Source organism: Gobio gobio (assembly GCF_949357685.1).
Source record: "Gobio gobio genome assembly, chromosome: 23".
Taxonomy (NCBI): Eukaryota; Metazoa; Chordata; class Actinopteri; order Cypriniformes; family Gobionidae; genus Gobio; species Gobio gobio.
The window spans coordinates 32267225-32411403 of record NC_137119.1 but is presented as its reverse complement, the minus strand read 5'-3'; positions in this window follow the sequence as shown (position 1 = coordinate 32411403).

Below are 144179 nucleotides of genomic sequence, written 5' to 3'. Positions count from 1 at the left end.
CCCCCTGATGATCAGATGTCCATCGCTGCATCGGAGGGAGGGTCAGACTTCTCTGGAGATGACGTGTCGGCGCAGGGGGCTCCTTCGGGAAGATCCGCTGTGCCCGATACGGATCCGGAGATGATGGCCATGCTTTCCCGGGCCGCCGAGAAGATCGGGCTCATGTGGAACCCTCCACCGTGTCCCGAACCTTCAAGGTTGGATGATTGGTTTCTCGGGGTGGCCCGTGCTGGTTCTCAGCGCCCCACCCCGGTTCCTTTCTTCCCGGAGGTGCACGAGGAGCTCACTAGGTCGTGGACGGACCTTTTACTGCCCGAAACCGGCCCAGTGGATCCTCCTCCCTCACCACCCTCGATGGCGGACCTGCAAAGGGTTACACGCAGGTTCCTCCCGTGGAACGGGCCGTTGCTATGCAACTGTGCCCTAACTCCACATCCAGGGGGAACCCGTGTCTCCCCTCCCGAGCCTGTAGGTACTCATCCGATCTGATCGGAAAGGCCTACCAGGCTTGTGGAGAGGCAGGCTCCGCCTTACACGCTATGGCGTTGTTGCAGGTTCATCAGGCCCAGGCACTGAAGAACCTGCACGAGGGTGGTCACGATCCCGCAGTTCTCCAAGAACTGAGAACCGCAACGGACCTCGCGCTTCGTGCGACGAAGGTTACGGCGCGGGCCGTGGGTCGTGCGATGTCCACTATGGTGGTCCAGGAACGGCATCTCTGGCTGTGTCTGGCAGACATGAGGGAGACCGACAAGATCAGGTTCCTTAACTCCCCCGTCTCCCAGACCGGCCTCTTCGGCGACGCGGTCCAGAACTTCGCCCAGCAGTTCTCGGCCACACAGAAGCAGACTGAGGCCATCAGTCACATCCTGCCACGGCGGTCAGCTGCTTCCTCCACCCCGCCGGCAGCACCTCAGTCTGCTCGTCGCCGAGGGCGGCCGCCTGCGTCTGCCTCCGCTCCCGCGTCGCAGCAGCAGCCTCCACCCAAGCAACGTCGTGGAGCCGGGCGCAAGCAGGCCGCCCAGCCCGTCCAGGCTCCTGCCAAGAGAGGTGGCAAAGGCAAGGGCAAGGGCAAGCGGCCCTGAGACGGGCGACCCGGAGATGGGGAGGACTGCTCTTCTGGAGACGGTGACCGCACCGCTCCATCCCCCGGAGGAGGGCCGGGAGGAGAATTTTGTGTTCCGTTTTGTTTCTGTTCCGCCGCTGGGCTCAGCCCCAGCGGTACCCAAATTTTCAATAAAAGAGCAGTTTCCTCCATCTCTGGGTCCTCAGGGGGCTCGGAGAGTTGTGGCCGGTCAAACGCCGGACCACACTCATCCTCCCCCTTCGCCAGCGGGCAGCAGTGGACGACCTCCTCACGTTCCTCCTGCCCACCTGTGGAATCAGGTAAGTGTTGCACAGCACACTCTCACCTCGCTGCGGGTCGCCTCCACGAGACAGCCGCCCCAGCCCGGTACCTGCATTCCACCTCGCTGCCCCACCGTGGGTACGCCGGTGGTCCCTATGGTCCCGCTTGCATGGTCTCTGCGAGCCTGGCTAGAGCTCCCCAGTCCGTCTCGCTGGCTCATTCGGACCATCAGGCTCGGCTATGCGATTCAGTTCGCCCGGCGCCCCCCCCAGGTTCAAGGGCGTCCGCTTCACCTCGGTGAATGCTGCAGATGCCCATGTCCTGCGTGCGGAAATCGCTGTCCTACTGGCGAAGGACGCGATAGAGCCGGTCCCTCCAGCCGATATGAAGACCGGCTTCTACAGCCCGTACTTCATTGTACCCAAGAAAACCGGTGGGTTACGGCCAATCTTGGACCTGCGAGTCCTGAATCGGAGCCTCCACAAGCTACCGTTCAAGATGCTCACGCAGAAACGCATTTTCGAATGCATCCGTCCCCAAGATTGGTTTGCAGCGATCGACCTGAAGGACGCGTACTTTCAGGTCTCGATTCTTCCTCGACACAGGCCGTTTCTGCGCTTTGCGTTCGAGGGTCGAGCATATCAGTACAGAGTCCTGCCCTTCGGGCTGTCCCTGTCCCCCCGTGTCTTCACGAAAGTCACGGAGGGGCCCCTTGTGCCTATGAGAGAACAGGGCGTTCGCATCCTCAACTATCTCGACGACTGGCTCATTCTAGCACAGTCCAAGGATCAGTTGTGCGAACACAGGGACCTGGTGCTCAGACACCTCAGCCAGTTGGGTCTTCGGGTCAACTGGGAAAAGAGCAAACTCGCCCCCGTGCAGAGGATCTCTTTTCTCGGTATGGAGTTGGATTCGGTCGAACAGACAGCGCGCCTCACGGAGGAGCGTGTCCAGTCGATGCTGAGCTGCCTGAACACGTTTCAAGGCAGGATGGCGGTTCCACTGAAACAGTTTCAGAGGCTCCTGGGGCATATGGCGGCCGCTGCGGCAGTAACACCGCTCGGCCTGCTTCATATGAGACCGCTTCAGCATTGGCTACACGGCCGAGTCCCGAGATGGGCGTGGCAACGCGGCACTCACCGGGTGAGCATCACACCGGCCTGCCGCCAGTCCTTCAGTCCATGGTCAGACCCCTCGTTCCTTCGGGCCGGAGTGCCCCTGGAACAGGTGTCCAGGCACGCTGTGGTTTTCACGGATGCCTCTGCCATGGGCTGGGGAGCCACGTACAACGGGCATGCAGTGTCAGGGGTTTGGACGGGCCCGCACCTGCATTGGCATATCAATTGCCTCGAGTTGCTAGCAGTGCATCTTGCTCTGAGCCGCCTCAAAGCGCGGTTATGGGGCAAAGATGTACTGGTCCGCACGGACAACACTGCGACCGTTGCGTATATCAACCGACAAGGGGGTCTGCGCTCCCGTCGCATGTCGCAACTCGCCCGCCATCTCCTCCTCTGGAGTCAGAAGTGTCTGAGGTCGCTTCGGGCCATTCATGTCCCTGGTGTGCACAACCGTGTGGCCGACGAGCTTTCACGAGCTGCGCTCCCAGGCGAGTGGCGACTCCACCCCCAGGTGGTTCAGCTGATTTGGAGACAGTTCGGGGTGGCACAGGTCGACCTGTTTGCCTCCCCAGAAACGTCCCACTGCCAGTGGTTCTATTCGCTGACCGAGGGTACACTCGGCACGGATGCCCTGGCGCACAGCTGGCCCCAGGGGCTGCGCAAATATGCGTTTCCCCCAGTGAGCCTACTTGCACAGACTCTGTGCAAGGTCAGGGAGGACGAGGAGCAGGTCCTGCTGGTGGCGCCGTACTGGCCCAACCGGACCTGGTTTCCAGAACTTATGCTCCTTGCGACAGCCCCTCCTTGGCCGATTCCTCTGAGGAAGGACCTTCTGACTCAGAGACGGGGCAACCTTTGGCACCCGCGTCCAGACCTGTGGAAGCTTCATGTCTGGCCCCTGGACGGGACGCGGAGGTTCTAGGTGACTTACCCCAAGAGGTAGTTAACACCATCACTTCGGCACGAGCACCGTCTACAAGACAGGCTTACGCCTTGAAGTGGAACCTGTTCGTCGAGTGGTGTTCTTCTCGCCGAGAAGACCCCCGAAGATGTTCGGTCGCGTCTGTGCTTTCCTTCCTGCAACAGGGGTTGGAGCGTAGGCTGTCGCCCTCCACCCTCAAGGTTTATGTTGCTGCAATATCCGCCTATCACGACCATGTAGAAGGTAAGACGGTTGGGAAGCACGACCTGGTCGTCAGGTTCCTTAGGGGGGCGAGACGGTTAAATCCTCCTCGCCCCCCCTCCATACCCTCTTGGGATCTTGCTCTGGTGCTCCGAGCACTTCAGAATGCCCCATTTGAGCCTTTGCAGTCAGCAGAGCTAAAGATTCTGTCAATGAAGACTTTGCTGTTGGCTGCATTGGCCTCCATCAAGAGGGTAGGGGACCTGCAGGCATTTTCGGTCGACGAATCGTGCCTAGAGTTCGGGCCGGGTTGCTCCCTCCTTCAGAAGCAAACTCTGTGAGTCCTCCACCGCCCTCGGTGCCGGACGTGGCGGAACGTCTGGCATCAGGCCCCTTGCCGCTGAATCCTTGAGAACCGGTATTGGGCTTGGGCCATATGAGTGACCCTGCGGGGATCCCATATTTTCTTCCACGGTCGCTCCTACGGGAAGCCCGTGTCTTTCCCTTGGGAGAGCCTTCCCTGCAGTGGGACTGAGCCCCCTTCTCCTGGCGGGCTACGGCTCAGCATTGTACTCCACATAACTCCTTCGGGGTACGATGTGGGCTCCGCAGCGTTCCCTTCTCTAGGGCACGCTTTCCCAGTGTTATCCAATAATCACTGAGCGGGTCATGCGGAACAGCGGTGATGGACTTCCCGGTGTGAGCCCCGTCTCATCAGGTAAGAGAGCTCAGGTGGCTCACACAGGGCACTGGATGGGGGCAGAAGCCATGGCGCTTTGGTAGGGATTCCTATTCGTCGGTACTCCGACGTGGCGTCGAGAGTGACCGACTGAATGGGAACGTCTCGGTTACGTATGTAACCCTCGTTCCCTGAAGGAGGGAACGGAGACGCCACGTCCCGTCGCCATGTCCTCTGTACCCTGCTGGGGTGCCTGTCTACCTACCCGGCTCCTCAGCAAAAGGCTGATTTGATGCAATCACCTGTGTCTCATTTATACCCGCACGGCGTGGCATGAGCACCTGGTGCAATCATTGCATGCCAATGTGCATTGGCTCGTTTAGTTACACTCGAAGTAGATTGGCTCTCGCGAGCGAGATTCCTATTCGTCGGTACTCCGACGTGGCGTCTCCGTTCCCTCCTTCAGGGAACGAGGGTTACATACGTAACCGAGACGTTCCTGGTGGCTGTGGCCTCTTTCAGCAGGATAATGTGCCCTTCCACAAAGCAAAAATGGTTCAAAAATGGTTTAAAGAGCACAACAACGAGTTTGAGGTGTTGACTTGGCCTCCAAATTCCCCAGATCTCTGTCCAATCGAGCATCTGGGATGAGCTGAACAAACAAGTCCGATCCATGGAGACCCCACCTCGCAACTTACAGGACTTAAAGGATCTGCTACTAACCTTTGATGCCAGATACCACAGCACACCTTCAGGGGTCTAGTGGAGTCCATGCCTCGAAGGGTCAGGGGGACCAACACAATATTAGGATATAGTCAAAATATTTATTCACATGTCATAATGTTATGTATATATATATATATGTATGTATGTACATATGTATGTATATATATATATATATATCATATATATCATAACATTTAACAAAAATAAATAATACAATGTTAATATAATTTATTCACGGAGAGTGAAAAAATTATTACACGTACCTAAGCCCAACACGAAGTGTCTCCAAAACGACACCTTCAAGACATTCATTAAGTCCGACACGGAGTTCAGAGTTCGTATGCCAAAGCTTAGACTAGCCAGGAGGAACACTACAAATAAACACACAATATTTTTTCACACCTTCTATTTATTACTGAAACCTTCTGGCTAGTAGGCTAAATCATTTGTGGTAAACATTCATTTCTCTGAGAGCGATTTCCTCAGGTTAAAAGCATACAGCAGATAAATATTAACTCATTAATTCAGTCTTTAACACTGTTGCATCCATTTAATGCTTTTGTAATGAATATAATTCATTTTAAAAGCCCTATCGACAAAATGTGCATCCATAATAAAAGTGAATTGCCCCACTGAGAGCAGAAAAGATCTTAACACACCTTGCCTCTTTGTGTGTTCGAGGCAAAAGAACCCAGTTCACAGTGAAGACACCTGAGAGAAGAGAAATAATTATGAAGATGACTGACAATGAGTTCAGGATTTAGGCCTATGTATATATAAAATATTATTTTATATGCACTACTGTTCAAAAGTTTGAGGTCAGTAAGATTTTATGTCTGTTATGCTGCATTTATTTGACCAAAAACAGTACAATTTTGAAATAATATTACAATTTAAAAGAACGGTTTTCTATTTTAATATATTTTAAAACGTAATTTATTCCTGTGATGCAAAGCTGAATGTTCAGCATCATTACTCCGGTCTTTAGTTTAACATGATCCTTCAGAAATCATTCTAATTTGCTGATTTGCTACTGGAGTTCAAAAGATTTTTACTGTCAATTTTGATCAATTCAATTTTTCCATGATAAATAAGTAATTCCTATAAAAAATGTATATTAAGACACGGTTATTGATTGTTTTATTCATATTTTTTTTGCACCATTTTGAAACCAACCCTTAGTACAATTGACTTTTATGTTCATTGTAATTAGCAATCAAAAAAATTGAAAATGCAAAATGGATTGCTGTGGCCAGTGATAGAATAAAGTTTAATGACACGGAAATTAAGGCAGTTTAGTGTATTTTATGCTGTCATCTGCCATGTTAAACTGTCTTTGAATAACATTCATTTCAATAATTTGATTAAATAATCACCATATCATTTAATAAATTCAATTGAAAGCTTTACTCAACTGACAGACCTAATATTTACATACAGTATTAGAACAGACAGTAGTAAAAAAAAAAAAAAAATCTAAGACTCTGCCACTGACTCTTGCTCACACCTTTGGGGGGGAAATAAACTAGCCATTAGATTAATTAGATATTTTTTTTATTTTATTATTATTATAGTTGAGATTTGACAGAAGTGCTGTGTCTTACGAGGTTTATTTTGGCATTTTCCAAAATGTCTATAAACACAGCAGAGCCATTCTGCTCCATGTCAGACATAAGGGGCAAATCTTCATAGAGCACTTAGTCTGTGTTTATTTCAAAGTAAAGCATCAGGGAGGCAAACTTCAATACAAAGCCAAATCCAGACTGCGGTAAATCCAGACCATTACCTGAGCTTATACTGTGTTATGTGCTCTCTGTTCATGCACTAATGTCATTTCATCCCCCTCCAGCACTGGAAATAGCCTCGCGAGATCTCTTCTCTGCATTACAAACATTGCATTGATATTAAATGTAAATTTAATTCTGACTTGGTTTTAGGTACTCAAACACAGAGCTCCTGAAGGAGAACTTCCTGTGTCTGAATGCACAAATATACAAATCAACAGCAGTAGCTGCTGCTCTGAAGCTATTTTAAGGCATTGCACAATAATAAATAAATAAAGTGCATTTTATTCTTATTTTACTACTCCGGGGCCTGAAATGTACGGCTTGGAGAAACACAGTTAGTAGGTTTGGGCTTGCTGCGACTGGTTCCAATAACACCAATGTCATTTCTGTCTGCCGTATATTAGGAGGAGGAACCAAACAAAGTTTGTGGCGGTGTTCAGCTGCTCCTGAGGTAATCTGCTTTATCACCAGAATATGATGTACGAGCATCTGGTTTGGAAATGAGTTTACAAAAAACAATGAGTAGTTTATATCTCTTGGTAAGACAATTCTTCTGTCTGCAAGCCTTAGCACTGGATCCTGAGGAAAAGCGACTGCAAGAGAAAAGGCAGGAGGGAAAAAAGCAGAAAGCAGGAAAAGAAAAAATAAAGGCTACGTTCACACTGTCAATTTTTGGGATTGACGTCCGCATTTAGTTACAGGTGTGAGTCTCGAAATATCTCATTCTCACAGCAACTTAAGGCCAATTCACACCGCACAAGTCTGTCGGAGTTTGTTGGATCAATGTGTTACCCCTGTCAGCGTTTGTTGCCGTTGGTCGGAGTTTGTTTTCACCCGACTGAACATTCAATCAGTGTTTGTTGGGTCGTGGAATGTCTAAGCAGTGTGGTAGGATTTTCCAACAAACGACAACAAACTGTGATGTATCTGACCAGGACACAAACCGTTGCCATGATGATGAGGCAAGTCCCTTCCAAAGACTGTGTGTAGGTCCTGGGCGTACTCAGTAAATTATCCATCCATCTATCCATCATCTTCCACTTATCCGGGGCCAAGTCGCAGGGGCAACAGTCTAAGCAGAGACACCCAGACACTTCCTTCAGCTCTTCCGGGGGAATACAGAGGCGTTCCCAGGCCAGCCAGGAGATATAATCCCTCCAGCTTGTCCTAGGTCTTCCCTGGGGTCTCCTCCCGGTGGGACGTGTCTGGAAAACATCCCTGGGAAGGAGCGTCCAGGAGGCATCTGACCGAAACAGATGCCCGAGCCACCTCAGCTGGCTGCTCTCGATGTGCAGGAGCAACGGCTCTACTCTGAGCTCCTCCCGAATGACCAAGCTTCTCACCCTATCTCTAAAGGAGCCCAGCCACCCTGCGGAGAAAGCTCATTTTGGCCGCCTTTAACCGGGATCTTGTTCTTTCGGTCATGACCCACAGCTCATGACCACAGGTGAGAGTAGGAACGTAGATCAACCAGTAAATAAGAACTTCGCCTTACAGCTCAGTTCCTTCTTCACCATGACAGACCGGTACATCCGTCTGTCAATCACCTGTTCCATCCTTCCCTCACTCGTGAACAAGACCCCAAGATACTTAAAGGTCCCATGGCCTTTTCATTTTATGAGGTTTTTCAACATTAATATGAGTTCCCCTAGCCTGAATATTGTCCCCAAGTGGCTAGAAATTTTGATCGGTGTAAACCGAGTTCTGGCTGTCCTTCTCTGCTTTTGAGAAAATGACAGCTCAGACGAGCTGATCTTGAATTTTCCTGTTATGACGTCATAACAAGAACGGTTACCTCCCTTTCCTCCGCCCCATTTTGGCATCATGCGAGCACCATATTTGTTTCTCCTCGAGAGATCATGGCTTGTGAACGAGTGAATGCTGGCAGTTTCTCAGTGTTTGGATGTACAAATGAAAACTTTTTTCAGTTCCTTCTGATCTGTGATCAGTGATTTCTGATGTGTAGCTAATTATTTATTATTCGTGCACACGCTGCGGCTTCTCTCTCTCCCGACAGAACGGTGTTTTCGCGTTTTCTATCTTATGAGTCAGTGTTTTTGTACGTCCTCGTCGCGTCTATCTGTTCTAAAATGTGCATACAGTCGTGAGTTTTTGCTCAACATCGGCAGAGCCACATCTTTAGAGATAAACCTCACGCATGCCGAAGCTCTGGCTGCACTGACTGGTCGGCCTTCAACATCACCGTCCACAGCGGAGGCGCCATGATACGCGGCACGAGATTAACCCTCTCGAGTCGGCCGTCGCGCCGGCGTGATTGGCTTGCTTTTTTTCTTATCAGTGCCAAAGAGACTCAAATAAATCATTCAGGCAAGTGTTATACATCATTATAATAGTTACGTTTCTATTTTTTTTGTACAGTCACAATAAAAACAAATTGTTGTGCTTTTTGCAAAATAAAGAAATCAAACATCGATCTGCAGACTCTCTGTCAAAGACGTTCATTCAGATAGTCTTCAGAAAATGACCTCTAGCTTAGTGAATAATTGTCTTACAAACATGAGACATATGTCTAAAGAAACGCTGCAATGTCAGGTTTTAAACACTGTAAACCAAATCAAAACAAATATTCTGTGTTTATGTAATCCGTTTGAAAGCAGCGATGTTAGTCGTTCCTGAGTGGCTCATTATACACTAATGCGACCACGCCCACGAAGTGCGCGCTCTATTGAGATTCAAATACTGCGGCGATGCCCACACACACATCATCTCAAACAAACACATCGTGCATGAGGGCGCACTGAAGCTTTCTTTGTTTAAATTAGCTCAAAATTACTGTCAGATGTAAGTAATTACCTTGACAAACTATACATCATTTAAAAGATCTAAGACTCAAGCTTCCATTTTTGACCTCTGTTTTATTCTCAAAGTCATATAGTGACCGTAATTTGTTAATATGTGTCAGGAGTTATGAATATGAAAAGCGTCGGTACCTTCTAAAGATTGTAATACGAGCGTCAGCTGCTCTCATTCATAAAAAAACTCTTCATACTTCATACTGGCACCGCGAGGGCGCTCCGTGCACATGTAGTCCATATATAGTACGCATGAAGAAGATACCATGTGACATTGACATAAACAGCTTCCAGAAATTGCTCTAACATGCTGCTGGACACGTTTGAAGATAATAAACACACAATCGCGACAATATATGGCTTATCTGTGTTATTTATACCATGTTGGGTGTTTTCATAATAGATTATGTTTATAATGCAATGCTACTCGAGCTTTTATAATTATGCCAAATATTGTAAAATATATTTTCTGTCTGATTTTGTGATCCAAAGCCAAATGAGATCACATAAGGTTATTTAAAACATTTGACTTGTGATATAAAGTAAGTTTGGAGTAAAAACATGGTTTTAATCTCATTAGCTAATTGTTGTGTTTTAATAAATTGGTGTAATAAATCATAAATTATAGTTTAATAGATCATAAATTGTTGTGGCAGAGAATATAGATTGTTTTAAGTTATCTGGTCTGCCTTTATGAAGCAACTCTGCACTGTGCTCAAGCAGAATTTCCCCTTGGGGAAAATAAAGTTAACTACCTAACTAACTAACTAAGCAAAAACTCACTTCATTTTGATTTTGAATTTTTACTAATCTAGTAAAATAATCTTGATTTAAGAATTTAAAATATTTGGACTAGAAACAAGAAAAACATACCAAATAAGAAGCATTTTTTTGCAGTGTAGTCAAATCTTCTGATCATTTAAAATATAATAGGCCTTTGTTGAATACATTCCAAATAAAATAAACTACAAAAAATATATATTTCCTTTGCTCTGTTGCTCTCTGTCACAGGCCTACCTGAAGCTCATTCATTATGCAGCTCATTAATGCGAGTCCTTTGTTATCTCAGGTGCTCTCATCATTATTCATTAGATATCACGCCTCTTCGCATATTGGCTTTGTGAAGAGAAACTGTCTTACAAATTTTAAATCAGTGTATTGTTTTATGTGAATGAGTGGGCTCAAAGATTCTCACATAAGTTTAAAGAAAAAACTCTACACAAATACAGACAGGAGTCAAAAGTCTTTGGAACAGATATCTATTGTGTGTTTTGAGGCCTTAATTGAAAAAAAAATTTGTTTGTTTTTTCAAAATCCGTGCATAAAAATGTTTCTCTCAAAAATACAAGTATGTACATACATGTTGCTCACATATTATGGTAGCCCAGTTTGTGCTGAATACAGTGTAATTACACTTTTGCCATTAATGTGTTTATAAGCAACTGAAAAAAACACAAATGTCAGAGCATGTCAAAACTTCTAAAGGGCCCCAAAACAGCTCAGACTCATAGGGGTTAAGCAGAAGGGGGGTAAGCGTGAGGGTCTCCGGGCTAGGCCAGCTATCCCCACAATAAACTGGATTACATTCGATTACTGCGCTGTTGTGTCTTTGTTTACGCTTTGTACTCAATGCGCGTCACTGACGCTTTTCATATGATAGGAAAATATCTAAAAATAATGCTATAATCAAAACTTACTCGTAACTCGTTCATCTCGACAGCTGTAATGGTACATTACATGTGTTACAAAGTTGGTAGAATAAGGAGGAAGACGTGCTCGGCGTGACTGGGACTCGTGTTTATTCAGAACTCTCAGATGCAAACAAAATAAACTCGCGCTGACAGCGCTCTCAACACTCTCAACACTCAGTAGTTACAATATCACTTTGTTAGCAATCACTCCGTCTCTGGTCCGTGATGTCCGGTTCACGAACGAATCGTTCTTTTGAACCGGTTCTTTTTAGTGAACCGGTCGAAACAGTTCACCAAATCGGACTGAATCGTTCTAAACGATTTGCGTCTCGAGTCAGCGCTGATCCATTATTTACTAAAGTTACTAACTTTCTGACATGAGTGACAGTCCCTCCGACTAGAAATAAACGAATAACCTGAAGTATATACTAGTAACTACAACAGTTCACTGAACTGAGACGTGCTGAGAGAAGTGAACTCAGGTCCATCCGTCGCTTTGGCAGGCTCGTGCCTCGTAGACCTTGTTAAACCACGCCCCCTCCGCTACAAGATCTAATACTCATTTCAAATGCAAAGATGTCAGCCAATCACAACAGTGGGCGTTTTTACGGAAGTCTCACAGCAGACACGCCCCTTGAAACAGGGCATTCAGCCAGAGGGCAAACATCAGTATAGAAAAAATGCCTTTTATTTCTAAATTATGACATTTTATGATGTAAAAATCCTACTAACAATATAAGTACACCTCAGAATACATTATAAAATAAAATAAAAAATCCATGCCATGGGACCTTTAAACTGCACTTGAGGCAGGAACTCTCCACCAACCTGAAGCGGGCAAGCCACCCGTTTCCGACTGAAATTAAATTATCCTTGTGGTGAAAATGGCAGGTTTCTGGACAAATCAGAAGACATCTCTAGAAAGTCCACACTGGACAAAGTTTGAGCATGTACACGTAAGATCTGAGCGAGATCAGAGCCATATTTGAAAGCGCACGTCCCGTCCATTAAGTTTTGTGTTAGTGAAAGAAAACCGGCGGCAAGTTATGAGATTTGTTACATGGATGCACTCTCGCGTTACAATAATGCGCTCTCGACATTTATCACCATAGAAACTGTCTCAAAAGAACTATAAAACTAGAACAAAGGTGTGTCTGAAAGCTGCAATCTTTTATTTTTATTGGTTAAAATGAATGGGAAATATTTTGTGTTTTTCCGTGGATGCTCGACCACTTCCATGGGCGCTCTTACAGTAGCGTATGAACGTGCAACGAGGGTCACTGCCACTATGGTTACTGGTAAGAGAATACAGGCTTGATTCTTGCACGTTCATACAGAGAGTATTCGAGATGCTACTGTAAGTTGCTGTGTGAACGGGACATTTCGAGACTCACACCTTGAAGTAAATGTAAATCCCAAAAATTAACTGTGAACGTAGCCCTAGTTGTCCATTGTGGTTCCGTTCACACAGCGCAGGTTTTCCGAGAATTGGTTGAGTTCTGACAATTTACGAGTGCGAGTTTGGTTATAGAATGTGGTTGTCACTCCCATAAGTAACCGTATTGTGTGTGAATGTAACCGTATTAATGAGTAGTTTATATCTCTTGGTAAGACAATTCTTAGTTCTGTCTGCAAGCCTTAGCACTGGATCCTGAGGAAAAGGGACAGCAAGAGAAAAGGCAGGAGGGAAAAAAGCAGAAAGCAGAAAGCAGAAAAACAAAAAAAGTAGACTCAAAGTAATCTTCCAGTCACGTTTCCCCTCAAACAGCCCTCAATAGAATATCATTACGGTGGTCTGCATGCAGGCTGCATGCTGAGGAATGGTGGAAGTCGACCTTTTTTTCCCCCTCACAAATCAGTGTGCAAGCATTCCCAACGGACAGTGATCCAGCACAATGAAGGAAACAGCAGGGAAGGGTAGAAAGAAACAGAGGAAGAGATTTGTTTCAATTAAACTGTTGCTATGACACCAGTATGAAAATGATGATGTCATACTTGGTTCATTTTCTAAGCCAGAGCTAAAAAATGTATCCAAACACAAAATTTTCTACTTACATACTCAGAATTTGACTTCAGATACTTGTGTGGTTTTCTGTGGAGACCGGGAGTGCTGTAACACAGTCATAATATTACTGTTATTACTGTATTTTTGATCAAATAAATGCAGACTTAGTGAGCATAAGAGTCTTCTTTCAAAAACATCAAATAAAATCTCACTGACCCCAAACATTTGAACGGTAGTGTGCATATGTGAATATTAAAATATGAGACACAAACAGAAAAACAAGTTAAACTAAAATGTGCTGCAATACTCCTTGATCTCCTTTATTTTTCTGTTTTTGTTCCCAAAGAAACAAAAGTTTCCTAAGAGCTGTTTTTTTGTTTTTCATTTTACGATGCATTACTTCATGTGTCCTATCCAATCTCAAGTTTACGGTCTCACAGAGATTGCATGTTTCTGAGCTGCTGAATGCTGCATTAAAGCAAACGTCTGAGCAGCTCAGTCAATAGAAGGACATTGCATTAAATGTGGTTAACAGATGAAATAAGCTATCCCATGTGAGTTCAAATCAATGATTCAACTGCATGCTTCACATAGGCTATTCTCACGCAATGACAAGACCTCTGGACTCTCTCAAACGACACTTGATTAATAAGAAGAAGGAAAAAAAAGAAAAACTCCTGAAATCATCATATTGGGAATATGCTTTTCCTGATTCCCCCTGAAAATAATTCCCCTTGACTGAAAGAAAGGTTGCGCACTCACTGATCTGTACTTTCGATGCTTTTCGCTTAAATCCCTCTTCTATACAAGGAGATGAGAGGCTGCATAAAAAATTTCATTAGAGAGATTGTTTTTAGATTGTTCTAATGTATCTGCAGCTGCAGGAAGTAAATCTTCCTATAAGCCGCTAACATGCACCTGAGTTATTTCTTCACAATAAAAATCGGATTAAATTTGGACCGACAGGCATGTATCATCCTCTTCCATGATTTACAAATCAGAACGAGTCACGTCATCAAAACTGGTACAATTTTGCCACCATATTGTTGTGACACCCAACAATCTGTCAAATAGTCAATAATATACAAATGAAATAAAATTGGTCCAAGAATCGATCCCTGTGGTACTCCAGTATAAGAAAGGATGAGCAGCTTATATCATTGATTCTTATACATTGTTTCCTTAAAGAAACACTCCGCTTTTTTGGAAAATAGGCTCATTTGCCAACTCCCCTAGAGTTAAACTTTTGAGTTTTACCGTTTTCAAATCCATTCAAGCTGATCTCCAGGTCTGGCAGTAGTACTTTTAGCATAGCTTGTGCAGGCAGCAGGCGCAATGATATTACGCAGCACCTGAAAATAGTCCCAAGCACGCTCCCTCTGCAAGCAGGTTGTCACGATTATTTTGACGGAAGTTAGTCTATTTTCAAGTGCTGCGTAATATCATTGTGCCTGCTGCACGCATAGTACGGCAGCAAAGATCCTTGATTATTATGCAGGAATGAGAGCATAGTTCCTAGCCATATTGGCCTAGAAAATCGCGACTTTTCATTTTCTGTTCTTCTTAGTACACGCTGTCACTACAGAAGAGTCAAGTTTTTAATAGGAAAAACATTGAAACTCTTTGGTAATTTTTTGAGCAAGATGCTAACGGTCTAATCAGATTCAATGATCTATGCTAAGCTATGCTAAAAGTGTTACCGCCAGACCCGGAGATCGGCTGAACGGATTCGAAAACGGTCAAACTCAACAGTTTAACTCTAGGGGAGTTGTAAAATGAGCCAATTTTTTTCCTAGTGTTCCTTTAAGTTTAAATATGATTCCATCCATGTTAGTGTTTGTAATAATTATATAATGGTTATCAATAGAATTCTATTGCATTATACATCCAATGTTAATTAACTAGATTAATTAGTATTGGTACAACTTCTAGTCAAGGCTTATTGCTGCTTTATGCTCTTTATCTGTCAGATGTGTCACCTTTATTTATAAATCGCTATGACCTGAGGTTGTTTTGTCACTCTTTTTCTTGTCACCATGGCTGTGAAGCAAGCACTATACGACAGCTATCTTGAGTGTGCAGAAACCCTAGGAGATATTTTGCCTCGTTCTTAATTACGGCTGATTAAAGTGACATTTTGTCACCCTTGTGTCTGCTGACATCAGAGAGCAGGATTGTGAACAAGAGCAGGGCTTTTCACCTAGCATTCTCTCTCATTCAGGACGAGACAGAATAAAAGCACCAATGCTCACAATATAAGACAGCCTGACGTTTACTGTGAATGTGGCATCTCTGAACTCCGGTTCAGCATATGTCACGGTCTACTCTTTTAGTTGGAGTAAATGCAGCTTTGTGCAAATGAAAAACTCGCCTTGGAGCGAAGCAAGCTGTTCCTCACTTTTAAAGCTTTTAGTCATGAGTCTGAAATAGAAAGAAAAAACACAATGTGTTAAATTGGAACTGCGTCAAACATCCTTTGAATTCAAAACTTCGGTTTTGCGTATTCTATGAATATAATAGTCTTAATTTGTCTCGCATTAATTTTATTTTATTTTATGCATTATATTGCCAAAAGTATTGGGACACCCCTCTAAATCATTGAAATCAGATGTTCCAATCACTTCCATGGCCAAAGGTGTATAAAATCAAGATGCAGATGCTTCTACAAACATTTGTGAAAGAATGGATTGCTCTCAGTAGCTCAGTGGATTCAAGCGTTGGTACCGTGATAGGATGGACCACGTGATTTCCTCACTACTAAATATTCCACAGTCAACTGTTAGTGGTATTATAACAAAGTGGAAGCAATTGGGAACAACAGCAACTCAGCCACGAAGTGGTAGGCCATCACAGAGCGGGTCAGCGCATGCTGATGCTCACAGTGCGCAGAAGTTGCCAACTTTCTGCAGAGTCAATAGCTACAGACCTCCAAACTTCGTGTGGTCTTCAGATTAGCTCAAGAACAGTGCATAGAGAGCTTCATGGAATGGGTTTCCATGGCCGAACAGCTGCATCCAAGCCTTACATCACCAAGTGCAATGCAAAGCATCGGATGCAGTGGTGTAAAGCCTCTGGAGTGACGAATCATACTTCTCTGTCTGGCAATCTGATGTACAAGTCTCGGTTTGGCGGTTGCCAGGAGAACGGTACTTGCCTGGCATGACCATCCCAGTTCCCTGACCTGAACCCTATATAAAATGAGTGGGGTGAACTGAAGAGAAGAAGCACCAACATGGAGCTGTGAATGTGAAGGATCTGGAGAGATTTTGTATGGAGGAATGGTCTCTGATCTCTTGTCAGGAGTTCTCCAAAATCATCAGGCTTTATAGAAAGAGACTCAGAGCTGTTATCTTGGCAAAAGGAGGTTGCAAAAAGTGTTTAATAAAAGGATGTCAATAATTATGGCCAACGTGTTTTGGAGAAAAGCATTTATTTCAAAATGTGATTTACCCCACACTTTCAACTGTTTTACTTCAATGAAAGCCATTTAACAGGGGTGCCAATAGTTCTGACCACAACTGTATACACACACACACACACTTCACTGACTATGTGTTGAAAAAAAAATTATATTGAAATACTTTTCTGATATAAAATAATCTAAAGTGGAACAAAGGCTATTTAAGAGTTTTTTTTCTGTTAAAAAGTAAAAAATAGGGATTCACAGCTGACCTCACTGATCAAGAAATTAATTTGACCTTCAAAAAGCTGAGAATTAGTCCCAAATTTTTATTCTCACATAATTATCCACTTGTCAGTGCATGAGTGTCATTTGACTCTAATTGGGCCAGTCACTTCAATGTCAGAGGTAGTTAATGTGGCTGTAGCTTGTCAAAGAACCAAACAGTCGTACATCCCCATTACATTTCTGACTGAGAGACCTCATTGAGCCTTTGGCCGCAAAAGAGAAGTTACACTTAAAAAAAAAAAAGAAACTTTGACCTGAGTTCAAATACCATTTCACTAGTGGAACTCAATGATAAATGATAAGCACTTGGCATATTGGAGTGTTTGTTTCCTGGGATGCGCGAGGGCTGTTTGCTGTGGGGATTTCAGACTGTGAGCCTGACCTCCAAACTCTCTCTCTCTGCCCTTCACACGCCAGCACATCGGGAGACTGCATGGCCGAGGCCAGACTAATCAAAAATGCATGATATCAAAGCAAACTCATCCTCTGCCGCTAAGCAGGGTCCCATTTGAAGATTTGATTTTATGAGGCACAGAATGGCCTTTACATACGAATTTCCACCCTCATGTCTGTCCTGGATTAGATCATCTCTTAGAGTGTTTTTAAAGCTTTAAGCTCTGGTTAGATTGAATGTGATTTACACACAGTTCGATGGTAATGCCACGTATTCATTCAATTTCAGTACTTTAACACACATTATTGTCAGTGCTTGAGGTCAATAAATGCAAAACTCCTATTGTTTGCAAAACTATATGTAAATTCATTTTAATTTTATGAATTTAGTTAATGAGTATTTTGGGTTATTAAATACAAGTTTTCCTTCCTAAATAAATAAATAAATGAATGAAATGGAAGTGTATGCAGCCAATTTTTGAAATTTAAAAGCAGAAATATTTTTAAAAACCCTTACATCAAGGCCGTAACCATGTCTTGAACATTGGGGGACCAAAGTTTTTAATTTAATTATTTTTTTAAAGAAATTAAATAATTAAAGGAATAAAAAGGAACAAAGAAGAAATAAGAACGGTAAAAGTTCTAGGTCGAATTATAGCCTATATAGTTGTGAAGTAATCCATTTAAACCATTTGCAAAAAAATATTTATTTAAGAATATGCACACATTCACTCTTGTAAGTATGTCTACACTCACCTAGAGGATTATTAGGAACACCTGTTCAATTTCTCCTTAATGAAATTATCTAATCAACCAATCACATGGTAGTTGCTTCAATGCATTTAGGGATGTGGTCCTGGTTAAGACAATCTCCTGAACTCCAAACTGAATGTCAGAATGGGAAAGAAAGGTGATTTAAGCAATTTTGAACGTGGCATGGTTGTTGGTGCCAGACGGGCTGGTCTGAGTATTTCACAATCTGCTCAGTTACTGGGATTTTCGCGCACAACCATTTCTACGGTTTACAAAGAATGGTGTGAAAAGGGAAAATCATCCAGTATGCGGAAGTCCTGTGGGCGAAAATGCCTTGTTGATGCTAGAGGTCAGAGGAGACTGGGCCGACTAATTCAAGGTGATAGAAGAGCAACTTTGACTGAAATAACCACTCGTTACAACCGAGGTATGCAGCAAAGCATTTGTGAAGCCACAACACGCACAACCTTGAGGCGGATGGGCTACAACAGCAGAAGACCCCACCGGGTACCACTCATCTCCACTACAAATAGGAAAAAGAGGCTACAATTTGCACGAGCTCACAAAAATTGGACAGTTGAAGACTGGAAAAATGTTGCCTGGTCTGATGAGTCTTGATTTCTGTTGAGACATTCAGATGCTAGAGTCAGAATTTGGCGTAAACAGAATTAGAACATGGATCCCTCATGCCTTGTTACCACTGTGCAGGCTGGTGGTGGTGGTGTAATGGTGTGGGGGATGTTTTCTTGGCACACTTTAGGCCCCTTAGTGCCAATTGGGCATCGTTTAAATGCCACGGCCTACCTGAGCATTGTTTCTGACCATGTCCATCCCTTTATGACCACCATGTACCCATCCTCTGATGGCAACTTCCAGCATGATAATGCACCATGTCACAAAGCTTGAATCATTTCAAATTGGTTTCTTGAACATGACAATGAGTTTACTGTACTGAAATGGCCCCCACAGTCACCAGATCTCAACCCAATAGAGCATCTTTGGGATGCGGTGGAACGGTAGCTTCGTGCCCTGGATGTGCATCCCACAAATTTCCATCAACTGCAAGATGCTATCCTGTCAATATGGGCCAACATTTCTAAAGAATGCTTTCAGCACCTTGTTGAATCAATGCCACGTAGAATTAAGGCAGTTCTGAAGGGGGTCAAACACAGCATTAGTATGGTGTTCCTAATAATCCTTTACGTGAGTGTATGTCAAAAAGGTAAAACAAAAAATCTTGTCTCGTAACATTCAGTTATGAATGACATCCTTAAATGATGAAATTACATTTACAAAGTTGAGTTTGCTTCACAGTATGTTCCTGTGAGTCGTTAAACATATCTAAAGTAAAACAGTTGTCAAATATTAAATGTTTAGCTACTTATATCTTACCACGCATGCACTTTTTCACTGTAAAAACGAAAAGTGTCAAGTTGGGAATGGATTCACACTCATCTTCAGTGAACATTAAGCCTGGCCTTGCCTTCTTTGATATGATTGGACATCATTTTGACATTGATGAGTGCTGTTATTAGACCACTGAGGCAGACCAGCCTAAAAATGTAACTTATTAAACTGTCTGCCATCCTAACAACAAACAGAGCGGTGCGTGATGGAGAGCAGCATTAAGAAATATCAAATATCAGCAATTTGGCTATTTCTAATTATTGGGTGGGACTTGTCCCCGTCAATGCCTTACATTCATTCTTCTGTTAAAACTTGTGTATTATTTGAGCTGTAAAGTTTTATGCTGTCAAGTTAACGAAAATGTAAGATTGGTAAAGTGATTTTCTCACACTAAAATCATATGAACGCTCATAAAGTTTATATGTAGCTATACTATTAAAACTGATTATTTTAATGTTTACAGACTAGCTCAATTCACTTCCATAGTAAATGCCTCACTATAACCTAGATTTGTTAGAAAGAAAAAGAAAGACAACATTAATTTGTTGTAATCAACGTTATTCCACAAATGCCGTCGATCGAGATTAACTTGTATTGAACCCAGAATAAATCTCTTTTTAAACCCGTTGAACTGATCTCTTTAGGAAAATGAGATTTGAGCTCATAATATAATATTGCAGAAACAGTACTCTTCCATAGCATACGTCATTCTTTTATGAATGGAATAAATTAATATTGTGAAACCTCTTCTCTAATAAAGGATTATAATCTCATCATGATGTTCTTTTTTATTTTATTTGCAGGTGTAAAATTCTCACAGAATTCCCATTTGTTCATTTTACGACATAAAAGTCAAGGACGTGCTGATTTGTGCATTTTCCTGACGTACATTTCACCTGCATGTGCACTTCCATTTGGAAACACAACAAATTCTCTTAAAAGAAAACCCAGCCCATTTTGTAAATCGTGTGCGAGGCGAGGAAACGCAAGTAACAGGGAATCTCATTATTTTATGTGGACTTTTATGGGGCAAGTCAAAATGCTTCGCCCCGCTTGCCTGTGTGTGACATTTCCCTCTCTCATTAATGAGACGTTCCGTCAGAGCCGAGCCTGTGCTGAGACCAGCAGACCTGGCAGAGTTTGGCCCAAGGGCCTGTTTCCTTACTGTTCACATATTTACCAACGTGAAATATTCCAGCGCTGTTTCATTCGATAAGGCCAAACGTGTGCTCAGCGCTCCAAGCCAGTAAAAGCCATCGCTGTGGAGAAAGAAAAACAAAACAGCTTTGAGTCACAGCAAATTGAACCACAAAACCGTGCAGATGTGCTTATGACGAAGCTGAGCTGCTAATATGGGCTAATTTGTGAGGTCAGCTGATGAAATGAGTTTAGGATTGTATATTTGCCATCAGGAGCCACACATAAAATGAACATCCTTCTATTTTAGCCATCAACGCTGCAAAAAATACATTTCCTAGTCAGTATTTTTGTCCTGTTTTCCAGTACAAATATCGAAACATTCTTAAATAAAGATGCATTATTTGAGATGCTAAATGACTTAATGTTAAGATTTGTTTTTGGAAAAATGTATAAAAATTATGTGAGTTTTTGCTGAAAACAATAACAAGTTTAATTTGTGGACTCCATTGGCAGATATTCTTGTTTAAAGCATAAACTCAATAAAATGTTACTACATTTTTCATAAAACAAGACATATCATCTTACTTTAGATCTTATTTTGCAAATTTTGCTTCTCAAGTATATGTATCTAGATTTAAGAATGTTTAGATATTTTATTATTTTATTATGATATTAAATATATACACTATATTGCCAAAAGTTTTGGGACGTCTGCCTTTACACGAACTTTAATGACATCCCAATAATAGCTTCAACTCTTCTGGGAAGGCTTTCCACAATGTTTAGGAGTGTGTTTATGGGAATTTTGGACCATTCTTCTAGAAGTGCATTTGTGAGGTCAGGCACTGATGTTGCACGAGAAGGCCTGGCTCTCAGTCTCTGCTCTAATTCATCCCAAAGGTGTTCTATAGGGTTGAGGTCAGAACTCTGTGCAGGCCAGTCAAGTTCCTCCACACCAAACTCACTCATACATGTCTTTATGGACCTTGCTTTGTGCACTGGTGCGCAGTCATGTTGGAACAGGAAGGGGCCATCCCCAAACTGTTCCCACAAAGTTGGAAGTGTGAAATTGTCCAAAATGTTTTGGTATGTTGAAGCATTAAGAGTTCCTTTCAATGGAACTAAGCCCAACCCCTGAAAAACAACTCCACACCATAATCCCTCCACCAAACTTTACACTTGGCACAATTCAGTCAGGCAAGTACCGTTCTCTTGGCAACTGCCAAACCTAGACTCGTCCATCGGATTGCCAGACAGAGAAGTGTGATTCGTCACTCCAGAGAACACATCTCCAATGCTCTAAAGGCCAGTGGCGGCGTGCTTTACACCACTGCATCCGACACTTTGCATTGCACTTGGTGATGTAAGGCTTGGATGCAGTTGCTCGGCCATGGAAACCCATTCCATGAAGCTCTCTACGCTCTGTTCTTGAGCTAATCTGAAGGCCACACAAAGTTTGGAGGTCTGTAGCTATTGACTCTGCAGAAAGTGGGGGACTTCTGCACACTGTGAGCGTCAGCATGTGCTGACCCGGCTTTGTGATTTTATGTGGCCTACCACTTCGTGGCTGAGTTGCTGTTGTTCTGCTTCCATTTTGTTATAATACCACTAACAGTTGAACGTTGAATGTTTAGTAGTGAAGAAATTTCACGAATGGACTTCACAGGTGGCAACCTATCATGGTACACTTTAAAAAAAAAAAAGTTTTATATGGTACCAAAAATGGTTCTTGGCTTGTAATCATAGGGGAACCTTTTTTAGTGCTGTATAGCACCTATTTTGGTGCTTCAGTGGTTTTTCAGCGGTTCTTCAGAGATGCTATATAGCACCTTATTCAAAGAACCGGTGAAGAACCTCTGAAGAACTGCTGAAGAACCAAAATTGGTGCTATATAGCACTAAAAAAGGTTCCCCTATGATTACGAGCCAAGAACCATTTTTGGTGCCATATAGAACCTTTTTTTTTTCGAGTGTACAACACTTGAATCCACTGAGCTCCTGAGAGCGACCCATTCTTTCACAAATGTTTGTAGAAGCATCTGCATGCCTAGGTGCTTGATTTTATACAGCTGTGGCTATGGAAGTGAGTGGAACACCTGAATTCAATGATTAGGAGGGGTGTCCACATTTATTTATTTATTTTTTTAGCAGTGGACATGTAAATAAAAATCACAGGTCCATAAAATAAAAATGTAGGGCTTATCAAACACATGAAAAACAACACTCAACTTGTTGTCTGCTGCAAAAGGAAAGATAATTGCTTGGTTAATTACGTTTGCTTGCTTCATAAGTACAGCTAAACGAACGCAAACTGCAAAGTCAAGCACAGCCACAATCTCTAATTACTCCATTTACTCTGAAACAGCAATGCATTTTACTCTCTTTACATTATTAAATTGCAAAGCATGTGCTCTTTAGTTAAAGCTCATTTTAAATATATATTTATCACATCCTGTAATGAAATCACTCAGTTTAGGAGCGTGTAGGCGAGCAAGAGAGGTTGAAAGAGAGAGAAAGAGACTGAGAGGGAAGGTTCTCATCGGATAAACACAGACAGCAGTTTTCAGTCTGGCTTTAACAGAGATTTCTGACTTTCATAATTTAAGCTACATTCTCCAGCATTTTCCTGAAACAGCAAATCTCAATTTCTGGCTATACATATATGTTTCATTATTTGACTCTCTGTGGCCTCTCTGCAGTTGCTCTGCTATGCAATAATGCACTGGAGCTGATATATTGTATTGTGTGGCTCATCTGGCTCATGCCGTATTGCACGTTCACTCCTCGCACCAATGAAACTCAGCGTGGGTGTGTGAATGAATGATGGTCTACAACCTCAAACATGAAGAGGCTGCCAGCAAAAGGAAGACTTCTCTGGCTTTTGAAGTCAAAACATTTGTTGGTCATGGAATATTAGGTACCTACAAGGTTGTGCTCAAAACACCCATGCAATCCCTTCATTTACTCACTCTCGTGTGATTTCAAACCTGTATGACTTTAGCATTTTGTTTATTTGCTAATATTACGATTTCAATCAAGACAACTCTCTGAATAGTTTTAGCATGTTATTGAATATGACAATGTTAATGTATTTGGTCTTGGTGGACTAGATCTGCTTCTGCAGAGCAAGAAGACTTGCTCTGTAAGATATGCTTCTGATGCATAAATAGACATAGATACATACATCCTGTAGCAGATCTATGCAGGTGGAGCTGGGGGAGGTGGAGGGTTTCAGAGGAACTCTGGTAGCACAATGCAGGACTAGCTTACAGCAAACAATGAACCAGACTATTTAAATGTTGAGCAAGCAATTTCATTGCCTGCAGGATCAGCAAAGGCCAATCAGATTGTGCCTTGAGGTAATGATGTGATTCCTTGCAGATTGAATGTAAAGGGCTGAACCTCTTGTTCATTGACATGTTTATTTTACTTATTTTATTCAGAAATGTATTTAAATTTTGATTTATTATTTGTTATTTTATATAACAATTAAATATTTATACTTTTCTGTCATTGCATCGGACTAGTAAAACGTGTAAAAAGTCACTTTGAGACAAAAGACTGATGTGATTGCGGCATTTATTCAATATCATGAACACCCCTAATGCTTGCACAGTCCTGGGTCGACATTTCATTCAGTAACATTAGTCAATTTTGATTTATATGTTTTTGTTTTATTAATTTATTTGGATGGGACAATGCATATTGATGAACATACAATATAATTTGACGTAAATACGCCAGATTAGCACAAAGCTAATTTCCATCCAATATGCTGTTTAATGTTGGTGATTGCATTATTTTACATATGATTACATGTGATATCGCTTGTTTCTGCTTCTTCTTTGCATATGCTTTCATCAGGAGATTCAGTACTCTTTCAGAAGATGCGTAATAGCGCCCCTACCATATAACAGTGGAAACATTGAAAATTCAGTGTTTGGCGGGAAAGCATTTTATCTATATATGTGTATATATTTGCCTGGGGAAAAAAAAGTTACAATTTTGGTGTAAAAAGTCAATTTAAAAGGAATTTGTCAAAGTTGTTTCAAAGGCAAAAACAACCAACATGGGCATTCACAAAGCGATTTGTTTTGCGACAAAGTGGTAGAACAATGTTCATTTTTAATGTGAGTTAACAATTTTCGGTTGACATTTATGATAGAGACCTTCGGCGAAGCAACAGAGTTAAAGAGTATGCAAATGAGTATGCACTGACCACCAATGGGAGTGCAGATAGGGACCCACTGCCTGATTCAGTTGGATAACGAGTATCAACACCTACTAAAATCCAACAGCTCCAATGATTCTTATTATAAGGAAAAGTTTATTCCTACTAGCTCCCTAAAAACAAAACTAAATTCCCGAAAGTCAATATAAATAAAACTGACTTGACATAAATTAAGTTGACAATATGACAGTATATTTCAAGTTCACAAAACTTCTAAGTAAATACAATTTGCAGAGATGAAAGCTCCCAGTTGCTGCCGTGACATGTTTCCTGACAGCTAATGAACAGAAAACCAGGCTTCTAATCAAATTTCTAACACATCAACCCATTCCATCTTCTTTCTGATATGAAACTCTCAATGCTTCCCAACCACAGTGCCAAGTGTGTCTCAGTTTCTACCATGAAAGTTCTAATCCATGTCTTGTGTGATTTTCAGGTTGCTGTGACACAGAGTTAAAGGTCACGCATAGAGCCGGTACTGTGGCAGCAGTGTGAGTTTGTCCCTCAGGCTTTCTGGATCCAGCAGGTGGCATTTAGCTTGTACTCACTTGCTGTGTGACTCCATGTTCTCAAATTCCAACAATATCACTCTTGCAAAGAAAGATCAGCGGGTCTCCGTGGCCACACCAGGACTCTGGGCTCTCTGAGTCACTGAAAGGCCCAAAAGGTCTTGGCTTTGAAAGGCCGGATAGGAGCGAGTGCAACATCGGGGGCACGGGAGGCTGGACTTCTGCTGTCCGAGGCTTTCTTGCGCTCCAGAGGGGGTTCATTCTGTGGAATAAAAGGAAGTCAGTCTCTTGCATTAAAGCCACTGGAGACTTTTGATTTGCTGCTTTTTCAACACCATATACAAGGGTTTTGGTCAATATAGAGTTGTTTTCTTTTACTTAATTTTTTTTAAACTGTAGTTATCCGAGTGATTCTTGCACTGTGTAACTAGATCCGTGGATAGCTTTCACAGTCGCACCACAGGAGAACAAGAGAATAAGAAGTTAAAAATGCTGCCTTAGAGCAGAAAGGGATTAAAGGGTTAGTTCACCCAAAAATGAAAATTATGTCATTAATTACTCACCCTCACGTCGTTCGAGACCCGTAAGACCTCCGTTCATATTCGGAACACAAATGAAGATATTTTTGTTGAAAGCTGATGGCTGAGAAAGGCTTCAGAAAGGCCTCCATTGGCATTCAGTACACTTATACTCCCAAGACGGATAAAAGGCACTCAAAACATCGTTACAAAGTCCATCTCACCACAGTGACTCTACAATAATCTTACGATGCGACGACAATAGTTTTGTGCGCAAAAAAAATCAAAATAACACCTTTTTCCAACTTGTTACTGCCTTCCGTGTGTGCATTTCATGGATTCCCGAACCCCGGCGCTACGTCATATTCTCGCGCATGCGTCGTGGAGGCACACGCGGAAGGCAATAACAAGCTGGATAAAGGTGTTATTTTGATTTTTTTTTGCGCACAAAAACTATTGTCGTCGCATCGTAAGATTATTGTAGAGTCACTGTGGTGAGATGGACTTTGTAATGACATTTTAAGTGCCTTTTATCCGTCTTGGGAGTATAAGTGTACTGAATGCCAATGGAGGCCTATCTGAAGCCTTTCTCAGCATCAGCTTTCAACAAAAATATCTTCATTTGTGTTCCGAATATGAACGGAGGTCTTACGGGTCTCGAACGACATAAGGGTGAGTAATTAATGACAGAATTTTCATTTTTGGGTGAACTAACCCTTTAATGGAAGTCCGAATTGAATGATTGTGTAACATGCCGTCTTTTTAAATGCCTCCATCTGGTCAATTTTTGAAGGCAGTGTAGATGTAGCTTCACCGCCAATGATAACCCACATTCCGCTTTACGTGTGATATGGCGGCTGATCTAAATAATGAAATTGGTGTCTAACAGGGAGATTATATATAATATATTAATTAAATATTTATTATATTTAATTATATATAAAAATAAATGCAATGCTTAATTCATGAAATTTCATTTGTGTATATATATATATATATATATATATATATATATATATATATATATATATATATATATATATATATGTAACGTACTGCTCCGAGACAGAGGTTGAGATCCAAATGCAGCTTAATTGGAGGGTTAATCCACACTCGTAGTCAAAAACAGGCAAGAGGTCATAACAGGTAAGCAGTCCAAACAGGCAAACAAGACAGGAGAGACAGGCAAACGGGTAATCCACGGAACAGGCAAGAAATCCAAAACCAGAGACATGAAACCAGGGAAACGCTCAGAAATGCAGTGATACAACGTACAAGACTTCGCAGTTGATGAAAGAGTGAATATGGTTTATATAGGCTGGGGTAATGGGGTAATGAGGTAATGTGACACAGGTGCAAACAATGAGTGATGATGAGTCCGGGCAAAGGATTATGGGTAATGTAGTTTGTGATGGAGTGACAGTCCGGGGTGGAGTGACAGTCTGAAGTGGAGTGCCCTCAGGTGGTTCTCATGGGCACTCACACTGGTGAATTGTGACAATATAATTATCAAACTATTCAGACACCAGATATATTTTTTTAATAGTGGGTGCAGGACACTATAGTTCATTTATGTAAGTGAGGTTAGCAAAATAAAGTGAACTGTGACATATTATACCCAAAAATTCTCAAAAATTGGGACCCAAATTATTCAGACACTTTGGCCTGACCATGTTTTGATTAAGTGTTTTTTTCTTGAATTGCTTATGCAACCTTTTACTCCACAGACTGAACAAAATGAAGCATTGCTTGGTCATTGGTTGACCTAAATTGGTATTATCTAATTGTACTTAAATTTAACAGCTGACAGCTGATTGGTTGATTGTAATCCATTACATACTTTTCTATCAAAGTTATCTGACATTATCATTTGTTCTGACACAGTTTAACTCTGAGTTCTTGTCATGTTTTATTACCATTTTCGAAACTTTAGCGAATAAACTGTGATAATGTGAGAAAATGTTGAAGGTGTCTGAATAAACTCTAGTTTGACTCTACTGTTTATATACTGGGTATATGTATAAATAATCCTTTAGCATTGAAATAATGTTTTATATATAATTTCTATTTTACTATATATTGTAGATAATAATATAAAGAATAAAAAACTATTTAATATAATTATTAATATACTTTTATTGTTCTTTAAATAATTTTTACAAATGATTAAATTACAATAATTTTATATAATATATCTTTTTTATATAAAATACAAGTTTCATTCGAATTTTGTTCTAAAACCAGTCAGTCAACATGAAATCAAAACATTCTTATTTACCTGGTCTTATTATGAATGAATCATTAGAAAAAGAAAAAGAAATGTTTGTCTTCATACTCTTTCATTTTTCAGCCTCTGGAATGACTTTTTTTTTATGTAACTCCCACTTCCTATGGATGGATAATAGAGTCCCACTCTGCTTTTTTCACATGTAATATCTTCTTTCACTCAGAAATGTCACATTGCAGAAGTAAAATAGGTTGCAAATGACATTTCATGTTGACTTTAAGAGGTACAAAAAAATGCTGTGTCCCATGCAGAGACTAGGAACGGAGGATGCAGGGAAGTACATTTCAGCCTGAATCAAGATGCCATAGATTCAACAGTGACAAGTCCGTGCACATTCAGAGGGTGAACTGCCTAGCGCATCTTTTAATCAGCTTTTTGTTCTGCTTGCACATGCCCTGCTCTGGTTTAGATGCTTATCACTTCTCCCATCTATTGAATTCTAATGGGACATTTAAATCTAAAGACCTCAGTCTTAAATCAGGTAGTGTGAACCGATTACATCTGGCGGGGCCGAGCTAAGCGCCGAGACGGGCTCCCGCCCCACAGAGTCAGCCTGCATTTGGCTTTCTCATTTCCTGTAAATAGAGCAGGCTCTGTTTTGAACCCCTCCTAATACTGCGGCCCACTTGCATTTGAATAGGTTGATCAGTTCACCTAGTGACATTGTTTTATACAATATGAATTATGATGAATATTGAATTATGAAATAATATGAATATTGAATTATGTATATAATAATTTCCTTTCCCTTTTTTAACTATCTATTCAAATGTATGGAGCCCCTAAAGGGAAATGGTGGTGGGGGAAAACATTTTTTTTTTTGTGTTCTCTCACAAATGTTTTGTGTTTCCCAAAGAAACTTTTTGTTCGCTCCCAAAACCTTCGCGTTCCCCCAAGAACCTTTGCATTTGCTCGCAAAACGTTTTGCGTTCCGCAAGAAACGCAAAACATTTGCACGAGAACACAAAGCATTGATAAATCTCTTTTTTTTTTTCTCACCGTGTCCCTTTAGGGGCTCCGTATTAATGCTAGTGCACAATCCCAGCTAATAAAAATTCTCTGAATGTTCAAAACGCAGTTTTTGAAATGTTTTTTAAAAAAAATTCTTGGTTACATGAACGTTAAGGGAACATTCCATTTTATTATTTTATTTTCCCTGAACATTCTAATACAAGTAGTTACATTTATAACTTTGAAAAACTGGAAAAAAAAACGTTTGTTTATAACTTTGAGAGAACCTTGCCAGAACGTTATCTTAAATTCCGAGAATGTTCCCTGTTAGATGGGATGATATTACACTGCTAAAACAAAGAATACCTTCCCACTGCCACACATACTTTAAGCAATTACAGACAATTACACACAAATGCTAGTTAAAAAAGCCATATTATTTCCAAAACAATCATGTCAGTCATGTGGCATTAATGTATCATACTACTCTTTGAAATGTTTATCATGGAATAATTGACAATTGTTTTATAACATGTTATGTTTTTAAAATTTTTATTTTTTTTTCTCAAATCAGACTACAGCCATGCTTTAGCTCTGCACATTGCGGCTGAGCTCAGGTGAAGAAAAAAAAATGGTGTCTCTCGTTACAAAAGACACAGGTGTACTGATTGCCTTCTTACAATGAGCTGTGGGAATTTATTCCTGCTGTTCGCCACCTTGTTGTTAAAAACAGCTTAAATTAGAACAAGGACATAAATTAGTCCCCAATGAGAAACAGAACGATATCTTTAACTGACATTGCTTCGTCTCGGCTTTGTTCGGCTCTTTATTCATTACATTAGCTACAGTTTCTGTGTGCAGGATTCTAGTTTGCTGTATTGATTCAGACACAGACACACACACACAAACACACACACACACACACACACACATAATTATTATGTATATTTGAATACGCGCATACATGTAAAGACGTAAGAAATATTTGCATGCATGTATGCTGTATATATATATAATTTATATTATATATATAAATAATTTATATATTAACAAAAATCTTAAATAAATACATGCATGTGTATGTATTTATATACATAATAATTATACACAGTACACATTTTATGTAAACAAACTTTTATTTTGAATGTGATTAATCACGATTAATCGATTTGACCGCACTAATATATAATTATATAAATAACCCAAGTTGGGTTGGAAATGGACTAACCCAGCCATTGGGTTGTTTGTTTAAAAGAACCCAATTGCTGGGTTAGTCCATTTTCAACCCAACTTGGGTTATTTTTAACCCAGCATTTTGTAGAGTCTATATATATATATATATATATATATATATATATATATATATATATATATTAATGCTGTCAAATTGAATCAAAGCAGTATTATTATTGTTAACGTCTCGGTTACGTATGTAACCCTCGTTCCCTGAAGGAGGGAACGGAGACGTACGTCGGAACTGACCGACGAATTGGGATCTGTCTTCAGAGACCAGTCTACTTCGAGTGTATTAGAAACGAGCCAATTGTATTGGCATGCGGTCCACGCACCGCGGGTATAAACACGGAAGTGGAGTACCGCATATTGCTTTTCCAACTGAGGAGCCTTCAGCGGAAGCACAGCACCTGGCGACGGGACGTACGTCTCCGTTCCCTCCTTCAGGGAACGAGGGTTACATACGTAACCGAGACGTTCCCTTTCAGTCGGTCACATTCAACGTACGTCGGAACTGACCGACGAATTGGGATCCCTACCAACACGCCAGAGATGCTGGCCCTTCCAGCGCCCTGCCTGAGCTCACTGGACCACTCCTATGTTGGAGTGGGAGTCAGGGCTCCCGGCAGGGAAGGTCAGTCACTGCTGCGTGACTACTGGATAACGCTGGGAAGCGTGCCAGTCTCAGGGAGATGGAACGCTGCATAGAGGGCATAGAGGCGCCTCGTAGAGGGGGCTCTAGCTGAAGTGATGGTGTCTACCACTGCCTGTGGCAGGCCACCTAGAACCTCCGCGTCCCGTCCAGGGACCAGACATGGAGTTTCAGAGGTCTGGACGCAGGTGCCATAGAGTGCCCCCTCCCTGAGAAAGAAGGTCCTTCCTCAGGGGAATCGGAATTTGCGTAGGTCCCGGGGCCAGCTGTGCGCCAGTGCATCTATGCCGAGGGTACCCCCGTTCAGGGAATAGTACCACTGGCAATGGTACGAGTCCGGAGTGGCAAACAGGTCTACCTATGCGGCTCCGAAAAGGTCCCATATCAGCTGGACGCTCCGGGGGTGGAGTCGCCACTCTCCCGGAAGTGGACACTGACGAGAGAGCTTGTCGGCTGTCTGGTTCAGCACACCTGGGATGTGAATGGCACGAAGCGACCTCAGATGCTTCTGACTCCACAGGAGGAGGTGGCGGGCGAGTTGGAGCATGCGACGGGAGCGCAGACCACCCTGACGGTTGATGTACGCAACGGCCGGAGTGCTGTCCGTGCGGACCAGTACATGTTTGTGCTGAAGCAGCTTCTTGAAGCGACTTAGCGCAAGACATACTGCCATTAACTCCAGGCAATTGATATGCCAATGCAGCTGGGGCCCCGTCCACAGACCCGAGACTGCATGCCCGTTGTACGTGGCCCCCCAACCCGTGGCTGAGGCATCTGTGAATACCACAACATGCCTGGACACCTGTCTTAAGGGCACTCCGGCCCGTAAGAACGAGGGGTCGGACCAAGGGTTGAAGGTTTGGCGACAGTACGGGGTAACTGGGACCCGATACTGGCCACTCTGCCACGCCCACCTCGGGACTCGGTCGTGTAGCCAGCGCTGAAGCGGTCTCATATGAAGCAATCCGAGCGGCGTTACCGCGGCTGCAGATGCCATATGCCCCAGGAGCCTCTGAAAGAATTTCAGTGGGACCGCCGTCCTGCTCTTGAATGTATTCAAGCAGTTCAACACTGACTGGACTCGTTCCTCTGTGAGGCGCGTAGTCCGATTGACCGAATCCAGCTCCATGCCGAGATAAGAGATCCTCTGCGTGGGACAGAGTTTGCTCTTCTCTCGGTTGACCCGAAGGCCCAACAGACTGAGGTGACGGAGCACCAGGTCCCTGTGTTCGCACAACTGCTCCCGAGACTGAGCGAGTATAAGCCAGTCGTCGAGATAGTTGAGAATGCGAACACCGCGTTCTCGGAGTGGAACAATGGCTGCCTCCACGACTTTCGTAAAGACGCGGGGCGACAGGGACAGCCCGAAGGGCAAGACTTTGTACTGATATGCCTTCCCCTCGAGCGCAAAGCATAAGAACGGTCTGTGTCGAGGGAGAATAGAGAAATGAAAGTACGCGTCCTTCAGGTCGATCGCTGCAAACCAATCTTAGGGACGGATGCATTCGAAAATGCATTTCTGCGTTAGCATTCTGAACGGAAGCTTGTGCAGGGCCCGATTCAGAACACGCAGGTCTAAGATTGGCCGTAACCCACCGCCTTTCTTGGATACAATGAAGTAGGGGCTGTAGAACCCCGACTTCATATCGGCTGGAGGAACCGGCTCGACCGCGTCCTTCGCCAGTAGGACATCGATCTCTGACCGCAAGACATGGGCATCACTGCTCCGCACGGAGGTGAAGAGGATGCCCTTGTGCTCGGGAGGCCGGTACGCGAACTGAGACAGGAAACAACCGCATCCAGAAACACACGGTTTGAATGACATCTTGAAAAAGACGCAGGGTCAAACCGTGTTGCTCTTTTTAGAAGGAAATACTCTTTTAGAAGTGCTGAAGCGCTCAGGGAGATGACCGCGGCTCACAGCAGTCAGATTGCAAGCCTGCGTGTGAGCACTCAAGAACGGAAACGCCCAGCCAACCAACACAGGAACAAGTGTATGTTGCAGCGGCCGCTCGCTGACTCGCGCCGTCACACCAGCACCCAGGTAAGAGAGCGATCCTCCTCGAGACTCGTTTAAACACTCTTCGCAGAAACAGCTTGATACAGCAAACCGTTCGGCTCCGAAGTTAAAAGCAATATGCGGTACTCCACTTCCGTGTTTATACCCGCGGTGCGGGGCGGTGCGTGGACCGCATGCCAATACAATTGGCTCGTTTCTAATACACTCGAAGTAGACTGGTCTCTGAAGACAGATCCCAATTCGTCGGTCAGTTCCGACGTACGTCGAACGTGACCGACTGAAAGGGAACTAAAATTTTTACAATCTTTTCTGTTATTGAAATAAAGCTGAAGTAAAATAAAATAGAAATATTACACGAAACGCTTAAAAGTAAGTTAAACGAAAATTAAAAATGTTGTCTTCTATAAATTACTAAAATGTCAAAAACTAAAGAAATTAAAGCAAAATAGAAATATAATAATAAATTAATAAGAATAGCAAAAGCACAGCAAAATTACAAAACCTAAAATTAAAATAAAATCTGAAATTATCAAATTAAAAGCTAAAAGTATTATAGTATATCTCCTCCGCACACAAAAGCACCAGTCAGCAGTGCAGTAATTGCTTTTCATAAGGCAAATTTGCTTTTATTCCCACCAATGAAATGAAGCAAGGACATGCTTTAGAGCGGCAGAAAAGGAAGTGGCCCGAGTGGCACCGGCAAAATTCTTCCATTCCATTAAACACCTTGGACATATATACTCTGCCCACCCACACTCTGAAAACCACTGCTTTAGCAGTAATTGTGCTGTGTGTTTGTTGACCCTACACCATTACTTCAAATCAGGGTTGAGTAATCTGTTAATTCATCCTTTTTTGCATTGCTAGCACTCTGTACCCCATAAACTTACTGTAACACAGCCCATCTGATACACATAGATCATGACAGGATCACAAGCTGAAAGACTTTATCACACATTGTGAATCACTACAGCTTAAAGAAGACACAATCACTAAAATTGCTTGCATTTAATAAGTTGACACTTACATTCCTCTTACCAAGCTTATCTCAGTACCTAGATCGAAATAAACTGTAATAGCTTTCATTGCACTTTAAAATGAATTCATTCAATTTCTAATAAAATAGGTCTGAAGCCTTTCTCAAAATATTCTTAAAATATCCCTGAGAAAAAAACAGACAGGTGTCAGGGACAGGTCAGTGCAATCATATTTTGTGTAACATTTGACATGCTAGTAACTAGATGCAAGTACATTTGATGAAGAAAATGGGACCTGTGCATGCTTACCCACACAGAACTTGCTGCCGTGATGCTAGGATGTTGTAGGTGGTTGCCAGGTCGTTCTGGATGGTTGATATGGAGTTGCCATGTAGGTCTCAGTGGTTCTCACTAATTTCTCATTAAGTAATGGAAAAGGAAAAAATATATATAAATATATATACACCAATCAGGCATAACATTATGACAGGTAAAGAGAATAACACTGACTATTCATTCATTATTATTTTATTTCGGTCCTTACAGAATATTTTTCAAAATTGTGTTCCCTTGTCTATGCCTACTCTTTCTACACATTTATTTAATGAGCGTAATTTATTTTTCTCTACTAGATTTGATTAGTTCAAGATAAACAATAGAGTTAATAGAGTTACATAAGACATTTTCCAAAATGTACAAAGATAATAACAAAGGTACACACTTCAGATATTAATACAGTAGATTAAGTATTGCATACACCAAATGTACATATAATTATTTATCACCTTGTTTTTAAAAATGTTCTTAAATTTACAAAATTAATTAGTTTAATTCCTTCTCAAAATTATTCAATTTTACCCCCATAACAGATATACATCTATTTTTGTATTAGTTCTTTTTTTTTTTAAACATATGCATTCCTCTTTTATACGGACTTTCTCTTATTTCGCAAAGCTTATGGATACAATTTGGAAGTAAATTATTATATACTTTATACATTGTCTGTGCAGTATAATAATCAACTAAATCAATCCATTTTAAAGCATGTAAATTAATAAACAAATTATTTGTTGGTTCGTAGTAGTCAATGTGTTTTATAATCCTTATTGATCTTTTTTGTAATATATAAATAATATAACAATATAATTTGTATCGTCAGCAAACTAAATTTATATATAGTACAAACTATTTGGGGCCTAGCACTGAACCTTGTGGAACACCACTGGTGACTTTCAATAGATCTCATTTAACATTATTTATTTGTAAAAAGCAAACAAACAAAAAAAAATTATATATTGTAAATTGATCATTGGTCATCAAGGTTACTTTCTAATCAAGAGTAAGCTTTTCCTTGTATACCATATTATTCCAGCTTCATCATTAATAAGCCATGATCAATAGTGTCAAAAGCTTCTTCTTTTTTTAAATCTAGAAACACCCCACAGTATATTAATTATTATCAATTGAAGTGGAAATCTCTTCTACCAGTTCCATCACTGCCATTGAGGTCGACCTATTTTCTCTAAAGCCATACTGATGTTCACTCAAAAGTTTGTGAATTATCTATTTTTTATCTCTTTATCATGGCACCTGTTAGTGTGTGGGATATATTACGCAGCAAGTGAACATTTTCTCCTCAAAGTTGATGTGTTACAAGCAGGAAAAATGGGCAAGAGTAAGGATTTGAGCGAGTTTGACAAGGGCCAAATTGTGATGGCTAGACGACTGGGTCAGAGCAATTAGAGTAATGATGTGAAATATTATTTTCTGCTCTATTATTCTATTTTAATATGTTTTAAAATGTCGTTTATTCCTGAGATGGCAAATCGGAATTTTCAGCAGCCATTACTTTATTCTTATCACATGATCCTTCAGAAATATTTAGGATTCTTTGATGAATATAAAGTTCAAGAACAGCACTTACTTAAAATAGAAATCTTTTGTAACATTATAAATGTCTTTAAAGTCAATTTAATGCATCCTTGCTATTCATTTAAAAAAAAAAAACATTGACCCCAAACTTTTGAATGGTCGTTTATATACTGTACATAATATTATATTACATTATATTTTTTATATTATGTTATAAGGTTAAATAAATTTGATCTTGGTGTCTAAATAAGATCTTGAAGAGGGCAGCAAACGATCCCTTTGTAAAAGTAGTGAAGGGACCTGCAGGGCTAAAAATCTGTAATGTCTGGCTGTGATTTAAAAATCAATGATGCAGAAGTCTTAGATGTGAAGAAGAGGGACAGGAACTCTCTCCTCCTCACACAAAAGCACCAGTCAGCAGTGCAGTAATTGCTTTTCATAAGGCAAATTTGCTTTACTCCCACCCAGTTAATGAAATGAAGCAAGAACATTCTTCAGAGCGGCAGAAAAGGATGTGGCCCGAGTGGCACCGGCCAAATTCTTCCATTCCATTTGAGTAAACACCCCGGATCGAGAAGTCATGTGGCATTCATTGATTGACAGATCTCTATTATTACAAAAGCTTATCATATCCCTGTCCGCAATTATCCATCTGGAGGATTGGCCAAAGATTAGATTTGTGAGGGGATCATGGGCACACAGGTGTGCGAGGAGGAGACGTATGATAACCTGCTATGTGCACTTCATTAGCGCTTTTCTCTGTATGCTAATGCTAATCTTCCTCTCTATAGCTCCGACTCTACAGTGACCCGCCGATAGCGTCACGCAGCTCAGAGAGTAAAAACTTTGGAAGGTTCTAAAACAATGATGGCGGTTTGATGACGACGCAGGGTGCAACCAGGCTAATCTTAGTTTTATTGCTTGTCTTTTTGTTGTTTTTATTGACAGCTAGATTTGAATCTCACGCTCCCACATGAGCACCTCATCTCAACCTATTTGCCTTTGAGTATTGTGAGGAACGCTAGTTGGTTTGTGAAGTTTTCTGTGTGCGGGACAGTAGCTAATGGTGCTAGAGGGAGTGTGAGTGTGGCTGAGCCATGTTCGGTGTTGCATGTCTGTGGTTATGAGATATATAGTATGAGGGGTGTACAGTATGTGGGTGAGGATGACTGGGTCAGCAATGACAGGAGGAAGGGAAAGAGGCTTTTTTATATCTCCGCTGGAGTGAACACAGAAACGCTCCAGTACCTTCACTAATATACCCTACTGACTTACAGCAGAGTAGCTTCACATGTGAGCACACACACACACATACATGCCCATAGATATAAAAATTCTGTAATGTGTACCTACCAAGTGTGTCGCACACATCCTGAAAAGTGTAGCTAATACATTTTGATCGCCCCTTGGTGGCTGGTTGCAGTATAGGTCATAAACCCAACCTATCAATGTACCGTAATGGGACATTCACTTCAAATAAATTTTTTCCAAAGATGGTTCCTGTCATTTTAAGTACTTCTTATCATGCTGTCACGTTTTTCTAATAAGCTTGGTTTTAGTTTGTTTGATGCTATGAAAACGGGGTGTACCGCGAGAGTATGGGAGGCATCACTACTGCATAGACTCTGGCCCCGAATTATGTCATTGACGCAAGATGTCAGCGGCCATTTCTGGGATATTTTGGCGTCATTTTTCTACAGTGGAAGTAAGTAGACATGTCGTACATCTTTTCTTTTTACAGTCTATGGTACCTACAAGAAAAGAAAATCACATAAGATCTCTTTAACAACTCATTTGTGTATGTCTTCTACATAGCAATCAGATACAAAGGAGAGAACATTAAGAATGTGGCTGAGGTTTCCCGCTTACCAGTTTGTGCTGATGAGGAAGACTCCAAAATGATTGGACTTCTGATCTGCCTGAGTCTCCAGGCTCCTCTTCCGCTCCACGGGCCTGGCCCTCCATCCTGCCCCCGGTTCCACTCCACCTCCCTCCTGGACAATTTTAGGAGCATCTGGAAGCCGCTCCTTTGAGGGGGGGCTATGTCACAATTCACCAGTGTGATTGCCCGGGATCACCAACAGAGGGCACTCCAACCCTGACTGTCATTCCATCAAAGACTACATCTCGCATAATCCTTTGCCCGGACTTATCATCACTCATTGTTTGCACCTGTGTCTCATTGTCTCATTATCCTGTTTACCTCACCCTATATAAACCATGTTCACTCTGTCATTCACTGCAAAGTCTTGTTTTGTTCACACTGCAATTCTGAGCGTTTTCCCTGGTTTCTTGTCTCTTGGTTTTGGATTTTGTGCCTGTTCCGTGGATTACCGGTTTGCCTGTCTCTTTTGTCTTGTTTGCCTTATTGGACTGATTACATGTTATAACCTCTTGCCTGTTTATTGACTGCGAGTGTGGATTACCCTTTAATTAAGCTGCGTTTGGATTCTCAACCATTGTCTCAGAGAGCAGTACGTTACACCCTCACTCACTCATTTTATTTGAGGAATATTGTTGGTGGCATAGGAGGGCTTGAATTTTTTCACGATTTTCAAGATTGCGCATCATTTTAATCATTCCCTCACACTCAAAGTGCGCAGACATAAGCCGCTTTGTATTAAATTGAGTTCTTTTTCGCTGCTTATTGTGCTTAAACAGTCAAATAAACACAAAATAATGACAAAATCTTGGCAAGTATTCACGTAAACACAGTCAGTTATGTTTTAAGGGACAGTAAACACACATGTGTAACAGTATAATGGATCCATGCGTCAGGTTTTAAAGTGACAGAAGCCTGCTGCCAAATTATGAGATAATATAAAAAAAATATCTATCAGCCATTTTTCAATGTCAAAATTGTGGCCAGTGAGCAAAAAAGTTCATGTAAAACCTTGTGCTAGAGATATCAGCAATGTCTCAAAAATAGCTCAGATACCAAAGTCTGCAATCAATATGAATACCAATATTTCTCAAATTCTTCTGAGCTATGAAATTGAAATTTAGTTTATTACCCTGTATTCTTACTGTACAGTATGTTAACAATGTATAGTTTATTTCCTGCTAGATCTAAGATAAATCAGATACTTCTCTCAAGCTATGGAGGAGAAACAACTGAGCTATAACATTTTACTCTGGTTATGCACATGTAACCCCCTCTTGTTTCGAACCGCCCCGCTTCAAGCGGGACTCAAACCCGGGTACGCCAGCATGAGATTCGGAGGCTCTAACAAGGAGGCTAAAGGCTGCAACCCCTAGCGTCAGTCGCATGAGCATCTCTTGAGATCAGAGGAGTGAGGTTTACTCACACAGCAACTACTAACTGGCCTCCGTTACAATCACCCCCCTAAACCTCACTCCCATCCGGGTCACGGCACCAATGTAACCCCTCCTGTTCGAACCGCCAGCTCCAAGCGGGACTCGAACCCGGGTCCGCTGGCATGAGAGTCGGACGTTCTCACAAGGAGGATAAAGGCTGCAACCTCTAGTGTCAGTCGCTATAGCATCTCTTGAGATCAGAGGAGTGAGGTTCAACTACTAACTGGCCTCCGTTACACACATACACTATTATGCAAAAAAAAAAACTGAATCATATCCATAGACATGCTAAATTTTGTATATCACTTTTTCCTGTAGAAAAGGCATAATTAACATTAACATATTTAAAACTAAGTGAATTTTTTTACAACACCACATACATTAAACATACATTACCAGCCTTGTATTATTAACTTTTAGGGTTTTGATGCAGGGTGAAAAACATTTCTTCAAACTCACAGATGTGCTGAAGCCTCAGGAGCCGCTCTGGAATGAAGGGTAAAAAAATGTAAATGTCTCTTTCATCGTATAAAACATAGTAACCACATTTCCATAATACAAAGTTTGAGTGCAGGGTTTAGTTTTCCTCCATTTGACAGACTATTGCATGTGAAATGAGGTTCTTTCAGGTTCTTTTTAGCATCTCAGGGGCTTGGGTCCCTCTCCCCCTGTCTAGACATTAAACAGACTCTTCTCTGACCACCCAGGTGCCTCTCTTTTATTTATCACGGATGACACCTCTGCAAACGAGACAGGAGAATCTTCCTTCACTCTTCTCTTGGCTGCCACAACAGACCTGACAGCTGTCTCTTTTCACTGACGGCAGGATTTTTGCTTTCTTCCGAAGGGCAGTTTTTTAATCACGCATGTGAAATGCGATCTCAATGTTTCTTTCAAGAATTTTAATACGTTGCCATTTCCATATGTTTTGGGTAAGATGGTGAATTTTAATGATTTCCTGATGACTGTTACGTGATTTATTTGAAGTCAAGCTCCGCATGCACATTAGTAAATACTTTTTCTGCTTGCTTACCGCTAAGATGCATGACCTTCTATCTCTGAAAATATATTTATAACTAGTGAAATGAAGATGACAAAAAATAAAAAGTAAAGATTTCCAGACAGCACATGGACTGGTTTATTCTTAGTCGGTCCGGTAGCAGTAGTCTGGTAAAACGATATGAGAATGGACTCAAAGCAGCTGAAAATTAATCATTGTGTTCTGGCGAACTGGAAAATTCAATACCTCTGCTATAGCCGTCGATAACGCTGACCAGAGCTTCATGTCTTCAGACCGTTTTACACTCTAGCGGAACTAATTGTGCTCAGTTGGGAATACTGACATTTGATTTCCTTCTCAGAGAAAATATAAACATATTGTGTGGCTGAAATTCAATAGTGCCAGGCAGCTTTTAAAGCTTTCTCTTTTGAAGGATATTTCTCACATTAACAAAACACACAAATTTACACTTTAGACACTTGCCACAATCACTGTATACATTGGTGCTCAATTACTTTAAGTATTTGAAGGAAAAATTACATACTTTTTGATAGGTTAAATTATTATCAAACATAAAATGACCCTAACATGAAAAAGATGATTTGGGCCTGTACCAAAGAGGTCTTAACCTTACCGACTATAACCAAAATTAAAATTATGCAGTATTTTGAAATTATGTTAAATTGACTGTAGAATTGACATAAGATTTTAATGACACCCATTCTTAATCCGTAGGGTTGGAGTTGGCCCACCCTTTGCAGCTGTAACAGCTTCAACTCTTCTGGGAAGGCTTTCAACAAGGTTTAGGAGTGTGTTTATGGGAATTTCTGACCATTCTTCTAGAAGTGCATTTGTGAGGTCAGGCACTGATGTTGGACGAGAAGGCCTGGCTTGCAGTCTCCGCTCTAAGTCATCCCAAAGGTGTTCTATCAGGTTGACGTCAGGACTCTGCAGGCCAGTCAAGTTCCTCCACAACAAACTCGCTTATCCATGTCTTTATGGACCTTGCTTTGTGCACTGGTGCGCAGTCATGTTGGAAAAGGAAGGGGCCATCCCCAAACTGTCCCCACAATGTTGGGAGCATGAAATTGTCCAAAATGTCTTGGTATGCTGAAGCATTTCCTTTCACATGAACTAAGGGACCAAGCCCAACCCCTAAAAAACAACCTCACACCATAATCTCTCCTCCACCAAACTTAACATCTGGCACAATGCAGTCAGGCAAGTACCGTGGACCCACTTTATATTAGGGTGCCTTAACTACTATGTACTTACATTTAAATGAATAATTTAATACAATGCACTTATTGTGTACATACATGTTTTTTACCTACATGTAATTACATCTGTAATTAATTTCTGTAGTTACAATTATAATTACACTGTTGACACTTCCCTTACACCTAACCCTACACTTAAACTTACCCATGCCACCACACCTGTCCCTAATTTTACCCGTATCCCACCTCAATAGCAGCAAAAGTGTTGTGCAATACAATATGAACACAATAAGTACATTGTACTTATTTTTTGATGTAAGTACATAGTAATTAAGGCCACCTAATATAACGTGGGACCAGTACCGTTCTCCTGGAAACCGCCAAACTCACACTCGTCCGTAGGTTTTCCAGACAGAGAAGCGTGATTCGTCACTCCAGAGAACACGTCTCCACCGCTCTAGAGTCCAGTGGCGGCATGCTTTACACCACTGCATTTGACGCTTTGCATTGCATTTGGTGATGTAAGGCTTTGATGCAGCTGCTCGGCCATGGAAACCCATTCCATGAAGCTCTTTACGCACTGTTCTTGAGCTAATCTGAAGGCCACACAAAGTTTGGAGGTCTGTAGCTATTGACTCTGCAGAAAGTTTGGGACTTCTGCACACTGTGAACCTCAGCATGCGCTGACCCCGCTCTGTGATTTTACGTGGCCTACCACTTCGAGGCTAAGTTGCTGTTGTTCCCAATTGCTTCCACTTTGTTATAATACCACTAACAGTTGACCATGGAATATTTAGTAGTGAGGAAATTTCACGAATGGACTTATTGCACAGGTGACAACCTATCATGGTACCACGCTTGAATTCACTGAGCTCCTGAGAGCAACTCATTCTTTCACAAATGTTTGTAGAAGCGTCTGCATGCCTAGGTGCCTGATTTTATACACCTTTGGCCATGGAAGTGATTGGAACACCTGAATTCAATGATTTGGAGGGGTGTCCCAATACTTTTGGCAATATAGTGTGTGTATATATATATATTTGTTTATTAATTTGTATTATCTCTAATCACTAATCTTGAAGAAAAATGAGAAGAAATATTGTCACGCATGTTAAGCCCAATTGTGAACTCTATTCATCAAAATGTGTCTTAAATATGAATAGGAAAATTGAAGGGCAGATTTTTCTTGTGTTCTCAGAACTAAGAGTCATTCAGAAAATCTCTCCCTGAATAAAGATGAAATGTGGTGGATTTACATTCCTTGATGACTAAGGATTGTGGGTAATTATCAAGATCCCTGCTAGATTAAATATGTGCTGCATGTGGTATGATTGGCCAAGCAAACTAATCAAACTACCCCCTCACACACACACACTCAGAGAGAGAGAGAGAAAGAGGGAGAGAGAGAGAGGTCACCGCAACTTCAACAAATGATATTCACCTCTCCACTGCAGAAAATGCCAATAACTTCAGAAATAGTCTTAGAAGATTCTTACAGAAGGACACATGTGGGAATTCATGAAAGAATAAATAAATTGCTGTTGAGGTTTTGATTAACTGGCATGGTTAGCATAGCAAATCCCCCTAAAGATTCAGAGATTAGAATGCAAAGTGACTAAAAGCTCATAAAAGCAGTGTTTTCCCTCAGGAAAGTGGTGGTATTGTTCATATTCAGTGCATTTTCTGTGAAAACAAGCATTTAATCACATTGTGTGGAATGAATGTGTAATATGCCCTGAGTGCGTAGCATGCGAAATGACTCTAAATCTCCTCAGCGCTTTAGAACTGCACCCAACACCACAGTGGATGCAGGAGTGTTTCATATGTGCTTGTGTACTAGTAATACCGCAATCGTTTTCAGACCAGAATATTCTTCATAAAATGAGGTCTGTTTAGATAGATTAGGATGGAGATGTCACAATTGATTAGGAAAGGTGAAATAATGCCGGCAGTGTACGAAAAAGGTAGACAGCTGGCCAATATATCAACGGATTTACACAAAAGGATTAAGCGCTGGTGTAGAATACAATTGTATTATAGACTAATACATATTATGGTCCCAGGTCTCAATGTTAATTCTGAGAAACATATTTACTTTCAAAGAATTTTTATCTGGGGAAAGTAGAACAATGGGTTGGCTGCTTATGTTCCAGATTAAAACAGTATTTAGAACCTTATGTTGTGAGTTAAAATTGTTAATATTAATCAAATGCCTAGACGTATTATGATTTATAAATAGATTAGAAGCAGCATTCATTCAAGGGAAATGATTGTTTAGCAAAAAATGGGGGAAAAAAAGAACATTTGGGATTCATCAAATTGTGGAGAGCAACATCTAATAAATATTCATTCTAGGAGCTCAAATTGTTCAGTGAGTCTGAGAGAAGAATACACTCAAAATTCTGTTTTATGTTTTGTATAACCATCATAAAATCTAGTCACATTTCTCCTGATAAAGGCTCTCTAGAATTGCTTTAAGACCCCATGAAATACTTTTCTGTCTTGTGTTGATGTGTTGGGGTGTGGGGTGGGGCTTAAAAAAACTGGTTTTAGTTCAGATAATAACAATAAGTCACAATTTGCTATTCACTGATTGGTTGCATGGGGAGGGACATGCTTGATCTAGAAAGCAATTGATTGGACAGAAATCTGTATAGTGCAGGATGAGTCATCCATTTTTTTTGGTCTGTTATTGTGTAAATATGAAATTCTAATATTATCATTTTGACTGCACTGACACTATTGGATGAGAACAAAAGTTGAATTGAGCTGGATGACGACACTACTGTCATCTGCAGAGCTAATTGTGATTTACTGTCTTTTTAGAGCTGCTTTGAAGCAGAATTTGTCTCATATTTGATGAAGTTTAACCCTTAAACAAATACCTCTGGTTTTTGGTGACACGGGACGTCATTCACTACTCTCCTCCTCATTAATTTTTCAAGTTAGAGATCGACCTTCTTAGTATTCCTCAATCTATTCATTATAAACAATATAACAATAAACAATTAATAACATTTAGTGCTGTGCAATCGATTAAATGCGATTAATTGACTAATCCAAAATAAACTTTTGTATTATAAATGTGTGTACTGTGTATAATTATTATGTATATATAAATACACAATCCTTCATGTATATATTTAAGAAGTATTTGCATGTATGTACTGTATATCTATATATTTATATAATGTATCTTATATATAAATATATCAATTTCTTCTTAAAAATATACATGCATGTGTGTGTATTTATATATACATAATAAATATACACAGTACACAAACATATATTATGTAAAACACAAACTTTTATTTTGGATGCAATTAATCAATTGCCCAGCACTAATACAATTATGAAAGAAGGCCTGCTTTCACACTCGTTTTTTTGTAAAGGTGTGTAAAAGTGTAAGTATATATTTTTCTGCACAACAATTGAATCTATGATGACTAAATAAGTGCAATTTACTTTTATTCCACATGGTGGCAATGTCTGATACACAATGATGAAATGACGTTTCTCTCATAGTTACTGCAGGCAGAAAACAAAATAATAGGAAGTATCATCAGCAAAACTTGAAATGGCTCAGCGATTTACTGCAGAGCAAGTACTGAACGCAATAAAATATTAGTGTCACTGTCACTTGATGGTGGATCTGGTGAAGAAGCTGTCAGCGATCAAAATATTGATTTTGAATATGTTGAAAATTGAGAATGTTTGAGGAGCCAGATGCTGAATGTACTGTGAAATGAGCTCTGACGAGGACAGTGATGATGGTATAAAACATCTGCTCAAACTGAACCCTTCCAAGCGACAAAAGATAACAAAATAAGCTTTATTTTATTCTTCTGTAATTGTTACTCTAATATCAGTAGAGTTTTATATTATTGTGACAGGTAGTGATCCATCTGTGTTGGATTACTTTGAAGGAGCTTTGAAACTATTTGTATTGTATAAAGCGCTATATAAATAAAGGTCACTGGATTTGACATAGAAGCCATCAAAGCCAACACACAAAAGCCAGAAAACTATCTTTCTTGATTTCATAGGGTCATTGAACTGGAATTAAAACTCTAGAAAGAGTAACAAGAGACAACGGACAAACAAGAAAAGGGCTAGATAAAATGCCAAAGGACAGAGAGAGAAAAACACAGAGCGATTCCAAAACACCACCATCATTAAACCAGTCCAGATGGCTCATACACACTGTTCTCTCTTCCTCTTGTCCTGAAATCAAATGTCTCATCCTTTCAAATCTCTTTCTGGGAATACCGAGTACAAGCTGTCAGAAATGTGCCAAAACTTTGCTGTGCTTTTAGAAAGCATTTTGCATCATTAACTGAAGTAGGTTTATGTGGCGAGGCCTCCCTTGGTGTCCCATCATCATCATTACAAACTCTCGATCATCAAAACCATTCAAATGTGTTTAATTTTTTAGGATCCACATCTCCATGAGCACTTCTGACACCAAAACCGATAAGGAGCCATTCTAACCCTAACCCATTCTGCGATTCAGTTAGTATAATTCTGTTTAACAAGAATGTGTCAATGACATCATCAAGTGAGATGTCAGTTTATTGGTTACTAGGATGGCCACAGTTCTAAAAATAAGTCAATTACACTCTTAAAAAAATAAAGTTCTGTATTGGCATTGATGGTTCAGTGAAAAACCTATGGAACTTTTCCATTGTGTAACCGGTTCTACTGGATGTGCTCCAAGCGAGATACAAACCGGGGACTCCGGCATGGGAGGCGGGCGCGCTAACAAGGATGCTAAGACCACAGTCTCTAGTATCAGTCGCTAGCGCACCTATTGAGGCCAGTGGAGCGAGGTTTACATGCACAGCTCTTACTGGTCTATGTCTAGTGTTACCCTCACCCCCCTAAACCTCACTCCCAGCCGGGTCACGGCACCAAATGTAACCGGTTCCACTCAACCCTTTCATAACTGATGATGATTGGTGGGTGGGAGACAAGGTTGAGGTTGATAGGTTGAGTTCACACACACACACACCTATGATACACACGCATATGCACAGTCACACACACCAATGACCAGGAGGAGTCAGAGCGATGGTAAGTCCAACGAATTCAAAGGTAGCTTTCGCAAACTGGAAGTATAAGCGCTACTTTTCCCTGGTTGAGGTGAAAGGTAAGAATGTTTATGTAACCTGCAACTTATGCCCGGGAAGAAAGAGTCTCTCCACGTCGGTGGCAAGTAATTCTAATCTAATGAAGCACCTCACATCATCACATGCCGCCACAAAATTAGTGGCTAAAAACCCAGGTGATAACGTGAGCTCCACTACCAAAGGAGTAGTATAGTACTGATAATATCTACACAATATTTACACTATAATAGGCCTACTGATAATATTTACAATAATGTATTGAATTTGATAGGCGTCTCTCACATTGTCCCACAGCAACATTACAATAGTGTACATTAATGTACAATGTTTTATAATAATAATGTATTCTATTCAGTGTCCAAATTCATTCATTTAACATATTTAATATGGGGGGCATCCAAGTTATATGACATATTTGAACATTTGAAGAAAAAAAAAAATAACACAGTAGTTACTTTCCCTGCTAATTAGTTACTTTTATAATGGTGTAACTCAGCTACTAACTCAGTTACTATTTGTAAAAAGTAACTAGTAACTATAACTAATTACTTTTTTAAAGTAACGTGCCCAACACTGGATGAGATGTTCTCAGGCTGTTAATGTCATTATTCCAACAATATTTTCATAACTTATAAAAACCTCAAAAAAATGTACTTTCCTGTCTAGTCAGAGAGTGCGTGCGCTATATAAAAAGCGAATGAAATTTCGAGCATGCAACGTCGTAATAGAGTGGTGCAGGTATGACATCACTTTGTAGGTCAAAACTTGGAAGCAAGTCAGCATTTTAGCTCTTCCGGTTCCCTTGTACTGAAGTTTTTTGAATGGGATTTTGGTTAAATGTTTGAAATAAGGTCTGTGGTGAACACAAGCTCACGTTTTATTCTACGATATAAAATACATCAGTATTACCCCACTCGTGATTTTTTTGAAGCTGTTACGTGTCTAGAAAAAGGCTGTTGCTAACAAGTGGTTAGGGACTACAGAGGCGTTAAGAACACAAATGTTCAGTTTTGAGATAAAAACTGAAAGAGTAGTTGGAAGCTTGGTGATGGTGACATTGAAATCACGGGACTGTGGTATGTAGTCCTTTTATAGCCTACCTTTACCCTTTAGTGAATGCATTTAGGCTTCAAAGTTAATAAAAGTTGTGTTCATCTGTGATAATTATCTTGATCTTAAAATGACCAATAAATTACACTCACCTAAAGGATTATTAGGAACACCATACTAATACTGTGTTTGACCCCCTTTCGCCTTCAGAACTGCCTTAACTCTACGTGGCATTGATTCAACAAGGTGCTGAAAGCATTCTTTAGAAATGTTGGCCCATATTGATAGGATAGCATCTTGCAGTTGATGGAGATTTGTGGGATGCACATCCAGGGCACGAAGCTCCTGTTCCACCACATCCCAAATATGCTCTATTGGGTTGAGATCTGGTGACTGTGGGGGCCATTTTAGTACAGTGAACTTATTGTCATGTTCAAGAAACCAATTTGAAATGATTCGAGCTTTGTGACATGGTGCATTATCCTGCTGGAAGTAGCCATCAGAGGATGGGTACATGGTGGTCATAAAGGGATGGACATGGTCAGAAACAATGCTCAGGTAGGCCGTGGCATTTAAACGATGCCCAATTGGCACTAAGGGGCCTAAAGTGTGCCAAGAAAACATCCCCCACACCATTACACCACCACAAGGCACCCCAACAAGGCATGATGGATCCATGTTCTCATTCTGTTTACGCCAAATTCTGACTCTAATCTGAATGTCTCAACAGAAATCGAGACTCATCAGACCAGGCAACATTTTTCCAGTCTTCAACAGTCCAATTTTGGTGAGCTCGTGCAAATTGTAGCCTCTTTTTCCTGTTTGTAGTGGAGATGAGTGGTACCCAGTGGGGTCTTCTGCTGTTGTAGCCCATCCGCCTCAAGGTTGTGCGTGTTGTGGCTTCACAAATGCTTTGCTGCATACCTCAGTTGTAACGAGTGGTTATTTCAGTCAAAGTTGCTCTTCTATCAGCTTGAATCCGTTCGGCCCATTCTCCTCTGACCTCTAGCATCAACAAGGCATTTTCGCCCACAGGACTGCCGCATACTGGATGTTTTTCCCTTTTCACACCATTCTTTGTAAACCCTAGAAATGGTTGTGCGTGAAAATCCCAGTAACTGAGCAGATTGTGAAATACTCAGACCGGCCCGTCTGGCACCAACATCCATGTCACGCTCAAAATTGCTTAAATCACCTTTCTTTCCCATTCTGACATTCAGTTTGGAGTTCAGGAGATTGTCTTAACCAGGACCACACCCCTAAATGCATTGAAGCGACTGCCATGTGATTGGTTGATTAGATAATTGCATTAATGAGAAATTGAACAGGTGTTCCTAATAATCCTTTAGGTGAGTGTACGTAACTGGTATGTCGTGTGTTAGTTGGGAAGGATTTGCATGCAGGAATGATTTTCATTCTATTCATCAGGATGAGTATCCATGTGTTTTATTAACAGTTCATGTTAGTATTGTGTATTTACCATTGTAATTGTAGTTTCTGTAACCTTAACCCAAAATACCACTCTATTTTCACTTTGTAGCTATATTTTCTATATTTTTGATGACTCTGTATGGTGGCTCATACCAACTTGCTAACTTTATTGTACAAAAACTAGTTTTGGACTGCTATTTAATAGCCTTACCGTATATATTTATTCATCAGTATAGTGACATTCTTACAATTTATGAGGATGTTAAGCAAAGCCACAATCTGTAACTGCTCATAATTACCAGTAAATGCTGTCAGGAACAGTGAGATTGATGTCAGGCGCAAAAATGTGGAGCAGGGGACCAAAGCAATCATTACTAGTCTCTTAAAGGGAGACCACAAAAACAAGAAACAACATTTTTCCAAACTGCTGTAAATGTATTTGAGAATTTACGTGCTGTGTACAAATAGCTCAGCCTTCCCAATGAAAGTTTTGTTTCCATCTCCGAATCCCCATTAGCAGCACTGCAGTCTATCATTCTGCCAAAACCCTCACAGCATTCATGATTGGCACAAATTTCTAACACAGAGAGAGAGAGAGATAAAGAAGGGAGAGATGCACACTTGCCTCTAAGTGACCTTAGCATCCGTCAGAAAGATTCTTAAAGGATGGATGAGAACACTGACCTTGAGCTAGGGCCCCTGACAGCCATGACGAATTTCAAGAACTTCAACACTTTTTAGGTGTTGCACTGTTGTTCTGCCAACACTGTACGATTTAATCCAGTTTGAGCAGTGACACAGGCTGGCAGGGCGGTCCCAGATGCAGGGACAGATTTCAGAAGTAGACCAGACGATGCATGTAGCCAATCTGGATTACGATAAGAGACAGACAGAAGTGTCCCGCTCTGAATCTTGGAGTGTCGACTTCTGTTCTGAAGAGCAGACATGATGATTAGAATTGCAGAGCGCACTCCAAACATGTCTGAAACTGGTGGCGCATTTTAAACATCCTTTTAAAAATGCTCATTTTCGCTCACTGAATGAGCAACACACACTCATTTTTAAAGTGTTTTTGTCAATAACTCTGCATTTCAGGTATAACTAACACTTCAAGATAATGAGAAAGAGAGAAGGGATAATGAGTGAGTTCAAAAATTAAAACAAACTTAAAATTTGGGCTTACTCAATCTCTCGGGTTCCTCAGGGCATCTTTTTTTAACTCAGAGTCTGGTCTGAAAAAAAGTTTCGATTTTTGTCTATACTGCTGCAAAGGAAGGTTGCGAAGAAAAATCCATGCAATTTATTTCAACCAGTGCTGCATATATTTAAATAAATATACACTTTTAGACAGAGACCATGTTTACATGCATACAAATATTCTTGTGATAATCTGAATTTGATCATATTCTGATCATGTATGCAAGATTGAACCAATATTACGGCTTCTAACCATCATGTATTAATAAGGATGTTGGTCATGTAAACACCTTATTTGGAATATCCATCATAACTGAGCATTCATATAATTATGGGTGAGATAAAAAACTAATTGGGAGAGGACATTAATTAAAAAACAAACAAACATGATTAATAACAAATATTTGCTAATTCACCACTTTCATGTGTGCCAAAGTAGGACATGAATGAGAAATAATGCAAATTAAATTACTAAAATGCATGAAGTCTTTTCAGGCTTAACTAAAACGTTGACCTTAATCTGAAACATAGTGTATGTGCATGTAAACATGTTCAGTACTCATGAATGTGATCAATAATCTGTCATCGCTGCAAGCACAAAAACACATATAAGTGGTTTACCCAGGGTTAACCTCTCTTCTAGTGCATCCATGTGCAATAGATGACAAAACCTCTACAGTTAGACCTTCTAGACTGGCGACTGTGTGTCCTTGTGGAGACTTATATATCTGTGAACTTTCAGTTGCATTGAATGAATATGGATTGGTGTCCCTTAAGAAACTTGGAAACTATAAGGAAGGGGTAAAAAGAATGTACCTGAGGCAAAGATCTGGTACTTAGTGTAGATGTCCTATACTAAACATTTCTTCCTGGTATGAAGACTTGGCTCCTTTAAATACTTTCCCCCCTGTGGAAATTGTTAATAATGATTGACAGTCATAACACCTACACATGTGAAGAAAACCTTTCAAAAAGGTGTGCATTTGCATAAATAATAAGAATCCTCATAGCTGTTGAACAGCTGCTGCCACTGGGAGCTTTCCAAAGTAATGAGTGATTACATTTACTGCAATCAGAGAACTTGCTGTTTTTTCCAGTGTGGGAATGTGCCATCTGACAATATCAGCAAAGAACGTAAAGTTGGTATGTGTGTCTATCCTTTAACTTTGATAATCTATCCATCCAACCATCCATCCTTTAACTTTGATAATCAATCTATCCATCCATCCATCTATCCTTTAACTTTGATAATATATCCATCCATCCTTTAACTTTGATAATCTATCTATCTATCCATCCATTCATGCATCCATCTTTTAACATTGATAATCTATCTATCTATCTATCTATCTATCTATCTATCTATCTATCTATCTATCTATCTATCTATCTATCTATCTATCTATCTATCTATCTATCTATCTATCTATCTATCATCTATCTATCTATCTATCTATCTATCTATCTATCTATCTATCTATCTATCTATCTGTCTATCAGTTATGTGAATTAGCATTTAATAAACTCATTTATAAGGCATTCTTAAATAAATTTAGCAAGGTGCACAACCTGATTAACTGTTGTATCACATTATCTTAAAAAAATATGAATCACATTAATTTAACATAGTTTTAACAAAAAACAACACTATTACAATTGTTTTTGTTCATTGAAATTAAGCTGACATCAAAGGAAAATATTAGATGGAAAAACTTAAACGTGAAAAACCAATTGATAAAAAAACAAGTTGAAACTGAGGTAATAAAATGACAAACGTAAACTGAATTGAAATAATGAAAGCTAAATAGAAATATAAAAAACGATATAAAAAATATACAAAAAATATTAATAATAATAATAATAAATACTGTAAAAGTATATACAGTCATGGCAGAAAGTGATGTCTGGCCTAAGGAAATTGACTCAATTGAAATTTAAAATCCACACCCTTTATTCAAATTATTATTATTATTATTTCTTTATTTTACATTTTAAGCATATTGTGTAGTAATGCTTGAATTGTCAATTGTTTTATTTGTGACAATGCAATGCCAAAATAATACTTAACCAAGCATAGTGTTTTGTTCTTTCCTCACATTTAAAATATTTAAAATATATAAAATAGGCTTCTCATACACAGCCCGGCCAAAAAAAAGAAGAAAAAAAGAAAGAAAAAGAAGTAGCTGTTTGGATTTAAATAGTCAACTTCTACTTGACTCTTGCATTGTCAATACATAAATGTTATAAATGAAATAAATGTTGTGATGTTATTTCCATCTAGAGGTGCATCTATTTTTGGTCAAGATCTGGTACTGACAATGCAAGAGTCCAGCACTCTGTAAAGTCTCCTCCTGCACATCCCAAAGACTTTCAATGAATTTAAGGTCTGGACTCAGAAGTGCCAAAAATGTGTGAAAATAATTCTTCATGCTCCGTCACAACCATTCGTTCACTATTTGAACCTGATGAATCGTTGTCATCCTGGAATATGGCCATGATACATCCTTCTACATTGTTTAAGAAATTAAAACCTACAAACTCCATCGATTAGGGTTGGAAGAACTGTTGCCAAACATAAAACAGTGATTAGTTTTGGGGGGCCAGGCAGTGTATTTTGATGATTTAATTGAACTTGTAGGGTCATTAAAAACAAATCCCCGAACCAATCCCCTTCGGATATCACTTTTGGCCACTACTGTAAATAATCCTAAAATAACACTGACTTAGCGTCAGTCCTACGGAAAACATAACATGCGTTACACCAGAGAGTTTGACTGTGTGTGTGTGTGTCTGTATCTTGGATGTCTGCACTGTAACCACCCTCACCTTTCTCGCCCACAGATCTATTAGAACATGGAACATCTTCACCTGACAGTTTGCCGGCTCTCCTTGTCTTTAATTTGAGCTTCCTGTTACAGGTGTCAGTCTTCTGCTCTGCGCTGTCAGCCCCCTGTCCATTACAGCGGTCAGCACTGCTCAGAACTCTGGGAGAAATTGCCTATGTCTTAAGTCAAATTATAGGCAGGCTATTGCAATTCAGTTTAACCTAATGGGAGAGGGGGGAAAGACAGTGGGTTGAAAAGACACATGGCAGGAAGTCCAGATGGGTCCGGATTCAAAATAACTAATTCTATGCTCATATTGAAAGACTGTATCCTATGAAATGTCCAGGGAAAATAACCAATATACTTATCTGATGCTTCCCCTGCTGTCTGAAAATAATGCAAAATTGAAGACGTTCCATTCGACTAATATTTGTTCCATGAATAGTCTAAGAAATGTCTGAAAACAGAATCCGGCTTTCGCTTACCCATCCTGAGACCTTTAAAAACAGCATAACACATGCATACTAAGCAATATCTCCATTAGATGAAAAATAGCAATCACCATGATGGGCGGCGAGAGAAATACTGATCTCTTGTGAGTTATGGGCATCCAGGGCAGATGAAAGAAACTTCCTTGCTCTATTGGAAATATCATTATTCCACAGATGCTCGGCTCATTTCAATAAACCACAGTGGCCATATTTTAGCTTGACAGTTGAGTGACTATATCAGAAACAGATAATGACACTAAGGCTAATATCAGCTTCAGCTGCTGTGAATGGTGACAGGTGAGGCATTGCTTTATAACGCTATTGAAGATTATCAGCTGATTAACCTCTGCTTTAGGTTGTTAGCGGTATAAAAGTGTGGGCTGACACTTAGAACATGGTAGTAATTTGAGTGGGACATAAATTAGATGGTCAATTATATTCTGTCATCATTTACTCATCCTCGTGTCGTTGCAAACCCGTAAGACTTTTATTCATCTTCGAAACACAAATTAAGATATTTTAAATGAAATCGGAGAGAGCTTTTTCCCTACAATGAGTCATTGCGACTAACACTTTGACGCTTCAAAAAGTTCATAAAGCGATTGTAAAACTAATCAGTGTGAATCCTGCGGTTGAGTCCACATTTTCTGAAGAGACACGATCGCTATATATGATGGTCAGATGGAATTACGCAAACATCACTTGTGGTAAACGGAAACTCAATCATGCTTGTTTAAAGTGCGAGAACCAATGAGGTTCATTCTTGTGTTACGCAGCACGTTTGAGCTTCTGCAAGAACCAATGAGGTTCATTCTCGTGTTACACAGCATGTTTGAGCTTCCTCAAGAACCAATGAGGTTAATTCTCATGTTACACAGCACGTTTGAGCTTCCTCAAGAACCAATAAGGTTCATTCTTGTGTTACGCAGCACCTTTGAGCTTCTGCAAGAACCAATGAGGTTCATTCTTGTGTTACGCAGCACCTTTGAGCTTCTGCAAGAACCAATGAGGTTCATTCTCATGTTACGCTGCACGTTTGAGCTTCCTCAAGAACCAATGAGGTTCATTCTCGTGTTACACAGCATGTTTGAGCTTCCTCAAGAACCAATGAGGTTCATTCTTGTGTTACACAGCACGTTTGAGCTTCCTCAAGAACCAATGAGGTTCATTCTTGTGTTACGCAGCACCTTTGAGCTTCCACAAGAACCAATGAGGTTCATTTAAAAAAAAATTTTTTATCCAGGTAAACTGTTTGAGAACCACTTCTCATTAAACTTAATAATATTACTTGATCTTGTGTGATAGGTGTTATGAGCGGCATGAAGGAGAGATGACAGATAGTAAGGTGTCTTGCCCAAGATTGTCTTGTATATAAAGAGAAACCAATGATGGAGACGCCGGGTATGAATGGAGGGCCAGCCCACCAGTTTATACAAGTCACAGTGATGAGTGTGAAAGGGTGCATTAGTGGCAAAACGGATGGCTGAGTGATGGTGTGTATCAAGTTTTTTTAGGGTTGTGTTTGGTGCTATTCTGTAGATAATGTCGCCATAGTCCAAAATTGGCAGTACTATCATCTTAACAAGGGTGCTTTTGGTTGCATGAGTAAAGGAAGCTTTATTGCAATAAAGAAAGGCTAGTCTAGCTTTGACTTTTGCTTGAAGGTTATTAATGTGTGTAATGAATGACAGGGATGAATCCAACCAGATGCAGATATTTATATGTGTCAACATACTCAGAGCCATACCGTTCATGCAGGTGATTGTAGGTGGAGGCTTGGTAACACGTTTTCGGCTAAAGAGGATGCATTTTGTCTTACTCGTGTTAATATGTACTGTAGGTGGAGATGGTCAAAAAAGGTTGGGCTTCTGTTTGTTTTCACTGTTCAATGTTTATATGTGAATAAAAGCCTAAATTCAATCTGTTCATCAGAAAATGTTGGCTAAACCGCTCAATTCATATGGATCAGTTTTACGATCTCTTTATGAACTTTTTGATGTGACAAAGTGATAGTTGCATGGACTGTCAATGGAGAGACAGAAGTCTCTCAAATTTCCTTTTATATATCTTAATTTGTGTTTAGAAAATGAACGAAAGTCTTACAGATGTGGAATGAGGGTGAGTGATGACAATTTTTTCATTTTTGGGTGAACTAACCCTTTAAGACCCTCTCTACTTGAAACACCACAAAATACAACCCGTTCTCACTCCCAAAGCATCAAAATCTGAAGCATGGTCAAGTGCCTTTTAAATACATTTTGACCTTTCTATTTAACAAAGAATCCTGGCAAAAAATGAATGGTAAAATTACAGTTTAATATGAATCAGCATTATTAGAATGATTTCTGAAGGATCATGTGACAACGAAGACTGGAGTAATGATGCTAAAATTCACCTTTGGCATTACAGGAATAAATTATATTATAAAAATATATTAAACCGTTTTAAATTGTAATAATATTTCATAATAACTGAACTTACTTCAGCTGAATAATAACACTATTGTATTTTTATAGCTGCTTTGCAGCAGAGTTGAATTCTGTTTGCAGCACTGATCATTTTTTTTTCCTGTTTATCATTTTAAAGCTGCTTAGAAACAGTCTGTACGGTATAAAGCCCTATATAAATAAAGGTGACTTGACTTGACAATATTACTGCTACTTTTTAATTAAATAAATGCAGCCTTGAGACTTTCAAAGTAGGATTTAAATCAAATTCAGCAAAGCATTATGGGATCTATGAAGCTGCTTTACATTTTAGCCAAAACAAGGTATTTTATGAGCATAATTTAGCTGCCTGTTTGGAACCGCTTTCATATAAGGGGTTTGATTATAATGCCTAAAAATATCTGCTAGGTGGGCAGCTCGCTAGGTTATGGAATAGAGCTAATTTGCTGGCTGACAAATTACAGCTGTTTAAGTGATATGTTGACACATTGCTCAGTCTTCATCAACTCGCTACTTCCTGTCAAACAAGCAACAGTTATGAACAGGGTTATAAGTCATTTCCTCTCGAGGAGTCTGAGCTCCTCCATACAAGACAGATCGGATCACTCCGTAAATGTATTAAAAAGCTTTATACCCCAAGTCTGATGTAATGGCGTGGATTAAAATAAACACTTGGAGTTTGAATGGGTCGGTGACTTTGTAGGGAGGGGATTTCTGGGCCTCTTGTCTCTAGACTGCAATCTATTGTCAAGCCCCAGCAGCCCATTGACACAGCCATTGATTTCCTGATTAATGTACCTCTCTGTCATTGGTGTTTAGAGCAGTAGACATCATTTTAATGTGTGCATGATCAATAGCTCCATCAGCACAGAAAATTTCCAGCAGGCAGACAGCGGGAGATGCTGGTCTGCACTACACAACCCCTTTAAAACAAAGAGCGGAGCTCCTCTGCCCTCTATCCCTTGTTAAATCTCAAATGTCTGAACTATGAAATGAGATCATTTAATTTTGAGCATGTTGGCTTTGCAGAAAATTAGTACACTTTAAAGGGTTAGTTCACCCAAAAATGAAAATTCTGTCATTAATTACTCACCCTCATGTCGTTTGACACCCGTAAGACCTCCGTTCATATTCGGAACACAAATTAAGATATTTTTGTTGAAAGCTGATGGCTGAGAAAGGCTTCAGATAGGCCTCCATTGGCATTCAGTACATTTACACTCCCAAGACCCATAAAAGGCACTTAAAACTTCGTTACAAAGTCCATCTCACCACAGTGACTCTACAATCATTTTACGATGCGACGACAATAGTTTTTGTGCACAAAAAAAATCAAAATAACACCTTTATCCAACTTGTTATTGCCTTCCGTGTGTGCCTCCACGACGCATGCGCGAGAATATGACGTAGCGCCGGGGTTCGGGAATCCATGAAATGCACACTTTAACCCCATTTTGAGAACTACGCCGAGACCTAAAGCACGATCAATGTAGAATCCAAAAGCTTAGACACGCGCGTCTTCCTCTGCTTGTCAACAAATCGCTTCTGGGTCATGTGTCGGAACGCCGGATCTGCGTCATATTCTCGGCCATTGCGTCGTGGAGGCACACACGGAAGACAATAACAAGTTGGATAAAGGTGTTATTTTGATTTTTTTTTGCGCAAAAAAACTATTGTCGTCGCATCGTAAAATGATTGTAGAGTCACTGTAGTGAGAAGGACTTTGTAACGACGTTTTAAGTGCCTTTTCTGGGTCTTGGGAGTATAAATGTACTGAATGCCAATGGAGGCCTATCTGAAGCCTTTCTCAGCCATCAGCTTTCAACAAAAATATCTTCATTTGTGTTCCGAATATGAACGGAGGACTTACGGGTGTCGAACAACATAAGGGTGAGTAATTAATGACAGAATTTTCATTTTTGGGTGAACTAACCCTTTAAACCATGCAAAAGTTTGCAAGGGAAAAGGCCATCCATCCATCCATCCATCCAGCCATCCATCCATCCATCCATCCAGCCATCAATTAATCCTTTAACTTTGATAATCTATCTATCTATCTATCTATCTATCTATCTATCTATCTATCTATCTATCTATCTATCTATCTATCTATCTATCTATCTATCTATCTATCTATCTATCTATCTATCTATCTGTCTGTCTGTCTGTCTGTCTGTCTGTCTGTCTGTCTGTCTGTCTGTCTGTCTGTCTGTCTGTCTGTCTGTCTGTCTGTCTGTCTGTCTGTCTGTCTGTCTGTCTGTCTGTCTGTCTGTCTATCTATCTATCTATCTATCTATCTATCCTTTAACTTTGATAATCTATCCATCCAACCATCCATCCTTTAAATTTGATAATCAATTTATCCATCCATCCATCCTTTAACTTTGATTATCTATCTATCTATCTATCTATCTATCTATCTATCTATCTATCTATCTATCTATCTATCTATCTATCTATCTATCTATCTATCTATCTATCTATCTATCTATCTATCTATCTATCTATCTATCTATCTATCTATCTATCTATCTATCTATCTATCTATCTATCTATCTATCTATCTATCTATCTATCCTTTAACTTTGATAATCTATCCATCCAACCTTTAAATTTGATAATCTATCTATCTATCTATCTATCTATCTATCTATCTATCTATCTATCTATCTATCTATCTATCTATCTATCTATCTATCTATCTATCTATCTATCTATCTATCTATCTATCTATCTATCTATCTATCTATCTATCTATCTATCTATCTATCTATCTATCCTTTAACTTTGATAATCTATCCATCCAACCTTTAAATTTGATAATCTATCCATCTATCCATCTATCTATCTATCTATCTATCTATCTATCTATCTATCTATCTATCTATCTATCTATCTATCTATCTATCTATCTATCTATCTATCTATCTATCTATCTATCTATCTATCTATCTATCTATCTATCCATCCATCCATCCATCCATCCATCCATCCATCCATCCATCCATCCATCCATCCATCCATCCATCCATCCATCCATCCATCCTTTAACGTTGATAATATATCCCTCCATCCTTTAACATTGATAATCAATCTATCTATCCATCCATCCATCCAGCCATCCTTTAACTTTGATAATCTATCCATCCATCCATCCATCCATCCTTTAACTTTGATAATCTATCCATCCATTCATGCATCCATCCTTTAACGTTGATAATCTATCCATCCATCCTTTAACATTGATAATCAATCTATCCATCCATCCATCCATCCATCCATCCATCCATCCATCCATCCATCCATCCATTATATCTATCCAATGTACTGTATCTTTCCGCCCATAGTCCGTCCATCTGTAAAATTGAACTCAATTGCTCTATTTATGGTTTCGGTAAAGTTATGTAGTAAGTCTGTTTATATCTTTAGTCTGATTCGCATATAGACAGATGGAGAAATGACAGAAGTAGAGATGAACTGTAGAGGTCTACTTACTATGTACTGCAGTAGTGGTGTCTGCACAACTGGAAGAAAAAAAGGAAAATCATGAAAAACCATTTCCATAGAAACTGCTATTCATTTGAGGTAAGCTCTAGATAGATGTTATTTAATTACCTTTTCCTTGAGAGTCCATAGGTTAAAGTTTATGACATAACATAGCTGACAAAACAACACTTCAACACAACCAATTAAATAATATTTTCTTGATGTTGTAAGGATCTCAGAGAGGTTACAGAGCAGTAAACATTTCAATATCAGGTTTTATCAAATAAATCAAATAAAAACAGGTTCAAGGCAAACATGAAAAAGCGTACATAGAAAAGCCATATAATTCTAAAACGCAGTACATTTATATGGTTTAAGAGGCATTTGTGCATTATTTCTGGAGATTATTTTGCATGACAGAAAAGGTGTTGCAGATTTCCTTCTCCCCTTTTCCTTCCCAAAACACCACCTGCCACACAAGAAGCAATATCAGCCCCACTGTGCATCAACCCTGAGCCTTTTTATTGACATTAAGCAGGAGAAAGTCATCGGTTTTAATGCAGAGCGGCTCTGGTGGGAAGTATACTTCAAATTAGTCTTGGCTTTTGAAATGCTAGAGCCGTCCTCCAGAAGTGGGTGGGGCCGGGTGCTGGTGGGGCAGCTCTCGCTCCAGGGCATCCCTTGGAACATCTCTGAGCATCACAAAGCAGACAGAATGTCTGAAGTAAAGCTTCCAGGTGTCTAACTGAAAGCGCTGAGCCCTCTGAGAGCTTTCCTTCATTCACACTAGGACTTTTTGCTTTTATTCCGTTGGAATAAAACTTTGCTAAATTTGCCACTCTTAAAGCCTAAAGGCATTCCAGAAAGCCAAGCTATCTGTGATGTGCTGAAAATCAAACTAAAAACATAGAAAATTCAATACACGATATATGTATATCGACAATGCAGGACCCCATGCAAATATTTGTCTCTTGTTGTTTATGCATGTTCTTCAGTAACATGTGCCTCCTGTTTTCCTTGTCTGTTTTTTCCCTGTGCTCCAAATTATAACTTGCTTCTCCTCACATTATACAATTGCCTCTTTTGAACTATTTAGACATGCAACCAATGCTTAATGGACAAATGCCATTGCTTTAGATGACTAAATACTTCTACAACTAAACTGATACAGAAATCCTTATAATATGCTGATTTGGTGCTCAAGAAACACTTCTATCAATGTTAAAAAGTAGTGGTGTTGCTTAATATTTTTGCGGAAAGAAAGATTAAAAGAACATCATTTATTCACAATATAAAACTGCAACATTATAAATCTCTTGACTGTCGCTATTGATCAATGTATGTGTCCTTGCTGACAAAAGAATCCAAACTTTTGAACAGTAGTGTAAATCGAAAATAACATAGCATTCATATGCAGTGATTATGGTGTTTCTAGCATTGTATATGTCTGGCAACAGTTCTTTAGCTTTTCATTTCATAACAACCATGTAGGAAGCACATCACGGCCATATTCCAGAAGAACAATGTCAAGATTCATCAGGCTCAAATTGTGGAAGAAGGGATGGGAGGGAGCATGATATAATATATTTGAGATAATCACAACTAAACGGCATGAAAGCCAAAATCAATTGTTGTCGGTCGCTTTCAGTCTCTTTGTCCAAGTCAGAATGCCGTTTGATATTTTGCCATCTAATGCACTAATATTTAGTAGCTTATACCTTTACAGCATTGTGGATACCTTAAATAATACTGTATAGTTTGCAACAAAAGAGCTTTCAGTCATGTGTTGCTCATTATCAAGAAAGAAGTATCCTTACCAATGTGAAAATGGAATTGCTTTAACCTTTTTTGTACAGTGTAGACAGAATGGATGCTGAGATTTGACCTTGCAAAACTCTTGCTGTGAGGCAAGACATTTACTTGGAATCAGCTCAGTGACTCCTTCATCAGACATCCTCTAACGAGAAGTCAATCAGCGCTTGAGAGAGTAATTGCGTGCTGTCAATACTCAATCAAGAAATGCCTGCTGGTGGAATAATGTTTGGATTTGATCTAGTAATGCCATCTAGGTTCACGCTCTCTCTTCTGCATGAGTGCAATGCGGAGGATATTGCATCATGTAGGTTTAATGTTCTTAAACAAAAGACGCGAAAAAGCTCAAGGCGTTGCAATGACCTAGCCGCCAACTTTGACCCGGAGACCTATTTCCTTCATTTCATCCTGAGCTTAGTAATGATTTCTGAACAGCGTCTGAACAGCGTCTTAAGTAGACACCAATCCGATTGGTTATGCTTTTCATGACAGCCTATAAAGGATAGAGCCAAATCCCACTTCGTCATTAGCTCAAGTCGCCACATATGACCCCCTAGTGTGCAGACAGAGACAGATGTTGCTATAAATGTTGACCCTGCAAGGAAAAACAATATAATTAGACAAAATATAGAACTTTCTAAAAGCACAATGAATCAGGGTGACCACCTGGTTACTGCTCTGCAGGACATAGATGTGATTTTGCGGGACACAATGTGAGAGATATATTTACTGTTATAATACTATGTAAATTTTGATTTACATTAGTTGGAAAACCTATTTCCTATTGCGTTGAATGATAACATGCTTTACAAGCTTTGCTAATTGTGACAGGCACTCAATTTGTAATTACATATTGTTTGAGAGATACAATGTAATTTACTCAACAGGACCTATTTAGTCTGCTAAATATAATGAACTGAGTAACAGTAGGTAAAACCACATTTTATACTAAAATGAATTTTCTTAAAAGGTACGCTATGTAACTTGTTTTGTTCAAAATGAACACAATTTAAATGAGCAAATACATCAATCCTTATTCCAAAATGTGTTTTTGTCTTACCCTGATTCACAACCTGTTCTCACTCCCAATGGCGTCAAGTGCCTTCCGCGTCACAATGAAGACGCTAAAGATACCATCACTATATCGACGCGCAGGGTACTCCGTTGATTTCAATGAGAAACCTTTGGCATCATACACAGACGTGTTGGGCATGGGAACATTATCGTCATGATGAAATTATATTGGGTTATGATTTTGCCATTATGACATGTTGGAGTGTGATTCTCAATTTAATCAGCCAGCATCATTTTATTTACCCTATTTAGACATGTTTGATGTAACCCAACCCCATCCCATCCCTAAACCTACCCATTTGTGTATTATATGATATAAAATACAGGATATAACAGGCAGATATGACTGTATGCACAATTTCTTCAAAAAGTATAAATATTCCAAGTGTTCCGAGGCCAAACGATTGATTTATGTGAAGAAAATCCCCAAAAACGATCAGCGTTTCCATCCGCAGAAGATCATGCACACGAAGAAGACCCGAAGAAACGTTACGTCAGATTTCATAGTGAAATTGCATTGGCTCTCGTATGTCTCGTGACCAATTGACCTATCGGTAAGCCCCTCCCCTCATACGCAGATGAGCCAAAAGCAGTTGAGTATCAGTTGCGCTGGGACCGGAACTCGGATATCTTTAGGTGTCAGCGCCATAGAGATGCATTGGATTATCCAAAGCTCTCATCGGTTTGATGGTGTTTATACTACAAAAATGCTAAAACGTCGTGCCTGAGGTACTGTAACACTGATTCCAGGTATCCTGAGAGGATTTTTTGTTTGTCATACTCTCGTTAAGTTACGATTAAAGTCCCTGCTAACATACAAACCTACTAACTAACTGTTCTCACGTCATGTAACACTGTAGGTCAAAAACATGAAGGTCTACATTTCAGTGCCTCTCCATATTAAACTGGTTATATGTAAATTATCAGCATCTACATTATCTACATTATCTGTCCTACTAAGGAGGACTCCTATTTTGATGGGTATTATAGTCTCCGGGTAACGAAAGGAAGAGTTGTGTGTATGTTAATGGTAATGCAACTGAGAGAGATAGTTTGTGAATGAGACGTTAATGCGCACTTCATATGCTTTGTTTGTTCAGCTCTTACGAAGATTTTTTGGAGTGAATAGCGAAGCAATAAACTTGATAAACCATCAGTTAAGTTTGGCCATCATTCGGACGGGATATACGCTACATTCTGTGTCCAAAAACATCTTGGGATAAGGTTTTCACACTGACAGCTGTACATTGTAAGATATAGCAACTCCGTTTGTTTGTCCGAGTTAGCAACAGTAACTAAGGGGGGTTGGGCTTACCAATAGGTCAATTGGGTCATTACGTCAGCTTTGATTGTTAAATTCATTGGCTCTTGTATGTCTCGTGACCAATTGCGTCATTACGTCAGCTTTGACTGTAAAATGTCATAAGGCTCTTGTGTGTCTCGAGTCGGGTGTATCATTTGAATGAGATATGACTGGCTGAGTGTGTGCGTGTGTTCACGGAGCGGCGGGATCATCATTTCAGTGATTAAAACATTAAGATCAACTCTGTTCTTTACATGAAGATATCGTATGACTTCTGAAGACTTGGAATGCTTTTTGCAAGAAATACCTGTGACTGTACTTTTGTTTGCCTGTTATGTGTTTTATATTGTTAAGAAGTGGGAAGGTTTAGGGTATGAGTTGGGTTAGTTGCTCCAAAATATAAAGGTAGCCTATAAATATTCATAAAATCATGTCTGCTTTTACAAATGCAAAGAATTAAATGCATCTTGATCTGACGCATCAGGCAAACAACTGCAATCAATGGAGCACCCTGCGTGTCGATATAGTGACGCCTAGGGGTACATTTAGCGTCTTCATTGTGACGCGGAAGGCACTTGACCATGCTTCAGAATTTGATGCTTTGGGAGTGAGAACGGGTTGTGATTCAATACGGAAAGCCTATTATAAGTGTTTAAATTTTAGACCTCTCGGGATGCGTTTTATGGGAAATTACGTAAATTTGTCACTCGTCTAGGGCTGCACGATTTGGGGGAAATATCTAATTGCGATTATTCTGGTTAAAATTGTGATTGCAATTTAAAATGCGATTTTTATTTTATTTTTAATATTTACAAATGAAAAATTTGTATATAACATTTTTGTTTATATATTAATATGACTAATAATAATAATTATTATGATTATTATTATTGCTAAATAAAAATATTTAACAAAATAAGAAATATTACTATTACAATAACATTAATATTACAATAACAAAAATAGAGTATTTAAGAATAAATATAACAATATAATAATAATAATAATAATAATAATAATAATAATACATATATTTTACAGAAAACGTTTTACAAAAAACTGCTGCGTTACCGGTTAATATGCAGACAGCCTACCTATGACTAAAAATCATTAGAAAGGTCTAAGGATTTATTGTAAAAAATTATATTGTTATAAAAATCTGTGCTTTTTATCTGTGATATCAATTTCAAAGTCTATGTCTTTAATATGAAATATGAGCCTCTTATGCATCAACTGTGGGGATAAAATCTCCTGTACATTGAAGAAAAACATATGGATTGTCAACATTTATTTAGAGAGAAATATTATTTTCGTATTTTTTACCCAAAAGTTTCATTCATTCTGGAAGCCAGAGGGCGCCCTCGAGCAGAAACTCCACATTTCCCTCAGAGAAGTAATAGCTTTCAGGAAATCCCTAATGTGAAGCTAGCGCTGTGTAAGTTAGCAGTGCTGAATAAAAAGAAGATAGAAACGCTTTGATTAAATATGACGACAATAAACACGACTGCATCAAGATATGGTGTATTTGAGTTCTTCAAGCCTTCTCGGGTATTTTCATAATAATAAAGTATGCAGTGCTGATTGACATAGACTTTATTACTGTATAGAAAACTATAAAACAGCCTCATTCTATAAGTGAGTTAAAACGTGTTATTAAACGTTCAATTAAATTCAAATTTATTTGTATAGCGCTTTTCACAATACACATTGTTTCAAAGCAGCTTTACAGAGAGTTGTATTTTTGTTGTATTTTGTTGGACAACATATTACTAGTTTGTGAAGATGTTTGACACGTGTTGTTTTTTTCAGACGCACATTATAAGCGACTCAAACTCGCAGTGCTTTCAGACGGAGCAGCGTCTACTACTGATCACAGAACCGCCCTTCATTGACATGCTGGGCATTTATTTATTTCATTAAAATCGCAGCCTTTGAAATGTAAAAGTGATGCGGAGATACCAGGTGAGTAAGGTATTTAATTGCCATAAATTGTATCGCTCTAACAGAGTTCATTGTAAAGCATTATCTCTTGTGAAGGGTCATTTCATTAAGGGGCTGTTGTAGCGCTGTGCTGGAATTTATTTACAGGGAATTACTGTGTCTATTAATGAGTAAAGCTAACGTCTTCAGATAGTCCACTTGAGATCCTTTCCATCTAAACTGGTTATATTTCTTAAGCCTAGTAGTGAATGTTTAATGAGCAGTAGGTCCATATTCATCTGCAGTCGGAACAGGCAGAACTGCGTCTCCTCACATCATATAATTTGTGTGTGTGACTCCTTTACTCATTTTATAAGCTCTTCACGAGTTCTCAGCTGGTCAAAATACCATCATATTGGCTATGCACATACAACGAGCGCATTAATCCCAGCACACAGCATTGTTTTGGATGTTCCATAAGTTCCGTTTCAAAATAGGCAATATGCCATAAAAGCCGACCAATCAGGTTGTGAACGTATCCCTATGCCTTTAGGTTTGGTATCTTTTGGTTCGGTGATAAAAATGCCAATCTGATACAAATCTGACCAGAACTAAATGTTGTTGTTTTTTTCACACCCTTAAATTTGATCAGGATGTTCTAATCCAGTATGTCTAGATGAAGTCCGGCCTGGTGTATCTGTATTTAACAACTTTTGATGAAATCTACATTGATTCCATCCACTCGTCATCAGCAGAAAAATCCCTCTCTACGACTGCGTTGGTTATTTTCCCTGCTGTAGATAGAACACGATGGCTGTGCAAAAGGAATTGTGGGACACTCTACGTCTTCCAGGACGCGGGGCAAAGCTCCCAATTTCAGAACTGTACCTCATGGCGGTCACCATACATTGTATTACATCACCTAAATCCGTTAACAATAATATAACTATTCCACCTGAATAATATAATTGCTCAATTTCAAATCTCAGGTCCTCTTATTAAATAAGATCCAATGTAATCTCTAAAATGCATCAAATACCTTTAGATTGTGTTTGGGGGCTTCCTGCTGCTGTAAGTCAGATTCACCTCACTCAGATCAATACATTTTGATGTTATTATCTGTCTCTTTTTGATTTATGTGGAAATATCTTGGACCTGAAAGTGAACTATTGTTAAGACAGAGTCATTTTTCTCTCTAATCACAGTCATTCATTGTCACTTGCTACAAGGAATGAAAAAGTTAGCAAACCTTTTACCTCATACCAGAAACAGAAAAGCAGGACTTGACAGTAAGGATCGCCATCTGTCTGAAGCTAGTGGGAGAAAGAAAACGCAACATTTGGTTAAAAAAAGTGAAAAATCTATTTTAATAAACAATAAAATACTTTTAAAATATTAAATAATAAATGTAATTATTCATACAATACATTATGCATTTAAAAAGTATTCGTTTTTTTGGGCGCCAGCAAAAATGTTTGCAAGGCAAGTAAAATTCTAAACTGTAACACTTTACAATGACATTACTTTTACCTTTATTAATCTTATAAAGCATTTATTAGTTTTAGTGCATTTTAATTTCAACATTTACTAGTACATTATTAAAATCAAAAGTTGCATCTGTTATTATTTAATGGACCTGAGCTAACAGGAACAGTTGTATTTTTTATAACATTAAAAATAAATAAACGTATTGCTCATTGTCAGATAATATTAGTTAATACATCAACTAGCGTTAACTAATGCGACCTTACTGTAAAGTATTACCATCTAAACTACTGGCCCAAGTGGGTAAGCAGAAAAAAATCATACTTATACAGTATAACTACATTTTATTAAATAAACAGATGGTAACATCCTATACTTTAGGGCATAGTGCAACAACATAAATTACATTTAGTCATTCCTAAAACCTAAGTTTATAAATAAGTAAAAAGCTACAAATTATTACAAATAACTCATGTAGTGCTTTGGTGAGTGAATGTACTCTACCCCCCAGAGTGCTGACACCTCCAGGTACCTTTAACCAGTCCATTTTTGGCCAGAACTTACAGCTGAATCAATGGATGTCAGACACAGAATAGGCCGGAAGGCCATGAAGATGCCGCAATAGGGAGCTGTTGGGATGGATCCACATTTTCCATTAAGTATACTGTCTGTTAAAATAATCTGCTGAGTAAACTAGGCATCATGTTTTTTGGAGCAGATTCCCTGGTGCACTTTACTAATGTCGCTGAGCATTGCAATAATTCAGATGCCAGTGAACTCGTTTTCAATCCCAATGATGATTGAAGATAATAAGATCGCTCTGGTGTAACTTATAACCGGTTTTACTTTGCTTCATCTCCAATAAACCTCTGTATTCTCGACCTAGGTCACATTTCCTAAGATCTAACACAGACATAACAGCATTTCATAACAGTGAAAATACCAAGAACACCTTAACTAATGCCCCAAGTGCCAGGAAAGGAATGTACCCTTGTTTCCATGGTGATGAATTAAAGTCTATTTTTGCCCTAAAAAGCACCACAACTGAATAATAGCCCAACCCTGTCTCCTACCCTGAAGTTCACTTCTCCCAGCATGTCCTAATTTCTATGTGTTATCGAAGAGTCTCTGTCACAAAGCAGACCAATACACACCAACTCTGGTAAAAACCGATACAACTCCTGAGGGCTTTTAGGTATGACTCACAGTTAACCCACCTGAGACTGTATAAGACATTGGTTTAAAGGATTATACACATGCAGAGAAACTTGTCAGCACTGCCCTGCGACTTCATCAATAAAATTGTTTCACAACCATCCGCAAAACTACATGATATTTCTCAGTATCGAAGTAGTAACCTCACTGTTTTTGAAGCAGGTAAACTTACAGCTTTGCTATTATTCAAGACTTGTGTACATTTAAACACGCTTAATCAGTTGATCAATCTCTGTCCATTTGTCTGCATATCAATGGCGCAAGCTTCCGTTACCGGCTCTAAAATGACATTTGTAATAAGCAACGGAGGTTTATGATGTAATCCATAAGCAATTAGTCCTACACACAATAGCTTTTAATGCCAAAAACCTGACAAATATCTTGTAATATTTATTTTTATTTTTTATTATGTTGTAACCGTAGTATATGCAGAATAATTGACTCTGTATGAGCAATTGAATTATTACAAATAAATAATGCACACCTGCGTCGCGTCATGACCGCATTACCACCTCTCGTGTGCACTATTTATCTAATAATTCAATGGTCCGGAGATAATTATTCCTTATTTATAATCTGTTACAGACTAGAGTGTATATCAAAACTCATGAAGGCGAAGGCGAACTTGGAACAGGAACTTTAATTTACAATAAACTCAGGAACACTCAAAAACACCAGCACACAGGAACGAGACCCGACAAACACTGAGGGAGAACTGAGGGCTTAAGTACACAAAGCAAATGAGAATAACAAGGTGATGGGTAGGACTAATTAACAAGACACCGCTGGGACAAATTAACTAATGGGATTAACCTTGGGAACACAGGAGTGGTGGGAAAATGAACAAGTGACTGGTTCAAAACACAACATAAAGACAGACATGTAACATGATCACTGACGCCGTCTACATTATAACAAGTGTCCTTTCAATTTCAGAGAAACTCCACACCAGGGGTCTCCAAACTTGGTCCTGGAGGGCCACTGTCCTGCAGAGTTTAGCTCCAGCCCCAATTAAACCACCTGAACCAGCTAATCAGTGTCTTACTTGGGCCTAGTAAGACACTGATTAGATGGTTCAGGTGTGTTTACTGTTCCACACGATTGAGTCTGCTGACAACAGGACAAATGGAAGTGTAAAAGATCATACTGTTTAACCAGCTCGTTTACGTCTCTGTACAGACTTCAGAAGGACCGTAGTGTCAGGTTGTTTATTTTTAATGGCGTCCCGGAACACATCAGACGATTATATGTTTGTTCAGAGTATTTGACTGCAAATTGTTTTGTAAAAGAGGCACAGTGCAACAAAACTTTTGTTGATAGATGAAGAAGCCAATTGACACTTCGCAAAGACCCACGACCCTTAGTTACTGTTGCTACGTCCAACAAGCTATGGCATTCTCATGCCACACATCATGTTTTTACGCAGTGGAAAATGCATGGTGGAGCAAAGAGGACACTGAAAACACACCGACAGACAGGACAGAGCAGGTTATTTTTGATATAAACAGTCTCAGCTTTCAACTTGTCATTTTTTAAGAAATTCAAACAATAAATACCGGTTTGAATGAAAGCTTGTTTCCGCCACGGAATAAAACATTTTAAAAGATAATTGCAATATTTTATCTCATAATTGCGAGTTTACGTCTCATAATTCTGATAAATTCTCATTATTTTTTTCTCACATAAAGAACTCGCAATTGAGAAAAAAAAAAAGTCAGAATAGTGAGAAAAAAATGTGCAATTACCTTTTTTATTTTTTTATTCTTTGGCAGAAACAAGCATAATTTTGTGCCTCTTTATTGTGTGTTGACAGATCGCTGTAGCGCCTCAGTTCAACCAATTGTCTCTTCCTACTAGATCATTTTTAGCACCAAATAAATATGAATAAACATCAGAAGCAATTTTGAGTCAACTGCAGAAAGACATCAGTACACACCATTTTTGAAGTTCAAGTCCACCGACGTTAATCTACTGACTCCTTTGGTGGACAAAATGCCGTTATGATTGGTCAAATCGTATGGAAGCCACAGAATAAAAATAAAAAAGGTAATTCTGACTTTTTTTCTCAGAATTGCATGATATAAAGTTGCAATTGTGAATTATAAAGTCAGAATTGAGAGATATAAAGTCGCAATTGAGAGATATAAAGTCAGAATTGCGAGATATAAAGTTGCAATTGTGAGTTATAAAGTCAGAATTCCGAGATATAAAGTCGCAATTGCGAGTTATAAAGTCAGAATTCCAAGATATAAAGTCGCAATTGCGAGTTATAAAGTCAGACTTTTAAAATTCTGGCTTTTTTCTCGCAATTGTGAGTTTATATCTCACAATTCTGACTTTATAACTCGCAATTCTGATAGTTCATATCTTGTAATCTGACTTAAGAACACGCAAATGCTTGAAAAAAAAATAATTGTGAGTTATAGTCAGAATTGTGAGATATAAACCTAATTATAATAATAATAATTAGTTACAGTTAGTGCTTTTCTAGGCACTCAAAGCGCTTTACATAGAAGGGGGGAATCTCCTCACTCACCACCAATGTGCAGCATCCACCTGGATGATGCGACGGCAGCCATATTGCGCCAGAACACTCACCACACACCAGCTGATTGGTGGAGAGGAGACAGAGTGATGAAGCCAATTGTATATATGATTAGGAGGCCATGATGGACAGAGGCCAATGGGCAAATTTGGCGAGGATGCCGGGGTTACACCCCTACTCTTTATCGAAGGACATCCTGGGATTTTTAATGACTACAGAGAGTCAGGACAAGAGTCAGTTACAAGAAAAAAAGTAAATTGCGAGTGTATATCTCGCAATTCTGGGAACAAAAAAAAGTCAGAAGTGCGAGATGTAAACTGAGATAAAAAAAGTCGCAATTATCTTTTAAAATATTTTATTCCATGGCGGAAACAAGCTTCCATAAGATCGCTAGTCAAACTCTTGGCGAAGGGTGAATTGCATTGGATCTGACAGCAGCTACACAGCAAATCGCAAGTAAACAATTTCATAATGCTTTGTCTGTAAATTAGTTTTATATGGATAATGTTTACGTGTAATAGCGAGGGGGCGTTTATACGTTTTCCTATGAAATGATATTAGCCAATCATAACAGAGACTGTTTACTGACAAGCCTTACCACCCCCTAGAAAAATTCAGACAGACAGGATGACAGAATTCACTGAGTTAACTATATCATCAGTTTCATGACAGGACTATTTGCCTAATGTGAGTCATTTGGGGGGAGGGGTTTTTTTTCAATAAAGGCCAGGTTTCATATGGGCTAGAGAAAATGCATAATAAAGTTTGCTCTTACAAAAGTAAACTTTTTTCCCCATTCAATAACCACCACACATACACAATGCAAAAACATTTGCCAATTAGTATTATTAATAATACATTATATACATAACTGAATTTATAATAAAATAATAAAACAAAAATACAATAAAATACAATAATTAAAAAAAAAAAATTAAAATTCAGTGGTATTCTTGGTAACTTGTATTGAACCCAGAACATTCCTTTATTTATTTATTTTACTATGAATAGCTCTGCAGATAAGTCAAATAACCCTGAAAAGTACTAAGATTTGCAGTTTAATGCTAACAGGTAATTCCTGTGAAAATAGCACAAAAATGTGGTGTAAAACAGAAATGCTTAAACTGATTCTCTTATTATAACACACATGATTTATGAAGCTCCGATGCCATTAATGTCATAGCTGATTGGTTGCAAGCCATTTGGTCTAATGGCATTCTGACATGGTTTATCGGCCTTAATTATAGTTAGATTATTGCCTGCTCTGCTTTTCCTAGGGAAAGCCCTTCGCGTGCACTGTCTCCGTCAGCTGTTTCAGCCTGGCTGCTTGGGCTCCAAACTTCCCCCCGTTGTTAAGCGTAACATATGTTTCTCTCCCGTGCAGTCGAAAAGCCTTGCCTGAATAATTAAGCCATTTTCTGTGGGTAATGACTGCCTGCTTTGACTGTGAACACATTACGGAGGCCTGGCCTAGACGGAGAGCACTCACAGGTAATGAAATCATGTGTGAAAGAAACCTACAACACCAGTTTTGTTTACCAAAGTATAGACAGAATTGTGTAGCTTTACAGCCATTATCTTCCAGTTAGAGTTAGCCATGGTTAGCCATGCAGCGGGCAGCTCTATAACACGTGTATGCATTCAGGATCAGTTCTTGTCCTCTGGGACTGTTAGCAAGAAGCTCTCAGAAGCACTGATTGGACAGAAAGATGCTCTGCATACAATCAGAAAGTTACATCCTCAGAGGATTCGCAAGCGAAAAGAGAGATGTACAGGAGGAGGGGGGCGTGCAAGGAGAGGGGGGGATATCTATCAGCCCGGGAATGGAATGATTAAGAGGCACTTAAGCTGAAATAAGGTTGAACAGGTGACAATGTGTGGATAGCAGGGAAGAAAATAGAGTTAATAACACCATCTCGTAACAGATTTACACAATCTGCCCTGAGCAGCCACTGAGGTGTGTGATGCCATCGTGGAGAACAAGGTTGCTACGCGTTTTTGACAATACGTCTTTATCAAAAAGCTCTTGTAAGACAACAGCAGTGATTTATTCTGTCAAATGTCTGTAAAATGTTGCCTAGAGTTTGTTTAGCTCCATTTAGCTACTGTTTTGCGGACTGGGGTTTTGACAGTCTTGAGCAGAACTTATTGATGCCAAGGACCCCCAAAATACGATGATCTTAGGGTGTGTTCACTTGTAATTCATTTTGCTTGGTTCGTTTGGTCCAGACCAAAAAAAAAAAAAAACTGTATGTGCATAGCCTACATATGATAGTATTTTGATGAGCTGAGAACTCATGAACAGCTTATAAAATGTGTAAAGGAGTAAAGGAATCTCTCTTTCACACACACAAATGAAGATCTCCTGCGAGGAGAAGCGGTTCTGATGCCCATACTGAACTGTGAAGAAAAAACATGTATTCTTTAGCATTCTGCCCTTTTTAGCATCTCATCTTCCTGATTTTGGTCTTTGTTGCTGTAATATTTCATTCAAATCGCACCAGAGTTCGTTTGGAAGCAGAGCGAGACCCATCTTTTCAGCGGTCTCTGTCCTCTTGTTTGGTGCGCGCCATGGTTCGGACGGCAGCGCTCACTTACTCAAATGAACCACACTGAGCAATCGCACCAGGGTTCATTTTAATCGAACCAGACATAACAAGTGTGAACACACCCTTAGTGAGAAAAAGCATTTTGTATTGTAAATGTACTTAAGCGAAAGCAAATTATTGAAGTCTGGAGACTGATCAAGGCCGTATAATTATCACAGAACAACCCCAATTGGCCCAGCAAACAGGAACACAGACCTTTGAACGGTAGGTTAATCGAGGTGTTATTGCAACCATTAAATCCCTCGTCACGTTCACAAACAAAACACTGCTTACATAATAAAGAATCTTCATTATCCATAAACCAGCATTTTGTGTTATTTCTGTTTAGCTTCGGTTCATCTAAAAGTATGAATTTAAGGAATAAATCTTGATTTATTTGAAAAAGTTGAATGTTTTGAAAAACATGTATTTACTACTAAACCATCAAGTTGAGTCTTGATGAGTTTTCCCAAAATAAAAGCTTCTGCTAAATGAATAAATGCAAATCTACAGTAAATGTTTGGAAAATTAAGTATGAATAAAATTAAATAAACATTAAATAAATAGCTGCATTGCTTCAGTATGAAATACAGAATAAATGCAACACATTTCGGTCAAACTGATCCCTAGAAGAAACTTTCCAACGCTAAAATAGTTACCAACCACATTTCTGAAAATGCTTGCTTACAAAAACAGAGGGATAAAACTACAATAAGGAAGATATTAAATTAACAATAAGGGAAACTTTAACCTATTATTTTTCAGGGACCTCAATCAAAAGAACATGAGGGTTAAAACACCTTAATTTAACAAAGCTACAATCATGCCTTAAAGGTGAACTATGTAAGATTTTCGCCGTAAAATATCCAAAAACCACTAGGCCAGTGTTATATATTTTGCTCAGTTGAGTACTTAGAATATCCCAAATGTTTCCAACTATTAGTAAATCGTGAGAAATTGCCATTTTAACCAAGGAACCGGGACGTGTGAGCTGTGCGTTTGAGGGAGTCGCCTGTCGATTGCGTTATATCTGCGTTACCCTCGGTTTCCGGTTTTATTTAGCAGAAACGCTTTACTCTCACTGCAGTGTCAACAAGTGTCATAGCAGCCGCCGAGCGAACGTCATAACTTCCTTTTCAACACACTCAGATATATCTAATACGATAAACAGAGTTGCGTTACCTCATACTCATGACTGGAAAAGCGGAAGTGGCGACTATGCCATAATAACAGTCCCGCTCTTCAATCGCTCCTGCGGCCTTGCTCAGCTCCACAACACTCGGTCCTGCTCTGCTTCATATTATAGTAACGTTAATAATCACATCCATGAACATGATTTCTGCCCGAGTACTAACCTGACTCTTTTCCACCAGCTGAGGTAAAGACCACATGTCCCAAGATTCTGCGCTCAAATGTGGCATCATCAAACTACGCCTTTGTTTAGAACAGGCGACCTCTAGTGGACAGAAAAGTTACACCAAGCTATTCACACTAGCTCCGCCTAACAATGCCTGGTTGGGCCAAAGAAGATTAAAAAAAAAAAAACACTGATATTTCATCGTCTTCAGTGGCATAGTCAGTAAAGCATAAGGATCTAGGTTTTGACGCGATCGACCCGGGTTCGAATCCGCCTTTTGCCAAGCTTGCTCTTTTCCCATCACATATATCGGAAAGGTGTTTACTTTCAATAAGTGGAAATAAAATGCTAAATGTTTTATAAAATCATTTATTGGGAAGGGATAGGGGTAGGTGTAGGGAGGGCTTTTATTATCCCATTAAGGCAGCATCCATTTAATAATTTTAATAAATATAATCATTTACACTGTTATTATTGCATCCTGTTAATGTACAACAATACTGAGGTGCAAATAGTACATGCCAAAATAAAGTATAATTGCATGTAATTACTATTTACACATATTGCAAAGAACTGCTTCTTTTACATGCATGGTGTAAATAGAATAAATCTTTATTTTCACTTAGTATGCTATTTCACTTAGTAAATAGCATCTATCGCTAATTGCACTTTGTGTAAATAGCAATTATCACTAAGAATATATGTTATTTTCACTGAGTGTAAACACTTTGTGCAAATACCCGCTGCCTATCTTAAAACCAGCTGCAGAACTACATTAGTTAGTTCATCAAGTTCATTAATAGGCGGGCTAAGTAATAGACTGTCAGGCAGGTATATTATTACTCCTTACTAGTGCTAATAGTCTATAAGAGCAGGTCTTTAAAGAACCAGATCTTGGCACAGAATAGACTCTGACTGTCTCATCAGAACATCACAGACCAATCAATGCTCCCTCTGTGTGGGACTGGTGCCGGTCCCCATTCGCATCAATTTATCGGAATGTTCTCGCCTCTCATTTGATCACACTTGATCTCTCACTCACTCCTCCCCCCGTCTCTACCTTCTGACCTCGTCTGGAGAAACCAGACGTGTTTATTTCCCTAAAAATGTCATGAAAAAACAGTTACCAGTTGAATTTGGTCTTTTGATTCTTTTATGGTCTGGTTGTATAATCCTCAAGGAATATAAGTAGAGCAAAAAATGGTCTCAGCCTCTGAATAAAATAAGCATCCAACGGAGATGTTCAGATGCCCAATGCTGCGTTCAGATGCTTAAATATCCCAGCAGTGACGAGCAACAGAATCAAACTCCAATCTGAAGCCTCAACTCAAGAGCGGAGGGGACAGAAAGAGTATTAGTCCATCTATCACATCCCTCTCTGCTCTGATGGCGAGCCTGGACGATAAATCTATCCCTCTCACCTTTAAACAATATTCTCTCCATCTCTGTCAGATGTGGCTGCTGCAATTCTGGCAAATATCCAGTGAGAAATCACTACACAGTGTCAAGCACGCATGACGGCAGAAACGCGACTCTTCGCTCAATAAAGGAAATCTAAAGATTATGAGGGATTGTCCTCTTACCGAGTGCTTCTCTCCACCTGTTTTATTGTAGGTGTGGAGTGATGCACTTGTGGTGAAGACATCATGGACATTTGATCAGTTTGAACGGGTCAGTGGTCAGAGCTGTTATTTCAGAGCTCTGATAGATAGGCCTACACTATTCTAGGGCTTCTACTCTCAGGTCTGAACCTCAGAGTACGAGGAACATGAAGGAGATAAGAAGGAGAGAAACGATGAGAGATTTGATGAAAGGGAGAGAAACAAGACAACAGTTCCTCTTTTCCAAGGTTGCCTATGCACATACAGTAAAGTGGAACATTGCATATTTTTAATCCAATAAAGTGTTTCATTATACATTTTTTCAGCAGAGAAAATGTGAATTGCTAAAAGATTACATGCAAATGTAAATGTCCACATAAGGTACTAGATTTATTTACAAAAAGGAAATAGTATAATTGTTAACATACTTATAGCGACGATGGCTAGGCCTATTTTTCACTTTTGTTATCGTCATATATATTAGTGCTGGGCAATCGATTAATCGAGATTAATCACATCCGAAATAAAAGTTTGTGTTTACATATGTGTGTGTTCTGTGTATAATTATAATGGATACATGCATGTATATATTTAACCAATTAGCATGCTAAGTTAACTAGCATAAAGACACAAACACAAGCAAGGTCAACTTTGGAGATGTATTTCTCAGGAATTGGTAGTGAATATCAAACATCTGTTCAGTTTTTTCTGTGCGGTATTCAACCTAAAAATGTTGTACGTTAGTGTATATAAAAAAAACATTGTACATACATTTAATTATATATTTATAATTTTGCAGATAAGATCAATTTCAGCATTTTCCTTTAGTTTTATTTCATGCTATAACTTGTAGTAAAGAGGAAGAGATGATCAGTCAATAGTCATATTTATTGTATGAATTTTGTGACAAAAAAAAAAACCAATTTGAACGATGATACTTTTTATTTAAAAATAACACAAAACAAAAAGTCTAATTTCTGACTCAAAATCATAGACTGTGCTACATAACAGATATTTATCTCATCTTGGATTATTTTTTTTAACAAATCCTTATTACATACTGTAGATGGGAATACCCTTGCTTAAACGAGAAGTAAAAAAATAAGTGTGAACTGGACTGTATTGTATGTTTTCTCCCGGGTGCAAAGAAACGTCTGCAAAGACTGGCAAGGTGAAGTCAAGGAAGAGCAGAGGTTGTAGAAGCTGCTCTTGTTACTGCAGGTTGGATGAAAGTGGCAGGCGTTAAGTCAGGCTGAGATGTTTCTGATGTGTTATCCTTCCTACTTCCTGTCAGAGAACACACACACACACACACACACACACTTCACATCCATCCCAGTAAGCCGCAGTACTGCATCATTCACCCAAAACAATCTCCATTCTCTAATTAAACAACACTGCAATTCAAATCAAGATGTTTAAACGAACATTAATATTACATTTGAAATGCACTCTAGAGCGGCTTTCTGCTGTTTACCACACAACTTGATTGAATCAATACAAAATTGGACAGTTAAAATCCTGTTAAATCTCCCTCTAGTACCTTCCACCCGTCAGCCCTGTTAATGCACCCGCATGTGGCTGATGGGAGGGGGAGCGAGCGTAAGGTCGTTTGGGACCACGGGAGGATCCTCGGAGCAGAACATGGCCGGGGCGACCGCAGCCTGACAGCCCTGAATTAATTGACGAGCCTCCAAGAGGTTGTTCTTTAATAACTTATCGATCAGTCAGGTCAGACATGCAAAGCGTTTGCCACAGCCTGTCCAAGCCGAGCGGGATCCTTCCGGAATATCTTATACATGTAGAAGTGATTAAAGAAAGTGCCGAGCTCTTTGATCACAAAGTAGCCACAGGCATGTGTGTATGTGTGTGAGCATGTGTCCTTCTCGAGCATTATCGTGCAGCTCTATGCAACCACTGAGTGAGTGTGTGTGCATACATATTCATCTCAGATAACAGATGTCAATGTGAGCTCACGTTTTACTGCTTTTGTTCCTAGATGATTGCATTAACATGAAAGAGACAATGATTGTCACATGACATCCATCCCTTTTTGTGTTATAATCACTGTGGGGTACGTAAAACAGCTAGCTTAAACACAACGATGTTTATTACCGCTTCTGTTCAATGCTAGCAAACAACAAAGACAAGCCTTGAAGCATTGAAGGGATGGTTCACCCCAAAATGAAAATGTTGTCATTACTTACTCACCCTTAAGTTGTTCCAAACCTTTATGAGTTTCTTTCTTCTGTTGAACACAAAAGAAAATATTTTGAAGAATGTGGCTAGTCACTGACTTCCATAGCCGGTAAAAAATACTATGGAAGTCAATGGGTGCCGTCAATGGTTACCAAATTTATTTTTACATTTATCTTCTTTTTTATAAAATAGGGGACATTTTTTATCTGTTAATGACCTATAACTGATTAAATAACGTCTTTCATGTGAGATTAGGGATGGGCGATATAACGGTACAAAATTTTGACTTTCAGTAATGTCATACTTACAGTATACCACTGTTTCCTGCACCACTGGATAATATTGTTATCAAGTTGTTAATGCAAGTTTGCAATATGAATTAACTGATAATGAACACTGGAAAATAAAGCAAGAAAACATGAGTTGTCCTTGAGAACAAAACATGCAGCGTGTACAGTGTAGTCCAATTTCACGGGGAAAAAAATCTCAAATTGTTCAAAATAACAAGGTTTGATTCAGTTTAAAGAATTGTTCACAGTGCTCGATATATTTTAATCTGTAGCGTACCCTCAATTTTTCTTGCATACCGGCACTTCTCACATCAGGGGCGTCACCTTTTTCTACTCAGGTCTGCAGATCAGATATTGTTTTCCTCCAGCGAAAACAGAACGTGAAGGCACATTAGTTATTTTTATACACACATACAAATATATATATATATATATATATATATATATATATATATATATATATATATATATATATATATATATATATATATATATATATATATATATATATATATATATATATATATATATATATATATATAAATGTAATTTTCATTTAAAATATATATATAAAAAATATTTTTTATTATTAAAGACAATCACACTGTAAAATGGTTTGTTGGATGAACTTAAAAATTCTGTCATTAATTACTTACCCTCATGTCTTTCGACACCTGTAAGACCTTTATTCATCTTCTGAACACAAATGAAGATATTTTAGTTGAAATCCAATGGCTCAGAAAGGCCTCCATTGGCACAATGGTCTTTACACTCTCAAGACCCATAAAAGGTACTAAAGACGTCGTTACAAAGTCCATCTCACTACAGTGGTTCTACAATAACTTTATGAAGCGTCGAGAATAGTTTTGGTGCGCAAAAAAAAACCTAAATAACGACTTATATAGTAATGACCGATTTCAAAACACTGCATCATGAAGCTTCGAAGCGTTATGAATCAGCGAGTCGAATCATGATTCGGATCATACCGCTGAATCGACTCACTGATTCATAATGCTTCGAAGTGTGAGAGTGTAAAGTGCATTGTGCCAATGGAGGCCTTTCTGAGCCATCGGATTTCGATTATATCTTCATATAAAATATCTTAATTTGTGTTCCGAAGATGAGCGGAGGTCTTACGGGTGTCGAATGACATAAGGGTAAGTAATTAATGACAGAATTTTCATTTTTGGGTGAACTAACCCTTTAAAGTAGCCTAACCTGGTTGCCTTAAAATGCTCATTTAAACAAAAAATTTGAGTAGATACAAAGAAAGGGATTTGTTTATTTAACAGAAACTCAAAATATTATGTTATCTGAACGGTTGTGAAGTTGTGATAAAAAAGTGCAGTGGCAAAAAGCACTCAGTCAATGTACTGATTTAAACTGCTTATGACAGAGACAGAGAAACATCATGTGGAGTTATTTCGTTCTACTAAATAATGACCCAACAGTTGATTGAGACATTTATAGCCTTAGAGAAAAGGGATTTGTGGTTTTTGATGTCTCTTTGAATTATAGAAGAGCAAATTGATAGATTCATGTTCTGTCTTTTTCTTCAAATAGAAAATAAAAACAGGAATGGTTTAATAGGGCAGATTAAACATATTGCCAATCTAGACAATATAAGGTGTATCTGTATACATTAATATTAATGAATATTATCTGGTTAGTTAAAATGATTTGAAATTAAATCAGGGATTGACTTGATATGTAGCGTAGAATAAAGGCATGCCTTGTTCCTGCCTAGCCTAGTATACAAACAATATATTAAATGTTTTTAAGAGCGGTTACTCAACATCTGACTCACTCAAAAATCGAGTTTGGGCTTGGGCTGTTGTTAATATTTTTTTACTTTTTTTTTTTATTATTTGTCCATTAAAATATGAATATTGTGATATATTGTTATTGATCAAATGTTTTTAAGATTATTGTAATACAATTTTTTGCATACATCGCTTCAACATTATACATTGTTGGGTCTTGATGAACAACTAAAATGTATATAAATGCATTCAATATTTTATTTCATGCTGCACCTAAGTGACAGCTAATAAAAGGGCATGTACTGTGTCATTAAATATGGTTCCCTTTCAGTCGGTCACGTTCGACGTACGTCGGAACTGACCGACGAATTGGGATCTGATCTCAGAGACCAATCTACTTCCAGTGTATTAAAAACGAGCCAATGGAGATTGGCATGCGATCCACGCATTCCACGCAGCGCGGGTATAAATAAGGAAGTGGAATGCTTGATCATTGCTTTTTTCTGCTGAGGAGCCGAACTAGTGACTCGGCCCCCTAGCGGAAGCACAGCACCTGGCGACGGGACGTACGTCTCCGTTCCCTCCTTCAGGGAACGAGGGTTACATACGTAACCGAGACGTTCCCTTTCAGTCGGTCACGTTCGACGTACGTCTCCGTTCCCTCCTTCAGGGAATGAGGGTTACATACGTAACCGAGACGTTTTCAATCGAGAGATGCAGGTAATATAAGGTAACCACAAATAGAGCTCAGCCTAAATAAATGTGATTGGTGGGCGGACATTCTGGAGGGAAGCAATTTTTTCAGAGCACAAAGTAGCAGCACGCAACCTCATGTCTTCTCCGTGTTGTTTTTTTGATCACATAAAAGCTAAATGTTGTTAGATTGGCTGCGAATATAAAATCACTTTTGATTGGTCAATGACATGCAGCAGCCACAAAAATATAAATCTTTTTTTTTTTATCTTGCACTAGCAGTCAACCACAACAAAGCAGCAGGGTTTTGTGTTCGATTTTAGCAAGGGGTGCCGCTTTCAGTGCAGCCTCCGTTCCGCAGATTCTCTCCCACTGAAAATGAACTGGGGAGACAATCAAAAAGAGATGTTTAAAGGGGCTATATGCGTTTTTCTGAAATTTAAACTCGCGACTGACACCTGTGGCCAAAAAACAGAACTGCTCTCATTTTCTGCTCGCTCTCGCAGCGGTGGTGACGTCACATCCGCAGACAGCGCGGGAAAAGACGACCCGCCAGAAAATAGGAAAAATAGGATACAGGCTTATAGGTGCACCCACTGTGAGCGGACAAGGTGTCAGTATGCTCATCAGGAGATGTTTGAGTCATAAATGGTAAAATAAAAAGGCTATTGTTACGTTTATTTTGGGGAAAAAGTTGCATATAGCCCCTTTAAGGTGATGCAATTTTATTTAAGTTACACAGAAAATGTTATAGTAAAATACCATTTCTAACCCAGATATATTGGTGGTGGTTGAGGAGATTCCCCCCTTCTATGTAAATCGCTTTGAGTGCCTAGAAAAGCGCTATATAAATGTAACAAATTATTATTAATTAGATATACAGTGTATATACAGTAGAGAGACAGTTCTGGGTAGTAACTGATACATGTAATCTGGATTACGTAATCAGATTCCAAAATTTAAGTACTTGTAATAATTAGATTACATTACATAAAATACTCATAATCAGTCTACAGTTACTTTTTTATTGATTACATGATTACGTTATTCTCACAATGGCAGTACATTATTCATAATTCATTGATTCTCCCTACACTCTCAGAAAAAAAGGTACAACACTGTCACTGGGGCAGTACCCTAAGGTACAAAAGTGAAAGGTACCTTACTTACCCCTAAATGGTACATATTAGTACTTTAAAAGTAAGCATTAGTATCTTAAAGGGATAGTTCACCCAAAAAAGGAAAATTCTGTCATTAATTACTCACCCTCATGTCATTCCAAACCCGTAAGACCTTCGTTCATCTTCGGGAAAACAAATAAAGATATTTTTGATGAAATCTGAGAGCTTTCTGACCCCTCCATAGACAGACATTTAATTAACATTTTCAAGGCCCAGAAACGTATTAAAACCATTGTTAAAATAGTCCATGTGACTCCAGTGGTTCAACATTAATTTTATGAAGCAACGAGAATACTTTTTTGTGCGCAAAAATAACGACTTTACTCAACAATTTTGTTCTGGCCTTTGTCAGTCTCCTACGCAGTTTCCGTTGTAAATAGTGCAGCGTAGAGATCTACGGGTTTGGAATGACATGAGGGTGAGTAATCAATGACAATGAACTATCCCTTTAAAGGTACATATTAGTACCTTTTCGCTTTTTGTACCTTGTACTCCCCCAGTGACAGCATATACCTTTTTTTCTGAGAGTGTACAACTACTTTTTTATATTTTAAATGTTCTTTTCTGAAAACGCCTACTGCTTATATACGTTCAAAAGATCTTCCAGGTTTGTGTAATTACCTTTATGCATTTGGCAGACACTTTTATCCAAAGCAACTTACATTGCATTCAAGGTACACATTTTACATTTTTGTCAGTTCTTGCTTTCCCTGGGAATCGAACCCAGACCTTGGCGTTGCTAGCTCCACGCTCTAATGTTTGAGCTACAGGAAAGCTGCACACAGATCAGCCACTGGTCATGAGCTAATCACTGAAAACGTCTCGGTTACGTATGGTAACCCTCGTTCCCTGAAGGAGGGAACGGAGACGTACGTCGGACGTACCGACGAATTGGGATCACTTCTGGGAGCCCCTATCAGCTTCGAGCTATCTAGAACCGGCCAATGAACAATTGGCGTGCGAGATTTGCATCTCGCGCTCCGCCCCGCGCCGCGGGTATAAACAGGAAGCGAGAGCGAATGCACACTGTTTTTCACTGAGGAGCCACATGTAGTGGCTCGACCTGCAGTGATGGTACAGCAACTGTGGCGACGGGACGTACGTCTCCGTTCCCTCCTTCAGGGAACGAGGGTTACCATACGTAACCGAGACGTTCCCATTCAGTCGGTCACGTTCGACGTACGTCGGACGTACCGACGAATTGGGATCCCCTATGGAAAACGCCATAGTTACTACCACTTCCAGCGCCCAGCGATGAGCCCCACAGACCCCGATCTGATGCGGGCGGGTAGGTTCACGCAGGGAGAGTCAAAGCTGCTGTTCCGCAAGACCCATTCAGCTGACTGTATTGGATAACGCTGGGAAAGCGTGCCTGTGAAGGCAGCTGCGGAAGCCACATCATGCCCAGAGGGAGTTAACATGTGGAGAATACACGTATGGGCTGGCCGTGGGCAGCACAACATACGGAAGTCCCAGGGGTGGCCCCGGCCAATTAGGAGGGAGACAACACGTACCTGGGACGGCAGAGGGAAAGACACGGGCTCGCCGTAGGGAGCCGTACCGTGGAAGAATACACATATGGGACCGCCGTGGGGGTCACTACATACGGAACCCAGCCTAACACAAGTTCCACCAATGCATACGAGTGTTAGACCTGGCGTCGAACGCTCCGCCACGTCCGACTGCCGCGGGTTGCAGAGGACTCAACAGGGTTCGCCGTTCCGGGGAACTCGACTGGAGCAGAATAAGCGCACGCATCCGTCTACCATAGGGGAGGGAATGGCGCAGCAAGCCGACACTAGAACGGGTACTTCGGTGTTACTGACTATGGGAAGTGAGCACACAGGAAGACACCGGCTCTACACGGAGGCTATAGAATCTAGCGAACGTGTTAGGTGTCGCCCAGCCCGCAGCTCTACAGATATCTGTCAGCGAGGCGCCACGAGCCAGCGCCCAGGAAGAGGCAACACCCCTAGTGGAGTGGGCTCTTAACCCGAGCGGGCAGGGCACGTCTTGGGACTGATAAGCCAAGACGATGGCATCCACTATCCAGTGGGCCATCCTCTGCTTGGAGACAGCCTTTCCCTTCTGCTGTCCTCCGTAACAGACGAAGAGCTGCTCTGAGGTCCTGAAGCTTTGCGTTCTGTCCACGTAAGTCCGGAGAGCACGGACGGGACAGAGAAAAGCTAGGGCTGGGTCTGCCTCCTCCGAAGGCAGCGCTTGCAGGCTCACCACTTGATCCCGGAAGGGAGTAGTGGGAACCTTGGGCACATATCCAGGCCGGGGTCTCATGATCACATGAGAGTTACCGGGCCCGAATTCCAGGCACGATTCGTCGACCGAAAATGCCTGCAGGTCCCCTACCCTCTTGATGGAGGCCAACGCAATCAGGAGTATAGTCTTTAACGACAGTATTTTCAACTCAGCTGACTGCAGAGGCTCAAAGGGTTCTCTCTGTAGTGCAGTTAGCACCAGAGCTAAGTCCCAAGAGGGTATAGAGGGAGGACGAGGAGGATTTAATCTCCTTGCTCCCCTAAGGAACCTGACGATCAGATCGTGCTTACCTAGAGATTTTCCATCTACGAGCTCATGATTAGCGGCGATAGCGGCGACATAGACCTTGAGGGTGGAGGGAGACAGCCTTCGCTCCAACCCATCCTGTAGAAAGGTAAGCACAGAAGCGATCGAACATCTTCGGGGGTCTTCTCGGCGAGAAGAGCACCAGTCGACGAACAGGTTCCACTTCAACGCATAGAGGCGCCTCGTAGAGGGGGCTCTAGCGGAAGTGATGGTGTCAACTACCGCTTGCGGTAGGTCACCTAGAACCTCCGCGTCCCGTCCAGGGACCAAACATGGAGTTTCCAGAGGTCCGGACGCGGGTGCCATAGGGTGCCCCGTCTCTGAGTCAGGAGGTCCTGTCTCAGAGGAATGGGCCAGGGAGGTGCTGTCGCGAGGAGCACCAGTTCCGGGAACCAAGTCCGGTTGGGCCAATACGGAGCGACCAACAGGACCTGCTCCTCGTCCTCCCTGACTTTGCACAGTGTCTGCGCAAGAAGGCTCACTGGGGGAAACGCATACTTGCGTTCTTCCCGGGGCCAGCTGTGGGCCAGGGCATCCGACCCGAGGGTCCCCTCGGTCAAGGAATAAAACCACTGACAGTGGGTCGTCTCTGGGGAGGCAAACAGGTCTACCTGTGCTGGACCGCCTTGATTAGCTGGACCGCCTGGGGATGGAGTCGCCATTCTCCCGGAAGTACCTGCTGACGTGACAGCTCGTCGGCCGCACGATTGAGCAGGCCCGGAATGTGAACGGCACGAAGCGACCTCAGATGCTTCTGACTCCATAAGAGGAGATGGCGGGCGAGTTGCGACATGCGACGGGAGCGTAGACCACCCTGTTTGTTGATGTACGCTACGGCCGCAGTGTTGTCCGTCCGGACCAGAACGTGCTTGCCTCTGAGCGGAACTTTGAAGCGGCTGAGTGCAAGACGAACTGCTAACAACTCGAGGCAATTGATATGCCATTGCAGTTGAGGCCCCGTCCACAGACCCGAAACTGCAAGCCCGTTGTACGTGGCACCCCAACCCGTGGATGAGGCATCCGTGGAGACAACGGAGTGCCTGGACACTTGTTCTAGGGGTACTCCCGCCCGGAGAAACAGAGGGTCCGACCAGGGGGCCGAAGGTTTGGCGGCACCTCGGAGTCACTTGGACGCGGAGGGAACCGCTGTGCCACGCCCATCTCGGGACTCGATCGTGTAGCCAGCGTTGAAGCGGTCTCATATGAAGCAATCCGAGCGGCGTTACTGCGGCTGCGGATGCCATATGCCCCAGGAGCCTCTGAAAATGTTTCAGTGGAACCGCTGTCCTGCCTCTGAACGAATTCAGGCAGTTCAAAACCGACTGGACGCGCTCCTCGGTGAGGCGCGCAGTCATGGCGACCGAGTCTATCTCCATACCGAGAAAAGAGATCCTCTGCGTGGGGCAGAGTTTGCTCTTCTCCCAGTTGACCCGAAGTCCCAACTGGCTGAGGTGACTGAGCACCTTGTCCCTGTGTTCGCACAACTGCTCTCGCGACTGGGCAAGGATCAGCCAGTCGTCGAGGTAGTTGAGGATGCGAACGCCATGCTCTCTCATGGGAGCAATGGCCGCCTCCGCAACCTTCGTAAAGACGCGGGGCGACAGGGACAGGCCGAAGGGTAAGACGCGGTACTGATATGCCCGTCCCTCGAACGCGAAGCGCAGAAAGGGCCGGTGTCGAGGGAGAATCGAGACATGAAAGTACGCGTCCTTCAGGTCTATCGCTGCAAACCAATCTCGGGGACGGATGCACCTGAAGATGCGCTTCTGCGTTAACATCGTGAACGGCAGCCTGTGAAGGGACCGGTTCAGGAATCGCAGATCCAAGATCGGTCGTAACCCGCCGCCTTTCTTGGGTACAATGAAGTAGGGGCTGTAGAACCCGGACCTCATATCGGCTTGAGGGACCGGCTCTATCGCGTCCTTCGCCAGTAGGACAGCGATCTCCGCCCTGAGCACGGGGGCGTTCGCCTCCACTACAGTCGTGAAGTGAACGCCCCTGAACTTGGGGGGACGCCGGGCGAACTGAATCGCATAGCCGAGTCTGATGGTACGGATGAGCCACCGAGACGGGCTGGGAAGCGCTAGCCAGGCTCCCAGACTCCGAGCAAGGGGGACCATCGGCACCACAGACGTACCCGCAGCGGGGCAGCGAGGCGGAACGCAGGGATCCGGCTCGGACGGCATGGGAGCGGCCCGTAGCGGGATCTGAGTGTGCTGTGCAACACTTACCTGCATCCGCGGAGGGGACGTGCGAGTGTGGGGAGGCCGCTTGTGTGCGTCCCGACAGCCGGCGTCCCCTGCTGGCGAAGGGAGAGGTACTTGAGGGTGGCGAGGCATGGGAGCGTCGACCACCGCCAAGCGCGCTCTCTTGGCACCCAGAGATATTGGAAACTGCTCTTTTATTGATGTTTTGGGTGCCGCTGGCACTGGGACCAGCGGCGGAACAGACAAACAAAAGATTTTCCCCCGGCCCTCCTCCGGGGGAAGGAGTGGTGCTGCAGCCATCTCCCTCAGAGCAGTTTCCTCCATCTCTGGGTGGCCCGTCTCAGGGTCGCTTGCGACGACGCTTGCCACCTGGCTTGGCAGCGGCCTGAGCGGGCTGGACATCCTTCCCACGGCCGGCCCCACGCCGTCGGCTGGTGGAAGGCTGGGGCGGTGCCTTGGCGGGGGCGGAGGCGGGTGGATGTCCTCGGCGACGAGTAGTCGGAGGCGCTGCCACAGGCGGCGGGGTGGAGGCAGCAGCGGGCCGCCGGGGCAGGATGTGCTTGATCGCCTCCGTCTGCTTCTGGGCGGCCGAGAACTGTTGGGCGAAGCTCTCGACCGCGTCGCCGAACAACCCAGCTGACGAGATGGGGGAGTCCAGGAACCGATATTTATCGGTCTCCCTCATATCAGCCAGGTTGAGCCAGAGATGACGCTCCTGGACCACAAGCGTGGACATCGCCTGACCGATGGAACGGGCGGTGACTTTCGTCGCCCGGAGGGCGAGGTCCGTCACCGTCCGGAGCTCCCGGAGGAGCTCTGGGTCAGGCCTACCCTCGTGCATGTCAAGGAGTGCCTGGGCCTGGTGGACCTGAAGCAACGCCATGCCATGCAAAGCGGACGCAGCCTGCCCGCAGGCCTTGTAAGCCTTCCCAGTCAGACTGGAAGAGAACTTACAGGCCCGGGACGGGAGACGCGGGTCACCGCGCCAGTTAGAGGCGGTCGCCGGACACAGTTGCATCGCGACGGCGCGCTCCACTGGTGGGATTCCCACGTAACCCTTGGCTGGCCCGCCGTCGAGGGTAGTGAGGGGGGAGGAGTCACTCGGCCGGTTTCTGGCAGAAAAAGGTGCCGTCCACGACCTCGTGAGCTCCTCATGCACCTCCGGGAAGAAAGGTGTCGGGGCGGGACGCTGAGAACCAGCGCGACCCACCCCGAGGAACCAATCGTCCAACCTAGAGGGTTCGGGACACGGTGGAGGGTTCCACTCGAGCCCAACCCTTTCGGCGGCCCGGGAAAGCATAGCAGCCATCTCAGGGTCCGGTGCAGCCGTTGCCACTCTCCCAGAGGGAGGCAGTACGACTGAACCTTCATCCCCCGAGGACTGAAACTCCCCCTCCGATGCAGCGATTGACATCTGTTCATCTGCTGGAGCTCCAAAAGTCACCACTGGTCTCCCGTGGGAGGGTCCAGCGGGTTCTCCTGGAGGCTCTACCGGCTGCGGAGCAGAGGGAATAGGGGCCTGCGGAGATTGACTCGGCGGGTTTGCCCTAAACGTGATCCTCAGATCACCCTGGCCATCCAAAGAAGCAGGTCCACCCGGGTTAGGGGCAGCCCTGGTTCGTGGGATGGGTAAGGGGACTCCCCCAGCCCGGAGGTAGGAGAGTCTCGATCTTAGCTCCGCGATAGTCATGTTCCCGCAGTGGGAACACGAACTATCCACAAACGCCGCCTCAGCGTGCTGTATGCCCAAACACGTGAGACAGCGATTGTGACCGTCAGCAGGGGACAGGGAACGACCGCATCCAGAAACGCACGGGTGGTAAGACATCCTGAAAAGGACGGCACGTCACCCGTGAACTCTTTTTGTGAGGAAACGCTCTGTGCTGAAGCACTCAGGGGGAAACGCGACAGCGCACGGGATTGTTGTGCAGCCCGTGCCTGTACTCAAAACAGGAAAAACGCCCAACCAGACCAACAGTTTGCCCGTTGCTGTGAAAACAGCAGTTTTTCTCTGTTTGCAGAGGCAGCCGATGAGTCAGCGCGGATCCCGCTGAAATGTGCCGTTCCTCCAACACTCGTCTCCTCTGGATTCTCCGGTCTAAATAAAGCTTGCTGATAGCAGCGATAAACTCAAGCAGTCTTGCGTTGAGAGTCCTCTTCATCTGCCGTGTGGCTCCGAAGTGAATGACAGCGTGCATTCGCTCTCGCTTCCTGTTTATACCCGCGGCGCGGGGCGGAGCGCGAGATGCAAATCTCGCACGCCAATTGTTCATTGGCCGGTTCTAGATAGCTCGAAGCTGATAGGGGCTCCCAGAAGTGATCCCAATTCGTCGGTACGTCCGACGTACGTCGAACGTGACCGACTGAATGGGAACTGAAAGCCACAGCATTTGATCAATAGATTTACAGAAACCATTTCACATTTAACCCTTAAATGCATGACTGTTTTGCCAAACATTCTTACATATTCGGGTCTTTAGCGACCCGGATCTACAGAAGAATAAAATAAAACATATTTCGTTACCTTTTGGAGCTTGGAAGGGTTCAGTTTGAGCAGATGTTTTATACCATTACCACTGTCCTCGTCAGAACTCATTTCCCACTACATTCAGCATCTGGGTCATATTTCTATCTCACGCATTTTCTCACAGTGACAGTAATATTTGAATGTGTTCAGTACTTGCTCTGCAAAAAATCGCTGAGCCACTTCAAGTTATGCAGATTATAATTATTATTGTTTCGTTTTCAGTCTGCAGTAAGTATGAGTGAAACGTCACTTCCTCATTGTGTATCAGACATTGCAGAATTGCAGTTATTTCGTCATTATAGATTCATTTATTATTGTGCAGGAAAAAAAAAAAGTACAATCTTACACACCTCGGGTCAGTAGCGGCCCTATACAATTTTGACAAAAAACTAGTGGAAAAACCGGCATTCAATTATATATTTTAAATTTTTTTTCTTGTTATATTGTTTAAAATGGGGTTTAAGGGTTAAGAAGTGTTTTCTCAACACTGCTTATCTTATCAACACCTGACGAACACATTAGTATTTGAATTATCACTCGGTTTGTCATTTAACCATGTATTACTGTCTTTGGAAGCCTTTTGTCTTTCAAAAACATTAAAATGTACAAATTCAATGCAATGCAGGAATATTTTCTTTCTTTTTGCATTTTTATATCAGTATAGTACAAGATTATATTTTGCAAATAAACGTGATAAGCGAGTTAAGTCACAAGTAATCTAAAAGTAATCAGATGTATGTGTAACGTAATGGATTACGACTAACTACAATTTTTGTCATGTCATTTGGAATAAGTAACCGACTAGTTTAAGTGTCTCTGACATAGAATGACATGAGTTTGGGCAGGACTATTTGTTCATCCAAACAATAGAAAACCAGTTTAAAAAGGAAAAAAAAAGGTCCTTCTCTTTTGCAATTTCGTTTAGTTAGATTAGTATTTCTTATCAGAAATAATACTAATAGTGGGAGATTTATTAGCTGCCATGACCAAAATAATAGGTTTTCTTTACTGCAAAATCATGTGTATTATTCCTTTACTGTTGGAGTTTTGAAACCTTGCCGGCTAGTTTCTCTTTCACTCTGGTTAACACAGGAAAGGTGAAAAGAAGTGGTCCATGAAAACCAGTATTGACAGGTGGGGTACACCTCCTTCTACAACAAGGTCTGGAAAAGGTCATTGGAACCATGTGGCATTCTGAGTGGCACTCAGCCAAACCGCACACTCTCGCATACACAGATGATGAGAAAAATGCATTTTGGTGGCTTCTAAGCTAAAGCGTAAACTGGTAGCAGGCAATTAGATCATATTTGTCTTAATTAACGGACAACGCTGCAGTATTTTACCCATTACAGTGCATTAATCATTAATTCAGTAGCTTGTTTGGCTGATTACAATTCTGCTCAGATACATTTGATCAGACGGATCAAAATAATACAATTGCATTAAAGATAGAAATATGCGTATCATGATGTTCGCCAAATCACTATGTTTCCATAAAACCTATTTTTATGCAAGCTTTGGGATATCCTTTGAGAAAATGCTGGATGGAAACGCAGAGATGTGCATAAATTCTAAAAATGCTTAATTGAGGCATATAATTTCTTTATCCGATAAGAAGACATGCGCATAAACAAACACCTAAACACAGATGCTTAGCATCTCATGTGACTTTGCCTTTACAGAGGACATGATTGGATAACTGGACTAACCAGTTGAACAATTTTATTGCACAGCATCTCAAATTGGTTGAGTCATTCTGAACTGCCTGAGCCAAAGTCTGTCATCAAAATTATTTGGTATAAAGTAAAGTACCTCCCACCTAGTACACCAAGCATTTGAATCCTCAAGTAATTCATAATGTATGAAAAAAGAGACAATGGCTTCCCCGATTGCAGCAAATTCTATTTTTATTACAGATATTTTTTGCCAATTTCCCAGGAAGTTCTCTTGAACACATGCCATGGAAACAGTGTGTTATTTGCATGTTTTATGTGATATTTCAATTTTGAGCACAAGTTAAATTCTCAATTTTGGATGGAAACATAGTAAGGGTTTAACAATGTATCGCAAAATTCGCAATCCAAAAATCCAAAAACATGTACCGTGGATAGTTCACCCAAAATGAAAATTACTGCGAGAAAACATTCAACTTTACAGAGTTTTAGGGCCCTATCATACACCTGGTACAAATGGGAGATGATGAGACGCTGATTGGTTTATTGTACGTTACACAGCGTACTTCCGCCCAAAAAACACCCATGACTCATTAAGAGACAAGGTACAACCCTTTTGGACCATGCGCCTGGCATGCCGACCGTTTTTTCCGTCGTTAAACTAGCAAACGTGGATCTGGACCACGTGCACCTGCTAAGGTTTACAAATCGTGCACCTGATTTGTCTAAGTGCACCTGCACCATGCATTTCAGACCATACACTTAGATAAAATAGGTCCATATAAGTTTATTTAAGTATATATAATGTTGAATATAATCAGGTGTGCACATATAAGTTTTTCAGTCTTGTTCTCATGAAAGCACCTGGATATTCGTTTTGGTGCTCACACTGCACATAGTGTGACCTGTAAGGTGGAAAATAATTAAAGATATTTGAAATAGAACAAAATCATCTGCTTTGCTGTTAGCGGCCATCGTTGTGATCAAGAGAATTGAAATTGACTCAACCCCTTCCCCCTTAACGCCATCAGAGGGGCCATTTGGAGATAGAAGAACAAAAGAATGGCTGGCTGGCCAAAAAGGTTTTTACACCTTTGATTCAATGGGGGAAGTTTTGTCTGATTGGTTACTTTCAAACGTCTTACGGTTTGGTCTGATTGGTTATTTTCAAATGTCTTACGGTTTGGTCTGATTGGTCAGTTTTACAAGAGTCAGATTTGAATTTGGTGACATCAGGGAAGAGGATAAAAGAGGATTTCAACTGTAGCTCGCTCTCTTTTGGATTCTCTGGCTTTCTTTAGAGAGAGCTGTTCTTTAGCTCTCTCTCTCTCTCTCTCTCTCTCTCTCTTTCTCTCTCTCTATCTCACAGGTAACATTCTAGGCAGAGGCCTACTGAGCATAATTAAGGGTTTATGTTTACATATATTTGAAACGATTTTAAGTGTAACCATAACTAGAATTTGTGTTTCCTTTTAGAAGAGATTTATGTCTATGATGTAATTGACATTTTACATTTACTTGATTGTTAATAAATTGTTACATTTTGATCCTTTCTGAATTAATCTGTAATTATTAACTATCTCCAATGTGGAACGGTATAATTGCAACAAAGGGTTAAAACGGAACGATTAAATGTATGATTAACTATCAAATGTAGATGATCAAACAACCGGTTGGCATTCTCTTCTAAATGCGACAACTATGGTAAATGGAGTCAGATAAAGAATATTATAATCAAATCCATTCTTCCAGCTGAAACACTGAACGCGTGCGGCCTTCACCGCGGTTCGCTACCGATCCTTGGAGCGAATTCATGCGGTCTTACAGACCCATTAAATATAATTTATTTAGTTTTCAATAAATAATTAACAAATTAATAATGTGTGATAACTATTATATTAAAAAAAAAATAGATAAATTAAAATACAATTATTTTATAGTACACTTTCTTTTTTATATACAGTATATGAATTTTCAACATTTTCAAACCTAGCAAGCTTTTAATTTGGCGGGTTGCCAGGAAGTAGGTATATGCACTGCTGGTTTTAGCACTGCCCAGTGAAGCGCTTTACTCAAAACTTTGCGTTGTGCTCTGAAACCAGCAGATTTATTATACATTCAGTTAAAATGGAAATCTTGCACAGTATTACAGTTAGTCGATCTAAAACAGTGATTGTGCATTAACAGCTCTCAACCATGTCGGTACACAAATGAGTGGTCTGAATTTATTTACCCAGCGCATTTTTTATTTTGGTCGCGCATACGCACCTGTACACCCCTGAAAATAATGTATAATAATGCAATGGGGGAATATTTGTGGGTCCTGATAATGCTAAATGTATAGTGTTACCAGTAAAAAGTGGTCTTCATTATTTTAAATATATCTAGTCTAGTGCAAGTATATAGGTCTAAAATAATTCTGTATTTCTAGCTTCAGAATCATGAATTTTTTTATTCTGTCGTCACCATTGTCTTGTGCATTGGGCTACCAGCACTAAGTCCAAGTCCAACAGTAAATTGTTTAACTTTTTTTTCCATATGTCTTGGAGTATCGCAATAATATCGTATCGTGATATGTATTGAATCGTGACATGCGAGTATCGTTACACGCCTAAAACATAGCTATTGACTTTTTCTGGATCCCGTGCATAAATAAACATTATCATCACGTAAATCAATTATGTTCTCAGATATCTTGCGGTACAAAACTTTTCAGCTATAAAGACACGTCTCAGACAAAAAATGATGATATATTCTATTTCTGCAGAAGTTCAATCCAAGACACTGTGCCTGCTGTAACAACCTGGCAGTGTGGGACTCTGAGGTGATAGTGATAACCAAGAAGCAGCCAGGTGCTGTACTGCAAAAAGGGCAATAAATGGAAGACCCCAAGGCACTGGCACGGATAAGCACTTATCAGCAAGAATACCCACTGCCAGCATCTACAGTTCGATGATTTCCTGTGCCATGTTTAAACTGCACTAATTAAGCTGACTGTCTTTATAAATCAAAATCTTGGCACTTCTGTCATCTCAGTGTTAAAGCTGTTGTTGTTTGACAGATATCCTATTCTATCTTAATGTGCAAAGACAACTATAGGTAATATGCTATTTATCAGTTGAATCACCTGAAAAGTGTAAATGACATCTCTGTGGAGATGCATCAAAACATTCATCTTAATGTTTATTCCAAACAGCCTGAAAACAAAAACAATGGCTGTGAGCTTGGGGCGGGGCTGTCTGTTTGTACGGCCAATGGAAGAACACAGCAATTGTGTTAAAGTAGGTGATGGGGTGGGAGATTAAAATGTGACAAGATTTCTTGTTGAGGTGAAAAGTGAGGTGAGGGTGAAGTTAGGATAGAATATGCCCCGGCTTTGTTTAAATTATGCCTCGGTCGCGGTCACTTCAATTCCATCCAGCTCATCTAACATGAGCTGTTCGAGCCGTACGTAGTGCGCAGCACTGATCACGTGACGAGATGACTGACAGAACCGTGCGGACTGTGGCAGAGGATTCGTTGCACAACAGAAGCATCTGATAAAATGTGCGTTCAGCAGCACCTAGGACAGAGTACAAAATTGAAAGCGAAAGTAAACGTGAGCTCCCTGATCATGCATGCGAATATCTCCCAGTATGAAAGCTATCTTAGGCTGGGCTGTGTAGTTGTAACCATATCTTAGCTCTGTATCATGCTTGAAGAAAAATTGTATCTCTATTTGCACTTTGAATATTGAGATTCTGATTATGGTTGCACTTGATACCTATGATCAATTTGTGGAAAGGAGTTCAGTAAGGAGGTGAAAAGTTGTAGAAGCTCATAAATCATGTGCAGTTCTAAGATCTGAAGAGATAATCATAGCAAGAGAAGCCAGTCAGTTGAGTGTGTGCAAAACCTTTTACAGTGCTTGAGTATTGTTGTCTTTTACTGCATATGATAATTCATACTCAGAAAGTAGAACTGAAATGACATTCATTACAAGATGAGTTAAAACATTTCACATGCAAATGCAGACAATTTTTTAATCATGTATTTCATCATTGAGGGTTTCATAAAATAATAGTTAAAAATTTTGTCTTGTCTCATTCTCGTGAACCCAATCTCGTGTCTCGGTCGTGAGCTAAGTGTCTTGCCACACGCCTGATGCTTGTGGCAAAAAAAAATAAATAAAATAAAAATAAAAATAATAATAATATAATATATATATATATATATATATATATATATATATATATATATATATATATATATATATATATATATATATATATATATATATATATATATATATATATATATATATATATATATATATATATATATATATATATATATATATAAAAACAAACGTACAATGTAAAAGCCTGGAATTATCATTTGGAATTGTCATTTTCCATGAATTACTTTGAACGCTGTAAAAATAATAAATAAATTGATCAAAAGTTTCAAATAATGCTGTTCTTTATCATGGTTTTTACAAAAGCAGAGCACAAAATCATCATGGTTTCTACAAAAAAACACCAAATCAGAAGGATCATGTGACAAGGAAGACTGGAGTAATGGTTGCAGAAAATTCAGATTTGCGTCACAGGAATAAATTACATTTTAAAATATATTACATTAGAAAACTCTTAATTTAAATTTGAATAATATTTCACAATATTACTCTTTTGACTCTATTTTTAATCAAAGCTTTGTTGAGATTAAAACGCTTTTTTTTTTTAAACAATTTTTGAATGGTAGTGTACATCCTCCACAACCGAGCTGCAAATTTGGGATCACAATATACAATTTGTCTGTGTTGGCCACAATTCATTCTTAGTTTTTGCCCTGTTTGGACACTACTAGGCCTGGAAGTCTATTTTTTATAATTATTTTGTCTGAAAGCATGTATGATATGTGGATGGCCTACTTATGTCATTTTCTTGACAATACTTTTTTCAGCAAGTTGGAAATTCAGCCATCTCTTTTTCTTTACTATAGTAGAATTTATTTATTTTTTTACCTGTGGTTTTGTTATAGTACCAGGAGATGGCTGTAAGATGTGAACAAAGTGTAAATAAAATCAAAGATCACCTCCTGTGTTTCCATTTCACTGCATACATTTCAGAGAACAGGGGTGCAAATATTGCAGCAAACAGTGACGCAATCTTATAGACTCAACTTTGCAAAGGTTAAGACAAGTCCAGCACATTAAACAGACTGTCTTGCTCAGATTCTGAATGCGGGTGTGTGACTGCTGAACTGTGGTTGAGAGTCCCAGACGGCAGACTGTGTGCAGTTTGGGAGGGTTTGAACTGGGAGGGACTGAATGGCAGAAGACACGATTGATTCTCATCTGGTTTCCTGTTTGCTTATATTTATAGACTTCTGGAAAGCATGTTGTGCAGCGAAAGCTGTGGGAACTGCATCCATGCATTTTCTCTGGCTCACAATGCTTAAAAATGACACACCATAACAAATGTATCTGTATTCCATTGTTCAATGGAAAATTTGGGAAACCTGTTTGAAAACGGTCATTACTTTTTCCCTTTCAACAGATTTTATGGAAGACTTCAGCTGTGTTTCATTTAAGTCTCTTGTCTCAGAGGTTAGTATCGCCTAAAACAGAATTAATTAAAATCTATAAAAAAATATACACAACCATTCAAAATTTGTTGGTTTGTTTTCTTTTAATTGTTTTTTTAATTAATACTTTTATTAAGCAAAGATGCATTAAATGTATCATAAATGACAGTAAAGACTTTACATTGTAACAAAAACTGTCTATTTCAAATGAACCCTGTTCATATCAAGTCCAGATCAAGTCCTGAAAAAAAAAGCTTTTATGAACATATTAAGCAACATCTATTAATATTATGCAAGCAACTATTAATATTAGGCAACTATAAATAAACAAGCAACTGTTTTCAACATTGATAATGAAAGATGTTACTTGAGCACCAAATTAGAATGATTTCTGAAAGCATGTGAATGGAGTAAATGTGCTGACAATTCAGTTTTGCTATCACAGCAATAAATTAAAGGAATAAACGAACAGGAATAATATATATTAAATCGTAATACTACTATACAATATTACTATAACTACTACTATAATTACTATATTACTAATTACGATAATATAACTGTTTTGATTGTATTTTTTTAATAAAAAAATGGCGTCTTGATGAGCATGAGATATTTCATAAACACACACACACACACACACACACACACACACACACACACACACACACACACACACACACACACACACACACACACACACACACACACACACACACACACACACACACACACACACACACACACACACACACACACACACACACACACACACACACACACACACACACACAACACCCACCACACACACACACACACACACACACACAAATACTTTATTAAAAAGCATTAAGAAAACAAATAAACCCAAACTTTTGAATGGTGGTGTAATACAAAGATTAAATGGTCTTAGCATTTAGAATGGTCTAGAAAGAATTTGATGAGAAAGGTTTGAGTTCTTGTTAAAAAGTCTGATTGTCTTTCTCATGAGAAAAATGTAAAAAGCAGGAGACTAATCCTCAAAGCTATCTAAGAAAAACAACTGAGATAGTACACAATCAACACACAAAATGTATGTAAGCCTAGCTGCAAGTAAATGCAAAAAAAGAAAAAGAAAAAGAAAAAAAAAAGGGTGATGCCCACATGGTTTTTGATGGACACGTTATGACATGAGAGGACAGCTCAGACAATCTGCCATCCTGTCCGGGACATGGAACACTCTGATTATACGTCCAGTCTTACATCAGCATACATGACTCTTTCAGCGGTAATAAGGTCTTCTGTTGCTGCTTTCACATTGTAATGTCTTAATCACTGTGATTGCTATAAACACGTCTTTCCATTATGCACAAGCACATATGGAGAAAGCAGCTATGCCGCGTGCATGCAAAACTATCGACTACAGGTAACGCATGGAGACATAAACCTATAGAGTCCAATCCTTTGCTCGTAATGCCTTTCAAATTATGCACAGGTAAGCACTCGCCTCCGGCCATTTGCGAGCTAGGTTGGAAAACAGTGCCCAGAAGCAAGTCCAACGGGCCCAATTATACTCATTGCAGTCCTGTTCCTTCAGTTCTGCTGTGAGTATCCGAGGCCCTTAGTCCTTCTAATTTGCATATGACCTGCAGTTTTACTTGTTTGTGCTTTGAATATTACCATATCGCTGGGTTATTGCTGACAATGGAAACGAAAAATGTCTACAGTAAATGCAACTTAATTAGATTAAATGGTCCTCTAATGGATTTAGTTAAGTGAAGTCAACAAAAGTGGTCTTTGGTTTATGAAACAGTGTATTATTGAAAAAAAATAGGGTAACAGTTTAGTTTAGGATCCTAGTTGCTTATTAGCATGCATATTGCTAGGATATTCGCTGTTTAGTACTTATAAAGCACATATTAATGCCTTATTCTGCATGACAATATTACATCACTTTATCCTACCAATACCTAAACTTAAATGCTACAAAAACTACCTTACTAACTATTAATTAGGAGTTTATGGAAGCAAAAGTCATAGTTAATAGCGAGAAGTGGACCCTAAACAAAAGTGTGACCAAAAATAACTATATTTTTCTTTTATTATTTATATTATCTAACATATGCAAACCAAAATGCAATAGTCAAAATTTTAAAATAGTAATTCACCCAAAAAATAAATATTATAAAATGTATTATTTCCGCATTATCACATCATTCCAAACTGTTTGACATTCTTTTTCTGTGGGACATATAAAAATAAAAAAATTATAAAAAAAATTCCATACAATGGCTGTGAATGGGAACTTTTTTTCCCCGTTTTATTAAAAGGTAGGGTAGGCAATTTGTTTTATAAACACTTTTTGTTATACTGGTTGAAACTCTCTTCACATCTTGATAGCAATCAATAATAGAAGTGGTCTAAATATTAAAACGTACATATACACAATTGCCAAACGTATTGGGACACCAGTCCAAATCATTGAACTCAGGTGTTCCAATCACTTCCATTGCCAAAGGTGTATAAAATCAAGCACCTAGGCATGCAGATGCTTCTACAAACATTTGTGAAAGAATGAGTCGCTCTCAGGAGCTCAGTGGATTCCAGCGTGGTATCGTGATAGGTTGCCACCTGTGCAATAAGTCCATTCGTGAAATTTCCTCACTACTAAATATTCCACGGTCAACTGTTAGTGGTATTATAACAAAGTGGAAGCAGAACAGCAGCAACTCGTAACGTAAAATCACAGAGCGGGGTCAGCGCATGCTGAGGCTCACAGTGCGCAAAAGTAGCTAACTTTCTGCAGACTCAATAGCTACAGACCTCCAAACTTCGTGTGGCCTTCAGATTAGCTCAAGAACAGTGTCTAGAAAGCTTCATGGAATGGTTTTCCATGGCCGAGCAGCTGCATCCAAGCCTTACATCACCAAGTGCAATGCAAAGTGTTGGATGCAGTGGTGTAAAGCACGCCGCCACTGGACTTGGTTCTCTGGAGTGATGAATCACGCTTCTCTGTCTGGCAAACCGATGGACGAGTCAGGGTTTGGAGGTTGCCAGGAGAACGGTACTTGTCTGACTGCATTGTGCCAAGTGTAATGTTAGGTGGAGGGGGGATTATGGTGTGGGGTTGTTTTTCAGGGGTTGGGCTTGGCCCCTTAGTTCCGGTAAAAAGGAACTATTAATGCTTCAGCATACCAAGACATTTTAGACAATTTCATGCTCCCAACTTTGTGGGAACAGTTTGGGGATGGTGCACAGTCATGTTGGAACAGGAAGAGGCCAAGGCACAAAGCAAGGTCCATAAAGACATGGATGAGCGAGTTTGGTGTGGAGGAAATTGACTGGCCTGCACAAAGTCCTGACCTCAACCCCGATAGAACACCTTTGGGATGAATTAGAGCGGAGACTGAGAGCCAGGCCTTCTTTTCCAACATCAGTGCCTGACCTCACAAAAGTGCTTCTAGAAGAATGCTCAAAAATTCCCATAAACACACTCATAAACCTTGGGGAAAGCCTTCCCAGAAGAGTTGAAGCTGTTATAGCCAAGTACATCTTGCTGCAGCCTGCAGATTGGGGATCCTGCAGATCTTTTTCCAAATCTAATTTTGGCCCCACCTGAAACGGAAACAGAAGTAAAACATTGCTCATTCAAGGACGTGCATTTATTGCATGGACTTAGCAAAAACCAAAATGTAACTGTCTAAAATGCGTGTGCACAGTTCCGATGAATGATAAATAAACATGTAACTAAATGCTGTGAAGCTGAATTTACGATTTACAACATTAACAACAGCACTGAAATAAAAGCGCACTGTTTATCTGTCAGTCAGATGGGTTCATTAGCAACAGACTCCAGGACCGTTCTTTCAGAATCATGGCAGGTACAAATAAAAGTTTCATCACTTTAAAATAACGAGAAACAAAAAGTCTCATATTATGCTTTGCAATGTAGTGAAAAAAACGAAAGCTTCATACACACACACACACACACACACACACACACACACACACACACACACACACACACACACACACACACACACACACACACACACACACACACACACACACACACACACACACACACACACACACACACACACACACACACACACACACACACACACACACACACACACACATTTCCTTTCTCATAGTATGGTGATATAAAATAATCAAAATGTCATTAATCATTTAATTCATAATTCATAATTAATTCCTCTACCTGAAGACCTGACCCTCCTGCTGTGGATAATCAAGCTTTTTTTTTATGTTGTGGGGTCGTCCATGCATTAGCCTAAAGACCAGCTTAATTTCGCAAAACAATAATTTCAGGATATTGCAAGTTACAGGCTAATGTTTTTTTTTTTACTTCTGTGAAACTGCACAGCTTTTCCAGTTTTTTAAATGACACTCCTTCATACACCAACAACAAATACGAACACGAACACATTTTCTATCATGAATGCCTATGAAAGACGATGGAACCAATCAGAGTAGGTATGAGGTGGGGCGACACGTATAGCCCCGCCCCAATCTGCAGGCTGCAGCCAGATCCTTCCCGCAAAGGGTGGGCAAACTCCATATTAAACCTTACGGATTAAGAATGGGATGTTCTTAATGTTCACGTGCATGTAAAGGCAGACGTCCCAAAACTTTTGGCAATATAGTGTATCTTCTGTGGAAGTCACAGTACCAAAAAATGTTCGTCCAATCATTGCATTAGGTCCGAAAGCAATGATAGGATGTCCTACCTACCATATGTATTTCCACACCTCGGCGCACCCTGCTCACGCATACATTACATGTCCTCAGCGCACTTCATGCTACGCAGAGTTAGAAATACGTCAGTCACCGAGCACCACAACCGAAACAGCAGCCATCTTTTACAGTTCCTCATTAATCAAAATAACGAGTTTATGCTGCATTTATGCCATGTCAAAACCGTAATTTTGAGATGGCAACCCGTGACGTTCTAGCCGGAGCAGGTTACGACCTCAGACTCGGATTTCTGCATTTCTATGTCAACACTATCAACCCTGAAAAGAATCTGCAGCAGTCAGGTGGTACAACTAGAGCTCTGTAAGTTGTTTACATTCATTATTATTGTATCGTTAGGTGCTTTGAGACATGAGGTAATTGAATGCCATCTCTCGTCTCGTGACGCTTTGCAAACGCAAAACTGTGTGCGTTGCGTTTATGTGTTTCGAAGGAGGCGTGGCTTTGGAGACGCTCTGAAGGGAGGGTGGGATCTTATGCTTTCTAAGCTAGCTATCTTTAAAAATAGTAATACAAATGATAAAGATTCAATAATAATGTCATAAGGACAACTTTTATGATCATTTTTGGAGCTTGACAACCCCTCATTCACTTTAATCATAAATCATAAATGTAACAGAGCAGCTGCAACATTCTTCAAAACTTCTCTATTTGAGTTCCAAAGAAAAAAGCAAGGCATGTGGTCTTGGAATGACATGAGGATGAGTAAATGGGTGGACAATTCCTTTAAAACCCTGAATCAACCACCCAAATGGAACGAGAACACAACAGTCAACATGTTTTTGAAATAATCTACAACCTGCTATCAAATGGTTGGCTCGAGTAGCAAGAAATACCTGCCTGTCAGAGACAGCTGCTGTTATCCTTATATGTGGAGATCTTTTCCAGCCCGGAGTGCTGGTGTTTGCTGAAAGCAATGGGAAGGCAGACAAAAGACACCTCTGCTTGGCATTTCCAGTGGTGTCAATCACAGGAAGGGCTTTCAGAGTTGGTTGTTTACATGAGGGATGGTGCAATCACACTCAATTCTCAGCAAGCGCACACCGTCGCTCAGTAGCACGAATAGGTAAACCCCCGCACACTTCCACTGCATCCTAAAGATAAAAAAACAGAATATGTAAAATTAGGAAGGCCTTTTTGTCAAAACTGGCGTTCACGGTTGGAAATGTTAGGTTGATGACAGTAATTTGATTACTAATAGTTTTAAAATAAACCAGCCTGTCTAGACTGCCTTGTTCTGGTGCTGAGCACCAAATTACCAATTTCTCCAAAACATAAGTTTTGCTAATTTAGCTAGCTTTGTAGAGGATGGATGTTTTAAGGGTCCTTCCTGTTACAACTTTTGAACTCTGTGACTTTTAAAAGTGAATATAATAATATTGTAACTTAAAGAATTATTTCTAGGGTATCCCTGACTTGAATTTGAATGAAGCATATTTATTTCTCAAAAATGGCAGACACGCCAGTATTTAACATAATGCATAAATTATAAGAATATCACTAACACTGATGAATAAACAGTACAAGGTAAGGCTATTAAATAACAGCACCAAACTATTTTTTGTTAATACAATAAAATTAGTACGCTGGTATGATCCACCCACAGTAGTCATCAAAAATACAGAAAATGTAGACACTTAAACTTTATTCATTTTAACTGGATTATCTACATAATAGCAAAAAAGATGCTAACAGGATGAAATCTAATAGTTTGGCAATAATACAAAGCTAAAAATTTAGCAATTGCTCAGCGATAGAATGAAAGTTTATCCTACGTTAGGCTGTAAAATTCATGTCAATTTTCATTTAATTATCATTTAATTAAACAGGACAGAATGGGAGACAAACCAAACAATACAACAAAACATCACAGATCACATTCATTGTACCAATGCTGTTTGGTTTTTTTCCCCAGCCAAAATTATGTCATTTCCTGGAGGATGATTTCACCGGGGAACTGGCTTTAGTTCATTTAAGGGACATTTGAAAATACTAAAAGTGAAAGAGATTAAAAAAAAATTCTGACAACCAATTTAAAATAGTGAAGATTACTCTTTTTGATAAGAGAAAGGGAAATTTTGAAATAAACAACTGGAATTTGAAAATACACAATACCATAGTAGTGACTATTTTAAATCCTTAAATATAATATTGTGATAAAAAAGAAAGTTGATTTGATTTCAGTCTTTAAAAACAATGTGAGTTTAACATTTTTCCAATATATGAAGACATATACAGTATGATGAGAGCATGAAACTGTCGGAATGGCAATGCACCAATGATCATTAAAGCATTCTGAAATGACAATAAATAATCTCTGATTTGAGCTATTCAAGGAAACTTGCAAAACAGGGGGGAAGCCAGAAAAACCCTGGATAACACAAAGAGAGGCTACCATTGATTAGAGCAAGGGAAAAGATACCATATCATTTCTGATTATGACATGAAATATGTTTCCTTGATCCATGTTTGTGCAATATTTTCTATTTCTTACAAACGTCCTGGCAAGCACATTAAAGCGCAAGCTTTAGTCGTGACTTTTTTTTAATTTCAGGTGGAACACAGGATTAGAGCTAATAACTGCTTGTGTTATGAAGCTTTTTTTTTTTTTTAAATGCAACTTTGTCCATTAATGCTGCCTTCATGGGCTATCGAAATTATCGTAAATACTAGTTCCCTAGTTAATTGGACATGAACACCTTCTCAAGTCAAAATTTGAATGCTATGAGCTCGTAATCACGACTTCAGAAGTGGGAAGAATGAAATTTCCTATAGCACGTGAAGGTAAGAAAAAAAACACTGTGAACAAGAAACACTACAGAAAAACTATTCAGAATGGAAAACCAGCTTACTGCTGGCTGAACACATCACTGTATACTGATAATATTTAAAAATAGTAATAGTAAATAAATGAACACATTACCCAGAATAAGTAATGTGCTCCTATTTTGCATTTTTGATCCAGTTTTGGTAAAATGTCTTAATATTATCCAATCCGATCATATAAGGAGTCAAGAAAGAGTGGCAGCATGTTCTTTTGCATACTTTGTGGAATGTAGCCATCCAAGTATTCTATGCATAGAGAACATTTGCGCACTGTGCACATTATGTATATTTTGCAGAAATAGTATGCTAGTATGCAACAGTAAACAGCCACTTTTCTTCAGCCATTGATTACAAATTTCAAAAGCTGCAAACACAGAGAAAAACAGACCAAAGTGCTTGTTTGTTATTGCTTTTTCTAATTTGCAACAGTTTTATGTACCATGTTATCAATCGTAATTATTTAATTGTACAAGGCTTTTTGAAAAGTTCAAATTTATTAAATGAGCTCCACTTCTGAAAATATCAATCTAAAACATCACAAAAATATTATTACAATTACTCATGAATGTTTCTTTAATTGCTCTATGTGTTTATAAAAAGAGTTGAAGATTGACTGTAATCAAATGGCCTGAAGCCTGTAAGGGTTGTGATAAGAGAACATAAGGTGTCTAGAACATGACTCATAAATGAGATCAAGGCTCTGTGGAAATAGCAGATTGCATTTAAGAGGTCTTTTAATATTTTGAACCTGAAAATTCGCAAATGCTCAGTAACCAGAAGGATTTCAGTCAGTCTGTCTATCTATCTATCGTCTGTCTGTCTGTCTGTCTGTCTGTCTGTCTGTCTGTCTGTCTGTCTATCTATCTATCGTCTGTCTGTCTGTCTGTCTGTCTGTCTGTCTGTCTGTCTGTCTGTCTATCTATCTATCTGCTCAATATCAGAAGACATCTAGAGTTTTGACAACAGTGACATCTACTGGTCACCTTCACCGGAGGCCGTTCACACACATCTCTCTCATACATTCTAACAACAGACGTGGATTGAAAGCTATATACGTAAAACCTGTTGTAAAACAGCCTTCAGAAAAACACAGCATGTATAAAAAAAAATGCACCGTGCTCTCTGACCTATGGCATTATAACTGCTTGACCAATGGCTGTTGATAAATCTATCAATCATCTCCCTCTGAGGAGTTCAGTTTAAGCCTGCCCTCCGTGATCTTCTTAAGAGATTCCCTTGCCATCAATAACAACTTGCACGAGATTCTCTCATTAATGCCTGTTGCTGGAAAAGCAGCACTCTGAGCTTTTATTGAAAAATGACAACTCCCAGCAGCGAGGTGATCATATCTACCGCCCATCGATACGAGGACTAGGCCGTGCTCAAAGGTTGTTTCGCGGCCCCCGGGAACACAAGTCCAAAGATCAGCGCCGGCTCCCCACTCCTCACACCAGTGGCTGTATATCACTGAGTTCAGGAGATCAATGTGCTTTTATTGCATTGCTTCCTCTCTCTGAAGCACACGGGCCCCTGCCGCTGGCCCCTCGATCCATATATCTCCTGCTGTATTTACAGTAATGAAACATTCAGAGGCTGGAAGACAGCCATCGATTTTATTGTGGGAACGCTTTTTGAGTGACATTTCATAAATGGCACTGTGTGAAATTATAATGAGGCCACGCTGATGAACACTCTGCTTTAATGGTGAAAATCCATTTATTATTGAGGCTCAGCAAGGCCTTTCTTTACAAAAAAGTGCACACGACATTCATAACTGTGTGAAAACTGAAAAAGTTAGTTCCCTTTCAGTCGGTCACGTTCGACGCTCGACGTTCTTCGGACGTCTCTGTTCCCTCCTTCAGGGAACGAGGGTTACCATGCGTAACCGAGACGTTTTTTACATATTTATTTATTTAAAGCTGCAGTCAGTAAGTTTTCCCTCTGTGTCGCCATCTCAGTTTGAAACCTGCAATTACAGTTATTTGTGGAATTATCATCTTTACGTGGGTTGTGAATCTAATGTTTTGAGGAGTACGTGTGGTTGGCTGTCAGTCACCGCACTAGTGTGAATACTGTACTTCAGTATCACAGATTCTACGTCTTGGAAGTATTACCAAAATAAGTATTAACTAAATAAGAAGAAAATTTAAAAAAAAAACACTACAATAAATCGCGCTACCAACAGTGATTAAATCTAACAATCGCTTGGCTCATATCACATCAATTATTATTGTTATACTTTGTTCTCAAATTGTTAACAACATCCGCATTGCGTGACTTTGTGTATTTAGTGTGTATTAGCGTTACCTATAGATTTTAATTTCTGTACAGTCAAATTTTTTGCTTTTGACTATGGGTGAATCTCCAGTTGTCACTGATGATTGTCGTTTGGACCTTTATGGATTACAATCCACCATCAAAATGATACGTTTAATTATTCCAGCTGCTGTGAGAAAAGGCTATAAATGATCCGCCACCTGCAGCATCCTCGCATGCGATATAGCCTACTAACCGGACTTCTTCTTTATGTATTCAGACGTGACATAATGACGCAAAGACAAACGGCGCCATGCTCGAATGTCCCGCGGAAAGTTACCAGTACCACTCAAAATGTAACATTATTACAAGCTTACCGTTGTGAATCTGGCTACGGTAAGGAGATCGTTTTGAACACTGGCAGGTTATGTGTTTGCTCAAAATTTGATTTTGGATCATTTTTAACCAAAAAAAGTTACAGACTGCAGCTTTAAATCTCTCAAAAGGACGTGTTTAGGAATTGATTTATTGGAGATTATTGATCAGAGGTGTGTATAGGGTTAGCACCACAATGCCATTTGCCAATAAGTGCTTAAAGACTGAAAACCCTAATTAAGTTAATGATGAGCCGACTGGATAGTGCACATTTTTGGTTAACTACTAAAAAATAAAAAAATAAATCCACATCAGATAGACTAACCTAAATGACCTTAAACAGCATTTTCCCTTTTGATGCTATTTATTTAGATCTTTTTAATGTCTGCTTGTGGAAAGCTTCAATTAAATAAAGCCTTCCTTTATATCAGAACATGTGCCTTTGATGGATCATCATGTTTCTATAATCAAATGTTGAAACATTAAATTATATTAACTGTGAACAATTTGCTTTGGAGACCGCACCAAATAGTGTAATTTATCAGAAGCCCTATATATATATATATATATATAAATAGTATATATTTGTATATATAAATAAATATATATATAACAGCATTTATTATAAAAAAAGTTTTTTGTAATATTTATTAATTTCATAAATATCTTTTTTGATCATTTTAATGTGTAATATATAAAATATAATGCTGTCAAATATTTCTTAAATATATACATGAATGAGTGTGTATTTATATATACATAATAATTATACACAGTACACACATATATTATGTTAAAAAAACTTTTTTGGATGCAATTGGATGCAAACTCTCCGTTGGCTTGCGAGCTGGAAAAACCAAACTCTGGTCAGGCCAATCACATCGTGTATAGAGTCGTGGGCGGGCCTAACATAATGACGGCAGAGTTGAGGCGGTTCTGCATGCTACTCGTAAACAACGAAACTGGCGAGCAATTGGAAGACTTAGAGTTAAGCTTTTCTTTGAGAAAAAAGAACAAAGAACGGCACTGTAGTCATTCTTAAAAAGGAAGATGTGTTCAGAGTTTTGCCTACCGGATATGGCAAAAGTTTAATCTATCAACTAGCTCCACTTCTCCTTCTCTGTTGCTCTGGTTGGTTGTGCGCTATCCTATTGCGTGCAGAGGGAACTTGAAAGACAACCGTTTATTGAGCCCTGCCAATGGTGTGTTCCCAGACCCAACATCTTGATGTAGGTCTGGCTTGTCAGGCTAGTAATCTGTACTATTCACATACTATTCCTAAATTAGGATTAATTGATTGGTTTGAGTGCCATTTTGACAAGCAAAAAAAATAAAATAAATAAAATAAAATAAAAACTCACCATTATGGTGATCAGTGTTCACTTGGAACATTCATATTATTATAACTCTATTCCTATTGATCCAGCGATGCAACAAGAAATCACAGTTATTTGGTTTCAAAGGAAGAGAAGTAATAAATAGTTTGCTTTTAAAAGTTGACCTAGCTTCTGACTGAAAAATTAACTAGTTATTGATTTGGTCAGAAATTAAGGTCACATTTTAAAATGAACCTATATGTAATATTTCCCTTTATATCGTATAATGATCGTTTACAATTTTAGTGCTAACACTTACGTCATAAACACCTGTGAAATTTTTTATTGGGTTGATATAATCCCTCTATATTTGTAACAGCATCTTGCAGTTGATCATGCTTGAGCCACATACAGACTTCAACATTCAGCATGCAAAACACAACAATCGTAACATCTATGGTAGCTATACAAAGTCAAGAGTAAATCTAAAGTAAAAGTTCAAGTATTCTCTACAGTTATTTTTTAGTTACTGTTGTGTAAGTGAACTATACGAACTAAGCATTTGTTAGCACAGCATACTATTCCTATTTCACTTTACTTGCTTTTTAAGGCAATCGGTTTGCATGCTTTTTTAAGTCTAACTAATTAGATTTTACAGAGTATATGTTTTCAAACAGATTTCCCACACATTCCCCTCCTCTACAGTTGGTCGGATAAATAGTCCCGCATCAAGCCCACGCCAGTGTTGCTATAATGGGAATCAACCTACGAACGGCTTACTTATAGTTTCCATGATCTATATGCAAAAGCTTTGAATTACCTTATACAAAGGCATAATGATGCACTGCTACTTTGTACTCCTTGACAATATACTACATTTCACCGTCACAACATGATGCTATAAAATGCATGTTTCCTGGTTCGAAAGCGGTTCGAAATTAAGGTAAGAGAAAAATGCTCAATTTGTGCATGTTTACACAAACATCCAAATGAGCAGTCCTCCTAGCTGAACTGTCATGCTGTTTCCAGCAGGAATTTAACGAGTAAATGTTGGTTGTAGATTTAATTAGCCACCATGGGGATGTTTCTTTGTCTGAGGCGGAAAATTCCGACCATTGTCAGTCTGACACTGATGAATAATAAATTCTGCACACACTGCACAGGTTTTATCCTCAAGAGTCTGCAGCGTGTCAATACGCACTAATATTTAAAGCATAGAATAATTGTCCTTTCAGATGAATAAGGGCCCAATATGGAGACAACCACGGCTAGTCACACAGGGAAGGGCTGGATCTCAGTAACCAAACTAGCATACATAAAGACAAGGGTCAAATATATAATGAAGGCAGATTTTAAATGAAAGGTTGAACTGTGTTCTCAGCACAAGGGTAATTTTCATAAATGTCAGGTTGGGGCAAGTTCACATGCGTTTTAAATTATATACATTTATACAATGTAATAATACCCATAATTTGTCTGTCAATATTTGATATTTCTTGGGTGTTCATTTAGCCTTTTTTTTACTATTCAGGAATGGTTTCCTTTCCCACAAAACAGTTTTAAAAACCTATAATAGGGCAGGTTTCATTGTGACGCATACTTTAAGCTGTTTGTCTATATAGAAACTGGCTTAAAATAAACCAAACCTGAAAACTGGGGTAGAAAGTGTAACAATAGCCTAGGCCTCCCATGTAAACTATGTATGGTCACACTTTTAAGTGCATTATACATTCGATTAAGGTACCAGTGGCAATTTGATGCTCAGATCTGATATAGATCAGCTAGAAATCAGCTCCGATTTGCAGCTTCTTACCAGCCCTGTTTTCTTTGAGCCGTAGAATTAGTCATCTCGGCGAAATCTGATTAGTTACACTGACAATACGGTGATGTGGAAATTACTTTCTTGTGCATATCATTAAAGAATAATCGATATGATGGATGCGATGAAGGCCGGAGCTATTTATTGCGTCTGAGCAGAGGCCACGCGGGGCGTCTTTGCCTGGCATCTCCCTCATAATGAGCGTTTAATTTGTCTAAAAGACAAAAACATCGGTCCAGGGTCAGAGGGGCCCGGCTACGGTTCAGCGTTTTCTCTCTCTCTCGCCGTGTCTGCAGGACCGCCCCCAGCTTGTTCCAGCCCGTGACTTAATTACCTGAAAATAAATTGGCTCATGAGTATATGTGAGCAGCACTTCAAGACGAGACCTCCTCACACTCCATGTTTTAATGCTCTCATTATCCGAAGGGATTTGAATTCTGGGCAGAGCCATGGAGGGAAGAGAGAGAGATTGAACCTCAGCTTCCTGGTGGCTTCTGAGCAGCTTCAAAGATTTAACGGTCAAATAATTAACTGACCTTAGCTTTACATGCAGAAGGTCTTTGTTAATAATGGTGAGCCACTTTATGAGACTGTACAAGAAAGAGACTTTCTGTGGAACATTAGCTTCAAAGAAGAGTTCAAAGAAATACACTACTTTTGTCAACCATAATACAACAAATCTTGCTGGTGGATAAAATGCCAAGTTTACCGCTGTGATAGAAACTTTTTTTATCCAACACTGAGAAAAAAATATCTGTATTTTTGTCAGGTTTTCCCGTTAAAATATATATCCTGAATAATTTGACTTGAAAGGCAAAGACATAAGACTTGTTTTTTATATCTAGAGAATGTAATTTTTCACCACTTGAGGTTGATTATACAAAAAAAAAAATCATAGCTTGATGACGCGGAATCATGGAAGTTGTTGTCTTTACCTCTACAGCCAGTGGAAAAAAATTTGCCAGTGCTTGGGCAGAAATCATATTCATGGATGAGCTAATGTATTAAAGATTTATTAATGTTACTGTAGTATGAAGCAGGGTTGGGCTGAAAGCCGTTGGAGGGGAACGAGGCCGCTGGAACGATTGCTGATGAGAGAAGGGTGACACACGGCTCGAGAGCAGTGGAGATTTTATTATGCTGCAGCTTCTGCTTCTTCCGGTCATGCATATGTGGGGCAGGGGCGTAGCCAGCGGGCGGGCCTGACGGGCACAGGCCCGCCCCCTATGATGACTAGGCCCCCCCCAGTTTATTATACAAATATAATAATACTTGTTAAATAACAGTTGCTTAAATTATTTTAACGTAATTACAAAATTATTATAACATCTTAAATACTGAAATAAATAAAATGTGTTTTTTTTTTACAGTCTATGGTTTTTGCATAATGCTTGATGAGTTTGATTGACAGCTGTGTTAGGCAATTAGGTGTCTAATGTATGTCGCGCGGCCCGTGTCTGTGAGTTCATGAAGTGTGTTTACCTATTCACTTAACCTATAATTTGACGTTGTGTGATAGATAAACAGCAGCGATGCAAAATTCTATAAAAGGACTTTTAAAAAATCGCATTAACGCGGGAGAGAACCCATCCATCAGGCTGCGAGTAACATTAAGACTTTTCAATTCCAAGCGCAGGTTAATTCTGTAAAGTCGGGAATACGCCATTAGCATCTGTCAGTCATGATAGTGTAGGGGTAAGGTGTGTGGCACTAAGTTTTGACGCAATTCAACCTGCGGTTCGAATCCGGCTTTTGCCGAACTCGCTGTACTTCCTTTTCTCATCACATATCAGATCGTAAAGGAGTTTATTTTCAATAAAAATGAAGAAAATATGTGAAAAGTGGAAATAAAGTGTCTAACGTTTGTTGCAACCGCTGCTCATATTTTGTATGTGGACAGGTTGTAGCTAAAGTTTTGGTTTATGTAGACAGTGACAATGACACCCCCACCCCCCTGCCCCGCGTGAAAGTGCCCGCTCACTTTTGCCCAGGCCTGACCAAAAATAAAATTCTGCCTACGCCACTAATGTGGGGTTATCATATTAGATACATTTGAGTGTGTTGAAAGTTATGTTAAAATGCTACTCTGTTTGTTCACTCGGTGGCTACTATGAGACACTTGTTGCACACTGCAGTAAGCTAGATCGGTATTAGGCATGGTGTATTAGGCAACAATGATTCGTTTTCTGTCGACGAATGTGTCCAAACAGTTGCTCACCTGACTAATAAAACACAAAATATATTAAAGAGTCTTTAGTGTTTCCATGGTTTCTACAAAATAAACCCTGAAATCGAGGCTAACGCGGGTATGATGTCATTGGTAGGCGACGCACGGACACGGTCCGTGTCCTGGTTAAAATTTATTTTAGTTCTCTGGATTTAAACATTCTTGGAAACGTTTAGGATAGTACACAAGTCAACAAAATACATAACATTGTTCTAATTAATTTTTGGATATTTTAATCTAGAAATCTCACATATTGTACCTTTAAGTTAAGTATAAGGTTTAAAAGAAGAAAAAATTATCTGCAAGATAAAAAAAATTACAAATATAAAAAAATGTTAAAAAATAAAATAAATGCAATATATGTTATTTGAAAAAAAAGCCTTAATAAAGTATCTTCTTACTGTATCATAACAGCATATCAGTTTTACTGCTTTAAGTACATTTATTTTGTTTTGAAGACATTTAGAAATTTGTACTGGAAAACAAGAAAATCCTGAAAATATTATATTCTTTTATTTAAAATAGTATTTTAATATTATTCAAAATATATTTTTAAGTATTATTTATTATTGTTACTATTTTCACAGTTTTACAGAAATAAGCAAATATCTCAAACCAAAAATAATTTGCCAAACATATTCCAGTACACCGAAGACCATATACAAACTTACTGTACAGTGTGCATCTCTGAAAACGTCTAAGGTTACGTATGTAACCTCTGTTCCCTGAGAACAGGGAACGAGCGCTGCGTCTAGCTGACGCTATGGGGAACGCCCTCGGCGTGACTGGTGTCTGAAGCTACTATCGAATCACGGCAAAGTCTTTGACCGACATCAGCCCATGACGTCATCATCGTGCGACCCGGAAGTATAAAAGGGCGCTGTGCCAACACATACACATCTTCTCGTCTGAAGGGACTGTATGGCAGATAGGCCCTGAAGCATGGCAACGCGACGCAGCGCTCGTTCCCTGTTCTCAGGGAACAGAGGTTACATACGTAACCTTAGACGTTCGAAAGGGAACTCTCACTGTGTCTAGCTGACGCTATGGGGAACGATATACCAACGCCGCCATGCTGAGGGGAGTGTCTGCCCATTGGCAGTGACAACTGTCAACACAAGTAATTCATAGAAAAACCTGAGCGACTCCCCCTCAGGTCACTGGGCTGACAGTGACAGCACTCCCTACGGTCATAGCCCAAGCTATGAAACTAAACGGAACCCTAACGCACTGCGTGGGGTCCCATCCAGACAGCTCGAAGGCCCGGGACCACTACTTCCACCGAAGGGGTCCCTTTAAGGGAATGTGGCTAGGGGACCCGAAGGAACCCCAGCCAGTCACTACCCGGGAAAAAAGTTCTCCCGAGTGCCACCAGGGAGGCTTGACCTGGTGCCCTAAGTGTTATGGACACTTCGGTTTAGCCAACCCTGTCTGTTCAAAACAGAGCCTCTGGATGGTGCCCAAGGGGCGGCCAAGCTAAGGACTGAAACACTGGCAGTCCTACTTAGCCCGGAACTCAGAGACGGGTTATCCAAGAGAGCAATACTCAGCGTAGTGCTTTAGAACCCTTGCTAGCGAGGGGAGTCTGCCTGCTCAAATCAAGGATCTACCAGGTGCTTGTGTTTCAAAGCAGTAGGGAGGCCGAAAGGGCCTAAGGACTGATCTAGCAGGGAGGCCTCATGAGAGGCCTACGACCGTCTGACCAGGCTCAGGCGGTTGAGCGCTCATAGACGACCCTCATTGAGGGGAGCAGCTGAACCTGCCTGGCGGGTAACCTCCAGCTGTAGGCCCAACTACCACAAGTTCTCCACAGAGAACTGGTAATCAAAAACTGCCTAGCTCAGGAACTTCACCTTCAAGGAGGCCCTGTGGGCCTACTACTTGATAGCGGGTTTTCCAGGGAGGCCTATAGAGGCCTACTACCTAACAGCAATACCGCCAATTTTCAGAGCGATCAAGCTCACTTCCAGGGAGGCCTAGGGAGGCCTACCACCTGCCAGCGAAGCATAGTCCCTTGCTGAGGTTACGTCTTGTTTTCTCAAGGAGGCCTAATGGAGGCCTACTACTTGACAGTCAAGCTACGCAGGCTAGTCGAGCATCCTGATTAAGGAACTCGCCCTCAAGGGGGGCCTATTAAGGCCTACTACCTGATAACCAGCCTTTAGGGAGGCCTGGAGAGGCCTGCTACCTGTTTGCAATTCGTGCTAACTGTTTCAAATGACTGGGTCCCAGGAACACCTTAGGGAGGCCTGATGGGGCCTACTACCTCGTTCGAGTGACCACAATCTGGGAGCTCACCCTCAGGGAGGCCTATTGAGGCCTACTACTCGACAGTCAAGCTATGCAGGCTATTCGAGCATCCTGATTAAGGAACTCGTCCTCAAGGGAGGCCTATTAAGGCCTACTACCTGATAACCAGCCTTTAGGGAGGCCTGGAGAGGCCTGCTACCCGTTTGCAATTTGTGCTAACTGTTTCAAATGACTGGGTCCCAGGAACGCCTTAGGGAGGCCTGATGGGGCCTACTACCTTGTTCGAGTGACCACAACCTGGGAGCTCACCCTCAGGGAGGCCTAATAAGGCCTTACAACTAACAGCAGGCCTTCAGGGAGGCCTGATGAGGCCTACAACCTGCCTCTGCGAGTGACCACAATCTGGGAGCTCACCCTCAGGGAGGCCTAGTAAGGCCTTAGAGTTAACAGCAGGCCTTCAGGGAGGCCTGATGAGGCCTACAACCTGCCTCTGGTAGTGATCACAACCTGAGAGCTCACCCTCAGGGAGGCCTAGTAAGGCCTTACAACTAACAGCAGGCCTTCAGGGAGGCCTGATGAGGCCTACAACCTGATAGCCGGCAGGCTAGCTGTCCCGATGCGCACATCGGTACATACCTCCAGTGAGGCCTGGTCGAGGCCTTCCAACTGAAAATGCGCCTTGTTCAAGAGGCCTACTGAGGCCTACAATTGACAGCCGACCTTCAGGAGAGCGTAATTGCCCCTTTTTAACCTGATAGCCAGCTAGGCTAGTAGTACCTTGATGCCTCAGCATCAGCACCTGCCTTACTGGAGGCCTGATAAGGCCTACCACTGTCACCGTACTCTTGAATCGGTGCAATCCTCCAGCGAGGCCTAACTTTAGAGGCCTGCTAACTGGGAACAAACATATTGCAAAATGTGGGTTGTAGTAATATTAGACCCTACGGCTCGTCTTCATGGAGGCCTGCTGAGGCCTAACACATTATAGCTACCCATTTTTGCTATGGGGACCCGTTCCAGGGAGGCTTGTAAAGCCTACAAGCTGTACGAGTTTCGCAAAGACGAGAAATAACTGCCAGACAAACAAACTGGCTGCTACTTAAACCAACGACTCTCAAATGAGAGGAGGCCTCCGATCCAAGTGGTGCACAACCAAAGGTGACGGTGCCTCAGCAACGCGCCTCCTTCATCCATATCCCAACTGACGCCGCAGCGCTCAGTCGTAACAGAGACAAACTATTCCAACCTGCAGTGGCTTAGGGAACCGAAGACACATAGTAACCCTAAGCGGTAGACAAACACTCCATTCTATCAGAAAAGTGTGCTACCGCCTAGTAATCCGCAAACATTTCAAAGAAAAGAGCGGCGGCCTAAACACTACTCTCAATATGAGAGGAGGCCCATTTTCTGATAACCATGCGCGGTGGCCTACCTGGCGCCATCTTGACCAACCAGGGAAAGCCAACACACGCTACCTACACAGCCCAGAGCCTGGTGCTGTGCTAAGCCATCTAAACAGGGGAAAGACAGTTCTCTCTGATGAATACCCAACTCTATACAGGAACCTGGGGTCTGTAAGAAATACATATTTTTAGTGTAATACACAAAAAATGACCACTCTCACCTGCGGCATGTTGAGCGAAGACTCATTGTGCAGTTCCCACCACCATGTTCTACCGCCCTTGCATGCCTGAAAGGGGCGTTCTCACTGAGTAAGTCCGGGCGGGCCGTCAGAACATAGTTCTACTCCTCATGGGCCCGCCTCAGGCCTGATGTAAGAAGCGCCTGGGTAAAAGATCATTAAAAGACATTAAAAAGGAAAAATGAGAGGGCTAGGATATAACCGCCCTCAAGGGAAGTGATCCATCACCAACGCCGAGAGCGTTTGTCCTGGATCACCTCCCTCAGATCCTTTTTCCCTGCGGGAATCCTGTCTCCTCTGTGCCCTGCTCCTCCACAGAGGGGGGGCACGAGAGGAGAAGCTAGCCCTCTGGTCCTGCTTACGGTCCTCAGACCATGAAGGACCAGGTCCCGCCTGCCTGGGTGGGGGCGTGGATCTCAGCGGTATGCATGTCTTAAATGCCGCTGAGCGCGCCTTCGCCTCCCAGAACTTTCCAACCACCGCCTCAACGGAGGTGCCGAAAAGTTCAGTTGGTGAAACCGGCGAATCGAGGAGAAAGCCCTTCTCTTTCTCCCCGATATCGGCCAGGCTCAGCCACAGATGCCTCTCCGTGACCACCATAGCCGCCATAGGCCGATAGCAGCAGCAGTCTGCTTGGTGGCCCGGAGAGCAAGATCTGTGGTGCGGCGCAGCTCAGCAACCGCCTCAGGGGACAGCCCGGCCCCCTGGTCAAGATCCTCCAACAGGTCCGCCTGGTACGCCTGCAACACCGCCATGGTGTGAAAAGCAGCACCAGCCTGACCTGCTGCCGTGTATGCCCCTGCCATTAAAGCACAACGTTATTTAGAGAGGCAGAGTTTGAGCTCTCAGTGTTGATGCCCACGAAATGCGAGAAAAGTTCGCAAACTTTCCTCGCCAGTCGGTAGCCTCAGCACATATCCATATTCCCCTATCCCCTCGACATCAGTGAAGTTAAAACGCTGATGTCTATGAATATTGGGTCAAATATGGATTCTTCCATGCCCTCTCGATCTCTGTAAGAAGACGATCGGCGAGCTGCATCTGAGAACCCATGATGCATGCCAGCGCTCAGCCTCAGCGTGAGCGGGACAGCATCATCCAGTCCCAGATGCCAAACTCTCTTCCCTCAAGAAAAAAGCCAGACTAGAGTGGAGCGATCTCAGATTGAAAACCGCTCACACTCACACACAAACAACTTCAAATGAACTTGACTGTGCATGCTCTTGATCCCAGGCAGTAAATACACACTCGTGTGTATTAATAATTTAATTTGTTTTACCTTAACACGTATAGCAGTTCAAACAGACAGTCCCTGAAGACGAGAAAGATGTGTATGTGTTGGCACGGCGCCCTTTTATACTTCCGGGTCGCACGATGATGACGTCATGGGCTGACGTCGGTCAAAGACTTTGCCGTGATTCGATAGTAGCTTCAGACACCAGTCACGCTGAGGGCGTTCCCCATAGCGTCAGCTAGACGCAGCGAGAGTTCCCTTTCGAAAGGGAACTGACCTCTTTGTGCGCAGGATTCAGATCTGCTGCACACCCAGAGAAGTTGATCACAACATGAATTCATGAGAGAATTTTTGATGCTGCAAGCATTTTAAAGTCATAGTTTAGTCAGGTCAGTTGAATTGATGGAGAGATAAAATAACTTTCAAGCACATTGGACTGCATATTGCAATAGCATAAATGCCCAACACAAAACAACGAAAGACCCATGAAACAATGGAATTATTCTGATGAAGCAGGAGTTCAAGTGTTCTAAACTTCATGCTGTGTAGGAAGTTTGAGTTTATTTCTCAGAGACAGTGGAAGCAGATATTACTTTTTGACTCTATTACAAAGATTAATTGCATTAAAGGTGGGATTTTGTGTCCCAGAGTTCAACGTATGACATTTAAAACCAACAGGGGACTGAACTTCATTAAAAAGATTTATTACAAAGAATCATGTATAACCATGCCTTATTAACTCTGTTTTAAAAGTAAACTGAAGTAAGTGCCACGTTATTCTTTGTAATAATGACATCCTTTCTGCACTTTACCCAGATTAGGGACTCTGGTGCTCAGGGGTAAAATTAGAGTACACATGATGACACACGTCTCGGCTAAGAGAATGGGAAAGTTTATGAAACAAACTACCTGAGACAATTTACACAAGCACAGTAAGCCCATGTAAAACCCATGGCCAGAGTTGTCAAGTAACGAAGTACAAATACTTCGTTACCTTACTTAAGCAGAAATTTTGAGTATCTATACTTTACTGGAGTAATTATTTTTCAGCCTACTTTTTACTTCTACTCCTTACATTTTCAAGCAATTATCTGTACTTTCTACTCCTTCATTTTAATAATAGCCTCGTTACTCCTATTCCATTTCGGCATGTTTTCATTACGGCTTGTCATTAAAAAAACAACTATCCAGATAAATCGCGCCATCCGGACAGAGTGAATTTGATTGTGGTTGGATGAGAAGGATGAACTCAAACCATTCCGACACCCTATTGGGTTGTTGGCGATCAATCACACCTGCACCTGCACAAATTATGTTGCCAGATAGGGCGGGTTCTCGCCGACGAGCACGCACTTTCAGCCAACCAGCGATCAGCAGGCAGACGTGCTCATTCATGACTTTAGCCGGGTTTTTAGCGCGATATCTCGTAGCTGTATATTCCAGTGATCGCTATGCCAGTGGCATAAATATACAGTAAGTTGTATCTACAGTAAAGAGTGGGAGAGTGACTCAACTCTCAAACGTGAATTACACCTGTGACTGGAAGACTCTTTATAAATATAACCGTGACTCCAGTCCATCATCATATACACACTCAGGACATCTGCAACCCCGACAGCTGCTGAAAGAGGTTTAAATCAACGATTATTACTCTGTTTTGACTGCGCTAAGTGCATGTGCCATGTACTTCACGAAATACATACTGTAGTTTTGTCAAAGCAAAGTGCAACACAAAGGTAAGCGCATTGTTATTTTTTGTTGGCAGATTATTGTACAGTATCAATGAATTACGCATTTTGGTAGTGGTGTGTGCATTAACGTGTGAAATGCCTGTTTATTACATTGCTTTTTCCAATCTCTATATTGGGCACTTTTTGCACGTAAATTGGCTTCCTACTGTTGACATTGAAAATTATGTATGTGTTTTTCTGAGGGAATGCCGTTTTGACAGTTTCTACCCATATAGTCATATTTGATCTGTTTTACTGGGATTTTTTTTATCATCAATGTTATGTTTTAAGGAGATAAAATGGTAAATTACTTATCAACATTGATTGGAATGGCAATAAAATTAGGGGTGCTCCGATTGATCGGCAACCGATCTCGATCGGTCGATAATCGCTTTGGGATGATTGATCGGCGGTCTCCAAAAAGGCCGATCTCATGAACCGATCGCATGCTGACAACACATAAAACCCGCACCTGCCGTGAGAGCTCGGGCATGATATGCAGCGACACCGTCTCATTCTCTTTCCAGCGCGGGTAAAATAATTATAATGCTGAAGGTGAGGTACAATTCATTTTTCTATATTAAATAACTTACGCAGTCATTTGAAAACTTTCTGTGAGACGCAAGTTAAACAGCGCGAGTGAATCACCGCGTGCGCGCGCTCTCTCTCCCTTTCAAAATGCTCAAATGGCTTCACATCATCGCATCTGCACTAAAATTGAGCTGCACAGTTGACACAGGATTTGCCACTTCAGGATTTGCACAATCGAGGCAGTGTCGCATCGTCACTAAAGTTTACCATTTGCATTTATTTTTAAGTCTTGCCAGTGTTCAAACCGCTCAGCACTCTCGCGCTCTCTAGACCGTGCACGCGCGCGCACACACACACACACACACACACACACACACACACACACACACACACACACACACACACACACACACACACACACACACACACACACACACACACACACACGCCGTCTCACAAAAAGCTTGCGAGTACAAATTGCGCTGAAATGGTCAGATACACACAAATGTATGTACTAAATGACCGTCTTGACGAGTATGCACGTAAACCCTGTCGTGACTCGCGAGTGAACATTTGTGCAACTGCATGTAACCGTATCCGCTCTTAAAGTGACAGCTGTCGAATAAACTGCTGCTGTCTCTGAGTTTCTCTTTGTCTTGTGTTGTTTGATTAGCCTTTATGACACTCACTGCTCTTGAATGACTAACTTTTGCAACCTTAAGTGTAAGGATTAATCTAATTTAATTTATTCAGGGAAGACCAATATTAATTTACATTTGATTTCTTATTAAATGTCTTTAGTATTTCTTACCTCAATACTAATGTTAGACCTACCTGAAAAATTGTTTTTAAAAACAAAAATGCACTGCATGATCAAATATTTAGGTGAGATAATTATATACATTTATTATATACATTTATTTGGGAAAGATGGCCTACAGTAGCCTTAAGTTATCTCATTTTCTAAAATAAACACTTGGTGGTTCTCCTTAATTTAGAGTTAGTTTCATTTCTACAAATGGTGCAAACTCTGCAAGATTATAGATAAAAGATTCTCATTCCCCTGCCATTCTGTGATCGGCAATCGGCAGATCATGATCTTGGTGATCGGTAATCGGTGATCGGCCCCAAAAATGCTGATCGGAGCATCTCTAAATAAAATAATACATTATTTTGGCAGTTAAAGTTTTGGTTTTTTTTTCTTGGAGTGACTAGTTGCCTATAAGTATTGTAAAGGTGCAAAAAGTCAAAATTGTTTTCAATAACCAAGCATGTTATCAATAACCATTTTTTTGAATATAAATGTACATTTGGTGAGGTTTTTGGGCTGGAAATCGTCGACCCAATCTGGCCACACTGATCACACATTCAAATAATGGTTATTGATAACATGCCTCTGAATTTTGACTTTTTGCACCTTTACAATTTTTATAGGCAACTAGTCATCAAATCTTCCACTCCATGAAACACGTTAATGCTCAGTAGTACACATATGGTTCTTTAATGTATTTGCATTGTTCTAAAATGCGTTCATTTTCAATGGGAATATATATCATTTACTCACCCTCAAGTTGTTCCAAACCTGTATGAGTTTCTTTGTTCTGAAGATATTTTGAAGAATGTTTGAAACCAAGCAGATAGAGCAACCATTGACTGCCATAGTAGGGGAAAATACTATGGCAGTCAATGGTTGCAAATAATCTGCTTGGTTACAAACATTCTTCAATCTTCAGAACAAAGAAACTTATACAGGTTTGGTAAAACCTGAGGGTGAGTAAATGATGACACAATATTCATTTTTGGGTTAACTACCCTTTTAATGGCATTTTTTCCCCTTACATTACTTTTACTTTTATACTTTAAGTAGTTTTGAAACCAGTACTTTTACACTTTTACTTGAGTAAAAAGCTTGAGTTGATACTTCAACTTCTACAGAAGTCTTTTTAAACCCCAGTATCTATACTTCTACCTGAGTAATGAATGCGAATACTTTTGACACCTCTGCCCATGGCTGCAAATCCTTACTTGATCCACCCATTCAACCCCCCATAAATATCAACCTATTAACTATACCCAATTGCTACCCAAGAAATAATATATTATACTCAAATGATGTCCAGTTGTTTCAACAAAACTGCCAAGCATTTACCTAATCTAGCAAACACTAATCTGATTATGATTGATATACATATTTAAGCAGTAGGCACATTGACTAAGGGTGCTCCGATTAATCGGGAGGCGATCGTTATCAGCCGAAAATAGCTTTTATAGTTTGATCGGTGGTCTGTAAAAAGGCAGATCAAAAGAGTCGATCAGATGACACAACAATTTTTTCTATGCACAGCTAAAATTGCTTCACTACATTCACTGACTGTTCTACAGGTGTCTGAAAATGACAATAAACTGGTATATCCCTACCAGAAGCCTACTATCGGTAAATGAGCGACAACTCGTACCATCACAGAGAGGCACAAAATCTCTCTCCAGAACATTTTCATTCACTGTTCCTTGCTGGTGGAATGATCTTCTCGCATTCATCCAGAATGCAGAATCAACATTCAAACAAAATCTCTTCCATGAGCACTTAACCTCATCATCATTCACTTTTCTTTAATCCCTCCCTATTCTAGCTTATGATGCTAGAAGCAATGTATGAAACTTTGTATTTTGAGCACTTCTCGTGTTTGTCTGCCTCTTCTAGATGAATCGCTTGCTGTATTCCTCATTTGTAAGTCGCTTTGGATAAAAGCGTCTCTAAAATGAATAAATGTAAATGTAAATTTGCAACGTCTTTGCAGAGAGAGGAGACATTACAACAACAGCAACTAGGGCTGTGATTTTTTTGTATAATTATATATCTTTCCTTCACAGCAGTGCACATTCTTTCCTCCCTAAAAGCCCGAACTTAACGTCTAAATCAGCTAAGTCAGTGACTGTTGTAAAATACAATCTACTGTTGCTAAACTGCAGGGCGTGTGCGATAATAAAAAAGAGTTATTAAAACTGCATTAACCCTCTGGTGCTCTTCGGTCATTTCTGACCGGAACATTTTCTGTTTTGAAATGTTTAAAATCACAGCTTCATCAGAATGATATGAAACTTGGTGACTTTTCTAGCATTAGGTATGTAAACACAGAAAAAATTTAATTGGTCGTAAAAAAAAAGTAGCGTTCATTGTCTTCGGTCATAAATGACCGACCATCGGAAATGAATGGGAAATCGGCAAAAACACAAAAATTCACTGAATATTTGTGTGTACTGTACAATCTACAAATCGGCCACGATACTGAAAAAAAGTACACAGCAGAAAGGGGTGACACTCTAAAACATCAGGAGTGTGATATTGGCACATCCACTCACACGCACACACGCACACTTATACACACACACACACCTATGAAAAACTGAACCTATAAACCACATTTTGAATTTTTTTAAATCACGGCTTCATCTGAAAAATATGAAACTTGGTGACTTTTCTAGCATTAGGTATGTTAACACAAAAAAAATTGAGGGAATGATTCGAGCATGCTAAGTGGTCGTAAAAAAATACTCCCACTTGTGCTCTTCGGTCAAAAATGACCACCATAGGAAATGAATGGGAAATCGGCAAAAACACAAAAATTCACAGAATATTTGTGTGTACAATCTACAAATCGGCCAAAATGCTGAAAAAAGTACACAGCAGTAAAGGGGTGACACTCTACAACATCAGGAGTGTGATATTGACACATCCACTCACACGCACACTTATACACACACACACACACCTATGAAAAACTGAACCTATGAACCACATTTGGAATTTTTAAAAATCACTGCTTCCTCAGAATGATATGAAACGTGGTGACTTTTCTAGCATTAGGTATGTAAACACAAAAAAAATTGAGGGCATGATTCGAGCATGCTAAGTGGTTGTAAGAAAAAATACTCCCACTTGTAGGCTACTCTTCGATCAAAAATGACACCATAGGAAATGAATGGGAAATCTGCAAAAACACAAATTCACAGAAAAAAATCTATATTTCTAACCAAAAAAATATCTAAAACTTTATAATAAATAGTCTTTGAGATTTTTAAAATATATATTCAAATCCATACAAAATATAATTAAATTTGTTCAAAACAGAACTAGGGAATTCTTCATAGAGACCTCTAGTGATTACGCACATGGTTGCATGATTTCTTAAATAATTCCAAAAGAGGGCGCTAATATGCCTTCAAAAAAAATATTTTGAAGGCCTAGTCTCTATTTTAACCTGAAATACTGCAATAATTAAAAAAATAATAATAATACATAAAAAATAAATTGCATTGGTTTTACTGGGGTGGAGGAAGTTGAATTTTTAGGTGTCCGGTCACTTATGACCGGGAAGACAACCAATGCAACCCCTAAACGAAGAGCACCAGAGGGTTAAGTCGCGAAAGTGATATTGTTCCACAAGTGGCTTTCTGTGCGCACGCTCTGTGATGGAGTGGAACACGGATGAGCAAAGTGAACTTCGAGTTTCAGGTTTGCTTAAAAATGGTTTGAAACACACAGAAATATGTCAAAATGCCCGGCTTGGTGAGTATTCACTTAAACACCGTCGGTTGTCTTAAGTGAACATTAACAGTGTGGAAATAGTCACGTGTATACACATGATGTGTTAGAAGAAGGAAAAATGGGCAAGCGTAAGGATTTGAGTGAGTTTGAAAAGGGCCAAATTGTGATGGCTAGACGACTGGGTCAGAGCATCTCCAAAAGTGCAGCTCTTGTGGGGTGTTCCCGGTCTGCAGTGGTCAGTATCTATCAAAAGTGGTCCAAGGAACTAACAGTGGTGAACTGGTGACAGAGTCATGGGCAGCCAAGGCTCATTGATGCACGTGGGGAGTGAAGGCTGGCCCGTGTGGTGTGATCAAACAGACGAGCTGTAGCTCAAGAAGTTAATGCAGGTTCTGATAGAATGGCGTCAGAATACACATTGCATAGCAGTTTGTTACTTTGACATGTACCACCTACCTAAGCATTGTTGCAGACCATGTACACCCTTTCATGGAAACGGTATTCCCAGGTGGCTGTGTCCTTTTTCAGCAGGATAATGTGTCCTGCCACAGAGCAAAAATGGTTCAGGAATGGTTTGAGAAGCACAACAACAAGTTTGAGATGTTGACTTGCCCTCCAAATTCCCCAGATCTCAATCCAATCGACCATCTGTGGGATTTGCTGAAAAAAACAAGTCCGATCCTTGGAGGCCCCACTTCGCAACTTACAGGACTTAAAGGAACTGCTGTTAACATCTTGGTGCCAGATAACACAGAACACCTTCGGGGGTCTGGTGGAGTCCATGCATCGACGGGTCAGGGCTGTTTTGGCAGCAAAAGGGGGACGAACACAATATTAGGAAGTAATATATACTGTCATAATGTTATGCCTGATTGGTGAATATTGTAATTGGAGCTCCATTAAGCAGGAATGAGAGTATAGTTCCTAGCCATATCGGCCTAAAAAACGTTTCGCAACTTTTCATTTTCCGTCTGTCTTAGTACACGATGTAACTACAGAAGAGTCAAGTTTTAAATAGGAAAAATATCTAAACCCTTTGGTAATTTTTGAGCGAGATGCTAACGGTCTAATCAGATTCAATGATCTTTGCTAAGCTATGCTAAAAGTGCTACCGCCAGACCCAGAGATCGGCTGAATGGATTTGAAAACTGTAAAACTCAACTGTTTAACTCTAGGGGAGTTGGAAAATGAGCCTATTTTGAAAAAAAAGTGGAGTGTTCCTTTAAGTGCAATCATACCTTTCTTCTGGGATCTATTCAATGTTGGAATCCCTGAAGATATGTTGGGCCTTTTATTGTTTCAAGGCAGGAAGTTATAATCAACGTACAAACAGATTCAGTTCTTAAAAAGTGTTCTGGGACATGCAATAAATATGAATTTCATTACAGTACACAATGTTTAATGTTACGCAGGTGGCCTCCAGCTTCACCGCTCAACCCCAGAGGCAGCCGCTTTGGCTTTTGTCTGTATTCATTTGTCAGTGCTTGCCGCAACACCAATACAAAATGTATCCTTGAAGTGTGGCAGCTAAATTAACTTATGCTCCCATGGTGGTAATCGATAGCATGTGTCCCGTAGAAATAGTGGTGATTAATTTCCTGTGAACCGTTCTGAACTTCACACAGTTTGAATTTTATGTAATATCACTCTATAAATGTTGTTTACTGCCCCGTAGCAAAATCTAATGGTGAAGCGAGAAACAGTCCATCGTTATCCTTGAGAGCATTCCAGATTATAATATATCTGTGCGCAGTTTTACGTTTCCGTTGTTAGTGTTGTTTTCCTGATGATTTGTGTATGGAGCCATATTGTGCCTTGCTTTCTAATTGTGAAATTATGGGCCAGGAAGATTGTCAAAATTTCTCAGCAGCTTCAATTGGTATTCAGCAAAGGAGTCTAAAAAGGTGTGCCAGGAATATATCAAAACTCTTGCAAGCCTACACGAAGCATGATTTCCTGACAGACATCTCAAACATGTTTGAAGGCGGTTGAGAAATCCGACACAACTGATGCGGAGAATCCAATAAAATGGCACGTAGAATGCCATAGTTTTAATAATCAAACGATTTGTCACTAAAAATGTACCATGGCAAAACTGTTCAATCACCGACAGTGCAGTGAAAGGAAAATTGCATTTAATCGACAGCATTTGGGGCATAAAACCTCTTTAAAAAAAAGCAAAAATACGGTTACGGTGAAGCACTTATAATGGAAGTGAAGGGGCCAATTTTTGGAGAATTTAAAAGAAATATGAAGCTTATAATAAAAAACACATTAACATGTTCTGTTAAAGGTGAACTAAAAAATAGACTCATACAAAAGTAATGCCTCTCAATCACTATTTATGTTCCACTAGAAGTGTCTGGTGGAGTTTGTGTCAACAGATGGGCCGTTAACACTAAACCGAAAACTTTTTATGCGTTTTGGCCGTTCATTTACACAACAACAGCGTTTTGGGTGCCTCAAAACGCTAGCTTTTGTAAAAGTTTTTCGTAGTGCAAGTTTTTGAAAACGATACCGTTATCATCTCCACATAAAAAATGCAAATTTGTGAAAAGGTATTCTCTCGAGTTGGTAGGGGTGCGTGCGCATTGTACAGCAGAGGATACGGCTTGCACCTTTAAAATATGTATTATCGGAGTTGTAAAGCTGTATAAAATGTCATTTTTAAAGTCATTTTAGTGATTATGGTGCTCAGTTGTCATGGCAAAGAAGCACAAACTTTATAGAGATTTTTTTTTCCCCATGCTAAAATCACGTTAACAGATTATTTGGGTATTGTGTCTAAACTATTGAAAACGTGAGTATTTTAACGTTTAAAGGTTAGTCCCATTCTAATGAAGTATGGTAATCAACATTGTCACTAATGCTGCCGTTAAGTTTTACTAGTATTGAACCCGGAACATTCCTTCAAAAAGCAAAGAATTGAGCATTAAAAATTTTATTAGCTAGTAAAAAGCCCAAAGTTTTAGGAGATTCACATATCAGAGCCCTCTCCTCACATAGACCTCAAAGAACTTTTCAAAGAGGAACCTACTCATGGCTCAGATGGGAGGCATTTGGTTGACAAATTCGTGCAGTGATAGTAAAATAAAGGCAGTACTGTCCCAAACCCTCCAGTAACCCACATTTAAAACGTTTCTTTGAACACTACATCAGAGCAGCACGCCTGGCACTTGAAAGCTTAGGACATGCAAAAAGCCCAAGGCAACATTTTCATTGCAGGTACACCCAAGCGATTCAATATCCAGAGTGGCTGGCCAAATACTGTAGTAAATTACTCAATTATTTCCTTCTCCTCTTCTTTTTTGCCCTGGAATGGATATCAAGGTAGATATCCAATAAATATTCAGATGACCCTGATGAGAGCAATGTCAATCCATGATAGCATTCTTTCAAGATCTCATAACGTCTCTCTCCGTTCCTGCCGCTGCCATGATCCTGGAAGACCCTCGGAGGTTAGCTGCAAGAAAGTGACTCCGAGAAGTTTCAAGGTGAGGCCGTTGTCAAGGCATCAGGTCTCTTATTAGTTTCTGAGCTGAGGCGCCTTATTAGGTATTCTGGAGAGAACCAGCTTCTCCAAGAATTTTAATTAGAGTGACTTTAACAAAAGAGCGAGGATTCTGCCATCTGCCTACCATAACAAGAATTCCTCACTAATTTAAACACAGAATAATACATAAAGAGAGGAATTATACTGTATTAGGGATTTCAACATGTGAAAATCTGAAGCTTTGTTTTCCCCCTATTTGTGCATATACTACAACAGCAGCTCAAAGGCAGTGTTAAACACATTGTTTTGTGTGTGGATGTTTCTTCAAATATGGGAACTTTTGGCTCTGTGGACTAAGAAAAAACTCTCTAAAATGTCCCTCAAATTAATTTAACTTGTATACAAATTTGTCCAGCTGCGAACATACATGCATTACAGAAGTAATTTTAGAAAATAAAATAAAAATGTATAAAACATATACAATTTTATTATGAAATAAATCAAATACAAAATATAAAAAAAAATCATAGACATAAAGGGCATTTTTAAAGTAGCAAATATGAATGAATGCATGGTTAAAAAGTGACCTTTTATTAAAAAGGTTTTAATAAAAATTTAAGACATGAAAGGACATAGCGCCCAAAGTTGAAAAACCCATGTAGCATGAAGCATAATTCTAGAGTTCTAATAAACATCGCAAGTAAAGGTTGAAATTACGGTTTGGTTTTCATCACAGTTTTAGGGTTTCGCTACGGTTCGGTATGTGCTATGTTCAACGAAAAAAGGACTACAGTCAAACAATAAATAAAAAAATTATAAATACAAGCAATAGCACAAATATATACAATAGACTAAGATAAAAAATAAAATAATTTCAGGTTATTTAGGTATCTAACAGTAGTTTTCAGGTACAGATATTTAATCAAGTAATCAAATGTACAAAACATTAGCTATAATCTTAACTGCATCAATTAAATAAAGATGAATCATTAAGTTACAAAAGCTTTTCAGTCAACAGCAGTGAGTGATTTCCTTATCTTTTGTTGGATTAACATTAAAACTACAACCGGCAACTATAGTTGCCACACATTCAAATACAATTTTCAAGAAAAAAAACTAAAACCTGGGGAAAATAAATGCATAGGACACCATTAAGATGACTATATGCATGAAACCATACAGAACAATTTGGGCACAAATGGGTTAAACAATTTAAAAGTTAAATTTAACTTTATACATTGGCTTCACGTTTTCTTTAGAGCAGTTAGCATACCTGAGTAAACTCAAATGAAATAAATGTCTGCACTGTACACTAGTCAGAAATAATCTACTCATTTTACCATTTTCCATGATGTTTAAAAAAAAAAGCACATGTATAAACCTCGTCAACTGCCAAATAAGGGGGCATCACCCAACTCTAATTCACTTAAGACATAACTGACTGTGTTTGCTAGGATAATCGCCAAGACGGGCATGTTGTCAATTTTTGTGCGAATTTGTCCCTTCAAGCACAACACTTGAAAGACAACTCAATATTTGCGCGCTGTCTGACGCGACTACCTAGTGCGTGATTTGGATGAGTGCACACACAAATATATAAGTTCTCTTTCTCTTCTTGCTCTTGAATGTGTAAATTAGCAAGGCCTAAATGAGTTTAGTTTAAACACAGATAGGAACGTGTTGTTCAGGTCTCACCTGCACTCGTGTCAACACCCGGGTGATGGCGGCATAAAATGACTGGTCATATTAGAGCACACGGCATTTGCACTGAACAAAGTTTACAAAGGCCCTGTACCATATGGTACACTTCATATGCACTTAATCTCTTGTGGACTTAGAATGGAATAGAACTTTGCAGTCGATATGCGCCCTTGATGCACACTTTTGCCAAGCCCGCACTGAAGTGAGCTCCGCAGCAGACTTCTTCCCAACAGTCAAAGCGGAATTACGTCACGAAAGTGCGGACTCGTAAGAAATCCACGAGTGTATAGGGTGCCATTTGGGACAGAGTCACTGTTTTGTCCACGCTTTTTGATCATCACTGTCAGAATGCGCAACCATCGACTGAAACTTTCTGTAAGTGTAGAAAATCGAGAAAAACTAGAAAAACTTTTCCTTTTCAGTTTGTCTTAGAACGCGATGTAACTGTAGAAGAGTCAAGTTTTAAATAGGAAAAATATTGAAAGTGTCTTTGGTCATTTTTTGAATGAGATGCTAATGGACTGTTTAGAATCAATGATGTATGCTAAGCTATGCTAAAAGTGCTACCGCCAGATACAAAGATCGACTGAATGGATTCAAAAACGGTAAAACTCAACTATTTAACTCTAGGGGACTTGTAAAATGAGCCTATTTTCAAAAAAAGTGGAGTGTCCCTTTAAGCCTACTCTGTATACATTTTATGATGAATAGTATCATTAGTTATACATAATGTTTAAAATGCTTCTAGTGTTCATATATTTCATTATAAAATGGCATAAGTAATACAATTAATATTGTCATCATTCATTGATTTTCATGTTATAACAATATACAATTCACTACCCTCTTTGAAATACAATAATCAGTCAAAAAGAATCATCAGATTAATCTGGAAAAATAATCGTTAGATTAGTCGACTAATCGGAAAAAAATAATCGATACACTAATTAAAATAGTAATTAGATGTAGCCCTAGTTTGGAATAATATATGAACTTTTAATTCAATACAAATTAGGAGGAGCATCCATGTAAAGAACTACCATCCTGTTGCCTATTAGTTAAAGGATAGTGGTTTAATTGTGCCTCATACCTCCAGTGAGCCCTCCGCTTTTGCTTCTGTGGGAAGGACCCTGTGCAGGCATTAATTGATTGTTAAGAGGAATCAGGGGGCAGCGTGGGTCTGTTATTGTTATGCTTGAAAAGATAATTTGCTAAGAATGAATTTGTCACAGAGCTCTGGATAGTCTTATCTGGTCTGTCACGATAAGAAAAGTAGGGTGAGTAACAGTAAAGGCACATTAGCATCGGCGCAGCCATCAATGAAGCTCAATGACATGGATATTTTTCATCTCTCAAGGGAGTTCAGCATAATAAACCGTCACTTATTAAGATATCATCGCAAGTAGGAGGCTCACACCAGTATTGCATGTAAAACTCAATATGCAATACATTCAATGGCAAGATACGCCATTCTTTAATCTGCTCCGTCAGGATATTTAAAGCCTGGAAAGCACACAATGGACCTTTTCAAGCAGTTCTTATCTTCCCAGTACCTACAGTTCCTCTGATCTAGTGGAGCCTTCTGTTCCCACAGCAAATCCAGACACCTAGACACCTAAACCTCTTGAGCTCACATTGGTAAGAACCATTACATCAGTAATACCATCAGAAAGAATGAAAATGCTGCGTCACGCCTTGTCGCTCGAGGTTTCCAGATGTGGTCAAGTAAAAGTCTGGTCTCCATCCATTGAGGATGTCACATATGAAAGCTATAGTCACACAGTCAACAACAGCGGCATAAAAAGTAGAGAGAAATTAATAATACTTTACAATAAGGTTATATAATTTAACATTATGATACCTACTGCGCTTAACTAAACTAACAACGAAAAGCTCTTTGCATTAATATGTTAAATATATATAAAATTTCATTTACATATACAAAATTAACCTTAATTATGATTTCACTTTTTTAACTTTAGTAAGTGTGTAATGTTGTTGTTTGAGGATAAACAATATCTGCAAAGTTATGACGCTCAAAGATCAAAGCAAAGGGAGATATTTTCTTTCACAGAAATCGCTTTTTAAGGACTACAACAAATGGCTAGGGACTACAATGAGCTTCTTCCCGGGTTGGTGACATCACAAACCCTGAAATTTAGATAAACCCTACCCCCAGGAACACACTACAAAGGGGGTGAGGCCATGTTGAGAAGAGGAAGAGTTACTGTAGTAGAGCACATGTGGGAGTCTGCTCATGCCGTCTCATCCATCTTTTCAGCTTTATTGCACAGTACGTAACACAAATGCAATAGCATGTCATAAAAGCAAGATGACAACATAAGTTATAACCGTAATTAAACTAAACTATACCTGTTCTATCTTCATGCAGCATATATTCTCTGGCTTTGAAGGCATCTCACAAGTTCCCACACGAGCGATTTATAGATTATCAAGTCAGAATATGCTAATCGATGACTTGAAGATAGTTAATTCCACATCAGCTCCATAAATTCATCAACTAACCATTCGGAAACGTCCTGATGCATTTTACATGTTGTCACTTCTTAGTGAGTCTCTCCATCATTGTCCAACTCCGATTTGAACATAACATTTTGAACAGTTTAACACATTTTCAGTGCGTGTCTGCATGAGGTAAACAGAGCTGCTAACATGAGGTCTTGAAGCTCTGCCCTCATCTAGAACGGGGGCTGGGAGCACCAGCTCATTTGCATTTAAAGGGACACACACAAAAACGGCACATTTTTGATCACCCTCAAAAAGTGACAATTTTAACATGCTATAAAAATAATCTGTGGGGTATTTTGAGCTAAAACTTGCTTTACACATTCTGGGGAGACACTTTAGAGACTTATGTTAAATCTTGAAAAAGGGGCATAATAGGACCCCTTTAATATATTTTGGACAGAAATGAACAACAGTAAATTTTGAAATAGGATTAACTTAAATTAATAAATGCTGTAAAAATGTTATTTGTTTGTTCATGATACCTTGTTAACAAATTAAACCAGAAAGTGTAAAGTGTAACTAAGAAATTGTGCTTAAGTATGGACACTGTGTCAAATTTATTCTGAATGAAGTCAATGTATCTAGCCAAACACTAAGTTGAAGTAAAAAAGATTTGCACATTTAATTGTACATATTGGTAAAAATTGACAGATTAATTAGTTAATGCATTAGGTATCATTAACTTAAAATGAGCAACATTTTTATTTATTATTATTATTATTTATGTAAGCTATTGCAGGATTTAATGGTAACATATAGAACATAATTGTAAAATTATTGCATTATTTAAAAGTAAATGTTTGGTAACACTTTATTTTAAGGTGACGTAGTTACATGTTACTACATGTACTTACTATAGTAATAACAGTTAATTATGCATAATTACAAGTAACTAGCGCTAGACCAAACCCTAACTGTAACTCTATAGTAAGTACATTACTGTTAATTGTAAAATAAAGTGTAACCTTAAAATAAAGTGTAACCAAATGTTTTCCTTATAAACTGATAAAAAAATTCTTATTAAACAAATTTGATTAATCACATTTTAAGGCAGCTTAATGTTAAACTGAAATGTGATTTGAAACCTATTGGGAGGGACAGACGAATTCTCCATCTGAAGCAATATCTACAATTAAAATGTATTGCTTAAGGTCAAAGACTGTGTTGTGGCGACTGATGAGATTATTTTTTACAAGGACCAATGATCAAATACAGTGTGCAAATACAGTTTACAATAAAAATGGATGTCATTGGGTTTAAAAGTTCAGCTGGGGGCATAATTTGATTGCGATTCGCTTATAAGCTCAGTAAGATGCATGATTTTGCCATTTAAAATATAATTGCTTAGAAGTATTCAAGTACTCAAATAACGTACAAATTCTCTGAAAAAAATATTTAAGTATTTGTAATGGTGTACAAATACTTTTACTTTACCTGATCAATGCCTTGCATCTGCATCTGGTTGAAGGACTTCCAAAAGGGAGCCACTGTCAAGACGTATTCAAATGAGGTCAGAATACATATTGGCTGATTTCTGCTGAGGCCTCTAATGTAATGTCAGGAAGATGGAGAGAACAATGTTGCCTCAATGGGAGGTTGGGAATTTTAAGAGGGTGGCTAACAATATGAAATACATCCCAGAGGATCACAGAGCTCAAAGGAGGAAAATTACAGCTATAAGACCCAACCTGTTTTGGAGTTCAATGACCCAGACAGAGTGAAAGCAACATGTTTGGCTGTAATTGTGTGGTAGAAGAATTCGCTATTCAACTATGGGTCTGTTACACTTAATGAACTAGGTGCAAATTTGTGTGTATAAATGTGTATGTTGAACCAAGTTTTTCTGCTCTACCAGGACTACAGCTGCTTTTATTTCTGGCTCATCACAGTCGCCTTAAAGGCTTAGTTCACCCAAAAATGAAAATAATGTCATTTATTAATCACCATCATGCCGTTCCACACCCGTAAGACCTCCGTTCATCTTCGGAACACAAATGAAGATATTTTTGTTGAAATCTGAAGGATCAGTGAGGCCTCCATAGGGAGTAAAGCAATTTACACTCTCAAGATCCATTAATGTACTAAACACATATTTAAATCGGTTCATGTGAGTACAGTGGTTCAATATTAATAATATAAAGCAACGATAATATTTGTGGTGCGCCAAAAAAAACTAAATAATGACTTATATAGTGATAACCGATTTCAAAACAATGCTTCATGAAGCTTTGGAGTGTATCGAATCAGCGAGTCGAAACGTGTGTCAAACCGCCAAACTGCTGAAATCTTTGGCGACTTTGGCGCTCCGAACCACTGAATCGACTTGCTGATTCGATACACTCCGAAGCTTCATGAAGCAGTGTTTCTCTCCAGTTGCTGGTCCCCAGTGATTTCCATTGTATAGTTTTTTTCCTACTATGGATATCAATGGGGACCAGCAACTGTTTGGTTTTCCACATTCTTTTGTGTTCAGCACGAGAAAGAAATTAATACAGGTTTGGAGCAACTTTAGAGCGAGTAAATAATGACATAATTTTCAATTTTGGGTGAACTATCCCTTCAAGGACAAACGACAACATGTTTTCTTTCACTTAAGACATACAGAGACGCATCTGATTTTCTTTCAAATGTTTTATTTCACTTTAGAGATAACCAATTGTATTTGACAGTATTAGCACAATAAGACTCGAAAGATAACTAGTAATCAGGTGCTGTTTGACAGGCTTTTAGCGCCTGTGCGCTTCGTGTGTATGCGCTCAGAAAGGTGCACGTTAGACCAGCGCATCAGCACACAAAGGAAATGTTTAACCGGCAAGGCTTTAAAGCACATTAAAATAATGATCTTTTGTGAATTGCTGAGTTTTGTGTTAGTGTTACTCTACCGCTGTGTAAACGTGATGTTAACGTCACGTTGTACAGTATGTTGCACTGTAGCCCGATACTACAATATTTCTTCATTTTGCAACTCCGGTGTAGTGATTTATTGCAACTGCAGCAACGTCTACTGCTGCCTTACCTTTGAGATACAAATTATGTGTGATTACAGCTCCCGTTAGCAAGTGCTTTCAGTGTGAGAGTGCAAAAATTTCAGTGCCTTCAGCCTACCGGGTTGATTGGCTGGACTCATGACTCGCAACAAATCAGATGTGTGGTGGGCGGGCATTGGTCTATGCCACAGAGGCCCTGTCCCAAATGGCACCCTAAACCCTCACGGTCTTCCTCTGAGTCCGCACTTTCACGACGTAATGCCGTTTTGACTGCCAGGAAGAAGTCCGCTGCGTAACCCGCACCAGTGCGGGCTCGGCAGAAGTGCGCATCGAGGGCGCATATCGACCTCAAAGGGGGCGCTCGCGAGCACCCTTCTGAGACCTAAAATAACAAATAGGATATCCTGCGGTCTCGTGGACTTAATGGACATGCGCACGCAGCGGCCATTGTAAGTCAACAAGACCGAAAGTGCACATGAAGTGTGCCATTTGGGACAGGGCCAGAGTGGTGAGTTACGACTAAGCCTGCCGCACTCATGTTGAAAACTGAAGCCAAAGAGTCTCGATCGCCCCCAGGTGGTTGGTCCCAGTGTAGCTCATAATCTTTACAATTCCATGACTGTTTATTTCACACCAACATAATGAATTGTTCTGCATATGTGAAAGTGTGGGTGGGCTTTTGATATCGCAGCAGTACTTCCTGCTCTCTGCTGTGCAGACTCCGGTCCCGAGGTCACTACTGCGCAAACTCTGTCTGCAAGATGTCAGCGTCATATTCGCCAGTGGAATGTAGTGAAGACGCGCCATCCATATTTTTTTTACGGTCTATGGTTCAGACAGACGCGGCTGCATCAGAGCAATATAGGCAAATCGGTTTTGAAAATGACCGATAACGATGACCGAATGCTTAAAGGGTTAGTTCACCCAAAAATGAAAATTCTGTCATTAATTACTTACCCTCATGTCGTTCGACACCCGTAAGATCTTCGGAACACAAATTAAGATATTTTAGTTGAAATCCGATGGCTAAGAAAGGCCACCATTGGCACAATGGTCTTTACACTCTCAAGACCCATAAAAGGTACTAAAGACGTCGTTACAAAGTCCATCTCACTACAGTGGTTCTACTTATATAGTGATGACCGATTTCAAAACAATGCATCATGAAGCTTCGAAGCATTATGAATCAGCGAGTCGAATCATGATTCGGATCGCGTGTCAAACCGCCAAACTGCTGAAATCACGTGACTTTGGCGATCCAAACCGCTGAATCGACTAACTGATTCATAACACTTCGAAGCTTCATGATGCATTGTTTTGAAATCGGTCATCACTATATAAGTCGTTATTTAGGGTTTTTTGCGCACAAAAACTATTACCGTTGCTTCATAAAGTTATTGTAGAACCACTGTAGTGAGATGGACTGTGTAACAATGTCTTTAGTACCTTTTATGGGTCTTGAGAGTGTAAAGTGCATTGTGCCAATGGAGGCCTTTCTGAGCCATCGGATTTCAACTAAAATATCTTCATTTGTCTTCCGAAGATGAACGGAGGTCTTACGGGTGTAAAACGACATGAGGGTAAGTCATTAATGACAGAATTTTCATTTTTGGGTGAACTAACCCTTTAATATCAGCACCCGACCCCTAGTTGTGCGCTTTGCATTCATTTGAAAGTAATGGGGACTGAAGATTACAAGCTTCGACAAGTTCTCAAAAAGAACCCATGTGACTCATGCGCTATAGTCCAAGTCTTCTGAAGCCATTCAATTGCTTTGTGTGAGAACAGACTAAAATTTGAAGAATTTAATATACTGAAAATCTTGTCAAGCTCCCTAGCGGTCCTTGGCATATTCATGAGGGAAGCAGCAAATGTCTGATTCATGAAAGAATCATTTATTTGAGATGGCTCTTTTCAGTGAATCAGTTGATCTTTTCAATTAAAGAGTCCAGGGGCATCAAAAGTTATTTTCTAACTTGACATGCATACGGATACCAAAACTGATCTGAATGAACTGTTCAGAAAACTGATGCGGTTAACAGCTCATTGGAGCAGTAGATTTTCAATAAATAATAATTCAAATTTGAACTATTATATGGCTTCAGAAGACTTGTGATGTAGTGCAAAATTGAATGATACATTCTTATTAACAAAGGTTCTTTAGTGGCATCCATGGTTCACTAAAGTACCTTTGACATCCATGGAACCTTTCCATTGCACAAAAGGTTTTTTAGGTCATTAAAATGTTCTTCACAGAAAGAAAAACAGAGTTCTTTTAAGCACTGTTCTCTGAAAGGTTCTTTGGGGAACCCAAAATGGTTCTTCCATGGTATTACTGCGAAAACATTTCAGAATCTTTATTTTTAAGAGTGTACTTGAATGATCTTGCAAGCTTCCTTTTTCGAAGCTTCTTGTCTTTGTAATTTCATGCAAAATAGGGACCAGAATGTGAAAGATAGAAAGTCATACAGGTTTGCAAAGACATGAGGGTGAGTAAATTATGGCAGAATTTTCTAGGTGAACTATAAAACACAATTCCACATTATCTACACATCAAATGCAAAAGCATGTCTGACTTTGTTCTGCGAACAAAAAAGACATATAGCTCCACAAAGTCTCAGACTTCATGTGACCAGATTAGTGAAAGTGCGAAGTGACGTACAGGCGGTGTTAAGTAGTCCAGATCATGCTCGGTAGGGAGGACTCACTCCTGGGGACATGCCGAACCTTGCCGTAGCTGCCATAGCTGCTCTGCTATTATTAACTCCCAACATGCATCTGGGCAAATATTCATGGAGATCAAAGTCATCACAAAGACATAGCAGGCGAGAGAACATGCCAGGAATGATTCATCCTTAGCTTGGGAAATGGTGCCAATGTTTAAGCCCTGTTAGCCCATGTTAGTTCACAAACAGCCTGAATAGACCATGTGCAACTACTCCAGAGAAGAGTCAGCAACCTCTCTCTACAGATATTCATCTGCTATTAGGGATGATCTCCAGTCATATTAACATATATTTGAGACCTTTTATAATAAAACAGCCTCATATCTTATGGCACTGCATTGCACAAACAAATGCTTTAAAGAATTAGTTCACTCCAGAATTAAAATAAAACAATTAAAATTTAATTTTAAAAATGTACTCACCCTAATGTCATCCAAGATGTTCATGTCTTTCTTTCTTCAGTTGAAAAGAAATTAAGTTTTTTGAGGAAAACATTCCAGGATTTTTCTCCATCTAGAGCTACGGAGGTTGACTTCATGCAGTCTAAACTCCGCCATTTTGGCAGGCAACCGCTAGAGCGGCTGTTGCATTGGTATCTATAAAATCATTTAAAACCGGACTGTTTAAACCTTACTATTTCAACATGATGGACAGTTGGTGTGCGCCAGGATGCCAGAACAGACGGGGGAAAGCAAATGGGAATTTGTTTTAATCACAGTAAGTTGTTGAAATGAATTTCAGTTTATTCCTTTTTCTTTACTACTTTTGCCTCACGTAACTAATGATAAAAATAAGTTAAATACGATACTTACTCGTGAATAACATAAGAAGATTTTATATATAAATAACATCAAGAAAGGCTATTTGAAACAAAATTAAGGATCAATATACAGTGAGGAAAATAAGTATTTGAATACCCTGCTATTTTGTTCTAAGTTCTCCCACTTAGAAATCATGGAGGGGTCTGAAATTGTCATCGTAGGTGCATGTCCACTGTGAGAGACATAATAAAAAATAAAAAAAATCCAGAAGTCACAATGTATGATTTTTTTACTATTTATTTGTATGATACAGCTGCAAATAAGTATTTGAACACCTGAGAAAATCAATGTTAATATTTGGTACAGTAGCCTTTGTTTGCAATTACAGAGGTCAAATGTTTCCTGTAGTTTTTCACCAGGTTTGCACAAACTGCAGGAGGGATTTTGGCCCACTCCTCCACACAGATATTCTCTAGATCAGTCAGGTTTCTGGCCTGTCGCTGAGAAACACGGAGTTTGAGCTCCCTCCAAAGATTCTCTATTGGGTTTAGGTCTGGAGACTGGCTAGGCCACGAACCTTGATATGCTTCTTACAGAGCCACTCCTTGGTTATCCTGGCTGTGTGCTTCGGGTCATTGTCATGTTGGAAGACCCAGCCTCGACCCATCTTCAATGCTCTAACTGAGGGAAGGAGGTTGTTCCCCAAAATCTTGCAATACATGGCCCCGGTCATACTCTCCTTAATACAGTGCAGTCGCCCTGTCCCATGTGCAGAAAAACACCCCCAAAGCATGATGCTACCACCCCCATGCTTCACAGTAGGGATGGTGTTCTTGGGATGGTACTCATCATTCTTCTTCCTCCAAACACGTTTAGTGGAATTATGACCAAAAAGTTCTATTTTGGTCTAATCTGACCACATGACTTTCTCCCATGACACCTCTGGATCATCCAAATGGTCATTGGCAAACTTAAGACGGGCCTGGACATGTGCTGGTTTAAGCAGGGGAACCTTCCGTGCCATGCATGATTTCAAACCATGACGTCTTAGTGTATTACCAACAGTAACCTTGGAAACGGTGGTCTCAGCTCTTTTCAGGTCATTGACCAGCTCCTCCCATGTAGTTCTGGGCTGATTTCTCACCTTTCTTAGGATCATTGAGACCCCACGAGGTGAGATCTTGCATGGAGCCCCAGTCCGAGGGAGATTGACAGTCATGTTTAGCTTCTTCCATTTTCTAATGATTGCTCCAACAGTGGACCTTTTTTCACCAAGCTGCTTGACCTGTAGCCCTTTCCAGCCTTGTGGAGGTGTACAATTTTGTCTCTAGTGTCTTTGGACAGCTCTTTGGTCTTGGCCATGTTAGTAGTTGGATTCTTACTGATTGTATAGGGTGGACAGGTGTCTTTATGCAGCTAACGACCACAAACAGGTGCATCTAATTTAGGATAATAAATGGAGTGGAGGTGGACATTTTAAAGACAGACTAACAGGTCTTTGAGGGTCAGAATTCTAGCTGATAGACAGGTGTTCAAATACTTATTTGCAGCTGTATCATACAAATAAATAGTTAAAAAATCATACATTGTGATTTTTTTTTAGATTATGTCTCTCACAGTGGACATGCACCTACGATGACAATTTCAGACCCCTCCATGATTTCTAAGCGGGAGAACTTGCAAAATAGCAGGGTGTTCAAATACTTATTTTCCTCACTGTATAAATACTGAAACAAAAAAGAAGAAATGACATCTATTGATTATGACTGCAGATGCAGGAACAGATGCACACAGCGCGCACGGCATATAACGTTAATCCATTCACATGTTTTCTCTCTTAAAATGTAAGCGCATGCAGTCCTATATGTCAGCATTATCATATGTGTGTAAAGAATTGAAAGGTACGTCTCAATCAGCTCCCTGGTTCAGTAGTCAGGGCACTGATCAGGACATAAGTCAATGGGCTGACTCCCTGATCAGTGCCCTGACTACTGAACTAGGGAGTCTAGGAGACTAAAGTCTGTAATGTAAAACAAGAGCTTATTAATGCAGTTCAGTCTGCCTGCTATTCTATCTGTTAATGTTACTCCTGATCGGAGGCCTCCATAAATATTTAGTTTATACGTAGATTTAGGCTTCAACTAAGTTTAATGGTGCAACGCAAAAATATTTAGGAGTGCATAAGTAACTTAGTGCCCATTTATAGGCATTATAGGGATCTGTTATGTTTAATATATTCAGTTTTGCTATGTAAAAGTCTGTCTTTTGAATTAAAGTGCGCAGTGAACTCCCGTTACCTTGAAAACTCATGCTGGCTTGCCTGCCAAAATGGCGTCATAAACAGAATGGGTCTAAAGCTGCACTGAAACTGCAATGTGGACCTTCAACCCATTGGTCCCTGATGAAGTCCACTATATGGAAAACAATCCTGGAATGTTTTCCTCAAAAACCTTACTTTCTTTTCGACTGAAGAAAGAAAGACATTACCATCTTGGATGACACGGAGGTGAGTACATTTTAATTCTGGAGTGAACTAATCCTTTAAAGTATGATTAATATTTACAGTGATGCATGCCTAGGCAAACAACACCACCAAGATCTCCTATGGCTCCCATGGCCATTATATTTGAATGTATTTTGAAGTATTCTGTTTTATATTTGATTCACTGGAAACTGCTTGCAAGAGTATGTCCTCACAGATTTTGGAAATTTTCCCAAAGAACCTTTGGGACCAATTGCAGCATGATTTAATATTCAACTTAATCAAATGTGTTTATTTTTCCATTTGCTAGGCCTTTGAGATAGAGCTAAGATAAACTTCAGGGGTGCTTACTAAAACACTGTGCGGCAAACAGATTCCAGACCTTTATTTGTTAATTTTTGATCTGTCAAATTGGTTTTGAAGGCAGTCTAAATTGGAAAAAAATCTGTTATGTTCCGTTGTGGAAAAATGCTCTGAGCCCAACAATACAGCTTGTGCTGCATACTAAGCTGGGAGGAAGTACAAAGTCTCATCCATGAACTCTGCCCTTCTGAGTCTAGCTGATTGTCAGATGCTCCTTAGTAGCATTTGCTTTTATAGTGGCATGCATATGTTGGATAGACACACCTTCACAATCTTGAACCCATACGAGCTCTGCATTTGAATAAGATATTTTCTGTTAGAGAAGATTTCTCACTGACCGCAGCCTTTTCTCTTAACCATCTTTTCATCCATGTTAGCATTACTCTTATCCTTCCTATTGTCTAGCTTTTCAGCGGTTACATGTAAGTGGCTAACAGCTCACTTGGAAAGGTGTGAAAATTGTACTGCAAATTGAACCATCAAACATCACGGCAAAGAAGAAAACTCGATGAAAAGAAAAGCCTGTGCCTGATAACCCTTTGAAAACATCGTCTATCACATTAGGAGGAAAAGTTTCATTTCAGAATCCATTGGCTTATGTGGTTACGGTTCACTCTCCAAAAGGTTGAGCTCAGGTTCAGCGGATGATTCTACTGAGGCTCGCCACGGCCTCCTTTACGCCCCTATTGATCCATAAGAAATAAGAAGTGGACTCAAAGCATCGAGGATCCTTTTGAAGGTTTGTTGATCAGTTTCTGCTTAACCTCTACTACACCAGACAGCACTCAGAAAAAGATAAAAGGAGATCATGATGATTTCTCTCGTTATGGAAGGAGATCCAGCTAATACTCTTTAGAACTTTTTACATTTTTGGTTTGGGTTTTGGTTGGAATTTATATACAAATAAGCTGACAACCACACTGTTAACATTCTTAGGCGTTAAAGTGGATCTTTATGAATTTAAGGAGTGCTGGTCTGGTCTTGATCTTGACTCTGTCTCGCCCTGCCTTGGTGTTGGTCTTGTCTTGGTCTCAACCCTTCAAAGTCTTGGTCTTGTCTTGATCTTAACACACATAGGTCTTGGTCTCGACTTGGTCTCGGATTAGGTGGTCTTGACTACAAAACTAATGGCTAGTGGATCAAAAACATTCAAAAACGACTCATGTAAAGCATAACCAATACAAATATGAAAAAAATACCAAATTCACAAACAAATGGCTCTAGCGAATTGTGATTATATATTGTCCTTTTTTTTTTTAGAATTGACTCAAACACTGCGACCAAATGTTACAATATTCAAATATTATTATAACACTTCAATGGTCTCTGATGGAAAACGTGATTGGCATGCAGATAGGTTTATGCCATTTTTAAATTGATATTGTATACATTTATTTTATGTCATGGTGTGTACGATTGCTAGACAAGAAGGAAAATAAGTCGACAATTCTGTGCAACAGAAGAGGTTTACACAGACTCCAAGACAGCCTGTGACTAAAAAGGCAATTGAATATTTCAGGAAGTTAAATATGTCAGACAGCAGACAGTTCATCATTTTGTCTGTGCTGGGGTGTTTCTGGGATATGAAGATATATCTATGAGCCATAATGCTCAAACAAACGGATGTTAAATATAGAATTGTAAATGACTGCACAGAGAAAAACAGCTCTTTAAATAATTTATTGATATATTTCGAGCTCCTCATTCCCACAGACAGAACGAATACCGTTTTCTACCAGATTTAGAGGAGGAGACAAAAGATGATGGTCTCTAATGCCTGTGCCATTTTTGGGTTTTACTGCATAATGAAAATGGTCTTTTGATGTTTGACAAAAATGTCTTGTAACAAGTAACTGGCTAGCTTAAATTAAGCAAAACCGTAAACTGTCACGGTTGTTACTTTGCAGCAAGAATAAGTTTGAGGCAGCGTTGATAGCGTTGACATAAAGTCTATGTAAAAATTTGTAAAGTAAAACTGTGGAAAAATGCTAGTCTTTTTGGAAAAGATTTTAGCAATCATTGAAAATGTTTTTTTTTTTACAACAACAAGAAACCGATTCCTGACATTAAGTAACCAACTCCAGAATTGGAATGCATTTTTGGTTCCCAACCTCATATCTCATAATAGACATTCAACATTACAGAATAATTGAAAGCTATGCCAATCTCAACATCTATTAGGCTTTAAAATAACAACTTTTAATTTAAGTGAACTTAAACTAATCTTTACATAAAAACCCATTATAATAAATGTCATATTTACCTGTGGCCTTCCTACCTATCTAACAGGTAGGAAATATACTGAAATTGAATTATCAAACAGTCTACACTGCATAAATAATAATTTAAATATAGATTAATCCTTTTTAAAGGGATAGTTCACCCAAAAATGAACATTCTGTCATCATTTACTCACCCTCAAGTTGTTCCAAACCTGTATGAGTTTCTTTGTTCTGCTGAACACAACAGAAGAGATTTTGAAGAATGTTTGTAACCAAGCAGATAGAGCAACCATTGACTACCATAGTA